We start from the raw sequence: 144,179 nt of genomic DNA, 5'->3' as shown, positions 1-144,179 counted from the left end.
TAAAATGTAAAAGTGATGCCAAATTTTATTTTATGCCAAGCCAAAATCAAGCAATTCTGACATCATAGAATGGGAATATCTATAAAGTTTTCAAAGAAAGAGAAAAAAAAAAAATAGGCCAGAGCCCAGAGGGAACAATAAAATAAATTTGTGGGAGGAAACAAATGAAAACTAAGTTAGCCTAAGACAGGGTCAGAAATGATGCCTATTACTCCCCAGTTCCTTTGTTTTCAAGCTGTTAACTTTTTGACACTTGGTTTTGTAAAATTACTCTGAAACCTCAATTTTAAAAATTAAAAAAAAACACTACCACCAAATAAAGCAAGGTCAATTCTCTGCTTTGGTAAGCAACACCACAATTTATCCTTTGCTTTGATCAGAAACATGAGAAAGATTGAAGTCCTTCTTTATACCCCAGAGATGCTTAGCCATAAAATCCTTCCATATGTTTTGCCACCATTTTTACATCTCTTTCTTTCCTGCTCTATTCCAACTACCCAAACTCAGAATTTCATTATCTCTTATCTGTCTATGTACAAATACTACCTGTGTACCTGATTCTAGTTTTAGCCTTCTCCAATCAACACTTCATATTAATTTATAACTGTTACTGCTAACATACTGATCAGATAGTGTCACTCCCTCTAGCAGTTTGATATTATTGATGAATTCCTAAAAGAAATATTGGATTGTTTGTGAACTGGTTTTATCTTCTGGGCATATTAGATTATATAAGATTCAGAGTTTTACTTGATTAAATAATGATTAAGGCTTTGCTTGGGCCGTATCAGTAGTATGTTGCATCCCTGCCAATTTGGTGGGCGGGGACTAAGAGATAAAAGACATGGCAAAGGACAGAGATAGGAGTTTTGACCTGGAGCCCTGGAAGTGAACACCAGAGAAGAACACAGAGAAATGGAAACAACTCCTCAGACACGGCAGAAGCCCAAGGAAGAGAGATAGAATCATTTGCCTGATAGTCTATAGCTGGCCTTCTGGAGAGAGCATAGCAGCTGAGCATGGAAAGAAAGAGTACCCTAGGAAGAGAGGAACCCAAGAAGCCTGAACACTTGACAGGTGTTGGCAGCCATTTTGCTCCAACATGTGGCTATTGACTTTGGTGAGGGAAGTAACTTATGCTTTATGGTTATAAGTTTATGTAAACTGCCATAAATTTCTACCCCAAATAAATAATCTCTAGAAAAGCCAACATATTTTTACTATTTTGCATCAGCACCTTTTTGACTGACTAATAAACTCCCCCTTTAAAAACTCTTCTGTAATTTCACCCTCATATCTGCATGATAAAATATAAACTGCTCTGACAATTGGCAGTTTGAGATTATTTTATGAACCCAAAAAAAGGGAAATCTTATGTTTATAAAGTAATCCATTCCTTTGGGTGTGATATCCTTTGATTGCATTAAATTCAATTGAGGGGACTTTGGTTGGATTACTTGATAGGATTGCTTTGGGGCTTTTGATCACACTGTGTGACTCAGGTTGAATTCCCTCTCTCTTGCTGGGTCTGATATAAATGGACTAACATGGACAGACAGAGGGAAAAAGGGAACTACCTTGTGAGAGAAAGGAGTCCAGTTTTGCACACAGCTGAGCTGCAAGGACAAAAGCCTTAAGGGACAGGCCCTATATCAAAAGAGAGAGGACTACAGGATTGCTTAAGCATGAAGTCCCAGTGGGCTGGGCCCATGGAGCAACTCAAGAGGAGATGGTGAGCCCAGAGGGGAGGGCTGAAACTTTACCAATATCAGTGCCGTCTTGCTTCGCCACGTGTCAGCACACTGGGATCAACAGTAGCTCTCTGTTGATGCCTCAGTTTGGACATTTCATGGCCTTGGAACTGTAAGATTTCACCCCCAAATAAATCTCCATTATAAAAGCCAACTGATTTCTGGTACTCTTCATTGGCACTCCTTTGGCAAATTAAAACAGATAGCATATAATATACTTTCTTATATGGCCGTAGCCAACCTGTCTACCTATATCCTCTGTTAATATCACTGCCTGATTTTATGCTCCAACATGAACCTTCTCATAATTTTATATACTTGGCATACTTTCTCAAGTTACCTTTATTTGTGTACTTATTAATCTGTCAGATTAAAAACCACTTCATTCTTTTAGGCAACTAAATTATAAACTCAATGAGACAGGAAACATACTTACCTTAACCACCGATGATACATCTTTACAAAGTGTAATACCTGGCATGTAGCAAGGTCTATAGTCTGTTGTGTGAATTAACTGAAGCCTACTTAACCTCCTCAGGCAGATTTAGGCATTCTTCTTGACTTTCAGCATGTTTTACATAGTTCCATGGTTGCAATTAATTTATTGTATTGTGTTTTTATGTGTGTGTGCATGACTTTCACACAAGAGAGAAACTGTTCTGAGGGCGTATTCCATGGGTTTTCTTATTGAAAAATGTTACCCAGAAACTAAAAAAAAAAAAACTTGACATATTTCACTGAGAAATATTTACTATACTGATATGTAAGTACTTAGGGTACATCTAAAAGATAAGTCTACAGATAAAGACTTCAGCTCTCAGTGGGAAGGTGAAAACTCTGAAGGATAAAACAAGCAATGCCTTCTTTAGAGCAATAGAAACAAAGCAATGGGGCTAGGTTGAGAATTTCCTCTGCAACCAGATTGTGTGAGGAATGCTACAAACAAGCTATATTTGCAGAAGCAAATCTACTGATCCAGAGGGAGGACGGAATGAGAGATACTCCGGATTATAAGCAGCTGTGCAATGCTGAATTCAGAGGGCCAGGAATAAGAAAATGCCAAAAGAATTTACTCTCACATAAAGCTCCATGCCATTGGAATAATTCCTGTGAGCCAGTAGTAGAATACTGTTTCTTCCCTACACACCCATCCCCACTCACCCCTACTCAAAACAACATGTCCTTCAGGAGGAACAAAAGATGAGAAATGATAGAAATGAATTAGCATGGAATCTGTTCAGAAACAAGACAAAAAGAAAAAAGAAAATGAACAGAAAAAAAAAAGGCAGATGAAGAGGAATTATGGGTGAAAAAGTATGTTCAAACACATTGTGATGGATTCAATAAAATTAATAAATAAATCACTTTTATAAAATATGAGCTCCAAAGTGATATATAAAAGCTCAGTAAGGTGTGGTGTGAAAACAGATTGAGATAGAATGTAAGCTTGAAGAAATCAGGAAAATTAAAGAAAGATAAAGCCACAGAAATCAAGACCATATTAGATTTGCAGAAAGTATCATAGACATAGCTCAAAACTGAGTAAGAGAATTCTGTCATCAACATGCTGACATAAGACATCCCCTGGAAACTGCCACCCTCAGAATCAGTTAATAAAAAGACAAATATCACTTGCTAAGAACTCTGGAGGGTGATAGAGACTGGAGAAGGACTCCATAAATGCTGAATTAAAGGAAAAGGAAAACTATCTCCAATAACAGGCAGGAAGTTTCCATCCCAGTCCTGCCATTCGTGCCCCTTCTCCTCACTGCACCTAGGCAGCTTTGCCTGGGTCCTTGCATTTGCAGAAGTAGACTATAATGCCACTCACAGCAACAAGTAAAAATCTCACATATATCCAGGTACAGGACACAAGTGCACAGAGATCCAGAGTGGAGCACAAGCTGCTGAATTGTGCTTCAGTGCTACACATAAAAGTGCACCCAGGGCAAGGAAGAGAAATGGCAGTAGAACTGTTGACAAGAGTTGCATGCTCTCAATGCAGTTTCTGTTGATTGGTTCAACTAAATGTTAAATGGGCTTTTCTGAATTGACTCACCTTTCTGGACTCACACCCATCTACCTCCGGGGGGTGGATACCCTAGCAGGAAAGAAACTGGAGGCAGCAAATCCTCACAGGAAGAAAGAGAAAAAATGATGAAGCACATTGTTAAGTTGAACTACTGTAAGACAGGATGAGTCCTAGAACTAAAAAGCATAAGGAAAGGAGGCAATGAATGAGGAAAAGAATTTAAACAAATCTTAGGAGCTGGGAAGGAAATTCCATACGAAAACAAACAGAACAGATGAAGTTCTCCAGAGAAGGAAGAGAAGAAAGGAAGCTTTCTCCTGGAAGTAAAACAATTGCACAAAAACTGCAATCTTAAAAATTGTACCACATAGCCAAGCCACAAGAATCAGATGAAGAAGAGTGAATAAAATCTAAGCAATTAAACACGGTCTTCTCTAAAAGTCTAGAATTAGTTAGACCAAGTGTCAAAGATGAACCTTAACACAAAGTCAAGCAACAACAACAACAACAACAAAGAGTAGAAAACTGGGAGAAACTGACCTTCAGAGTTAACTTATCAAGCTTATCAGATGCCCAGCCATTAGTAAAAACATTACAAGCCATACTAAGTAAAAGGAAGAAACAGTTCTGTCAGGGGAACAAATGAAACTTCAAAGGAGACTCAGAATTTGGAACAACCAATCAAAAAAGTTCAAATAAAACTAAATCAATTCAAGGAGATAAAGAAAAATATGTATACGGAGCTAAAGGATATTAAGAAGACAATGTGTCAGCATAAAGAAGAATTGGAAAGTATAAAAATAAACATAACAAAAATTATGGGGATGAAAGTCACCATAATAGAGATTAAAACACACTAGAGGTGTAAAACACAGATTTGAATAGGCAGAAGGAAACAGTGAATTAGAAGACAGTACAGTCAAAAGCATACAGTCAGATCAGATAGAAAACAATAGAAAAAAATGAGCATTGTATCTATGATTTGAGTGACAGCATGAAGCACACAAATATATGCATCATGGGTGTAGAAGGAGAAGAGAAGAGAAAAAGGATAGAAAGAATATTAGGAAATAATGGCCTCAAATTTCCTAGCTTTTATGAAAGATATAAATATACATGTCCAAGAAGTGCAACATACTCCAAACAGATTAAATCCTAATAGGCCTAGTTTACAACATATACTAATCATAATGTCAAATGCCAAAGATAAGGAGAAAATTCTGAAAGGAGCAAGAGAATTGTGATTTGTCGCATACAAGGGAATTGCAATAAGACTAAGTGTTAATTTCTTGTCAGAAGCCATGCAGGCAAGAAGGTAATGGTATAATATTTATAAGGGACTGAAAGAGAAAAAGTTCCAGCAAAAAAAAATTCTTATCTGGCAAAACTTTCCTTCAAAAATGAGGGAGAATATAAAATATTCACAGATAAAGAGAAACTGACTGTGTAAACAAAAGATCTGCCCTATAAGAATTACTACAGGGATTCTGCAGTTTGAAAGGAAAAGTTAGGAGAGAATGACTGAGTAGTGTGAAGAAATGGAGACATTCAGTAAGTGTAACTAAATGCTAAATACAAAAACCAATAGTACTGAATCCTCAGTATGCATCTCTACTCTTTAATTCCTATTATAAGAGTCAGAATACAACTTAACAAGAGAAAGGTAAATTTTCTGATAAACAACATTAAGTATAAAGATGTAAAGTGGAACAAAAACAATGTAAAGAGGAAAAACAGAAGGATATGGGAGCAGAGAATATGTATGATATTGAAACTCAGTTGGTATTTTTTCAGATTAGTAGGTAATAAATGTAGGTAGTATAATATCAACCCTAAGGTAACCCCAAAGAAACTATTTTAAAAATATACAGAAACATAAATGAGAAAAGAATCAGTAAGATATACCACAAAAGATCAACTATAAAAATTCAGTCAACATCTTTAAACTCTGCTGGTCAATATCAACATTAATTTCCTGATTTTGATAACTATATTGTGGTTATGTCCTTGTTCTTAGGAAATACATATTGAAGTATTTAGAAGCCAAGAAGCAGTCTGCTACTTATTCTCAAATAGTTCACGAAAATATATTTACATAGAGAAAGAGTGAAAAAGAAAGAAAGAGAATGACAAGGCAAATGGAGCAATATGTAAACAATTGGTAAATTTAGTTAAGGGTATTGGGAGATATTTGTAATAGTTTTTCTACTTTTCTGTCATCTTAAATTATATCAAAAGAAAAACTTATTTAGAAAGAAAGGTCAACTACACAGAAAAGGAACCTGAAGAAGGCAAGAGACAAAAAACAAGATATAACATAGAAACCAAAGGACAAAAATGAGAGTTCAGAAATAGACCCTTACATCTTTAGCCAAATGATTTTTGACAAGGCTGCCAAATCTACTCAACTGGGAAAGAAGAGTCTGTTTAACAAATGGTTCTGGGAGGACTAGCTATCCATATGCAAAAGAATGAAGGAAGACCCCCATCTCACAACTATGCAAACATTAACAAAGTGCATCAGTGATCTAAATATAAGAATCAGCACTAAAACTCTCAAAGACAACGTAGGGAAACATCTTTTGGGTCTTGTGTTAGGTAATGTTTTCTTAGGTTTTACACCCACAGCACAAGGTACAAAAGAGAATAGATAAACAGAACCTTATCAAAATAAAAATTTTGTGCATCAAACAAGGACTTTATCATGAAAGTGAAAAGCTAATCTTCTCAATGGGAAAAGTATTTGGAAAATACATATCAAATAAGGATTTAATATCCAGAATAAATAAAGAAATCCTACAACTCAACAATAAAAAGAATAAAAAGACAGCCAACAAAATTAAAAATAGACAAAAGACTTGAATAGACATTTCTCCAAACAAGATATACAAGTGGATAAGAAGCTCATGAAAAAATGCTCAACATCACTAGGTATTAGGGAAAAGCAAATCAAAATCACAATGAGATACAAATTCTCACACACCAGAATGGCTACTACTTTTTAAAACAAGCAAACAAACGAACGGAAAATTACATGTGGTGCAGACACTGTAGAAAAATAGTAAGACTCATATATTGCTGGTGGGAATGTATAATGGTACAGCTGTTGTGGAGACAGTTTGGCAGTTCCTCAGAAAGCTAAGTATATAATTACATGGGGTTCAGCAATCCCTCTGCAAGGTATATACCCAAAGAAACTGAAAGCAGGAACTTGAAGAGATATTTGCATACCAATGTTCATTATTAATAATTGCCAAAAGTTGGGAGCAACTCAAGTGTCCATTGAATGATGAATTGATAAACAAAATGTGATATATACATACAATGGAATATTGTCCACCTTTGAAAAGGAGTGAAGTCCTCATATATGGGACAATATGGACAAACCTTGACGACATCAAACTGAATTAAATAAGCTAGACACAAAAGGACAAATATTGTATGGTCATTCAATATGAAATAATTAAAATAAGGAAAACCATAAAGTTAGAATCTAGAATATAGATACCAGTGGCTGGATGGTGGGTGGAGAATGGGGAGTTAATGATTCATTTGTACAGAAGTTTTATTTAGAGTGATTGTAGAGTTTTGGAAATGGGTAGTAGTGATGGTAGCACAGCATTGTCAGTATAGTTAACGGTACTGAAATATATATGTGAACAAGGTTAAAAGAGGAAATTTAGGATCAAATATGCATTACTAAAATAAAAATCAAAAGATAAAACATAGAACTGTATAAAACTGTGAACCCTATTATAAATAATGGGCTATAGTTAATAGTAATGTATAAAAATGTTCTTTCATAAATTATAACAAACGTACCACTGTAATGCAAGGTGTTAATAATAGTGGGCAGATGGGGAAAAAATACACCAAATGCAAACTATGGAATATAGTTAATAGTACAATTTTAATATTCTTACATCATTTGTAACACAGGTATATTAATGCTAAGCATAAATAATAGGGGAAATATGTGAATGCTGTATTTTTAACATGATTTTTATGTGAAATTAAAATTTTTATAATTAAACAAAATAAACTGAGTGGTATAGGGTAGAACCCAGCAATAAATAGGCAAGAAAATGTAATTTTAAAATATATGTATTTTGTAATCACAACAAGATATGAGCTGCATAAGAATAAAGCTAACAAAAGATCCTCATCACTTTTCCACTGAAAATAATAAAATTTTATTGAAAAACTTAACTACATAAATGGAAAGAAATACTGTGCTCATGACTAGAAGTAAATTCTCCTAAAAATAAGATGCATCTTCTGTGTAATTCCAATTAAAATAAAAACTATTTTTCAAGAACTCAACATTATTCTAAAATGTATATGGAAGATCAAAAAGCCAAGAATAGCTTTACCAGTAATGAAGAATAAGAACAAGGGGAAATGACTTAACAAACCCTCGAGGCTTATTATGAAGCCATTGTAGTTAAGGCAGAGTGGTACATGTACAAAATGGAATACCACTCTGGGACAATGTTAATAATAATTAATAGTAGTAATGATATAATGTATGCATGTGGCTCTGAATACAAGACACATACACCTTTATGATCAAGGCACTAATTTATTCATATACAAGGAAGTTAAGCAACTTGCCCACAACTACAAGTGGCAGATTCAGTATTCGAACCCATGTTCCATACATTGGATTTTTAATAACCACGTCATTAAAACAAAACAAAGCAAAATAAAACAACAACAACAACAAAAAAAAAAACAGAATAAAGAAACTGGAAACAGATATGTGCATACTTGGAAATTATCTATGGCAGACATAGCATTGCAGAAACTCAGGGAAGTATGGTCTATTTAGTAACATACCAATGGCAAAGGAAATTGAATTTATATCTCACACTATGAACAAAAATAAATTTGGCATGGAATAAAAATGTAAATATAAGAGACTAACTCTATACTAGAAAATATAGAGAATATCTTATAACCTTGAGATGGGAAGAGTTTCCTCAACAAAATACAAGAAGAGCACAAAATATAATAAAGGGTTAAACAAATTCAATTACATTAAAAATAAGAATTTCTGTTTATTAAAGGATACATAATAATCAAATAGAAGAAATGGCATCATGAAACATACGACAACATGGATGACCCTGGGGGGCATTCTGTTGAGTGAAGCAAGCCAGACACAAAAGGAAAATACTGTATGATTGCACTATTATGAACTAAATATATTATGTGAAATATAAATATATTATGTGAAATATGAATATGGATGGAATTGCAAATATAAAACCATTTTTTATGAAGCTGAACAAATGTAAATTAATACTACACAATGTTAATATCAGAAAAAAACAAAACATTAGGCTGAGTGAAGGAGACCAGACACAGAGCACTATATAAAGTATGATTCCATTTATATAAAATATAAATATAAATCAATTTATAAACATAAAATTAGATTAGTGGTTATGTAGGTCTGAGGAAAGAATGCTAAGTCATATGGAGTCTTTCTTTTTGGAGTAATGAAATTGTTCTAAAATTTTTGAGAAGATGAATGTACAGCATTGTGATTATATTAAAAGCCATTGATTATACACTTTGAATAGATCATATGGTATGAGAATATATCTCAATAAAACTCCTTAATAAACAAACAATTTTGCAAGAATAGCCATAAACAGCAGCTATGTACAGCCGGGGAAACAGAGAGAGGTTGAGAGGTGAGGAATTTTCTTGTTTGTCTGATTTTTGTTTATTATTATTATTGAAATAATGAAAATGCTCTAATAATTGAAATGTTGAATTGAAGTTTGTTATAATCAACTCTGCGATTATACCAAATACCATTGATTATATACTTTGAATAAATTGTATACTTTATTAATATGTATCAATAATTGATTTTTTTTAAAAAAAAGCAAATATAAACCATGAACTGAAATAGATAATTAAATACATGTAACCAAAATAGAACCCCTACAAAGCAATATATCAAAAAGAAAAACTCCATAGAAATCAACGGGGAACACTCATGAACACATACTTCACTAAAAAGGAAACCACAATGACCAATCAATATAAAAACTCCTCAAAATTTTTAGAAGTAAAATACATGTCCATTATGTATTTATTGCGCCCCATATTTACCATTACTTGATATTGCCCGAGTATGAGGAGCAATAACTAGTACGGTGGGGGTCTAAGTTTGTGCAACACTTAGGAAATATTCTACCATTACAAAGTAAAACAGAAAATGTTTATAGATCATAATTCTGCAATTTCACTCTAGAAACACTGTGTCTTTGGGAGATAAGTTACAGAATGTTCATTCACAGCAGTGTCCTCAGGCCATATTGGACATCAATGTCTTATAAGTTCATCCTGTGAGTTCACCATAATTGCTTCTATCTCAAACATGAGCATAATTTATTGACTCTGGGATTCCAGTCACATTACTGTGAGCCCCACTAATTTTGATAATAAACAAAATTCCTTATCATGCAATACTTTTTCCTTTAGTGTGCTTAGATTTATAATTCATTTAAAATTGCTGTACTGCGCGCCTGTTACATGCAGTGAATTGTGTGAAGTGCTGAAGATACAAGAGTTACTGTAGAAGTCACATTCATGGCCCACATGGAGGTCAGAATATAGGAAAGTAAACTTTGAGAAAGGAAATAACAGTTGGATGAAGGATGTAAAATAGAGAAATACTGTCTACATGGAATTTTAAATGGTTTGGGAGTTTAATGGAGCATTTCCTATGAAAAATAAAATTCATTTAAGATATGATAATTGGATTAAGCAGAAAAGCACAAGTTGAAGACAGCACATTGGAGAGCATAAAACATCTTCAGGTCCTAGATAAATGGGTTCATAATACAATAGGAAAAACTGAAAAGAGATTAGTGTGGTAGGAGTGTAAACACTGAGGGCAGAAGCATGTAGCTAGAGAAGTAAGTAAATGCACATGATGCAACACGTATAGGTCCTGGTAAGCGTTTGGAATTGTATATCTAGGTGAACTGATTAAAGAGTTTTTAATCAGATAAATATATTTAACATTCCATCTGGGCTCCTGAGTGGAGAAAAGATTCAAATAGATTCAAGGAAGAGGAAAGAAGTACAAGGATAATACAGGCTAAAACTAATAGGAAACTAGCTATATAAATGAAGAAACTTAGATGGAGTCACTAGATAAGAGAGAGAATTAGAAGGATTTGTTGCTAAATGGATATAGTGCACAAAGAGAAAGGAGAAGCCATGGGTGGCTCTTGGATTTCTTAGTGAGTAATAGAAAGGATAGTGGTATTATAAACATGGAAGGAAGAAAAATTTTGGACCTAGTTCAATTGACTATGCCTGAAATGAAACCACTGAATAGAGCTATTTGCACATCTTAACTCACTTTACTCAGTTCCATTTGAATAATAACAGCAGCCAATATTTAGTCAGCACTCTTATTGCTATTGAAAGTGCTTCCCCTGTATTAATATAGTTATTTCCGTGAGATAGAAACCAATATTGGTTGCAGGCTGGGGTGTTCAGGAAGGCTATCTCAAATATCATCTATCACATCCTCCCCTGTCCATAAATGAGGATATGGACACATAGAAAGTTTATACAAATAAAGATTTTTTAATTAATTAATTTATTTTTAATTGTATTTTTTTGAAGATAGATAGATCACAAAAAATGTTACATTAAAAAATCTGAGAGGTTCCCATACTCCCCCTCCCCCGCTCCTCCTACCTCAACAACCTCTTTCATCATTGTGGCACACCTATTACACTTGGTGAATACACTTTGGAGCACTGCTGCACTGCATGGGTAATAGTTTACAATGTGGTTTACACTCTCCACAAATAAAGATCCTGGACTAAATTCTAGACTCCTTGTTTTTATAATAGTACTATTTCCATTATCAATCCTTTAAATTTTCATTTATAAAATGGAAGAATCTCATACAGGAGTTCCTTTCCTTAACTTATGCATTCACTCATATATGAACATGTTTATTTTCTAAAGCTTTATTGAATTCCTACTGTATGCCTGAAGATAGAAGGAAATAAAATGATGAAATCCTCAAGTTCACCATACAGAATAATATGAGAGTGCTGAAAGAAAACAATGAAGGAAATCAAATGCCACAAAGGCTACAAAAGTGAGAGAAAAAGATGTAATATAACATGTTATTAATTTTTAAGAAAAAGTGACAATGACTATTTTTAAGAGGAATGATATATAAAATGCAAATTGTTATTAATAGCATTATTATTAAAATATTATGAATGTATTCACAATAATATAGTAAAGAATAAATATGTTTACATCATTATAGAAGTACAAAACATTTTAATTCAAGACATTTTAATCTTGTTTCATAACATTCATATTAATTATGCCACTTCTGTCACCATTTAATCTAATGTGTGCTATAGACACACAATTTCAGAGATTTATTTTATAATAGTTTTATTTTGAATGACTAGTAACTATTAAAAGATACTCTGATGGAAACAGAGTTTACTATAAATGTACATATAAATATTAGATAGTTCTTTTCCTTTTAAAGCACAAATATTTCTGGTAGTGTTTATTCTGAATTTTTAACTTTAACTTTGAATAAATTTCTGAAAATAAGCTGTAAATATTTTCTCTTAAAAAAAAAGGCATTTCTCAGTAGACTACAATTGACATGTATTACCAAAGATATTGAACATAACAATGGTCTTTAAACCTTCAAAACTGAAAATCCTATGTCAAATTTTAAGAATATTAGTTACAACTACGAAAAGTAAAAATGACCTATAAAAATATTTGCTTGATAATCTGTAAGTATGATCATTAGTCAGGATTAATATGAAAAGAAAAAATCAGTTTAACATTACATTAATTTACTACAAAGTTATGGCCAGTAGAAATCTCTTTGCAATTTGCCCAGAGCAGGGGGTGGGGAGGGCAGGACATTACTGCTTATATTCTTTACAGGCAAAGATTTTTAGTATGACATTTATATTGTGTTTATATTTATCTAATCCATTAAAGATCTTTTGGTATCTCATTTTGTTGCATTCAACAATTAGGCATCTTTAATATACATACATTGCATTGAACTCCATCTGCCATGACCATAGAACCTGTGGGTCGCTGTAACCCTCACAAGAACAAATACCTGGGGTTGTATCTACTTTATCTGTCTCTGGGACTCTGTTGAGGTGTGCATAAGGGCTTCAGTGCCATGTCAGTTGGCTCTACTTTGGAGTTTGTGTTCCTGAGTGTGATGGAGTTGGTCTCAGATGTGATCTTTGTTCACAAACCTCTCCTGTCACTTTTACCAGACCTGCGGTTGGCGCTGGGGTTTAGTGTATACTCAGGGGACATGAATCTCTGGACTGTCCATATGATAGCCAGGCCCTGAGCCTCAAGAGACTTGCTACTCCTATCCTCTGGTTTATTGGACTTATCCCAGCCAGCTAACAGGGAGGTGAAGAAGTCAACCACCACACCAGGGAGCCAAGAGTGCCTATAACTGCAAAAGGAGAACTGTATCCATCATCCAATGGAATCTAAGCATCCTTTTGATACAGAGGTGGAGTGGACATAGCCATCCCAGGGTCCACAGAATGGAGGAGGAGAGTATGGATTGGAGTGGACTTGCTGATGCTCTATTCTGGAATTGCTGTGATTAGTGATAGAAGTAAATGTGGTGTTGAGGTAGAGAAAGTGGCCATGATGGCTGCTGGGGGTGGGGAGTGGGAAGAAGAGATTTGCTGTTGGGGCATTTTCAGGACTTGGAGTTGTCCTGGGCAGTACTGCAGGGACAGTTACTAGACATTGTGTGTCCTCCCATGGCCCACTGGGTGGACTGGGGGAGAGTGTAAACTTAAATGTGAACCATTGACCATGTGGTGCAGCGGTGCTCAGAGATGTGTTCACCGAGTACAGTGAGTGTCCCATGATGTTGGAGGAGGTTGTTGTGATGGGAGGAGTGGGATGAGGGGGTGGGAGGTATATGGGGACCTCATATTTTTTTAATGTAACATTAAAAAATAAAAAAATAAAGACAAAAAATAAAAATTTTAAAAATTTTATAAAAGTCTGCAGAATAAATTGACAAAACACTATGTGCAAAAAAATAATATATATCCACAAAATGTAGAATACTAATATAGCACTGACTGAACTATTTATTGGTTTCCATCTCCTCTGTGTTAAAAAAAAATGCCCTAGGTATGTGTATGTTACTGAGAAGGCCTATTATTTTCATTCACTCAAAGCAAAAACCATTATAATTTGATATTGAAATGAAGGAAACATCTATGAGCATAGGTTCCAAAGTTAACTTTCAAGTTGCAAAATCCTGTGGATAATTGTTGTTGCTTTTAAATTTGACATCTGTTATGTTAGCCCGTTGACCACTTCCTCTTTGGAAAACTCTTCCTTTTCTTGGATCCTTTGAAATTTCTCTTTGTTTCCTTCTCTTTCACTAGCATTTGCAGTCCCAATTTAAGACAATATTCTTTCTATGTCTTAAAATTGGGTGTTCTCAAGCATTCCTTCCTTGTTCATTTTCTTTCTTGCTCATTAATTTCTTTATTCATTCAAATAATAGTCATAGATTTCTGTACACCAGCATCAAAAATGGGCTAAATTCTCAGAGTGGGATGGTTAATAAGAGAAACAAGAACTCAGCAGTCTTAGAGTTTAAGGTCTTGGGGTTTATGACAAGTGAACATACATCATTAAACTATGATATGACTGGAAGAGAACTATATGTTATGGGAGCACATAAAAGGATTCCTTAACTCAAATGGAGGTAAGGACTGGGAACAACCTAACGCATATCAGATGAAATAACATCTCAACGGAGCTTTGGATCTTTGACGAATAAGTAGGTATTAGTCCATTAAAAAAAGGGAAAGAACAATATTCAGAAGAGATAATACATTACGTATACATACCAAAGGACAGAGAAAGCATGAGAGGCCTGCACAGGTGAAATGAAGAGTAGATTAAATGGAAGTCAAGGTTTTTATTCCCTAGTTTCTTCTGTGCTGGGTTGCCATATGTTGGTTGGCCATTCCACTAAGAGCACTGCACTGGTAAGTGACCCTTTCCTTACAGGTTCTTTTGAAAGGGCTAGTAATTGCTTCTTCATTTTTCCAAAGGGTGATAAAAACTCCCTGCTGTTAACTTGCCTTGGAAATATTACACTGTCAAGCCTGTTCTTGCATCTTTTCCACACAATGATAATGAATCCCTTTGTTAGACTGTAAAAATCAGTGAACTTGAGTGTACCATCTATTCTTGCTAAGAGTCTGAATGATTACAGCAATGATCCCACTGTACTGTTATCTCAAACTTTTCTTTCTCTGTTGATTATAAAAACCTTAAGGAAAGTAACTTTGACAGTGACTGCAAAAGCACACCAAATCTCTGCTCACCTCATCTCGGTAATTAAGTGTGGCCTTGTCCCTTAGTTCCAAACCATGGAATGTGAAAAAAATGATGTGTGTCACATCTAAACCTGGGTCATAATAACCACCCATGAAAGTTCCTCCTCAGTTTTCCCCTTCTGCAGGCTGTAATGGAGATGAGCCCTGGGGAGAGTTTGAAGCCACATGTTAAAAATTACAGTGCCCCCAGGACCATTTAATGAACAAGAAAAATAAATTTCTTCTTTAATCAAGTCATCACACATTTTTTTGCTTCATTTGTTTCTACTGGTACTCTATATTAATTAATACTTAAATCATGCCTTATTAGGTGTGAATGGTGCTGGCTGTGTTACAGGAACTCAGTTACTGATTGTTGTATTCATTCCCCTGTTTATTCATTTATTCATTCGGTAAACAAACATTTGTTGTGTTTCTAGTACATATTAGGATTTGTTCTGTGTATTGGGAATAAATCAATGAGCAAGAGACAAATCCCTTGCCCTCATTGAGCTTATATTGTATTGGGTAAAAGAGATGATAAACAGATTAAAAAATAATAATAATGTTAAACAATGATAAATATTGTGAAGAAAATAGAATGCAAGGAAAGGAATAGAGAGGAATGCCAGATGGTCAGGGAACTGTTCACTAAATGATGCCATTTAAGCACAGAAAATGATAACATGTTAGGAATCAGACTGCTTGGTATTTATGTTCCAGCTCAAACAGCTGGTCAATAGTTTGTGTGTGACCTTAGGCAAGTAATTTAACCTCTTGAGGCCTTAGTTTCCTTATGAGGAGAATTTATAACAGTGCCTAAACATATCATCAATGGAACAAATTAAATAACAAACATGAAGTATTTAACACATTTCCTAGTATATCTTAAATAGAAAAATATATAGTGGTTATTATTATAATATTTTTGAGGTCTGGGAAACCAGAAAGAAGCAAGAATGCTCAAAGAACTTAGGAAACCTCAAAATGAGAAAAAGATAGCTATTGGAGGTGTAAAATAACAAAGCAATTTTTTTTTTACCAAATAACTTTGCTCAAGGTATGCCAGACTTTACTTAAGCTATTTTCCTCAGAGCACCTAAACCAATAGCAGAAAGATTTCCTGATGGTAATTTGGGAATAGTCTGGCTCCATAAGAGCAATTTCCTGCTTAAAAATCAAACAAACAAGCAAGACAGACAGATAAACAGTTTAGATTACTCACAGGAAGGAAAGCAAATAATGTGTACCCTCCCAAACGTATAGCTTGTCTTAGACTTGGTATAGAATAATTATAAACACTCACTAACTCTTAAAAGTTACTAACAGTCTTGGTTCTTTCGACATCATTTTAAGGACTTAGATATTAGCTTTCTGTTTCTGCCATAACAAATTTCCATAAGCTTAGTGGCTTAACACACTATTCTATCATCTTTCAGTTCTGCAGGTAAGATTTCACTGGGCTAAAATCATAGTGTCAACAGGGCTGCACTCCTTTCTGGAGATGGATTTGCTTACAGTTAGGTAAGAATTTATTTAATTGCTCATTCAGGTTGACGGCAAAATTCAGTTCCTTATAGGACTCAGATTCCTTTTTCCCTGCTGGCTGTCAGCTGAGAGCTGTTCATAGACTCCTCAGATCACTTTTGTTGGCTTGTAGACCCCTTCCTCCATCCTTAAAACCTGAAGTAGCATGTGGACTCTCTCCTCCTTCTTTTCTCACACTATCGTCTCTCTGGCTCTTTTGTCTTCCTTTTCTACTTAGTCCCACGTGATTACATTGCGCATACTGATAATTTCGGATAATTCTATTTTAAGGTCCTAAACCTTCATTCCATTTGCAAAGTCTCTTTTGCCTTATAAGGTAACATATTTGCCAGTGCCAAGGTTTAGGGTTTGGACATTTTTGGGGATCCATTATTTTGCTTACCACAGCTTGTATACTAAATAATTAATGTTTAAATATAGGGTAATTTTTAACATTAATCTGAGAAGTTAATTCATCCCCAATAAAATATGAATTTCTAAATTTGAGATTTTAATATGACTAAGTTATAGGATCCACCTTTGAAGATGGTGAGAGATATTCTTATATTTTTGCTATTATATTTTGAACTCTATCCAGACAAAAATATTAATATTACCTATTGCCTAATGAATTTGATTTCATCCACTATTATCAACTCAATAAGTCAAAAAATATTTTATGAGTATTTTGATGCCCACTGGTTAAATGCTTACAATATATTTGATGTAATATAAAAATCATTTTTATTTGCTTTATATTTGATATATGGATTTCTATAAACTTGTTCTAGAGTCTAGAACTAGACATTAAATAAATTTATTAATAATCATATTTAATATTATCTAAGGTACTTTAAAATAAAGTCTATCAATCCATTGGTAGGGTTTTTTAGTTCCATAAAAACATACACTTTTGCTGAAAGGATATTGTGCTAAAATGATTATTGAAATTCCAAATACAGTTGTTGAGCATGGGAATGAGAGTCAAAAAGAAAAATGATTTCTTGTTGTCTAGTACTACCACCAGCCTCCAAGGTCCCTAGTATCTTTACCCATAAAAATGAGGAGTCTATATTGAGTGAAACCTTCTAATTGTAATATTCAGACTATGATTGTTTTTAAATCACTTCTGTAATGAATATTTATATGTGAAGTGGAGAAATGAACATTATCAGAAATTGTTTACATAAAGAAATAGATAAAAAAGAATACATAAGAACAAAGATCATAAGTTTAATAAATGGGGTAATTGATTTCATTTTAATATATTGTTTATAGTACAGTTAATATCTAGAGACCCACTCTGAATCTTACTAATCGCAGATACTGCTCAAGTTTACATTTTGTCTGGATTCATTAGATGTTTGATCTTACCTTTCGTCTTTTATTTTTTTCCACATGGGCTACTTTATTGATAAATCAAAAGGAAAAGGATCAAATAGACAAAGCAACAAAGCAGTAAAGTGCTCACTTCAGGGTTGTAGCCAATCTAATTAATTTTTCATTTGGTTCTCATGTATTAGAGACCAATCAATTTGGGATTATGTTCACAGAGTTATAAAAGGAGAGGAGACCAGTCACTCAGTTTGTTGTCTGTGCTGTCCAAATTAGTCAGTTAAACGATCCCAAGGGACATCATAAAGTATATGAATATGTTCTTATAAGTACCTTTGTTTTAATTACAGACCAAGTTGTAACATTTCTGCAGACCTTGACTGCATGATAGAAAGGCAAAGTTCTGAAGTCATATGATGGATTTTTATTTTTTAGGATTTCTTTCTTTCTTTGTTTTTTTCCCTGACATATTTTGGTTAAAATGTCTTTAGAGAGCCATTTCGGCATGTGGAGGTTTGGAGTGCAAGAATTGACTATCACTCAATGAAAGGAGTTTCCAGTCAGATAAAAAGGTGATATTAAGATTAATGGCCTTCATCCTATAAGAATCTGTCACTCTTAGGAATATACTGAATCATTCTAGAAAATGGAATTTATGAAATAGTGGGAAGGGGCACAATATTTTATGGAAATAAAGAAGCTCAAAAAATAGTGTTTTCTAAAATGGATTTCCCAGGAAATTAAGGTAGGAACAAAAATAAAATTTATGTGTTGGTGAGTTTAGTGACACATCTGCTTAAGGTCTGAGGTACATCTGTGTGGTCTAAAATCATTGTTAAAAAGTTATTGCTCTACTAATGGGCAGCTGGAAGTAATTAATCTGAGAATATCCAGCTACTTTTGGAATTATCCTTAAAGTTTATATCCATCTCTCTATGTTCAAAAGGTTACCAAGGGTCTACTGGTATACCTCTCCTTAACTCTTTTGTCACTTACACTGCATCATTGCTCACCTAGCCCATTGAAATATATCTTATCCATTCTGGCTAACACCAGCCAGAACTCTGACAATATCCTTTGCCTTGGGAAGTGGATTTGGCCGAATAGATAGGGCATCAGCCTACGACAACAAGGGAGGTCCGCAGTTCAAACCCTGGGCCTCCTTGACCCGTGTGGAGCTGGCCCATGCACAGTGCTGACATGTGCAAGGAGTGCCATGCCACGCAGGGGTGTCCCCTGCATAGGGGAGCCCTAGGCACAAGGAGTGTGCCCCGTAAGGAAAACCACCCAGCCCAAAGAAAGTGCAGCCTGCCCAAGAATGGCGCCGCACACACGGAGAGCTGACACAACAAGATGATGCAACAAAAAGAAACATAGATTCCCGGTGCCAACTGATCAGGATAGAAGCGGTCACAGAAGAACACACAGTGAATGGACAGAGAGCAGACTACTGGGCGGGGCGGGGAGGGAGTGGAGAGGGGAGGGGCGGGAAGGGGAGAGAAATAAATAAATAATAATTTTAAAATTTCAAATAAATGTGATAAAACTTGTTTATTAAAAAAAAAATCCTTTTCCCTATATTAACACGTTATCTATAATGCTGTTAAAGTTAATGCTTTAGTTTGCTACAATGCTACCAATGCACAGTACCAGAAGCTTGTTGGCTTTTATAATGGTGACTTATTTGGGCTTGAAGCTTACAGTTCCAATGCCATGAAATGTCCAACTCAAGGCACCATAAGAGGTGCTTTCTTACCAAAGTCAGCTGCCACATGGTGAAGCAAGATGGCGAGTGATCCCTGCCTGACCTCTGCTTTCCCCTTGCAGCGTCCTATCTTAGGCTCAGCTGTTCCAGTTTTCCCCCAGATTTCAGATGCAAGCCTGCATAGGACTTGCCTCTTTCCAGTCCTCCTCTATGAGTCCTGGCTTTTCTGCTCTCTTCCCTTCTTCGGTTATAAGCTATCAGGCAAATGGCTCATCTATCCCCAAGGCCTCAGCTGTTTGAGCCTCTTCTTTCTGTCACACAGCAGGATCAAATATGGCAGATATTTTCCTATGTCTGTCTGAGTGAGTCTTTGTGTTTTCATTTATACCAGACCCAGCATGGGGGTGTGACTCAAGTTGATGTCACAACTTGCCACTGATGTTGTCTAATCGATCTTGTTAAAAATCCTACATACCTTAAGTATCACATGCCTCTTCTCAATCCACATTCTATTTCCTACCAACCTGTACTCTAGTGTTTACCTCCATAACACAGCAAGCCCTGTGGTGGATGACAGAACATGGTTAACAGTACAAATGTAAGAACATTCTCTCATGAGCTAAAACAAATATTCAATACTAATACATGGTTTTAATAATATGGTGGTTTGTGGGAAAGAATACCAAATGTTAGAAATGGACTATTGTTAGCAATATTTTGATGCTCTTCTTTCATTATTTGTAACAAGTGTTCCACAGCAATATAAGGTGTTGGTGGTGGGGCAATGTGTGGGAATCCTGTATGGCATGCATGACTTTTGAAAACTCACAATTTCTGTAATAAAAAATATTAAAAAATGAAGAACTAAAATAAAATCTTTAGTTAAAAAAATGTTCATTCCACTTTCAATTAAATTTGTGAAGGATTGAGTAAAATGATTAGACAAATTTCAATATTGCTAGTCAGGTTTATTAATTTATAACATATACAGTAAACTTACTCTCATTAAGTATGCAGTTCAATATGTTTTGACAATTATATACTGTCTTTTAACTATTACCCCAAGTCACCCTCATGACTTTGCAATCAATCCTTCCCTTCCTTCTCCTTCCAGTCTCTGATAATCTTGATCTGCTTTTTTCCCCTAAGGATTTACTTTTTCCAGAACATCACATAAATGGAAACATACAATGTGTAGCTTTTTGTATCGTATTCCTTTAACTTATCATTAATGACTTTGAGATTAATTCATGTCACTGCATTTATTAGTACTTTTCAACTTTCCATTCTGAAAAGTATTCCATCGCATGGGTAAAACACAAACAATTTATTTGCCAATTGATCATTGATAGGCATTTTGGTTGTTTCCAAGTGTCAAATCATTCCTCCATCTGCTATTTTGCATTTCCATCAGCAATCAGTGAGCTCTTAGGTCAATTTGCATTCTTACCAACATGATATTATCAATCTTCTTAAGTTTAGAATTTTTGGTGTGTAATGGCATCTCATTGACATTGTAAGTTGCATTTCTTTAATAATTAATGATTTTCATATGTTTATTTGACACCATTTATCTTCTTGAGTGAAAGAACTGTCAACTTTCTGCCCATTTAAAAGCGTAGGTTGACTTTCTTATTATTATTCATTTGAAAGTGTTCTATAGTCTGGATACCGTTAATGACAACGTTAACAGTGCATAAGGAGTTGTTTTCAAGGGAGTGAGATACCATTTTCAATCATTTTCAAATCTATTTGACCAAGAAATTTGCTTTTAAAATCACTTGTCAGCATTCTTTAAAACTGTTTAGGAAATCAGATGTTTATTTTTGGATGAGAAAATTAATATTTAAGACCTTCCACCACAACTTTTAAAAAATATTTTAGCTCTAACATCCTCTGACTTGGTGTTTCTTAATGTTTTATTTTGTTTGTTGCTACCTATAACCATTAACCTGTGCCCAAGCTTTTCTTTCTCTAAAGAATGGAGAGAAACAAGATCAATATATGGTAACATTATGCAGGAATGCTCACTAGGATGAGCATTACTCATTATAAGAGGTAGGACAGGTATTACTGTCCATGGATATTCTAACCAAGATGTCCATAAGACCTTGAAGGGAGTGTTACCTGTAAAGAAAGGGAAATGGTAATATTGTGATTCTAAAGCAAGGCTTACAAAAGATTTTTGTTAAATCAATCAAATCAAATAATACATATATATGCAAACGTTTTTAAAAGCAAAATATAAGAATGCAAAAGGAATTTCGGGATCTCATATTAGGTTCTACAATTTGTACTTAACATTTACCACAGAATAAACATGGCCCTATGTTTTAGTTTGCTAGACTGCTGAAATGCAATATACCAAAATTGGGTTGGCTTTTACAATGGAGATTTATTTGCTTGCAGTCTTACAGTTCTGCTGCCTTGAAAATGTTGAAATCAAGGCATCACTAGAAAATGCTTTTTCCCTGAAGAATAGCTGCCTACAATCCTGGGTTTCTCCTGGGTCACATTGCAGTGCTTGCTGGTCTCTCCCTGGGAGAGAGTAGTTAGAAAATATACAAGATATTTCATGCTTTCTTCTGAACTTTTCAAATTACTTTTACCCTTAGGAATACTTTGGATGCAGTTTAAGAATTCACATCCATTTTTGACTAAAATTAATTATTTGTTCTTTCATTTCTTCAGTCATTCAAAGATAGCTATGGACACCCTATTTTGTACCAAGATACCTAATTCTTAGGTAAAGGGAATATATTAATAAAGAAAATAGGCAATAAACAAATAAAAGTAAGACATACAATAGTGATAAGGGTTATGGAATAACATTAGGAAGGGAAGGTGTATTATGTATATGTGGTAGGTGTATAAGAAGTCAAGATTAAATACAATGACATGAGTAGAACTCACCTACAGTAAGGTCATTTTTGAATAAAGATGTGAAGGTTGTGAGAGAGACAACAATTTAGCTATCAGGAGGAAAATCATTCCAGGCAGAATAAAGAGCTAGTGCAAAGGTCCTTTAGTAAAGTAGGCCCATCATGTTCTAGGAACAGCAGAGCATCTAGCCAAACTAGAGTGCAGTGAATAAGGAGGGTAATGAGGCCAGAGAAGTAAGGATCTGGTGTGGAGGGTGGAATGGGGGCAGATCTCCTAAGCTCTGTTGCTCATTCTAAGAACTTGGCTCTTATTAAGAGTGAAAATTTATTGGCTCTGATCAGAAAAGTGACATGGTCTGACTTAGGTTCTCTCATAACTATTTTCTCACTATTGTGTTAGGAACAAACTACAAACTTGTGGTGATGGAGGGGTATTGCTGAGGGATGGAGGGGGAGTGATAACGGTGGCTTGGATCAAAGTGCAGCAATAGAGCTGGTGAGAAATGGTCATAGTATGAATGTATTTTGGAATTAGAGCTGAAAGTATTTGCAGAGGGATAGTTATACTTATAATGTGCTTCATGATAGTTAAATCTATCTATTATATAATCCTACAAGAATCCCAAGAGGTAAACAGTATGCGCGTTTTGCAAAAGAGCTACCTGAAGGGTAAATATAATCAAGGTGTGACAACTATTCGTTTGTCAATATTTATTCTGCTAACCACCAGAACCAGAGAACCATCTGATTTGCTTAATAAAATTCTCATTCAAGAATCCTACTCTGATACATACAACCCCAGTTATTGGTTCTTCTGAAGGCTACAAAGACCCACAGGTTCTGTGGCAATGGCAGATGGAGTTCAGTGCCATGTCAGTTGGCCCTTCTTTGCAGTTTGTGTTTCTGTGTGATGGAGCTGGACTCAGATGTGATCTTTTTTCACAAGCCTTTCCTGTTACTTTTACCAGAACTATAGTTGGTGCTGGGGTTTAATATATACGCAGGGGACCTGAATCTCTGGACTGACCATATGATAGCCAGGCCCTGAGCCTCAACAGACTTGCAACTCCTACGCTCTGGTTTGTTGGACTTACTCCACTCAGCTAACATGGAGGTGAAGAAGGCCAACCACCACACCATGGAGCCAAGAGTGCCTACAACTGAAAGCAGGAGAATTGCATCCAGCATCCATGTGGAATCTATGGCCCTCTTGACATAGATGTGGAGTGGACACAACCATTCTAAGGTCCACAGGATGAAGGAATAGAATATGGATTAGAGTAGACTTACTGATATTCTATTCATGAACTATTGTGATTAGTAATCGAAAAAAATGTGGCATTGGTATGGAGAAAGTGGCCATGGTGGCTGCTGGGGGTGGGGAATGGGAAGAAAAGATGAGATGTGTAGGCATTTTCGGGACTTGGAATTGTCCTGGGTAATGCTGCAGGGACAGTTACCGGACATTGTATGTCCTTCCAGGGCCCACTGGGTGGAACGTGGGACAGCGTGGGCTATGATGTGGACTATTGACCATGAGGTACAGCAGTGCTCAGAGATGTATTCGCCAAATGCAATGAATGTCTCATGATGATGGAGGAGATTGTTGCTACAGGGAGAGGAGTGGGGTGAGGGGAGTGGAGGGTATATGGGGACCTCATATTTTTTTATTGTAATATTAAAAAAATAAATAAAGACAAAAAAAAAAGAATCCTACTCTGGAAATTCTGAATCCATAATTCTGAAAGTAGATGCTATTAATCAATATTTCTAATTTAAAATCGAGGTGATTTGTATGCTTGTAAGTGTGAGATACCAGGTCTCTTGTCTTTATGCCTGTTATTTATCCTAACTATAACTACCATACCACCATATTTGTTATTGAATTTATTGACTGCCTATACAAACATAATAACCTGAAAGCCAAAACACACTATGTATTTGTTTTATATTACTGCTGTGGTAAATTACAACAAATTCAGTGGCTTAAAATAATGCACTATTTTTTTGTAAGATTTTTTTAAATTTATTTTTCTCCCCTTCCCTGCTCCCCACCCCCTGCCAGTTGTCTGCTCTCTGTGTCCATTCACTGTGTGTACTTCTGTATCCACTTGGATTCTTGTCAGTGGCACCAGGAATCTGTGTCTCTTTTTGTTGCATCATCTTGCTGCATCAGCTCTCCACATATGTGGTGCCACTCCTGGGGAGGATGCACTTTTTTTGCACTGGGTGGCTCTCCTTTTGGGGCACACTCCTTGCATGTGGGTCTCCCCTACGTGGGGGGCACCCCTGTGTGGCAGGACACTCCTTGCGTGCATCAGCACTGTGTGTGGGCCAGCCCATCACATGGGTCAGGAAGCCCTGGGTTTGAACTTTAGACTTCCCATGTGGTAGGTGGACACCCCATCCGTTGAGCCAAATATGCTTCCCAATGCACCATTGTTTAACCTGTCCCGTTTTGTGCTGTTTGCTTGAGCAGCATAGGAAACAAAAATAGCTCCCTTCCTCCTTCTTCAAAGCCAGGAATGGTGAATCTCTCTGACCTTTATCACATAATCACATCTCCCTCTGAACACAGATGGGACGATTTTCAATTTTAAAGACACATGTGATTGGATTGCGTCCTCCTGGATAATCCAGGATATCCCTCTTTCAATATCCCTAACTCAGTCACATCTGCAAAATCTCTTTTGCTATGGAAGGAAATATATTCACACATCCCAGGGATTAGGACATGAATATCCTTTGGGGAACATTTTTCTGTCTACCACAGATCATAAGATTCTCATGAAATTATTAGAAAACATTGGTTATATTTTCTTACTGAAAGTTGTACTTTGTTTCCATTTCTTTAATTTACTAAAATTTCAGAGTAAAATATTTTATCTCTTTGAGCTTCTATTTTCTTATCTGTAATCAGAGGCAAAACAACAGGTGTTATAATCTGAAAAACAAAACAAACAAAGTATGTTCATAAATATAGAATAATAACAAGAACTTTGTTAATCAGTACCCTGGTTTATTGGATGAGGATGTGTAACATTAGGAACAGATATGTTTGCTTAATTGTTTACATCAGAATTTTTTCTTGTGGACTCATGTCAGTAAGAAGAGTCAGCTGATGAGATTTAGAGCCATGCAGTAAAGAGAAAGCATGCATGCATCTTCTCCCATTAGTTAAATGCAAATTGGCATCTATTTTAAAACAAAATATATCCCAAACTAAGACTCGTTACATATTTTGGCTCTTTTCTCAAAGCATTTATATATATATATGTATATAATTTATGATTATAAACTGAAAATGTAAAATAGTCAATAAATATCTATAAGTGTCATGATTGTTACATACTGAAGAACCTAGAGCTTCCTCTTCCATTCCACATATTGGCTGATTAATGATTAATAAGCAACTTATAAGCAGTCCACAATATGGAAATGTCACTCCTAGATACAAATGTTAGACAAATGGTTGAATATGTACATGAGGAAACAGAATTATCATAGTAGCATCATTTGTAATTGCAAAATTTAGAAATAACTTTAAGATCCACCAGAAGAATATTTAAATAAATTATGGAAATACCATTCAATGAAATACTATATGGCAATGAAAGAAATGAATCAACTAGAACTGTAGGTATAACATGAATGACTCACAAGTATATATTTGGATTGAAAAATGTTCACAAATATACACATACTATAAAATACGTGTGATATCAGATAGCATTTATTATAAACTTTAAATAATTACATATACAGTGGAAGAAATGCATAAGGACATAGGGTTGCTATATAAAGTAAAGGATTTGAATTTCAGATATAAAACCAATAATTTTTCGATATAAATATGTCCAAGGAAATGTTTGGAACCACCAAAAAGTTATTGGCTGTTTATCTGAAATTCAAACTTAACTGGGTACACTGTAGTTTTTATATGCTAAATCTTCTCTGTAAGTGATGGAAGGATACACACGGGGCTTCCAAATGTATGTTTTATTCCTTTAGCTGGGTGTGGGTAAATGGGTATTCATTGCATTCTTCTTTATGCCATTTTCAAAGTCTTAAATATTTCATAATATGTTAAAATATTAATAGGCAAAAATGAACTATTCACCAGAAGAAAATCCCTAGTTAAAAGATAAAACTAAGAGCCAAGATCAACAATAAAGAATCAGATAAGATAACACAGGATAATGAAATAGCTAAAGAGTATAAAATATAAAGAACTATTATAAAAACTAGGGAAAATAAAGTGGAAATGTGCTCTATTTTAGTGTTAATAATAATTCACTCATATGAATTTATTTATTTCAAAATCACTGACCTTGAAAGGGATGCATACTTAATGGCAGAGTTCAAACTATAAACAAAAATTTGGATCTTAAGTGTCTTCCAAGACTCTGTAAAGATTTCAGTCATATATCAATCAATGAAATTATATTTAGCCACAGATAAGAGTTGTAATAAATGGAATAGTTAAACACACACACACACAAATAAACAAGTTGAGAAAAGCTGACCATCACTTACTTATTTTAAGCCTAGAAGAGGAAATAATGAGTAGATAAAACAGAATAATGAGATACACATTTGCTTCTGTAGTCAAAAATTAGAAAACAATGGCTCTCAATCATATATACATTTGAAATGACTTGGTGAGTTAAAATAATACTGATGGAGGGGATTGTGGGAAGATGGTGACAGACTAACAGGCAGAGCTGAATGCTCTCACAAAAACAATGGTTAAAAATCAACAGCAGCAATCCCCCAAGTGCAAGAGCAAAGGCCAGTGAAGAAGGATGGTCCAATAATGAGCCCTTGATACTGACAACTCTGCTTATAAGCCTGTGTGCCTGAAATTTCAACCAGGCCTACAGTGGCAATGTGTCTAAGAATTACCTCCTGAGAACTTACATGTTGCTTAAATGTGGCCACTCTCTAAGTCAAACTCAGCACATAAATGCATTACCTACCCCCCAGCATGGGACATGACTCCCAGGGATGAGCCTCCCTGGCACTGAGGGATTAGTTCCAATCACCAACCGGTGATGCAACTATAAAAGGATCTTGAATAAAAGGGGGAAATGGTGAAGACAAATAAGTTTATATGACTAAGCGACTTCAAAATGAGTCAGGATGTCATCAAAGGGGTTGCAGTTATGCACTTCTCAGCAGAATCCTAGAGACAGCCAAAGTAGATACAACCCCACGTACTGGTGCTACTGAGGGCTACAGAGACACACAGATTCTGCAGTCATGGCAGATGGCTCTGGAGTTCAATGCCTTGTCATTGGGCCCTACTTTGGAATTTGTACTCCTGAGTGTTATGGGGTTGGACTCAGATGTGACCTTTCTACACATGCCTCTTCTGTCATTTTTACTGAACTTGCAGTTGGCTCTGGGATTGGTGTATACTCAGGAGACTTGAATCTCTGAACTGGCCAGGTGCCAGCTGGGCCCTGAGCTTAAGGAGAGTTGCAAATCCTACTCTCTGGACTTACCCAGATCAACTAACAGAGAGGTGAAGATGGTCAACCACCATACCAGGGAACTGAGAGTGCCTACAACTGCAAGCAGGAGAATCGCATCCATCAGCCATGTGGGATCTAAGTCCCCTCTCAATTTAGAGATGGAGTGGACAGCACCGTCCCAGGGTCCACAGGATGGAGGAATAAGATGTGGATTAGAGTGGACTTACTGGTATTCTGCTATAGAACTATCGTGACTCAAGCAATGGAAGAAATTGTGTCATTGATGTGGAGAAAGTGGCCACAGTAGTTGCTGAGGCTAGAGAGAGAGAAGAGAAGTGAGTGGGGGCATTTTCTGGACTTGGAGTTGTCCTAAATGATACTGTAGAGACTGATGCTGGACATTACATATCCTGCCATAACCCACTGAATGCACTGGGGGAGAGTGTAAACTACAATGTAAACTATAATCTGTGCAGTGCAGAAGTGCTCCAAAATGTATTCACCAAATGCAGTGAATGTGCCACAATGATGAAAGAGGTTGCTGATTGAGGGATGAAACGGGGTCCCTGTTATGGGACGAGCAGGGTCCCTGTTGCGGGATGAGTGGGGTCCCGTTGTGGGACGAGAGGGGTCCCTGGTGTGGGGAAGAAAGCCTCGTACGGCCGCTGAGGCTTCCCTCGGGGGCTCCGAAGGCATGGAGGGCGCACGACCCAGGAAGGAGTTGCGGAGACAGGCTGATGGCACAAGTCTGGTTTATTGCAGAAGGGGATACAGCTTTATAGGGTTAGGGACTGCGAGGAGAGATTAGATAGGTGCGGGCAGGTACTGCTTCCTGATAGGTGAATGTAAGTGGTTGCTAGGCAGAGGGCAGGAGGAGAGGTTAGGAATGGGGGAGGGGAAAGGGGAAGTGCGAGCCGACCAGATGTTAAGCTAGGCGGGAGATAGTGGGAGGCGACCGTTATTGATGTATCTTGCCCGGGTAGGCTGAGGGCACTTCGCCCGTACCAGGCTGAGGGCGTGGTCGCCCGTTCCAGCCACCCTGAACTGCGGCTTCAGGCTGTGCACACGCCTGTTGCTAGGTTGGCTTAGCAACGGTGGCTCGCACTCCCACATCTCCCCCTCTGTTTTTATTAAGCTCCACCGAAATGCTTGATTCGGGAAGGGAGGGGGACTGTGCCTGTTTTAGGTCGGGATTGCGCCCAGCCGGGCAATGCCCGTGCCACGCACGTGGCCAGTCTTACCCGTCATGGGGAAGCGCGGCAGCAAAAGGCCGTGTCCCTATCTTAGGTTGACTGGGGGGCCAATCCCGTTGCCCGTCATTGGCTAACCAGTCCTGTGCCTCAATGGGATGCTGGCGGCTTTAGGTAAACAGGGCAGGGGAGGGGGAAGGGTAAGGGTAAGGGGTTAGGATGGGCGGTGAGAAGGGGCATAGGTAAGGGGCTTGGAGCTTGAGTGTGCTGCAGGGCGGCTGGCCGTTTGGAAGGGGAGGTGGTAGGTGGAGACTCTTGGCGCTTCTTCTTCGGTGGTGCGGATTCGCTGGTACCGGACCTGAATGGGTTTACTGACGACCGTGTTAATTCGATCTTTGACGAGCTGAATAATCTTTTTGATGGTCCATGGGCCTGCTTCCAGGCGGTGGTGCTTGGCCCCACGCTGGGGTGGGGGAAGGGGCCAGGGGCCCTTACCTTCAGAGCGTCTCTGTGGTGGGGTTGCTTGGCCCCACATTTGGGCGCCAGTTGAGGGATGAAACGGGGTCCCTGTTATGGGACGAGCAGGGTCCCTGTTGCGGGACGAGTGGGGTCCCGTTGTGGGACGAGAGGGGTCCCTGGTGTGGGGAAGAAAGCCTCGTACGGCCGCTGAGGCTTCCCTCGGGGGCTCCGAAGGCATGGAGGGCGCACGACCCAGGAAGGAGTCGCGGAGACAGGCTGATGGCACAAGTCTGGTTTATTGCAGAAGGGGATACAGCTTTATAGGGTTAGGGACTGCGAGGAGAGATTTGATAGGTGCGGGCAGGTACTGCTTCCTGATGGGTGAATGTAAGTGGTTGCTAGGCAGAGGGCAGGAGGAGAGGTTAGGAATGGGGGAGGGGAAAGGGGAAGTGCGAGCCGACCAGATGTTAGGCTAGGCGGGAGATAGTGGGAGGCGACCGTTATTGATGTATCTTGCCCGGGTAGGCTGAGGGCACTTCGCCCGTACCAGGCTGAGGGCATGGTCGCCCGTTCCAGCCACCCTGAACTGCGGCTTCAGGCTGTGCACACGCCTGTTGCTGGGTTGGCTTAGCAACGGTGGCTCGCACTCCCACAGCTGATGTGGGAGGAATGGGAGTTTGGAGTGTGAGGTATATGGGAACCTCTTATATTTTTTAATGTAACAGTTTTGTGATCTATGTAGCTTTAAAAAAAAAAGAGACAATTAAAAAAAAAACTGTTACAAAGGGGAAAAAAATCAAAAGCTGTCCAAAGGACCTGCTTTGGGGGCCAGCAGACCACGACAGTGCTATATAATTCTCAGGAGGGCAAGAGACAGAGAGATGAAGAAGCCTAAAAGACAAACATGAGTACCAAGCCCCTGGTACAGCCAGGAAGGGCTCTCCTACCCCACCCCCAAGATATTAAGCTGGACTAAATCCCTCTCTCACTGTAGCCATCTTCCTCCATTTCAGTTGTTTCAAGCTAAAAGGAAGGAGAGGTTGAGGTGCTTTTCAGTCAGCAGAGCCTGCTTCGAATCTTGGATCTGCAGATTCAACACGGGAACACAGAAAAGCCCAGACTGAAACATTTCCATTGAAGAGGGTGCTGACTAGTGCCATCTGCTGACCGGTCTGGAGACTGCATGGACAAAAACTGCTCATGCTGTCTGTATCCAACCCCTGGGAGAAAATCTGTATCCCACTAGTGAGTGCCTGACCCAGTTTTGAAAACTTAAGCTTGGCAACTTTAAAGCCTGAGAATAAGTTGAACCAAATATCAAAGAAGAGCTGTGGGAAAAAAATAAAACAATAGACAAGAGAGAGAAATTAGCCATCAGAGTAAATACATCAACATATTCAGATGTCTAGACATCTGCAAAAAATCACAAGCCATACTAGGAAACAGGAAGAAATGGCCTGGCTGATAAAGGACAAACCAAATATCCTGAAGAGATACAGGATTTAAGATAATCAGTGATAATCACACTATTCTCCTAAATCACTTCAAAGAATTTAAAGAAAATATGATTAAAGAAAATAAAGGATATTAAGAAGAAACTGGGAGGACATAAAGAGCAATTTGAAAGCCTCAAAGAAAAGTAATAGAACTTATGGGAATGAAAGACTTGATGAATGAGATTAAAAATAAAATGGAAGCACATAAGAGCAGATTTAAACTGCCTGAAGACAAAATTAGTGATTTCAAAGACAGAACATCTGAACTGGAAAAGATAGGAGAACAGAAAGAAAAGAGAGTGAAAAAATGGAATGGTGTCTCCAGAATTGAATGAAAAGGCAAAATGTAGAAACATTCACGTTCTTGATGTCCCAGAAGGAGAAAAGAATAGAAAAGGGGAAGAAAGAATATTTAAGGAAGTAATGACTAAGAACTTCCCAAGCCTTATGAAGGACATAAATATCAATATCCAAGATGGACAATGCACTCCAAACAGAATAAATCTGAATAGACCTACTCTGAGACATCTATTATTCAGAATGACAAATATCAGAGATAAAAAGAGGATTCTGAAAGCAGTAAGAGAAAAGTAAAGTGTCACATACACGGGAAACTCTTTAAGATTAAGTGCTGACCTCTCAATAGAAACCATGGAGGAAAGAAGAAAGTGGTATGATGTATTTAAGGTACTGAAAGAAAAAAACTGCCAGCCAAGAATTCTGTATCCTGCAAAGATGTCCTTCAAAAATGAGGGTGAGTTCAGAATTTTCAGACAAACAAAACCTGATAGAACATGCTCCCAAAAGATCAAATCTGGAAGAAATATCAAAGTGGGTGCTGCAGTCTGAAATGAAAAAACAAGAGAGAGGTTTGGAGAAGAGTTTAGAAATGAAGATTTTAGGAAGGGTAAACTAAAGGATAAGAGAGACAATAGAACAATAGAACAACAGAGAGCCAAAGGACAGAATGGATGATGCAATTTGAAGTTTTCAATGAGCCCCGAAATATGGAAAGAAGAGCTTCCTTGGGCAAGAACACTCCAGGAGCAGCAGAAAGTGGCACAAAGGATTAAAAAGGGTGAATCATCAGCAGAAGGATTTCTCAACAAAGTCAATTAATGACTATGACTTTGAAAGTGATGAGATTGTTGCTGTTTGTGCAGCTTGCTGAGAAACAGAAAACAGCATTAACAAATCAAACAATGGTTATTGTATCTGCTTCTGGGACTGCAGAGACTGTAACTGAGAAGGAAGATGGTGCTCTAATATCAGATGGCTCTGTTTTTATCAAAACCTGATGAAGGAAAATGCATAGCACGAATTATTTGATCTGTCTTTTTTGATTATCACTGAAAGTTTTAGACATAGGGATATTTATTCTGGAGAAACAGGGCAAAACTCCTCTCTGCAAGATAAATTTTTCATGTGAAGCATATAAATCTAAATGGTAGCATTACTTTATAGTGTTTGGACTATGCTTTGATGTAATGGTTTATTAGAATTCTAAGCAAAATGTTTTTGATGTATAAATTTAATTTAATCCAAATATATGGATGGATACATTTTAAAGACAACTTAAAAAGCAAATTCTGGAATAGTAAATAACTTGGTCAATGTTATTAAAATGTTGACTCATTGACTTTTGTTCTATGATAAAGGAAATAAGTGATTGCTCTCTTTCCTGGAAATATACTGTTGTTACTAGTCACTGTTTTCCTTGGTTTTGTAGAGAAAGTTGTGGTTTTTAAAAATGTGGAATCTTTGAAAGTTCAGCCAAAAATGCATGCAAATGTGAACATTCAACAAAACAAACAAAACAAAACAAAAATAATAATATTATTGATACCTAGGTCTCACCTTGAGTGTGACTCATTTTATTGGTCTTCACTGGTGCAGTGGAACCCAGCCACAGGTAGTTTTTACATTCCCAAGGTAATTTTTTTTTTTTTTTGAGAAAATTCACATTTTAATATTGTGTCTTCTTGGCCACAAACATGATGAAGTTCTTTATTTATTTTGGTCTTCTTTTCTCATCAGCAATTTATACATTCAGCATACAAATCTTGGACATAATTTGCATCTACACCAAATATTTCATAGATGTCCCACTATTGTAAATGGTAATATCTTTTTTTAAATATTTTTTAATTTATTTTTTTAATGTTACATTAAAAAAATATGGGGTCCCCATATACCCTCTACCCTTCTCACCCCACTCTTCCCCCCATAACAACAACCTCCTCCATCATCTTGAGACATTCATTGCATTTGGTGAATACAACTCTGAGCACCACTGCACCTTATGGTCAATGGTCCACATCATAGCCCACACTCTACCACAGTCCGCCCAGTGGGCCATGAGAGGACATACAATGTCCAGTAACTGTCCCTGCAGCACCACCCAGGACAATTCCAAGTCCCAAAAACGCCCCCACATCACATCTCTTCCTACCACTACCTACCCCCAGCAGCCACCATGGCCACTTTCTCTCTCCACACCAATGCCACATTTTCTTCGATTACTAATCACAATATTTCATGAATAGAATATCAGTAAGTCTACTCTAATCCATACTCTATTCCTTCATCCTATGGACCTTAGAATGGTTGTGTCCACTCCACATCTACATCAAGAGGGCCTTAGATTCCACATGGATGCTGGATGCAATTCTCCTGCTTTCAGTTGTAGGCACTCTTGGCTCCATGGTGTGGTGGTTGACCTTCTTCACCTCCATGTTAGCTGAGTGGGGTAAGTCCAATAAACCAGAATGTAGGAGTTGCAAGTCTCTTGAGGCTCAGGGCCTGGCTATCACATGGTCAGTTCAGAGATTCAGGTCCCCTGCGTATACACTAAACCCCAGCACCAACTACAGTTCCAGTAAAAGTAAAAGGAGAGACTTGTGGACAAAGATCATATCTGAGTCCAGCTTCATCACACTGAAACACAAACTCCAAAGTAGGGTCAACTGACATGGCACCGAACTCCATCTGCCATGACCATAGAACCTGTGGGTCTCTGTAGCCCTCAGAAGAACCAATACCTGGGGTTGTATCTACTTTATCTGTCTCTGGGACTCTGCTCAGGGGTGCATAAGGACAACCCCTCTGATAACCTCCTGGCTCTTTTTGGAGACTCATAGCCATATAAACTCATTTGTCCTTTCCATTTCCCCCTTTTATTCAGGTCAAAAAGCATTTTTAACTCCTGGTATTATATGCAGACTGTGATATTCTGCTGGTCCCAGTTGACCCTTTTATTCAAGGTCATTTTCTAGTTACATCATCAGCTGGTATTTGGTAGAATTCCTAGGTGCCAGGGAGGCTCATCCCTGGGAGTCATGTCCCACATTGGGGGGAAGGCAACACATTTACATGCAGAGTTTGGCTTCAAGACTGTCCACATTTGAGCAACACAGAGGCTCTCAGGAGGTAACTCTTAGGCACCTTGCAGCTTTAGGCTTTGTTCTTATTTCAGTTGCACAGGCTCACAAGCATGGTCATTAGTATCAAGGGCTCATTGTTGGACCTTCCTTCTTTTTTGGTCTTTGCCCTTGCACTTGGGGGGTTGTTGCTGTTCCTTTAGGAACTATGATAGGGCTCCCCTGACTAGGAACTCAGCACTCCCTCAGTTGCTGTTTTTAATTGTAACCACTATGAAAATATCCAAACATTTTTATGTACCCTGGATATATGCCCTGTAGAACTCCCTGCCAACCATGTGTCCCCTGTCAATAACATCCCATGCCAGTATTCCTCCTCTGCCGTTGTTGAATATCTCTGTGATTCAACACTTGGTAATTCTAATATATGTCCAGAATTGAAACTTTCTGCCTTAAACCTTGTGAGAGATAGTGAGAAACAAATGCTTGCCCTGGGGGTGACATCTTTTTACAGAAAGATAGATCCATAATCCCTTGACTCCATTGGCTATATGACAAGGGTTATTATAAGTGCCATGAAAACAGGAATTGGGCCTAACACCTTACATTTTGTCAGTACTGAGTAAACAAATAATCATGGAAATAGATGAAATGTGTAAATATCCAGAACTGTATCTGTAGTTTACATAGTAAGCCTTGAGGAGTATTAGAGAAATACTAAGAAAGGAGGAAAAGATCTCATTTCAAAAGGTGGAAGAATGAACTCTTACTTACTTTTTCATCTTACTCTGAAAATACTCCAATGTCTCCCAGCAAGTCCTGCTTCTACCACAAGGATGTAGATTTAAGACAGTCAGTTTTTATTTCAACTTGAATAACATGAGCTTTGGTTTATGGCCCCTTTTCTCCTAGCCCCATAATTAAATGACTAAATCCCATCTACAGCATTACCTATGGAACAAGACTGTAGAAAGATTAGCCATTAAAAGGAGAGGGAATTGCTATTATGGTTTTGAGGCCTATAACCACCCACTCTCTGAGGAATCCTATTATGGCTGAGCATTTGTGTTATTGGTATTGTAACTCGATTCACATACATCAAGCTGTAAACTCCATTTACAGTCAATCCATATTTCTAGGTCTCCTCTAATAACTTATTTATTTGTGTGTTTCACTTTGAGAGAAGTTATGTGCTTCAAAATATCTTCATATTTGGCCAGTGACTTTGGAATTTCTTTTTGTTTATATAGTAAAGTATCTTATCCTTATCAACTATAATCCACACATCTGCTGTTTTACCTTTGGTTTAAGTAGAGCTTCATAAAACCTTATCTTGATGATTCAGGTGATTTCAAATATCTACTTTCAGTTCAAATGAGCAGTAGTAAGCAATTGTTTCCTCAGGTGAATTATGCTGATAAGGGTCAATTCTATAAATTAGGCTAAACAGATGCCATGCACAAATGAATTTCGTATATATTTCCTTTTTTAAATACACCAAATTATATCAATAATGTGTGTTAATGTCTTATTAAATTCAACCCTTGAGAAACAAAAGACTGATCCAAGTCAGCCCTCGCATTAAACAGTTGAACACACACATTGGCCGACTATAGTGATGGATGAACCATAAAATGTATTTGTTTGACAGAATAGCTTAAAAGGTTGGTGAGCCTTCATTTTCTTCCCCTCCATCATGTTTGCCTAAATGAAGGATTTCTCCTCTTTCCATGTTTAAATTCATTTCATTGACAACAGGCATTGCAAACTCCTCAATGATTTCTCTGTGCCAAATGAATTTCTGTCAAAAGGCCCGGATGAAATCTCTCAACTCCTGGTGACCAAATTGATCCAGCTGCAGCACAAGATGAAACAGATCATTTATCTAAGTTTGGTTGTTGCAAAAGCCCGCTCCCTCCTACACATCTACTCTTGCTGAAAAGGGGGCAAAATAACTATCTTACAACCCAAGCTTAGGGTAGCTGAGTGTTTTCATTACCTGCGGACATCACAATGACTTTTGGACATAATTAATCATGCTGAAATCACTTCATTATTTTAATGAGGTTTTTCCTCTTTTCTCTAACAATGGTAAAAAGTACAGGGTAGAGAATTTTTTCTCATTATTTTTGAAACAAAAGGAGAGCGGAGGAAGTGAAATGGAAACACAGGGAAAACCTGCCAAAAAGAAGCAGTTTTGTGCCTACTGCTGCTGCTGCTAATCTCATCTTATACATCAGCAAAGACAAAGAGAAATGTGATGAGACTTTGAGGACACTCTAAGCTCAAAAGGCAACATGGCTGCAGGGGCTTTGGTGTGTGAAGCAAAAAGATTTCATCTTAAACTCTTGAGAAAACTTGTTTGCCTTGAATGTTTCACATCAAATTTTTTAAATGAGAGGAACGAGAGGAGAATGCATGTATCCCTTCTAACAGGTAAAAATAAATGACCTCAGGATTGCTAAAAACAGATAACCTCACTGTTCTCCAATTAAGGTATAGAACAATTGCTATGTTTAGAAAAGTGGTCAAATACAGGATTTAATTTGAATATTTATACAATTAAATATACCTATAATTTCAAAATATTGAAATAGCCTATTTGCTTTATGAGAGGAAAAATAATTCTGAACAACAATTAAGTAAACCAAGACACAGAATCCAGAAGACTGGTCAGCATTTAAGATTTTGTTTTCCTTAAAGCAGTGATTCTTAAACTTTAATGTGCATCAGAATCACCTGGAACACAGATTGCTGGGTTCACCCTAGTTCCTGATATAAAATGTATGGATGGAGTCTGCGAGTTTTCATTCCCAACATGTTTCCAGGTGCTACTGATGTTGTGGATCTAGAGACCACATTTCAAGAAAAGTAACCTTAGAGCCACCATGTGGTTCAGCAGCTGTGTTGATTTATAGAAGTAGTAAAGGCATGTTTTAGCAACATAAGACCTCAAAAGTCCTCCACTGAGAAAAGACTCCTGAGAGAAATCTTTTTTAGTAGTCTTGATATGGGTTATGTGTGGGGGGCTGTGCCTCTCTTCATGAATAACCTGGGCTGTGTGCGTCAAACAAAAAGAACTGCAGTCCCACCTTTCATAACCATGCCAACCACTCTAGTCCCAGAAAGCCAATTAAGTGATATAGACTCTACAGACTTTGGATATTCAGGAAAAATGCAAACTAAATATGGTAATTCAACTTTATAGGGAATGTGGGGAATGTGTGTTAATTCAAGCTTATCTAGTACTCAAAGCACCATTTGACTTCTCACTCCTACATCCTCTGTATAAAAGGAACCCAAAAATCTTATTCGGGGCTTGGGTTTTTGAACAGAAAATTTCCCGAGCCCAGCCGGTCATTAATAAATTTTCCTTCCCAAAATTATTACTGAGTCCTGGCCTTCCATACGCAGTCACTGAATCTCTCTGCTTCCACAACATGTCTGACTGGGATCTGATTGTCTTGTTTTCCACTATCTAAAATTAGCGTTTCGTTAAAATGCAAAATGCAGTATCTTTCAAAGATCTCTTAATATTTCCATTCACCCTTACCAAACTTAGAAAGTTAAAAAAAAAAAAAAAATGCCTGTGCTCTACCTTATACCATGGCTCGTTAGCATTGCTAAAAGGTAGTTTTCCATATAAATCAAAAGCTTTAGATCTTGACAGAATCTGAGAGTTTTGTGTCATGCAGACAAAACTTATAGAACTCTGAACCTAAAAGACTTCTAATATACTACCTAGTTCAACCCAGTTCTTCCTTTGCAATTACAGACATGGAAATGGAGGTGAAATCAGTTAGAATTAGAACTGAAATCTCTGACTTTCCATTCAGTGCTCTGTTTTACACATAGATTCACTCACTCTTTGGACAAATGTTTTTCTCATATGCCATATGTGTCAGAGACTGTGCGGACAAAGGCCTTTACAAAAGGAAAGGGTAGGACTAACGTCTCCTTAGTGATCACGTACGCAAATCACTGTGCCTAGGGAAGCTATACATTGGGATTTCTCAGTTAATCATCACACTTAGATGGAGAAATTTTATCACTCCCATGTGTACTAATGCAAAAATGTATATTGGTTGAACCGAAGTATTTTGACCTTAAAGTTAGTGCTTTTAATATCATCATACATGGTCCCTATTCAAGAGAAGTTCAAAATATAAACAGACATACCTAATGAAATGTCATGTAAGAGATGTAAAGAACCATAACAGAGATATAAATAAATGAGGTAGCAGTGAACACTGTCTGTGAAAGGGTGTAGTAAGGCTAACAGTTATTGGTCACGTATGTACCAGGAAATTAGATTGTAAAAAACTGATTCGATCCTTTCAACAATCCTGTGCAGAAAATACTATTTTGCAAATGAAAACACGGAGACTAGAAATATAAAGTAATGTGTCCCAGGCCACAAAGCTGATCTGTGTTTTAAGGTAGATGTGCCCAACTCCAAAGCCCATGTCTTTCCATATGTTCTATTTTGCATCCTAGTTACTATATCATGGCCTACCTCACACATTTTTATTTTCTTTTTTCGTTTGGCTTGTAATGTACAAATCTCTCTGGCATGTGAATTTGCCTGCTTTTTAATCTATATTTTGTTAGTAAATGTCCGTTCTTCCCTAGGAGTGAGTTCTGTGCCTCCCAAAAGTTGCTTCAGAACACATTGATAGTGCAAGCTGAAAAAAATGCCTACACAATAGCACTAAAGATTTGGCTGGTAAATGTTTAGCGTCCTGTAGCTTCAGTCAATGATATCTTAGAATGTCTTTCTTTTGGACAATCTTATCATTATGAGCTTCATTTTTAATACAGCAGAGTAGGCAGAGAGATAGGAGGCTCTCTCCTTAGAGGTCTACAAACAAAATAATATTCCAAAAGCATTATTTTGATAAGGAAATGTATTCAGTCAGAAGACGAATAGAGTCTATAAGGCTGATGTCTCTAAAGATCTTCCCAAACATGCTCTTTCAAAAAATTAATAATATGAAGGATAGTGCTTCAGGAAACAAATGGTATAATAACTACAGTCTGTTTTTTTGAGAATGATGACCTCCCTTCCCAGGAAACAAGTTTTTTCACAGCTATCAACCTTCCAGACCGATCAGATATATTTAAATCCATCATGGCCCCACAGTGTCTGTTGATTCCTTAGTGGATCCACAGAACTTGAGCCAAACAACCCTGTATGCTGGAAGAATGTTATCCTGGGCAGCTGAATGACACTGACTGCTGACTGCTCTGGTGTCACTATGCTATTCTTCTATGCCATGAGGGACTCTGAGCTTTAAGAACCTCCAGAGACTAATAATGCTAGTGATAATCGTTAGCCTCTCCCAGAATTCTTGTAGTTCTCATCTCCCCCAGATTTTCCGGCTGCTGTTTGTCTAATTGAAGAAAACGACACAGCCAAAGGGAGGCAATTTATCTTGTGAGCCTCCCTGTAGCAGAGCAGCCTAGCTGGGTTGCATAACAAAAATCCAGGCAAAGGAATAATTGATCATCTGGGGCCTATGGGTGTGGTCTCTGCTGTCATAATAGATCTGAATTGTAAGATAAGAAAAAAAATTAGTTTTAAGCGGAATTAAAGATCTTTAGACTTTAAAACCATCTCAGAGAGTTGTCTTCCCGATGGAAAAGGCAACTTCAGCAGAAGAATGCAGGAAGTTTTGCATTTATTATTCAAAACCTAGGAAATAACCTACACCCAATGGGTTTGACTCACTGACTTGAAGAGCTATTGAGAGACTATTAACTCATCATAACAAATTAGATGCAGAGTATAAAATAAAAGGCAAGTGCCCTCTTACCCTCTCAATATTTTACTGCTATTATAATGTTGCTTATCAAAATAGATATACTCCCAATACCACATTCTAGAGAGCAAAATCGTGCACTTGCAGCCTGAAGAGTGTCCATACATTTAGTGAGCACAAGCTTTTCTTTTAGAAAAGTCTCTAAGTGTACAGAGATAAATCTGGGAAATCCAGGAATAGTTCTAGGATTTTCAGTTCATATAGTAGCCCAGGGGAGCTCTTAGATAAATAAAAGAAGTAAGGAAAGATTGGAACTAACATCTACTTAGCAATATTCAGTTTCAACTTCACCTGGGAATTTAGAAATGCAGAAACTTGGGCCCAGTCCCAGACCTACTGAATCATAATCTGCATGCCAGCCTGGGCATAAAAATTATCTGGGGATCATGCTAATATGCCTGCATTGGTTAGCCTTCTAAAAATTCCCTTCTATGGCTCATCAAAATATTTTAATACTTCAGGAAAACATACTCAAAGAAAAAAAAAGAAATGAAACTATACAAGTAGAAATTAAGGATAACTCTGGTCTGAAGTATAGTAAGAGACTGAAAAAATCCATTTTTTCAGTTTAAGGTCTTATCTCCAAGTTATGTTTTTGTTGTTGTTTGTTTTTAATGTTTTATCCCCTAGTTTTTTAGCTTTCATATTTGCTCTCTGCATCTAGACTACATTCTGGCAACATAATCCCAATTTGCCCCTTTTCTAAAGAGACCAGACAGTGCCCATCTGGGGTACATTTGCTTGGTGGGTATATACTTTCATTGATATTTGCTTAGTAATTACATGCTTCTACTGAGGTAAGCATGACTTCACCACCAACCACTTAGTATCTAGGCCTCACTTAATAAAATCTTCCTTTATCTGGTATTAGTTCAAACCACTTTTCTTACTGTTACTTCCTTCTTTATTGTTTTATTAGGTCTGTGATGGAGGAAAATGATCTCCCAATATGACGGTGCATGTGTATGATTAAAGTAATCTTGCTGGACTGAATAAATGACTGGAAGGTAAGCTAAGCAAGAGTGAGCCCTTGGTGTGACTCTCCGAAGGGGAATATGTTACTGAGGCTATAAAGTGCTATAAAATATAACTTAATCAGAAAAAAATGATTGTTATATTTGGAAACAGAAATTTCCAAAGTTATTTTCAATTAGTTGGTATTAACATCCCTATGCATATACAATTTTAAGCATTTTAAATAGAATCCCAGAGCAAAGGTACAAAAGAATTCTAATTATGCCCTTTATGGTTTTTTTTTTTTCATGAGTTGTCAAAGAAAATAATAATATGAAAACAATAACTCAGAAAAATATATAACTATATACCAAGTCTCACTAATACATATTTCAGTAAGCTATTTTGGATTCTGGTAAAGGAGATAAGCCCGGCTCTAAAAATCAAAAGTGCAACCAATGAATATGGAAAAGAGGTGAAGAGAAAAAGCAGAGTATCAAGGATGTGATCCAAAAGGTAGGAGTTATTTCTGTGGAAACAGTTTACTTGTCCAGGAAAAAAAATTACTGGCAAAATCCACAAGTAATAGATTTTTGCTTCTGTTTTGATTTCTGATTACAGTCTATAAGAGCATGTATTTGTCTGTATTGCTGGAACTTACCATATGGCACAATGTTCAATCAAAAGTTTAAGTAAGCAAGTGCATACTATGTGCACACTGTGCATATTGTTCATAGGCTTTAGGAATTGTAGATGAATGGCTGCAGTTGCCAACTAAACAAACTGATGATGAATGTTAGCTGTGAAGATACTGAGTTCTATATTTGGAGTTGTAACATTTTAAGTTTTAAGCACAGGACTAATTTAGAACTTTCTCCTTTGCCAGAGATTTTGAAACAAAACACAGTGAAGTCTTAATCATACCTAATTAGCTATTTCTTTGGGCTTTAGCTGATTTTCAATAATTTATTAAATTCATTTGACAAAAAGAAAAACATTCTTAGAAGGGAAAAAAGTTCCTACATTTTTTCAAATCCAATCTTTCTCTCTATTTTAACTGTCGACAAGCAGAGTCACTTCCTGGGCTACCTCATATAAGGAGAAATGATTCATTCCCAAGATTTCATAATTAGAAATCCCTTTCTTTAATTAAAAAAAAGAAAAAGAAAAAGAAAAGAAAACCCTTCTGTTCTTCTGTCTCTTGCTCATGTACTTCCATTTGACTATTTTTAGCTTCATCAAGATCTATAGATGCTTGACCTCTCTATATATTCTCATTTAGAAGCCTTACTATCTACCCTGTGACAGGAGCCCTTGTCAATCATTTGCTCTGCCCTAAATTCTTTCAGAAGGTTGTTCTAGTGCCAATCCTTACAATAAATTGTGAAGCACCTCCTTGAATGAATGGTGAGCAATGAAATCACTGGTCAATGCCCAGCCCATAGTGAGAGGTAAGTAATTGCTGATTTATTTGATCTTTTCCCTCCCTTGTCTTCTCATTTCTTTTTATTCCAGAACTGAAAGGATTGGCTAAGAAAGTCATAAAAGTGGTTCAGATTTAATCTCTACAATTCAGGTTTATTGCTCCCAGCCACCCTTCAGAATTCTTAGAAAATATATTTTATTTTTTTGATGTTGACTTTGCTCAAGCAACTGGCAGAAGCTATTCCTATTTTTTCTCTAATCTCCTACCTTCTTGTTCTCGTATTCTCAATAGTTTAACCCTCTTTCTGAGAAACCTACAACATGAGCTCCTTCCACTTACACATTCTTCCTCTAAATATTCCTCTGTGTCTTCAGGAAACTACATTACCCACCTTTGGAAAGCTATTATAATACCTCTATTTGTTTCTTAAGTCTCATCTCCACATGAGTCTCTGGAACTTTCTTCTATCAGTCATTCTCATTCATATACCTTCAAACGGTTCCTTATCATTGGTCTTTGCTCTTCCTTTTCTAAATATGATAAAGTCTACTGTCCTCCAAGAGTCACAAATGCATTTTATATCTGTATCTTGCCCATTTCCCATTTCTCTTTCTCAGAAGAACACCATATAATTGTACTTTGCATGTGCACAATACCCTAATAGGATGTTGGAGTTTCACTCCCCCCCCAAACCCCAAAACTCAACTTAGCATTTGGGTTTCCTGAACTTAGGTTTCATTCAGCAGTTAAGGAAGTGATGACATTTACCATAACTTGGACAAATCTCTCTGAAATAATTTGCGTTGTTAGCAAATGACTAACAAAAGTGTCCAGCTGGTCTGAAAAGAAATTGAAGCCGCAATGGCCCAGATAAACAGGGATACAGAGAAATCTAGGCAATAGAGGTCAACATGAGCCTGTAAGTGCTAGTTTTCCAATTTCTCTAGTCCCTAATTTGTAAGGGTATTAACTAAAGAGCAAGATTCAAAAAAGAAAGTTCTAAGGAATTCTTCTTTCATGAAATCTATTTTCTATCTTTTTGACCAAAGACATTCAAATGAAACAAAACATAATTAAATAAATAGATTTATTACAAGAATTCTGTAAGCATTTACATTGATTTCAGGAAATAAAAGGATTCAGATAGCCATTGGCTCATTATCAATAATTGTCAACATGAGACCAATAGAATTAAGTGTTCTATTTATTTTTCTATCTGTATCTTTTAACAGAGCAAATTAACTAAATAAACGTTGGTTGAAATAAAACTGTGTTATTTTATTCTGAAAATGTTTTTCTTCAATCACATTAAGAAAATTATGTTGTTCATTGAAAAATACTAGAAAATAAAAAGTGAAATTTAAATATAAAGTAAGAAGCAATCTGTGAATAGGTCTTTCTTTGTTCAAGTTATCTATTTCTGACCAATGCTAACATATGTTAGGAAGCATTCCCATTGTGTGATGACAGTTTACTCTGACACCTTACAAAACAACCAGATCTCTCCACTTTGGCTTCAGCAGAATGTGGATGGAGAACATTTCCATCAGCCTTCTGTTCTTGGAATGATATTTAGAGCACCCCCTCACTTGCATTTTTTTTCATATCAGTCAGTGCCATCCAAATCAGTGAGTCTCTTCGTTTGTGCTCCACGTAATAATATGCTTTTCAGCCATACACAGCAGATAGTTATTTCCTATTCCAAACAAGAGTTATGTGGGAGTTCAGGCCTTCTTTCTTCCATTCCAAGGACAACTGCAGAATTAGCTCTTACACAATTTTCAAATATGAAAATTTCAACAAATACAGCTGGGAAAACTGCTACTTCTCACATTGTTTTGTTATCCATCTGTCATCCTTCAGGAAACTGCTAATCGTAGCACCTCTACACATTTGGCTGTAGAGATATTACTCTCAAATATTTTAAGCTCCAGGTGATCTATGGAACAAATGTGTAGGTCTTTTATCTTTAAAAATCAAAGTGCTAGTTTAAAATGAGCGTGACTGTGAAAAGTGAACCCAGCTGAAATGATTCTCCAAGTCCCAGGCACTAGTACCCCCAATCTATGAAAGGAAGTACAGACTTTGAGACCTGACAGAATGAGTGTTCTCGTTTTAAGAAAACACACAAAGGCTCATTTTACTGCAAACATCTAACATGATGTAAAAATAAAGTGTTTTTATTTTTTCTCTTCTTGGTGGGCTTCTGAGTTGATGATCTGCTTAAAGCAGTAATACTGGCTGCACATATGTTAAAATAGCTGCCAGATGATGGCTGTTCTATGGATAACACAGGACACCCCCATAGTGTGTAGGAGTTGGGTCGGAGAGAGGGACTGACATAGAACTGACAGTCCTGATAGGAGCAGATGGTGGTAAATACTCACAAAGCTCTTTAATGCATGCTCTTCCTTATTCCAAGCAATTGTATGGGGACATCCTGTATGCCAGAGTTTTCAAAGCTAATTGCCTTTGTATCTGCTGCCATAACAGTGTTTGTCCAAGGGGAAACCTGGGGGTGGGAGACAGAAGATAATATAACTTGGACTTTCTGGCACTCTAATACTTACTTCTTCAACTGTCTATTAATTATGTGATTTCACAGTTCATAGATTTCAGAAGGTGCAGCCAGAAATAGATCAGATGCCCTTTGGGATTAGAGAGTGGAAAAAGGAGAAAAAATAGGGGAGGAGAGGAGTCCAGGAAGGTTATGCTTAATTTCACAAGAAAGCCATAAAGTCAAGCTTGGTACTGAAAAAAAAATTATCATGATAAAAAAGCATTAGAGTGTATCCAAAGAAAAGTAAGGGGTGATTGTGGGTTTCTTCTGAAATGGGTGACAGTTGAAGAGATGTGCTTCCTGTACCTTTTCTGTTGGAAAGATTTTGTTTCCATGGGTCATCTTTAAAGTACCTGCTATGCTTCACTTATTGAATACCAACTATATGTTGTTGATAGCTGTGAAAGATGGGGAAAACACAGTCAGCCCCCTTAATTAGCTTAAAATGGAATGAATTTCATATTTTCCTAAAGGGCTCATCTCACATCCATTTAAAGGAAAATGTCTGCCCCCAGTGAAGATTAGTTAAGGAAGCCAAACTTTATAGACTCAGTTTCCCAGATAAATAAATTCTATAAATATTGCTTGACTTAAAAATAAAATAAAATTTCTGGAATATCAAAAAATGTACCAGTTTTCTTTTGCTAATCAAAATCACTTTACCCCCAAATCTTCTCAGCTATAAGGGAAATAAAGCAAACAGTTTTGCTTTTTCATAAAATTAGGTGATTTCCAAAAACCTTGTCAGCTTGAGATTTCATATTTTAGTCCTGGTTATTTTAAAAGTCAGTGTGATTTATTTTAACAGTCACTATGATTGGGATAGTGTCTGTGTGGAAAGGGTAAGGAGAAGAAATGAAAAGACAAGTGGGTTTCTTTATTTTTTCTATCCAGGTCACTAAGTGACATAGGGCATAATACATTGAATTTTTTCTTTTCTATCTTTAGAGATTCTGAGTGACAAAGAACTAGGTCTATGTTCCTTCAAATAAGTAAGTTTGAAAAATAGGTATAAAATATTAGTTTAAATTATGTGGTGCTTTACGGTTTAGAAAACGTGTCATGACACTTTTGGTCACTTGGCTTCGCCAAACTTTCCTAAGGCATGAAGGGCAGGTCCTGGTAGTACCCTGCTGCAGAAATGGCATGTCAGGATTAGAGCAATTATGAAATTTGCCTTTGGTCATATATAAGGCAAGGGGCAAAAACGTTATTTAAACCCTGTCTACCTCATGTCAAATTGAGAAGTTTAAGAGCTGAGAAGATATATAATAAGCTCCAGATATATTCCTCAGTTTCTTCATCTGTATAACAGAAACAAAATAACACTTCATTTTATAAAAATATTTTGAAGACTGTATAAAATAGTGTGTGAAAAATGGTTGGCATAGTGCTTGGCACATGGTAAATACTCAATTCGTGGTACCCTTTAGAACTGTTAATCGGCAATAGCCACAGTCCCGTCTAAGAGTCCTATGGAGGGAGGTAGATGAGCCAGCATCTGGAAGAGAGACGAAGTCAGGACTGTAGGGTTGCTCAACTGTAGGGCCTCCCAATTGTGTAAAATACAATACATTGAATAGGAAATTCACAACCTAGAAATGAGCAATGAAGTGGCTTAATTATGGCAATACAAAAGCAGTAGCCATTTTAGTGTCAGTGGCCGAAGTGTTAACAAACGTGAAAATAACAACCCTGAATCTTGCACCTGGGGAGGAGATGGCCAATTGCAGCAGAAGCCAGCAGGCTGAACACTTCACGGAATCTTGTGGCTAACAGCAAGGAAGCTGCATTGGGCCAAATTTTATAAAACTCTCCATGCCACCATGCCCTAGAGATATGATGTCATCCATTATAGTTAATTCTTATTTATCTTATCAGAATTGTAGGGAAGGACGTTCATAAGCAACATTAAAGTTTTAACTACTTAGACTTGGTTGTTGATTTAGCTGGCAAGTTAGATCAGATTTTATTTTCTAACAAACCATCTTTTAATCACGTATTGAAATTAAAAATAGAGAGTTTTTAGTTTGCCTTTCATTTGGCATATAGAGAAACTGAGAAATATAAAACTTAATTATATCATACTTAGATTCATAAATCAGTGAAAAGCCCAGGATAAAATCCAAGTGATGTTTTTATTCATAGTATTCATCTATTCAGAGAACCAAATAGCACCACTTACATTTCAGAAAGAACAATAAATCAACCTAAATTTCCTTTTCAAACACAGGATAATATAAATTCAGTATTCTAAAGTGATAAAAAAGCACCTTAGATTAAAATATCAATATAACTGTCTTCAGTGGATTCAAATATAATATTAAATCTAGAAGAAGTTTGTTTATGCTGACAGACTCAGTGAAAAATATCAAAGTCAATTTGTTTAAGCAATAATCCTATGAAAAGCAAGTTGCCAGACAAATGTTTACGGGTGACATTGTCTATTATTACAGTTCTAAACAAGCATTGATGAGAATCTGACAAAACATTTAATGCAGGTAATACAATGATACAGCATACTAAATTTTCTACTATCTTTCTTTAAACATATTTTTTAAACAGTGAACCTAAGGAAGAAAACAGACTTCTGAGAAAGAGACCAGTCCTAATTTAGAACATCCCAATCATGGGAGGGCTAAAAATTCCTTGATCTTTTCCTTCTGAGATCTCAAGCATGCTCAGGTCTGATAGTGGTTAATGGAAATAAAAAATATTCCTGTCAGTCAGAAAGGGAGATACCTATTACCAACACTAGGGGTGGAGTCTCACCACAGGGAGGGTGGCAAGAGCCTAAAAGTGTCTGCCACCAGGAATTCAGCCCTAGGGAACCTCATCCACTCCATGGCTAGCAGGTATTGGGATCAACAACAGAAGCACAACTCACACAACGCTGGACAGAAAAATGCTTTAATCACACAGAAAAGAGAGAGAGGAGTCAGCTTCACTAGTAGGTGTCGGTTCCTCATAGACCGTCAGTGACCAGTGCAGGGAGATGTTCTAAATGCAGCACTTTTTCTTGTGTGTGTGTCCATATGCCCTAATGGAGAAACCCTGTTCCTGCCCCACCTGGCACAGATATACCACCAGCATGCGAGCTGAATGCCATAAAACAGAACCACTTTTACCAGATGGTCTACACTGAATAATTATATTAGTTGGGGCAATAGAGGAAAGAATGCACTGGTGTTGTAGAATTTGAGAGAGGTTCAATTATTTGAGTATAGAGAGGCCAGGACTCAGGAATGATTTTGAGAAGGAAAAATGGTTTATTGACGGCCGGCCAGGCTTGGAAACTTTCTGTTTCAATCCCGAGCCCGGAACAAGATTCTTGAGTCCCTTTTATACAGAGAGCAAAGGCCAAATGGTCCTTTTGTTTCAGTTCTCAATAGGCTTGAATTAGCATATATATCTTCCACCTCTTAGGTAAGCTTTTAGCACGGACCTCAGGCATCCTAGATAAGCTTTTAGCATATTTGGTTTGCATTTTTCTGAATACTTAAACTTTATAGACCTTGCATTGTTAAACTGTTTCCTGGGACAGGAGTCCTTGCCATGGTCACCAAGGGCAGTTCTGCAGCCTTTTATCACCCCACACCCACAAGTCACAGATAGTTTAGGTTATCTCTGAAGAGACAAAGAGCCTCCCACCCATAGCCCACATCACTGGCAGTCCCCTTATCTACTTGGAGATTGTATTTTATCCCCTAGACTGACATATCTGGTGCTAAGCACAGGATATATTTGTGGGTTACAGGAAAAGGCAGTTGGCTACATTAGGGCTGTCCCCTACCACAATGCCTTTCTGATTTCTGGGTTATATTAGATTCTTCCCAGAAGTCAGTCTGTGAGATTAGGATTTATAAGCAAATAGTTTAATGGAGTGATAATCCCAGGAGAGTAGTGAAAATGAGACAGAGAAGGGAAAGAAAGTAAGGAAGCCAATATTGTGTTTAAAAAGTAATTTGCTGCTATGGACAGCTAGGACTCCATCTGAATAGGCACTTTTGGTAGAGGGTGAGAAATATGTCCTAGAGTTTTCTCATGGAAAGAGAGAGTATGCAAGGTGTGATAGTTATGAACCAACTCCTATTTATCATTGTTTGTGGGCTACTGGTGGGTGGAAGGTCATTGGTGGTTAATTCACCAGCACTTTCAGCCTGCCCTACTTCAGCTGGAAAAAGTCCTTAGAGTCAAATGTGAAGGTGCTTGCATTAACAAGACAATGAGCACCAAGGGGGAATAGGTTGGAAACTGACAGTATCTATCATCAGCACTTAGCCCCAGATGAAGACTGGATTCACGATTATAATGTGGTCTTCAGTCTCTGACACTTTATCTCCTAGAATCTTTTGGTTCACAGTCCCGAAATGCTTACCTATGTGGTAGCCTAGGAAAGGAATTCTCAATGACTGTGCTAATATCATCTGTCATGGTCAGTTGTGAGATATGCAGCACTAATATATTACCAAGAAGAGTTCAGATATGAAAATCTGAAAATGATTGAACTGTTCAATGAATTAAATGAAGCCCAGGCTATCACCTTAAAGCATCTAACTTTCTGGATTGGTATGATTTCTTAAGTGAAAGAACAAGGAGAGCTTGTGACCTGAAATGCTTATAAATAAGAATCCATATTATGTACATCTACATCAACAAGTTAAAATAACTGCTACTTCGAATAGAAAGAAAAGAGCTTCGTTAAGAGTATTAAAAAAATGTGAATTGGGCAACAACAAGTAAAAGCAAATGCTTCAAAGTGTTGGGGTGGGGGACACTGGGAATTTATAGTAAAAAAAAAAAGGCAAATGGCAGTTGTCAGGAGAGTTCTGTTTTTACATCTTACTGAAACATCTGAGCAGAAGGAAACTTGTTTGGCCCTGATTAGTTAGAGCTTAGTGCTCTTTCCTTGTCCTATTTTTAGTAAGTCTCTTTCTCCAAGCTGTGCATTCCTGAAGTCTGATTATGTCAGTGCAGGGTGTTCATCTTGAGAGCCACCTTTTCTGGGAGTCATTTTGTAACCCAGAGCCTGAAGGTCAATTTAGAATTCTTTTCACATTTCCCCCTTTTCATTAAGATCTTTTGTAGAAAGCATTGCTAATGAAGATTGATTTTGTGCTGCCCCAAAGTGTCAGAGGTATATCTTAGGTGTCCATATAGCTGGGAAAGTCCAGAGTCATGTCCCACAGAAAAGGGAATATGTTACAGAACTTTGGCCAATTGAGGCAACATTGGGAAAATGGGTTCCTACAAAGGTCAGTGGCAAGATTTCTGAAAGATGTGAGTGGAATATTATTCAATAGCAACAGTATTTTGGGATAAGTGAAGATAGTTATCAGAGACATCATAAGTGCAGGTCTCAAGATCAAAAACCTGATTTACCAACATGATTTTGGAAGTAAGAGATTGTTGAACCATAGCTTTTATTCTAGAAATTAAAATTAAAATTAAAAATAATATGATAATTATAAGCAGGAAAAAAGATTGACATTGTTTGAAATATACCGTTAATCCAGTTTCCCCAAGATCCCGAGATCCTGTCAAGTAAGTGAATTCCAAGCCTGATGAGTCCTTAGTTATTATTGCTGCATGTGAATCTATTCTTTGTTGTGCTTAATGTTTTGTTCAATTTTGCTAACTTGTAAAGATTGATTTTTTAAAAAGTAGCATTGCTCCCCTAAAAGGTCTTGTGTCCCTCCTTGCTGATATGTGAGGATATCAGTGTCCTATGGTTTTGTAGCATAACCTTCCTTAGGCTATCTACAAGTTGTAAGTTCTCTAATGCCTTGATGGCGTTATTAAAGGTGCCTTCAATAGTTTTTCACATGTTTTGGATGACTTTTTCAAGTTGAGGAATTGGAATTCCGTGAAACCAAAATATGCTTTTCAAAAATTTCCAATTTTTCAATTAACAGGGTGTATTTCACAGTGTCCTAATTAGGTCTAAAATGGTTTTTCAGTTGATAAATTAAAGACTGTAGTTTGGCTACATGCTTTGGTTTTAACTGGTCCCTCTTCTGGCCAGAACGTAAGGCTGTTACTGTGCAAGTCCCACCCCGCCTGGTGGTAAGACTACATAGGTGTCCTTTCCACATAGGAAGAAATACCCCGTGCCAGCCAGACTTAGAGTTAAAGTACTACCTATAGTCCAGTGGTTTTCTTTTTTTAAAGATTTATTTTTATTTATTTCTCCTTCCCCCGCCACTACTTGCTTGCTGTCTGCTCTGTGTCCATTCACTGTGCATTCTTCTGTGTCTGATTGTCTCCCTGGGCTGTCAGGTCTCCACGGACCCAGGCCAGCTTGCCTTCACAAGGAGGCCCTGGGAAGTGAACCCAGGGCTCCCCGTATGGTAGACAGGAGCTCCATTGGTTGAGCCACATCCACTTCTCAGTCCAGCGATTTTGTTCATACCTCTCTTGAACTCCAAACATGGAGAAGTTTGCATCTTTACAGGCAAAGTCTGCCAAGTAAGGGGTCTAGTGAAGTATAAGCAATGGATATTGTGATGTAGTTGATATAATAGGTTGTGGGAATAGTTGCAAATGAGTGAAGTACTGTGTAGGTCTTGGGTAGAAGTGAGGCCTGAGAATAGGTCTAGATAGATAGTATTATTGTCAGAGTTTTAGACAAGGAAGGCTCTGGCATTCCAATGCTCTGGAATATTTCCAATGGTAGAAAAGACTATCATTTAATTCAAAGTCATGAATGTCAGGTACATCATTGTCAGAGTTCTGCTTGATTATCATGTCATTGTGGAGAGGATACCATTTACCTTCCTCTTGGTCATACCAAAGGGTCTGATTGCAGAGCTTGGCTGGGATAATTCCTAGATGATATCCAGTGCCACTAGCATTGTTATAGAAAGAAAGAAGTTCATTGCAGTCAGGGAAATTTGTGCTATGGTGGCCCCCTTTACTTCAAAAGTCAGATAAATCCACTGGGATGACCATTTCTGATATTTATTTATTGAGTGCCTTTCCCTTTGTCCCTTACTTGGTGCTTTAGTTTGCTGAAAGCTGCTGGAAGTAATATGTCAGAAATGGGTTGGCTTTTAAAAATGGAGATTTATTAGGTTAAAAGCTTACATTTCTGAGACTAAGGAAGTGTCTAAATCAAGTCATCACAGGAGATCCTTTTTACCCCAGCTGCATCTGTGGGTGGGTGGTCAGGCATATGGTGGTGTCCACTTATCTCTCCCTCCCCTCCAGTCCTCTTTGCCTGCAGCTTTTGGCTAAAGGGCTTCTTGTCAGCTTCTGTGTTCCACTGATTCCAGCTTCTGACTCCCAGGGCCTTCTCTCTCAGCTTCTGAGTTCCTTTCTATTTCTGCAGCCTTATTGTGTATCTATTAGTGCCTTGGCTTTTTTTCCACCATTTATAAAGGACTCCAGAAAGAGGATTAAGACCTATTCTTGGTCATGCAATCTAATCAAAGGCAGTTAGCTACTGGGTAATTTAACAAAAGGTCCCACCTATAATAGTTTTAAATGCATTGGAATGGATTAACCCTAAGGACATGACTTTCTGGAGTCATAAAACTTCAAACTGAGACACCTGGCCTAGGTAGTAGTATTTCTATCCATATCAAATGCCTATGGGTACAACAATAGCTAGGACTTTTCTGGAGTCTAAATTCACACAGCTCCAGCAATTTGACAGATTGCACAGGTTAGCACCCTTTTTTATGGCTAGGGAGAGAAAAAAAAAGGATGGTGAATGGCAGAGAAGAAAGGAAAGGAGAAAGAAAAGACATTCTGAAATTTGAGGGTGAGTTTGAGGTCACTAGTAGGTGTACTTTTCCAATGGTCTGATTGTGCTCATTAACATGAGATAGGTGTAACCAAAGATCTACACCAGAAAGTTTAGCAACACCTTTGTTGGTGAGGAGGCCCTGATAAAGTCCTTTACATTAAGGTTCCAAGGAGTTTTTAACTGATGTCTTTTCCAACACACAAACTCCCCAGAATGCAGATTTTGGGGGTGAGGCAATTGGAGTCAGGCAATGTTCTCCTCCTTTAAAATCTTCTTCAACCTGTGAAACAGAAGCTCAAGAGTACCTCTTGAGCTACTGACAAAATTTAAGTAGGTCTTACTGGGCAATATCAAGTTCTGTAAATAATATGTGAGGAAATAGTAACAGTCTTTGAGTAACAATTTTATAGGTTGTGAGTTGATATTTCTGAAGGGTATTGAGTAAAGGTTGAGCAGGACTAGGAAATATTTCAGGCCATGATAATTTTAGAGTCACTAAAATGGCTAATTGTTGTTTGATTATTCTTTTGGTCCTTTCCACCAGGTCAGAAGATATAGAGTGGTATAGGCAGTGCAGCCTTTGATATATAGCAAACAATCTGCATAATTCTTTAATTATATGTCCCATAAAATGAGTGAAAGAGTGCCTTAAACGATATGCAGTTTGGTGGGGGGTGTCCCAAGTTGAAATGATCTTTACAGGTAGGTTCTTGGCTATAGAAGGGATAGTAGCTTGTGTAAAAGGAAAGCTTCTACTCAGTGAGAGAGAATACAGATCATTACTAGCACATATTTATATTCATGAGAAGGGGGAAAATGAATAAAGTCTTTTTGACAATTGAGCATTGGCCCAGAATATAAAGAAAAAATGTCCTATAGGAACTTTTAACAACCAGCTTTCCTGGTTGTATTGTTGACATGTTTGACAAGAAGTATAAACCTAGTGGGTTATATTATAAAAGCTTCCCTCCCAGTATTTTTCCAATATTTCTATCATTTTGAGTGTTCCAAAATGTGTAAGTGAATAAAGTATTCAGGACATTGATGATTTTAGGGCATCTGGTAATAGTAGGCGACTGTTAGGCCCTATTCAGATGTTTAGTTAGAGTCTAATTTACAACCCAATTCTTTCTTTAATCTCTTCTCTTTGGGAGTTGCTAATTCTTGACATTTTATTAAGTCATCAGGTTTGCAAGGGGGTGGAAGGGAAAGGCTCGATCTAGCATACAAAGATCAGTTTGGTTGTTTTTCTTTGTAAGAGAATATGGGATGCCACCTTAGTGGCCCAATCAACCAAGTCGTTCCCTTGCTTTCATCTAAATCAAGGGTTTCTTAGGCGTGAACTTTAACTTTGATAACTGTAGTAGCACTGGGGATCAAAAGAGCTTCCAGTAGGCTAGCTACATGCTTTCTGTTCCACATGGCAGTTCCAGAGGACATAAGGAAACTTCTTTGTTTCCAGAGCATACCAAAACAATGTACTATACCACAGGAATACATACTATCACTGTAAATATTTTATCTAAATCCTTTAGTTATTTGGAAAGCTCAGGTAAGAGCTATTAGTTCTTCCTAATGGGCAGAAATTTCTTTAGGAAGGGGAATGTTTCCAAGAATCTCTGTTAATGTAGTTACTGCATATCCAGCTTGGCATCTGCTTTTGGTGACTAAATATGATCTGTCAGTAAAGAGGATTAGACCAGGTTGTATTGTATATTGGGGTTTTCTTGAGGTCAGGTCTAGGGGCAACCAGGGTTTCCATAAGAATTATGTAGTCATGATTGGTTTCTCCTTTGTCAGGAAGTGGGAGCAGAGTGGCAGGGTTTAAAGCGGAGGTTTTATGAATGTGCATATGAGAAGGAGATAGAAGTACTAAAGATATTAGTCATGTAGCAGAGATGTTGAGTTAAAGCTGAATTAAGTAAGGATTCCACAGCATAAGGAACAAAAAGATCAAATTGGCTATGTATAACTATATCTGCAGTAACTTCAACTAGTTTGGTTGCTGCAGCTACTAATCAGACACAAGACAGGGTTGCTCAAGCTACAGGATCTAATTGTGTATTCTAATATCCATTAATCCAGTTTACTCCTCCATACTCTTGGGTTAATGCTCCTAAGGCATTTCACTTTCTTTCACAGACAGGCAGCTAAAAGAGGAAATCAAAGTTAAGTAGACCAAGGGTAGTTAATAGGTCTTCCTTTAGATTATTAAAGGCATTAATCTGGATTTAATACCAGCTCAAAGGCTCAGGTATGGTATGTTTTAGGAATTCATAGAGAGGTTAAGATAGAAGGAAGAAGTTTGTTATCCATTTCCAAAAATACCTATAAGGACCTAACAATCTTCTCCGTTGCTTTTTTTTTGCCTTGGGGTTGGGAAAGCCTTGTATAAAAGAGATCCTTTTGATATCTAATGGAATCCCCTGGTTGGAAAGGAAGTACCCAAGATAGCAAAATAGTTGACTTCTTGCTACATGAATTGGGGTTTGTTTCTAGAAGCTTTATAGACCTTTAGGACAAGCCGTTGTAGTAAAAGTAGGGAGTCAATCTGACATATTTATTCATTGAGGGAACATACAAGGACATCATTAATATTTTGTAAAAGAGTGGAGTCCAAGGGAAAGGTTATGTCTTATAAGTACTTTTTAAGAATTTGAGGAAAGTAACTGAGGGAGTCAGTGAATCCCTAAGAGTAATGGTCCAGGTATTTTGTAATTCTTTCCATGTGAATATAAATGGATATTGGCTATCCAGGTGGGCTGGTAAGCTAATGAATACACTTCAGAGGTCAACTACAGTGAAATAAGTAGTCTCAGGGGGAATATTAGATAAGAATGGATGTGGATTTGGGACTATGGTGAAGTGAACAATGACAATCCTATTTATTGCACTTAGTTCTTGGGCAAATATCGATCCTTTTCCATTGAGTTTTCTTACAGGGAGGATGGGAATATTGCAGGGAATAGTGCATGGGATTATTAAACCCTTCTGTATAAAGTCTTGAATAATGGCGTTAAACCTCTAATGGCTTCTGGTTTGAGGGGATCTTGGGAAAGTTTGGGAAGGGGTTTGGTGGGGCATATTTGAAATAAAATTGCTTCTGTACTTTTATTTTTTCTCCATAATGAAGGATATTGGGTCCATAATGCTTTACGGATGGAGTACAGATGATCAGCATCTATCAATTTTCTAGGGTGGAATCAGTTGCTAAACTCACTATATGCAAATGACATAGAATTTTTTCTTGGTCTGAAGAGAATTTTGGGTCAGGCAGGAATAAAAGAATTTCCTCCTTTTCATTAAATGTGAGATCACATTTCTGTTTACTTAGTAAATCTCATCCTAATGAATCATATAGGGTGGCATCACAAAGTAAGAAAGAATGCATTTCTGTGAATTGTCCTAGGGAAACTGATATTGGGACCAAGATGGAGGTTGTTTGAGCTTGATTAGTGTCGCTCACAATACCCAGTATATTTTCTTGAGGTATAGGCTTCTTCCAGAAGGGGAGATTAATAGCAGAGAGAGTAGCACCAGTATTGATTAAGAAAGTGCAAGATTCTCCATTAATTTTGAGATGTCCTTTCCAGTTAAGTATGAGGACTGGAAGCAACCCAAAAATACCCTTGGAGAACAGTCAATCTGCATTACATGGTGGACGTTGTGAATTGATAGCTTAGTCATGTTTGCTTTTTAATTTAAAGCAGTCCTTTCTCCCATGAACCAGTTTTTTGCAAAAATGAAAGACCCAAGGAGGTCTTAGCTTACGGGTTGATTTAGGAGGACCCTGCAATTGTTTCAATTGTAAAACAAGTAGTTTAGCTTGTTTCTAGACCCTTTTCAGTTTCTAGAGTGTGAGCTAACTGTTCATTTAAGTTTGTCCGCTTGAAAATGGGGACTTTCCCAGTCAAATCTGTTTCTTTTTACTAAGGTAGTAAGGTTGGACTTTAGTCTGTTGACAAGCATAGCAATAAAACCAATTCATGCTCATCAAAGAATAGTCAACAGTACATGGCAAACATTTTTGCGAATCTTTATTAGGTTTACCTTTACCCTGTTTGTAGACATGGACCTTGATTCAATCAACCTTGCAAGGAAAGGCCTTATGAATGGCATCTAAAAATTGTTGAGGTAAGATTTTAGCTCATCCCAGAGTGAAGAGAGCTACCTTAATGGTCATATCTTTTCCTGGGTCCTTCCAATTTTGAGCTTTTTGAGGTCTAATTAACTTAGGAATGAATTGATAAAGGTCAGGGAAACCAAGATGATAGGCCTGATTTAATATGTGAAATTCTTCAGTAAATTTTTGAGGGTCTTCCTTTGATTCAGGGAATTTTCAGTTAAGACCTGAAATTTGGCCTTAGACCAGAGGTTTTTAACCTTTTTTGTTTCGCAGACACCTTTGCCAATTAAGTGAAAATCACTGACCCTTACTAAGCCTGCACTATACAGTGTTTTATTTAGTAAATATATCACACCCACACTAAGATGTCCCCACAAAAATAATGTTTCTTTGAATTTCAATTCAGGCTCATGGATCCCTTGTTAAGAACCCCTGCCTTAGACCAAGGGTGAAGGTAATTTGGTCAGGCCTCTGAGTAGCATCAGAGTTGGTGTTTCCTGCAGGTTTTATCTTGTAACGCATTTGAAAATGGGGCTCAGAGTAGAAAGGAATTTCAGATAGTGAAGAAGATGAAGTGGTGTTGGGCTCAGAAGGGTAAGCTGACAATGGAGGATATTGAGGTAATGGAACAGAGGGTATGAACTCAGGAATTTGAAGTAAGCATTTGAAATTTTAGTTTCTGATTAGCTTGAGAAAATTTAGAGACAGTGTCTTTTAGGCATAAAATTTTAGAATCTTGGGCCCATTTTGAGAACTCTAAATACTGATCAAGTTAACACCCCATTATACTTGTCTTATTTTAGAACCACAATTTTCCAATTGCAATCATAAAAAAAAAAAAAAAAAAAAATTCTCTAATGAAGAGGACCCTCAATTTGGCCACTGATTTGACAGAATTTCCAACGTAGCATTTTGGCATTGGTCCAAAAACAAACTGAATGAGTACCATAGTGTTTGAACATGTAATGGGCTAGAGTTCCCAAAGGGAATTCAGAAGACTTTGCTAAACCACTTTCATGACCAGGAGAATAAACAAACGTAATTACTTAAACTCCAGTTTCAAGTAACAAACTGAAACTAAAACTAGAAGAACTGTGATGTAAGGAAGCAGAGCTCAGTTCTGAGAAAATTTACCTTTGATCTTTGAAGAGGCTGGAGGAAATAGAGAACCTAAAGAGGTCAGTAGGTACCAGTCTCCATGTCTGACACAGATCTTGGAGGCTCAAGGAGAGTGTCTGATCCCACTTCTGATGCCAACATTGTTAAAAATCTGCTGTTGCAAATGGAAAGAATAGAGTTTTATTAACAGTATAACAATTTGTGAATTGGGCAACACCAAGTAAAAGTAGGTGTTCTGAAATATTTACAGGACATTGGGAACTTATAATCCAAAAAAAAGGGAATTTGCAGTTGTCAGTAGAGCTCTTTTCTAGGGATCTTTGAGACACCCAAGCAGAAGGAAACTTGTCCAGAACTAATTGGTCAGAGCTTAGGTCTCTTTGTCTTGTCTTTGTTTTGTCCTATTTTCTATAAGTCTCATTCTTCAAGCTGTGTAGTCCTGAAGTTTGACTGCATCACTTTGTGTGCCTCCATTGTCAGGATCCATTCTATAACCCAGACCGTGAAGATCAATTTAAAATTCCTTTTGCATAAATTATGGCGTCTTTCTTATTGAACATTGTTTATTTTGCATTTTATTGATTAAAATTTTTGGGTCACTGATATAGGTAGCAGTCCAGTGTCTAATTTATATTCCTTTTGAGTAGCATGTTTGCATAGGACATGCCATATACAAATCTTCAGAGTTTGAAGCATATTCTTTCTTTCTGTGGAAAACTTTAACTTTTATGAAAAATTAGAGATTTGATCAAGTTCTTTCCAAAGGGCATGCGATTATTCTGATTGCAAGTAGCATTCGAAATGAGAAAAGATTGACATATTAAATGCAAGTTTAAACCTGGTCATGGTGAAGTATTGTGCATTATAATTTTTAACCTCCTATGACAAAGAGGAAAAACATGTATATTTCTGAATATTTAATAAAATGTTCAGAATACAAATATCAAAAATTAAATACTAGTAAAAAGATTAGGTAATTGTATAAAATTCTTTTGAAATGTAGGTTGAGAGAATAAGTACTATAAGTTCATGTGATGTCCCCAACATTAGGATGACTTTATTGGGAAGGTGAGACTAGAACTAGACCTGAAAAACTGGTAAAGTTTGGGCAAGATCACACAACTATCAGATTAAGGACAGAAGAAAGGAGCAATAATAACTAAAATTTAATGACTATAGAGACTTTTCCAAGTACTAATTAGAATTGTGACAATCACATAATGATTACCAATATAGTTGTTATTCAATGAATGGAAAATTTATAAAGGAAACAAATTGGCATGATTGGGAAATATTAAGTAACTCAATTTTTAAGTTATATGTATACAATCATCAAGAGATTAGAATCATGAGTTCTGAGTCCACTTTAAAGATGCAATGTATCTCTGCATTCTATAGAATATTTATAACAATTTTCCCTAACATTGTTGTATAGGTAACCAATTAAAGGATACAATGCTAATAACTTTTTAAAAATGTTTCTTTAAGGCCCTCAGGAGAAAAAAATGTTTGTGCTAAAGATAACTGTGAATAATACCTCTCTGTGTTATTAAAAATAATCTTCATGTCTATGTAGATTTGGGTTCCCCTGAGAATTGTAAAGATTCAATATAGAAGAATAAATGGAAGATTTCTAGGACATCCCGCTAAAGTCTACTAGAAAATATAATAGGTACATTATTACCAACTCCAGGAACTAAGAAGGATGAGCTAGAGGAAATAAAATAGTCCTGCCACATTGGATACAATCACAATAAAAAACTGTGGCCAATTTAGCAAATCTATAAGTGTGTAATATTTTCAAACTACCCACAACAATCAAATAATTATACATACAAGAAATATTAGTAAGCATCATGCCTGCTCAAAATCAATTAAACTATTAGATCTTGGCAAATTTTTCTAATGGTTAGTAAGTGTTGTTAATCTATCTTTCAGTAAGTACTCTTTAAGTGGTCAGCATTTTACCATAAATAAGAGCATATAAAGAAGCAAAGTATAATATATAGTCATAGTGGTCAAAGACTTTACAATATATCTTGAGAAAATAAAGTATGTGTGCAACTAAAAATCAATTAAATATAACACATACATAAGCAAATATAAACAGCATGATTTTATTAGGAAACAATAAATGATATAGTTTCAGAATTCATAACTTGAAGAGATCATAACAGGATGAAAAATATGGAGGTAATTAATTTTTAATTTAGAGAAATTTTTAAATTTATATAATACTTTCTTATAAAACTTCTTACATGTGAAAGTTTTTATTGCTGTTCATTGTGGGAGCCTTGCTACTGATAACTTCAATTTCCTGGTATCTTCTTTATTCAATAAAAATGTCTTATTATTTGGTTATTACCAGAAAATTATTAACAATTAGTACTAAACAGTTTTGTCCCCTCAAACAGCTTCTAAAATCCAGACTATGGAAATAAAATGGCCACCTGCACTGGGCCTTGCTGCAAGAAGACTCCTGTCCAAGGAAGACTTTTCCAGAAGACAAAAACAATTGACCTAGGAAAATGGAACACACACTCTAGGGTTGGTGATAAACAACACCTGCTGATAAAACCAGTTTCTGTCCAGTAGAGACAGCTTATCAGAATGGACAAACATACATACTAATCGGTACCTGCTCGCCACTTTGTAAGACCCGTCTTTGTAAAATGGAAACTTAATGCCAGCCCACCAGATCATTTCTTCCCTTGCTTTCACAATCAGCCTATATGAGTTTCCCCTTTCACCCTCTCAGTTCAGCTCCCTTCTACTTTCTGAATGAGATGCTGCCTGATGCATGAATTCCTTAATAAATCAATCCTAAATTGCATGAAATGTTGTTCTTTAATCACAACCATTAAAGAAACAAAGGATATTAGAATATCTATCGCTTTTTATCATGCTTGTGATATAAGAGCAAATAATATAAATTAGAAAATTAACGCCAAAATGGCCTTCATATTGGAAATTATCAAAAGGTAAAATATTTTAAATTGATTTAAAAGTAAGTTTCAAACTTGCCATTCTATTAAAGAATTCCAAAAGGCCAAATTGGAATATTAATTTGATAAAGCATAAAACAATCCCTAATTAAAGAACTATTCTGATTTACTTGACTTAGTTTAGAGATCTGAACTCCACATAGATGTCTCAAAAGTATGCTTTCAATGAATAAATGTGGTGACATTTTTATAATGAATTAAGGACCATATGATCATCTCTTACTTAGTAGAGCTCGCTTCTGACTCTCTCCTGCTTGTTTTCTCTTCCAGAGCTTTATTCATGCCTATCACCTCTAATCTAGATTTTTTATTTAAGTGGCTCTCTCAAACACTTCATGAGTTCTTTGACTGAATCTACCCATAGCTATGTTCTTTAGTTCTACAGAATTTATGCTGAAATTATTTTCCAATCAAGCAAATATAAACAGGCATTTTCTACAAAATGAAGGACCATTTCAGAAATGTAGAACTCTGTGCCATGACATTCCAATCTAGGCCATGACATAGTGAAATCTGTATGATGAGATAATACTATCAAAACCCAAATTCTCCAGGTGTCTTAAAGATACAATAAAGTAAGGATTTATTTTAAAGAGCATACAATTTGACCTTTTCATATGAAGTAACAAGAAAGGACTGAGCAATTTATGAAATCTGCATTTTTCATATTATAGGCTTAGAAAAAAACATTAAAATTCTTCTAAGAGCCAGATTATTAATATTTTACTTTTCAGATGCAGAGAATGTAGCAGCTTGCCCATAGACATGAAGAACGATGCATATAAACCACACACAAAAAAATTGCAACGGCTAGAACTCCTCCTTACCCATATTAACATCTGGGTATCTCATAACAAACATAAACCATGAGTTACAAAAGAGGGATAGAGGAAATATGCTCCCATAAATCTTTAAAATTTCACCAATAGTTCTTAAGATGTGAAAGAAATAAGATTTCTTAAGGAAATCATTAGAAATGATATATGAGTCTTAATTTTTAAGGGGAACTAGATATAGGCTTTTCATAAAAGAAGTTCTTTCTCTTTAAGATACCAATCATTCATCAGGTCTGACTCAAGTAGATCAAAGTTTTACCCTAAATATTTTAATTTTTCCTGTTTATCTCTTAAAATTAACTGAAAAGTCCTTCTATAGTGACAAAGCTTTTTTAAAAGCGAATTTTTGCTTCCCATCCATACTTTTGCCCATATAGAAAATGTATCATAAGGGGATAGAAAAGATTTAAGAAATAGGAATAATAAACAAACCATATTTAATTCTCTTTGAATTTCTGCAGTCTTCTTAAAAGGGTAATCATTAAAAGGAAGACCACATAAATAGTTACAAAGAGGAAATCATTTTACTTAATTTGATACATAGCTTTAAGGTTCACCAAAAACTCAAAGTCATAAGTTCCATAAGAGTAAAAATAAGTGGCAAGTGTTTCTATGTCAATGTAATTGAGCTCTTTAAAGGGACAAAACAATAAAGAAAGGAAGAACATCCTCCCAGACAATGAGCTTGAATAAGGGACTCTTAGAAAAGAGCAAATCTGACTATAGTTAAAACCATACATTGAGATGCTGCATTATTCACTTTCCATGCAACCACATATAAATTTGAACTGCTATTTTTAAGTGGGTAGTTTCACAGTGAGATTATATAATCTCAAAGATATTTAAGCAATTTATCAGTGATATTAAGAAGTATTATTTAATGTGCTATAGAACACTATAATTGCATATGATAACCTCTCATAAATTGGGCTTAGAATAATAGTCTGTATACTAATGGACAATGGCGTTCTAAGAAATTGAGTGTACTGTGATAAACTCCATTGTCTTAAAACTGTGCTGAATCTCAACCTCTTCGAAGAGGTTAATGTTTATCCACTGCTTTAAAATTATGTGTATTTCCTTGAAATAGTACTAAGCAAGCAGGAAAGAAAAACAATAAATGTTAAACAAAGCTTGAAATTTTGTACTATTAAAACCAAATATTTTTATTACTAGAAGGAAAACTAAAAACTGTAACATGTATATGACATACTATATGACAGTAAAACCTCATGTAAAACATGAAAATGGGTAATATTGCATTATGACTGTTTTTATAAAATATAAATACAAATATACTAGAGAAGAGGAAAAAGAATAGCAGCTATGTATGGCAGGGGAAGCATAAAAAGATTGCGAGGCAATAAGTTTTGCTTGTTTTTTGTTAGTTAGAATAATGAAGATGCTATAAGAATGAATGATGAATGTACAAAAATGTCATTGCACTGAATATCATTATTGCACAATTTTGGATAGATTTATGCTTTATTAATATGTATCAATAAAATTGATTTTTATAAAAACATATCTAATATTAATCAACATCTGGAAGTGGGGAGTTTTCAGCACACTTTCAAATGGTGAGCCTGGTATGCACAAGAGCCTTTCCAAAGATCAACCAACCCATGCCTTAAAAAGTTCTTTATTTCCCAGCCTTAATGTGCTTGAGAGCTCTCTCATCTAAACCAATTTTAAGAATTTTATATTGGATAGGTGAGTGTACTCACAGTTGCATCTTCCCAATAAGTTGCTAACAAAAAATCCAGGTTGAAAAATGTCCTTAGAACTTAAAAAGTGCCATGACACACCATGACCATTGAAAGAACAGACACTCAGAGAAGATTTTATGTAGATTTCATGCTTGGGCTATACTTTTCCACCGACTTAATCCACATTTGTCTGGATAGTTGGCTTGAATAGAACAGCAGCTTTTCATTTTATTTTATTTTACTTTTTTTTTTTTCTTTTTAAGAAAGGAAAAAAGATTTATTCACAGGCTATTCAGTAACACATTGTTTACCTCTTCAGGCTCTTTTGAAACACTCAAAAGGGATCTATATTATAATATCTACCCTATATATATGTGTGTGTGCGCATGTGCATTTGTGTGTGTGTGCGCATGTGCATTTGTGTGTGTGTATTGGGAGAGAGACACACACAAAGAATCAAAACTTGGAAAGCATAGCTACTGAGTAAAGAATACCAGTTTACCATGAGCTGAACGCAGGTTATCGGATGTTCCTCTTTCTAATTTTCAAGTATTGTAAGTTATGGAAAATTCTAACTCTTTAACAATTGGAATTCCTGGGGAGTGAGTAGGACAATGCTCCAAATAGCATATTTTGGTGAGTCACTTAAATGCATAAAGCTATTATTAATACACTTTTTTAAAAAATGCATACAGCTAATGATATCATTCTCTAAATATTACCAAGAAAATTAAGTAGCTGACCAAATTAAGACTGATTAAAGTACAGTTTGAAATGCCGATGCTGGGGAAATCTGCTAATTATGAGGAACAGTTAGATTAGGTAGCCTTTTTTTTTTCTCTTTAATAATCTGTCCAAAGGATGCTCGTGTGTTGAAGGCAAGAACCAAAAGCCAAAACCCATCTACCAACCTGGGCAGTTAAATGGGGACTATCTAATTTATCACGTTGTACTGCTACCTTATTCACATTGCAGACTGAATGAGAAAAGTACTATTGGAGTGAACCTTCTTTTTCTGGCTTTATGCTTCAATTTGGAGGAATATCAAATAGTGTAACTCTCTTGTTATCGCCACCCTCACTCACTGTCTCCCAGAGGAGGGGTACTTTGTCTGATTGGCAAATCTGGGGACAGCTTTTCAGAGAGCCTAGCTCAAAGCCTTCTCTTCCTTTTATTTCATGAAAATCTGTCTGCCCACAGAGAGCATATTCTCTGGTGTGCTCCAAACTAAGGGATGTGTTTAGCAGAAGATGTCTTCCTCTTGCCCGAAGGCCTGTGATTATCCAACACTTCCTTCTGTAAGTCTATTTATGTGATGCAATATTACCAAGCACAGTTTGTCACCCACTAAAGCAATGTTCTTCAACATTTCTAAAGCAATAAAGCTGACTTATTTTTTTCTATTTATATCCTTTATTTATCTATCATTTCATCTATCAGTTTGTTAAGAACTTATATGAGGAATAAAGGGATATTTCATATTGGTCTTTTCAAATGCCAGCAAATATGCTGTCCTTTAATTAATTTGCCAGTGAAACTAATATTCAGAACTCAACAAATTCTCATCACCTCCTTTGTTATCTGGCTAGACCAGGGCTTCTTAAGAAGGGATCCATGAGCTTGGATTGAAATTCACAAAAACATTTTTCTTGTGGGGACATATTAGTACGGGTGTGATATATTTATTAAATAATGCACATTATAGTGCATTATAGTGTGGAACTTAGTAAGATATCTGTGGTTTTCAACTGACTTCCAAAGGGGTCCATGGAACAAAAAAGGTTAAGAACCTATGGACTAGACCAAGCCACTATCATTTCTTGGCTAGGATTATAGCAGAGGCTTCTAACTTTATCTACCAGCTTTTACGTTTCCCTCCTTCAGTCTGCTCTCATCATAAGTCACAAAGATCATGTTACCTTAGGAATCAGATTATAGCAGTTCCCTGAACAAAACTAATGCTTTTTTCATCTCATTTTGAGTCAGTCAGAGCTTTATAATGTAGGGTTTTCATACATTCCAATTTACCCAAATCCTCCTTTATGATTTTGTACAAACCCTGTTATTAATAGTGCCCCTATCACTCTCAAAAATGTACTGGAAGCTTATAAATATATTGGTATTTGGCACGATCTGGTCTCTGCTACCTCTCTGTCCTTATCTTGTACCACTCTCCCCATAACACCCCTTCAGATTTAGCATCACCATCGCTACAAATATTCTCTTACCTCTGTGCCTTTTTGCTTACCATTGCTTCTTGCTGTAATCCAAATATTTCCTTGTTTGTCTCTCTCATTTTTCTCAAGATTTTTGATGAAATTTCAACTTATTAGTCAGGGCCATTTGTAATAACAAATTATTCTCACCTCCATATTTAGTAAGCTCCATTCCCTAACCATGATTTATTTTCATCAGAGCCTTTTTTCACCTTTTGACATAACAAATGCCTATTTTTCTCTTTTTCTACTCCAAAATAATGTAAATACATTGAAAGCAGGGACTTGTTCATTCACCTCTGATAGTGTCTGTCACAGAAGGGCTCAACACATATTTGTTGAATGAAGTAAAGACTAAAATCTACTGCAGAATATTATAAGCAATATTGACAATATTTCTGTAAAATTTTAAAATTTACAGGGAAGTTATGCTATATATCAAACTAACTCCACACACATCAAATTTTTAATGGTGGTATCTTAGTTTGCCAGGCTACTATAAAAAATACCATCCAAAGGACTGACTTAATCAACAAGCATTTAATATCTCATGATTTCTAAGTCACAAGTCCAAAATCAAGGAATTGGAAAGGCCATTTTTTTCTCCCCAAAGTATGTAACATTCAAGTGATGGTCAAAGTCCTTGGGGTTCCTTGACTTAACATCTCTTGTCTCCCATCATATGGAAAACTCACCTGTGTCTGCTCTTCCAGTTCCCACTGACTTCCAGCTTTTTCTTGTGTGGACTTCTCTGACTTCTGACTTCCAATCTCTTTTCTATATAAGGTCTCCCATAAAATGGATTTAGACCATCTTGATTCAGTTGACCACACCTTAACTAAAAATAACATCCTCAAAATTTCCTATTTACAATCATTTCTCAATCACAGGAATGTGGATTAGGATTCAGAATATGTCCTTCCTTCTTTGGACCCATAATTCAATCTACTACAGGTGTTTCCTTGGGAAAGAAGGAAGAGAGAAGAATATGACTGGGAATGGTGCTCATGGTTATTTCAGCCTTATCTGAAAAATTTCATACAATTATTAGAGAAAGATGAAGCAAAATAAAAAAACATAATAGTTTTAAATTCACAGTGGTGGCAATACTAAGGTTTGCATATTATTTCTATTAATTTTCTGCATTCTTTGCATCTTAAAAATATGTTGGCATATATATAAACTAATAACCTTCATTATAAATTGAATAATAGAGAACCATGGTATTCCCATTCACTACTCATTTATAAATGAAATGCAAATAGATGTGAAGAATGCAAGTTATTAAAACTATATGCCATAATGGATTTTTTTTTCATTTTTTATTAGCTTTTTTTAAAAAGATACATAGATCACACAAAATGTTATATTAAAAGATAAAAGATGGAAGTGGACTTGGCCCAGTGGATAGGGCATCTGTCTACCACATGGGGGGTCTGTGGTTCAAATCCCAGGCCTCCTTGACTCGTGTGGAGCTGACCCATGCGCAGTGCTGATACGTGCAAGGAGTGCCCTGCCATGCAGGGGTGTCCCCCGCGTAGGGGAGCCCCACGCGCAAGGAGTGCGCCCCGTAAGGAGAGCCCCCCAGCACAAAAGAAAGTGCAGCCTGCCCAAGAATGGCACCACACACATGGAGAGCTGACGCAGCAAGATGACGCAACAAAAAGAAACACAGATTCCCGTGCCGCTGACAACAACAGAAGCAGACAGAAAGAACAACGTGCAACAATGGTCACAGAGAACAGACAACTGGGGTGGGAGTAGGGGAGAGAAATAAATAAAATAAATCTTTTTAAAAAAGTAAAATAAAATAAAAGATAAAAGAGGTTCCCAAATACCCCACTGCCCACACCCCCCACTCCTTCCACATCAACAACTTCATTCATTAGTGTGATACATTCATTGCATTTGATGACACATTTTGGAGCACTGCTACACAGCATGGATTACAGTTTATGTTGTAGTTTACACTCTCTCCCAGTCCATTCAGTGGGTTATGGCAGGATATATAATGTATTGAATCTGTCCCTGCAATATCACTGGGGACAAGTTCAAGAATGGATATTTTGATTAGGAAATTAATGAAGCTAAAATAGTAAACTAGAAGCAAATAATGTCCCAAGAGTCTTAATACCTCTAGACATAATTGAAATAGTAGCATTTATTTCATATTATTTTAGCAATTCTTTCCATGTTCTATATACAGTTGTCTCTCAGCAGCACTCCAATTTCATCCCATGTTTCTCTAACCTTTATTGAATAAGTTTTTCTCTTCCCTGAACATAAAATATATATATATATATTTTTAATGAAGTCACATAACTTTCTAGTCTTTTCTTTATCCATATAAAATTGTGATGTCTTTTTCTACCAATCCTCAGACCCAAATGACACCTTGTTTGTAAAAAGGATTTATATGATCATAAGGTCTTAAGATTCTTCTCAGGAAAAAAAACTCCACAATTCTCAAGAATTAATTGGTATTTGTAGGGAACAAGATATGAAATAAAATTTAAGATAAATACAGATAGTAAGAGATTTTTCCATGAACTAGAGATGAATAATTATAAAAGTAACTGTGAATGCTCAGCAGAAGCACCAATACTTTGGCAAACTCTTCACTTTTCTTAACTTTTTTCTTGGTAATTTGTGGAAAATATGCTTTGTGCATATATTGTGCTATATTTTAAATGATTGTTTCCAAACAATGATAGGGTATTGAGAAGTTTATTTGGGAACAGATAATGAACACAGAGGCATAATTGGATACCACGATTGGAAGATAAAAACAATTTCAATAAACCCAGAAAAGGCATAAAATTGTTTGGGATTTTATCTGTCTGATACAGAAGAATCTATAAAAATCAACTGAGTAACACTAAAGAAATGAAACGTTTAAAGAAATTGTTTTTCAAGTATACTCAAAAATAATGGCAGGCACCAAAATTACATAGAAACATGTACATTGCAATCAGAAACATTTCAATTGGAGACTTCATTTTCAACAAATTGCATTCTATGAACAAAGGCTAAAATTATCACTAGAAATGGTGATAATATCATTTTATCCAAAAGATAAAGTGAAATCTACTCTGTGATTATCTTTTTTCTTTCTTTTTTAATTGATTTAGTTTTTTCCAGATTAAAAAATATTTCTGTGTAAAATGAAGCAGTTGTATGAACCAGAAGAGGTAACACACTAGCAAAAGAAAACTGATTTACTATGGCTGAAGGAAGAGTAGCTTGTGCATTATTTTATTCTTCATTTAGAATCAATTCAAACCGAGATATATGCATAGAATGTCTACTATGTTCAAGATACATCAAGACTGATTCCTTGTCATAGATTTCAAGATATCTTGTGAACAAAACCTTCCAATAAGTTGGAAATCTATAGCTATGTGTTATTCCAAAACCATTTTCATAGATTTATCCAGTTGAAACTTTAAGTATATTTCTTTGAGCTGCACTGTCACTAGGTTTATGTCTTCCAATGGTTTTTCTGAAATAACCAGCACAGAATATTTAGTCAGCTTGTTTCTATCATCTCATGGATGGAAGGCATCTATCAAAAAAGGGTATAGAGCACACAGTATTAGGTGATATTTCACTATATGCAAAATGACATCATAATATCTGACACTTAGCAAAAATACACACAGAGCAAATGAACAAACAAACAAAATTAATTCCAAACTTTTATCAAGCTATTTAAGATCCTTGATAAGTGGAAAGAGTACTTCCCAAATTAACTGAATTAACCAATTCTAATAAAAATTCAAATGGAGATTTTTTTATAATTTGGCAAAGTGATTCAAAGGATATATGAAGAGTTAGAAAAGCAAAGACATTTTTGAAAAAAAGATAATTAATTAGAAGTTTTCTTATCATACATTAAAATACAAGCTATATTTGGAATAATAAAAAAAGCTGTACTATATCATATTGATACCATAGAAGAGGTAACCTACTATCTTAGTAATTTTGTTTATAATAAAAGCAGCAGCACTATTAAGAGTAAAAAATTGATTTTTCAGCAATTTGTATTGGAAAATTTGGCTAACCACTTAGAAAATTAAATTCTTTCTTCATAATAAATTCTCAAAATAAATTCTAAATGGACTAAACAAATGCAATAAATCTATAAATATATATATTAAAATCTGTAGGTGAGTATTTATTGAATGGACAATGACTTTCTGAAAATGAAACAATAGATCATATCAAAAAGGAAAAGTTCAATTGATTTGACTACATAAAATTTTAGCCCCACGATACTTCAGACTACTTAATACAATTAATATAACTGCAACAAATTTGAAAGTTAATAAATGACTATTCATAATAAATAATGCAATATACAAATCAATTACAGAAATACTTCCCCATATCCAATGAATAAAAAAATTTTTCAAATAATTCTCAAGTGAAGAATGAAAAGATGAAGAAAATGCGGAAAATATCAAACATCACTAATTAAGAAATGTAACATGAAATAGCCAGATAAAATTTTTCTATCTATAAAGCTTATAGACTTTTTTCACAAATGATAATACTCCATTGTGGTATGAAATCAGTGATACAGACATTATTATATTAGGCTGATGAAGAGGATATCTTGACCTTCCCTTTCCACAAAGCAGTTTGATAGGCAATAGGAGGGTAATGATTTCTCATATCCTTACAGATGTGATATGCATATAAAAATATGATCCTCATGATCTAGTTGTAAAATAATGTCACAGCCAAGCAAAGTACCAAGTCAGCAACAAAGAAATAATTTGAAAATAAAATAATTTATTTGCTTCTATTATTATAATATTCTTATAGGATAGCTTGCCTTAAACTGGACTATTAATTCTTAACAACCCCCCTTTATTTCTCTTATATCTTCCCTTATTCTGTGAAGCTTTATTCTTCACCTTTCCCTGAAAAAATCCTTCCTACTATACTACAAGTACCACGAGTATCAGGGTACAAGTCCCTCTATATTTCATGTCCTCCTTGTCTCACCAGTTCTGCCCAACAAAATAAAAAATAATGAGTATAGCAAACAAAGACATGGTGAGTGGGAGGAATAAGAGAACAAAGAAATAAATTGAAGGAATACAGCCAGAATTTCTTTACATGAAAAAGGTATATGATAGACTTATGAACACTCCTGAGTAAACATACTGTCACACCAGAAGACAATCAACATACAGGCAAAGACTGTTATACAAAAATTCACATATGGCATTTAAATAATAGTAAAACTTTTTATTCCAATTCTGTGTTGATTGATAGGTTAGAGATTAAGTAAATTATGAATCGCCTATATAGGAAATATTACACAATGATTATAAGTCAGATATTTGGAGAAAAATTAATGGCATGGGACAATTCTAAGTGAAAAAACAGGCTAGAAAACTGTATTTACAATCTGACAATTTTTTTTTAAATAGAGAAAACTGAAAAGTACACCAATTTTGTAATTTTTCTTCTGGTTTCTCTTACTTTTATGTATTTTCTAAAGTTCTGTCAGTAAGCATATTTTCTTTTAATATTTTTTAAAAGTTAAAGAGAAAAGGTAGAAAAATTAACCTTAACGATATTTGGTTTCATTTAAATCTCTGCATTTATACTGGTTTGAAAGAGGTATCTAATGACCAGTCAACCTTAGTTACTAAGAAGTTAAAGCAGTAAATTTTCTTCCACTAGAGACAGCTGAGCATTAACATTCCTGCTGTCTTTTTCTCCAACATTATTCCAACAGAGAGAGGAAATGGCATAATCATGAATCTAATCTTGGGAGGGTGACTGACAATATGTTGGTAAAAGAAACTCATTTTACCCAGCACAAGTCCAAAGAGAGAACACAAAACTAATTTATCTTCTGATATAGCCCTAATTCTAAATGAGAGGCAAAATGACAATGCATTAGTCTATGTCTCTAATGTCACAGTTCTAATTTAACACATTACTGAGAAAATAAATCTTTGAATATGTCCTACAATATAACATATCATTATGACTTTGTTAATAAAGCATGGACAATTAACATTGGGATTTCAAGCACCCTTTTCCCATTTATTCTTGTTAAATATCAAGTGTATACAAATAACTATTTAGAGAGTACATGTAAGGTATAAAAATTAGCAATACATGAAAATCAGCCAGCCTACCTCCCAGCTTAAAAATGGAGAAAATTATCTTAACCTTTGAAATTTCTCTTCTTAGCTGTAACTACTCTTCTGAATTTTCCATTTACTATCAACTTACTCTTCTTTCTTGATTTACTAAAACTATACTTAGCTCTACATGCACTCAAATTTCACATAATATTAAACTAATTTATATTTTCATAGTTGTTTTTTTTTCAACTGTTTGTCCCCAAGAACTATCTTTGTTGATGTGTTGATAAAATGAATTTCATTTCATTCATTTCATTGGTATATGTTACTTCATTATAAGAATGTAGCACATTTAATATTTGGATTTGATATAAGGAAATGAGTGATTTATAAGTGTTTATTTTTGTTTTGCTATCACAAACGATGGTGTCCTAACATCTTTTGTGTGTCTTATAGCATTCATCACAATGACTTTTAGCATATCATTGGATAATTGGACCTTCAAAATTACTATATGATGTCAAATTATTTCTAAAAGATGTTTTCTAAAAGACTTTTTTTCCCTAAAAAATACATTTTTCATTTTATACATAGCTGGATTTTATTTGTTAACTCTGTTTGATTATAGGCCCATTCCAGGATTAATGTGAAACTTTATTTATCTATAATGTCCTTGTTAGATATTGTGATCAAAGTTATGCTAATATTTAAAATGAGCTGGGAACATTCCCTCTATTTCTTTTCTCTGAAAAAAAAACTTCTTTAAGGTTCGCATTACATGTTCTTGAATATTTGATAAACATTCCTAGTAAAACAAAGAGGACCCAGAAAGTTTATAATTTTAGAATTGTAAACTAATGGAAAATATTTATAAATGTTATATGATTAATAGGTTTTTATTTCTTGATATTTTATTTGTTTTAAAAATTTGGTGAATGTATTCTTCAAGATAGCTCATATATTTTTATAATCTCCTGAATCTCTAGTTACTGATATGCTTTCACTCTTAATATTGATTATTTGTGCTTTCATTATTTTCCCTTAATCTGTCTTTCCAGAGAATAAGATATTTTATTATAATAAAACTAGCCTATACCTTTACTGGTATCTTTTGTTGTATTTTTGATTTGTATTTTATTATGTTTCTGTTTCATTTCTTCCTGTCTTCTACATCTTATAGGTTTATACCTATTTTTTTCCTTTTTTATACTGATGCCTATTTTATTTTCACCTTATTTTGTTTCTAATAGATATATTTAATGCTTTAAATAATCTTCATAAGTGCTGTTCAGATATTTACACAAGTTTAGATATTATGTTAATAATACAATTAATTTGTTCTTTACAGTTTAGAATATTTTTCCTTAATTTACATTATTAGGATATTTTCTTTGACCTTGTTTTAAAGAGTTCTTAATATCTATCTCTAATTTAAAACAATTATGGTGGAAGATTGTTTTTAAGATAAATCCTTTGACAATTTTTGAGACTTGTTTTAATTTATAATATGTGGTCACCTTTCACAAATTTTTTTTTCTTGAAAAAATATATATTCTGCAGTTGTTAATTTGTGTTATATATAAATATTTACATATATAGACAATACATATATATATTAGAACAAGTTTGAAAATTGTATTGATCAAATCTTCTACATCCTTAAAACTTATTATCAGTTTGATCTTTTAGTTACTAATATAAGTATAATTAAAATTCACCAAAATAATGCCAGATTTCTAAGTATATTTCTGCCAATATTTTTTAAAATATTTTAAGATTGCATTCTTAGGTGGATAAATTTTATAATTGTTATTTTCTTCAAAAAAATGAATATTTTATCTTCTGGAGAACTCTTTATGTTTTCAATGCATAATGCTTTTTGCTTTAAAGTTTATTTTGCCTGGTATTAATATAGCTACATCATGTTTCCTTTGTTTATCATTTGCTTTGTATATATTTTGCTATCCTTTTACTTTCAATTTTTCTATTATATTCTGGTCTAGCTAAAACAATATATATATTTTAATTAAAGATGTGAGTTTACAAAACAATCAGGTGTAACATACAGGATTCCCATTTATCACACCACCACCAACACCATGCATTGTAGTAGAACACTTGCTATAATTGATAAAATAACATCCAAATATTTCTACTAACTATAGACCACAGCTTACATTAGGTGCCTTTTTCCCATAATCCACCCTATTATTAACACCATATATTAGTATTGTACATGTGTTATAATTTGTGTAAGAATGTTCTCATATTTGTGCTGTTAACTACAATCCATCATCAACCACAGTGTCCACTATGTTATCCAGTCCAATGCCTTGTACAGTCCATCCAAAGTATACACTCAGTGGTTCTCAGTTTCATCACAGAGTTGTATATTCATCATCTCAGTCAATTTTAGAATATTTTTGTTATTCCAGAATGAAAATCCTTACTCTTCTATAGCCCCTTATTGTTGACCCTGAGCATTGATACAGTAACTTTGTTGCCACAGATGCAAAAGTTTTATAATATTACTGTTAACTATAGTCCAAAGGTTATATTAACTGTATTTTCCTATGTACCATCATATTCTTAACACCTTCTAATAGTGATATACATTTGTCTAGTTCATAGAAGAACATTCTTATATTTATACTATTATCCACAAAATTCATCCACCACCAAGCTCACTATGTTATAGAATCCCAAGATTATATTCTAGCTTTCTTTTTATTGACATATATGTTAGTGACATGTCTCCCCCTTTCAGCCACATTAACATTTATAAATCAGCAATGTTAGTTCTATTCACTATGATGTGCTACCATCAACTATATCCATTTCCTAAACTTTACAATCAACCTATATAAAAATTCTACATACATTAAGCCTCAGCTCCCCCTTCTCAAACTTCATTATATCCATTAGTGACATATATTATAGATTTTAAACCCTTGAGTTTACTCATTGTATTTAGTTCTTATTAGTGATACCATACAATATTTGTCCTTTTGTTCTGGATTATTTCATTCAACATAATGTCCTCAAGATTCATCCATGTTGTCATATGCATCCTGATTTCATTTCTTCTTACAGCTGAATAGTACTTAATTGTATGTCATGGCAATTTGGTATTGTTTATGAATTCCAAAAATAGATATTGGACTGTGTTTGTAAACTGGTCTGTTCTTCTGGGCATATTAGATTGTATTAGACTTAGAGGTTTCACTTTTACTTTATTAAATCAAGATTAAGGCTCTTTTTTGACTGTGTCTTTAGGGAGACTCAGTTTGAATACTCACAGCTAACCTACAGCTGTGGGCTATATAAATGGATGCTCAGTCAAAGACTGGGAAGTAAACACATGGAGAAAGAACACAGAGTAGAGTTTTTGTACACTGGAGCCTCAGGGAGAGAGCCAATCCATTCACCTGATAGTAGCAGGAGACCAGAGCCCTAAGAAGGTGAGAAAGCCCAGAAAGAGACCAGCTTTATGCCAGCATATAGCTGAGATCAGAAGAAGCTGGGACCACAGAGCCTTAAGAGGAAAAGGAAGACTGAATTCTCACAGAGACTGGCAGCCATCTTGCTACAATATGTGACAACCGACTGTTGAGACAAGTAATGTGCTGTTTACGGCCTTGTGATTGTAAGTTTCTACCCCACATAAAAACAAACAGATTTCCATTACCTTGCATCAGCACTCCTTTGATTGACTAATACATATGTACATACCACATTTTGTTTATCCATTCATTGGTTGATGGACCATCTTTAGGAATTATGAATAATGTCTCTATGAGCATCAATGTGCAATTTCTGTTCCTATCCCTGCTTTCAGTTGTTTTGAATATTTTCCTAGTACTGAAGCTGCTGGATTATATGGCAGTTCTATATTTAGCTTCCTGAGGACCTGCCAAACTGTCTTCCACAGTGGCTATACCATTCTACATTCCTACCAGCAATGACGGAGTATTCCTATTTCTCCACATCCTCACCAACATTTTTTGTTTTCTCTGTGGTTTTTTTTTTAATAATGGCCAGTAGGTAAAGTATGAAATGACATCTCATTATAGTTTTGATTTGCATTTCCCAAGTAGCTAATGATGTGAGTATCTTTTCATATGCTTTTTCACCTGGAATCCTCTCACAAGTCAAGTTGCATGGAGGTGTTTGCTGGCTCCTCCTCCAGGCTTCCTTGTCTTCTTCTTCCTGCTTCCTGGCTTTCTCTCTGCTTCTGTGTTCCATTGATTTCAACTCTTGGTACCCGGGGCTTTCACTCTTAGTTTCTGGCACTTCTTTCTAAGCCCCTGTGGTCTCTGTGGCTCCGTATTCCTCCTGTTTATAAAGGACTCCAGTTAAGAGGTGTAAGACCCACCCTGGGTCACACTCTACTGGATTCCTTTGTCAAATGGTAATTTTTCTCTCCTCTCTGGCTTCCGCTTTCTCTGCCTGACTGTAACTGAATTTCTTGTCTTTATAATTCCTCCTGTCACATGGATTAAGATTCACCATAGTTCAATTTCACCACACCTTAACTAATAATAAAACCTTCAAAAGGTCCTATGTGAATGGATTCACATCCATGTGAACATGTTTTTTGTGGGGTACATGACTCAATTCCCAACAGTTACAAAGGAAAAAAAAAGACAAAATAAAAGGGAGAAATAACCAAATCTGTAATCACAGTAGGCAATTTCAACTCATCTTTCCCAATAACAAATTAAAAAACAAAGTGAAATAATGCTTTGAATGGTTCTAAACTGTGATCTGGGGACTTCTATGGAGAACAAAATCATTTCTATAATAATTCTAACGTGTTATATGCTTTGTCATTGTACTAACATATGCATTGGTAGAATAATAGTAATGTGGGTAAAACTGTGGGCACATTTTCACAAATCAAAGCAACAACAGCAAACTGTACTAGAAACCATTGTTTTCTTCACTATCACTCAACCACAGCTAAAAACAAAGATGCAATAAAATTTTTAAAATGTTTCAGTGCCTTTTGAAAGAATTTGATAATTCATTTAAACACTCAGGTATATTCCAGCAGCCCTCCAATTGTTGTCTGATGACATGTGGGGATCCTCAAGATTCTTTCAATGGCGATACACTGTACTAAAAGTATTCTATTTGTCGCTATTAAACTTACACAAGTAAAAAAATAAAAGAAAAAGTAAAAGAAAGAAAAGCAATTTCACTTAAAAATGTCCTTGATGAAGAAATAAATATCCATTTTATTAAATCTCACCTGTTGAGTACGTATCTTTTTTAAAAATCTACATTATAAAACATGAATTATGGACAAAGAATTTCTGCTGTGTAAAAAATATGATATTGTCTAAAGGAAAAACACTTTACCATTGTTTTAATAGCAAGCAGACCTAACCACATTTTTCATAGCACTCCATTTATTTGCAAGAACAACTGAAAAAATATTATTTTGACTTTAGTATGGGAGACATTTTATCAAAAATAATGAAAATAGACTCTAATTTCAAGGGAAACAGTTGACATTATTTTTGCCAATGGTGAACTTGTACCTGCCACCATAAGCTTGATGGCTTCTCAATATTCAATGACTTAAATGACAAGATTTGTAGGATTATTAATGTGATTTTTAGATACGTACAAAGAAATATGTCAACATTGAGAAGATCTGTATAACTCAAAGAGCTAATATTTTCAAATAACCTTAGCATGATGTTATAAAACTATCATGGGTAAAAGATCCATCCAAAGTACAAAATAAGTGAATGGATTTTAAGGTAACTGATTGAAAGATTCATTGAAATGGTTTCAAACTGCACACAGCAACTAACTCTTATGAAACTATTGGTTGTCAAATTACGGTGTGGCATCTATAAAGATTATCCATAATTTTCTAAAAATACTAAAATATATTAATATTTTTGAACTATATATCCATATTAGGATAGGTTTTTTTAAACTCAATAATCCAAAATGACAGAACACAACAGGTTCAGTTCAGAAGTAGATGTCAAAATCTATCTTCATCAGTAAGCCAGACATGAAAAGGATTTCCTGAAACTAAAACTATTCCTATCTTTTCTAAACTGGTGTACTTTGGAAAATATGCCTATTTTTATTAAAATGTTATTAATACTAACCTATAGTACATTTAACATTGCTATTTTAAATTATTTACCTACTTTAAAGTGTTCTCAGTTTTAATGTCTAATAAGTCTAATATTTATAGATATGACTCACATAAAAAAAATTTTGGGGGTCTTCAATAATTTTTAATATTTTGAAGAAGTCCAAGTTGGTTGAAAACCTCTGATGAAGGACAGTTTAACAAATAGTTAATAAGGTTGACCAATCGGACTTGTAGAAATTGTGGCAAACAATTTAAGAGTTTAAATTCTTTATAAGTGAATACATTCATAAGAATTAATGGCATATTGGACCATAAACAAATTTTCAACAAATTTCAAGATACTGAAATCCTACAGAGAATGTTCTCTGACCACAGAGAAATTAATATAAAAACACATTGAATAGTAACCCCTGTAAGTTTGGAAATTAAGAAATACACTTTTAAATAGCTGGTGAGTCAGAGGAGAAATAAAAATGTTGATTAGAAATTATTTAGAATTAAAAGGTAATGAAAGTAGGGCAAAACCTCATAGGATGAAGCTGAAAGCAATGTAAGAGAGAAAAATTAAGTCTTAATGTATATTAGAAGACATAAAAGTCTAAAAATCAATGAACTAAGGATGTATTTCAAGTCAAAAAAGAGAGCAAGTCAAATTCCCTAGCATTCAAAAATAGAAGAAAGAGTAATTAAATGAGAGTAGAAATAAAAAATAAACATATAATTAATTGCTTAACAGAATAGAAGAAAAATAAACATCTTAATGGATGCAAAAAAGTTTAAATTAAAAATGCATAAGATAAAAATTAAGCAAATTAGGAATGGTGAAAACTTTAATATAAAAACAATAAGCACTTATTATACCTAAGTATAAAATATTGCCAGATTATCTCCTGACTTTGAAAATTAGTGTAGGATTACCACAATCATCCTTTATTCTCAACACTGTACTAGAAATCATGTCTGGTCAGAATATTAAATTTTTAATATCATATATGAAATTAACCTATTGCTATTTGAAACCTATGCAACTGTGCATGTAAAAAATCCAAAAGAATGTAAAACATAAATTGTTAGAATAAATCATTGACTCTAACATGGTTGCTGGATATTAGGTCAATATAAAATATATAAAAAATATGAAATATAGATATCATCAATAAAAGTATTGATGATAGATTCAAAAATATTTAAAGCTAACCCTCTAACCCTAAACTGTCCAATATTTCTACTCAGAATACTACAAATACATTTTTGAGCTAAGTGAAAGATGGCCTCAGTAAATAGAGGAATATACCACTATGGAAGATTTGAAGGCTCAATATTATACTGATATTAATTCTCTCTAGTATGTGCATTAGTTTCTTATTGCTGAGTAATAAATTACAACAAACTTAATAAATTTAAACAACATGCATTTATTATCTCATAGTCCTATAGGTCAGAAGTTTGGGCAGGGCTAAAGTGGGTTCACTGCTTAGGATCTTGCAGGTCTAAAATTAAGGTTCCAGTAAGGGTTGCAGTTCTCATCTGAGGCTGAAGTTCCTCTTCCCAGCTCACATGGCTATTTTCAGATTTCAGTTCTTTGAGGTTGTAAGGGCTGAGTTTCCTATCTTCTTGTTGGCTTTCTGCCAGGTTGCTCTCAGCTCCTGGAGAACTCCTTTGGTCCTAACAATGTGATTCCTCTCAGAAGTTTAATTCTTCAAATCCAGCAGGAAACTCTTACTCAATCTGCTGCAATGGAGTCTTAGATAATTTAATATATCACATTATCACATTGCTTATAGAACTAACCATATAAATGAGGCTACTAACCAATAATAATCACAGGTCCAGCCTACCTTCAAAGAGAGTGAAGGCGTATACAAGGCCTTGTATACAGCAGGGGTTAGGGATTTTAGAGGCCATCTTAGACTGCTGCCTATCACAATATGGTATCCCAGTCTACACTCCAACAGCTTTTGAATAAATTCAAATCAGAACCTAAAATTATTATGGAAATGAATAGACCAAAATATAAAAAAATAAAAAATAAAAAACTTGGGGTAAGTGTTGTAGAACTAATTTTATCAGATATCAAGACATATTATAAAGATGAACATGTTCTATGGAAGGGCCCAGAGGACACTCATTTACGAAAGCAATAAGGAATGAACTGGTGAGGATACCAACATCATCAAGAAACCAAGGGTGGCTGTCTTTTGTACGGCTGGATGGACAAGAGGAGATGTTACAGAATTGGACTCCAAGATAGCAATGGAGAAGATAGAATTATAAAAAAATTCAGGTAACATGGTACACTCAACCATCATATATAAAGTGGGGTCAAATATATATATACTTTTTATTTTTAAAATATTATTCAAGTAACATATAAACAACTTAAAATAGCCCAATGTAACCACATTCAAATAGAAATGGTGTTAATTGTATTCAATGTAATTGTATTCTATGCAATTACAATATTGTGCTACTATTGCCAACATTTTCAGTCACCACAAAGAAAAACTCATTCCCATTTAAGCCTTAACTCCTGTTTCCCTACCACTGTAACCTCAGGTAAGTTGTATTCTAGTTTATGACTCTATAGATTTGCTTATTTAAATTATATAATATCAGAAATAAAAATTTGTTATTGTGTCTGCTTTTGGAATTTTGATTGGGAGTGTTTTGCACTGAATCTGTAAATCATTTTGGTAGAAATAATATCTTAAAAGTATTTAGCCTTCCAATCTATGAACACAGAATATCTTTCCATTTATTTAGATATTCTTTGATTTTCTTTAGAAATATTTTATAGTTTTCCATGTAAAAGTCATTTACATACTTGGTTAATTTATTCCTAGATATTTGATTTTTAGTTATTACTGGAAATGGATATTTTTTCTTTATTTCCTTTTCATGTTGTTCATTACCAGTGTATAGAAATACTACTGATTTTGCATGTTGACCGTTTAGTTTTCCAGTATGCTTAATGTATTAGTTCTAGTAGCTTTGTTATGGATTTTTTCAGGATTTTCTATGTATAGTACATATCATATACAATTAAGGAAAGTAGCTCTTCCTTTCCAATTTGGTTACTTTTTCTTTCTTTTCTCTAACATAATTGTTCTAGCTGTAACTTTCAATATGATGTTAAATAACAGAGGTGACAGGAGGCCTCCTTTCGTATTGTTGATCTTCAAGGGAAAGCTTTCAGTCTTTCAACATTGAGTATGATGTTAGCTGCTGTGGGTTTTTCATTTATGCTCTTTGTCATATTGAGGAAGTTTCTTTCTATTAATAGTTTTCTAAGTGTTTTTTATTTTTCATTCAAGAAAGGGTCCTGGATTTTGCAAATGCCTTTACAGTGTCAATTGAGGTGATCATTTAGTTTATGTCCTTCATTCTGCTAATATGATATATTACAATAATTGATTTTCTATGTTCAACAACCCTTGCATTACTAGGATAAATCCTATTTGATTGCAGAGTTTAGTTATTTTATTGTATTATTGAATTGGATTTGCTAGTATCTCGTTGAGGATATTTGCCGCTCTACTCATAAAGGATATTGGTCTGTAATTTTACTGTCTTGTGGTATCTTAATCTGGCTTTGGTATGAGAGGGATGTTAGACTCAGAATGAATTAGGAAGTGTTAATCTCTTAAATATTTTGAAAGTATTTGAATGGATTGGTTTTAATTTTTCTTAGAATGTTCGGTAAAACTTATTATGGGGTTTTCTTTATGGAGACATTTTTTCCACTTCTGATTAAACTCTTTATTTGCTATTATTCTGTTGAGATCTTCTGTTTCTTCTTGAGTCCCTGGAGTTGGTATGTGTGTTTCGAAGAATTTGACCACCTCATCTAAGTTATCTAATTCGTTGGCATATATTTGTTTATGGTGTCCTCTTATAACCTTTTTTGTTGTTGTTATTTAGGTTTTTGAGGTACTGGTACTGGAAATTGAACCCGGGACCTCTTATGTGGATGGCCAGCACTCAACCACTGAGTCATATCAGCTCCACTTAGTTGGCCCCATGTCTGTTTGCTCATTTTTTGCTTTTTTTTTGCTCATTGTTTTGCTCATTTATGACTCACTGGTTTTCTTTGGGAGGCACTAGGAACCGAACTCAAGACTTCCCATGTGAGAAGCAGGTTCTCAACTGCTTGAGGCACATCCACTCTCTTATAATCCTTTTAAATTTGGGGTGTCAATAGTAATGCCCCCTTTTCATTTATGATTTTGGTTGTTTGTGGCTTCTCTAATTTTTGTCAGTCTGGGTAAAGTTTTGTTGACTTTATTGATCTTTTCTAAGAACCAAATTTTGGTTTCTTTGATTCTATTTTTTAATGCTCTAAATTAACTCTGCTCTTATCCTTGTTATTTCCCCTCTTTTTTCTATATCTTCTCATTGTAAGGGTAGATCTCTGATTTGAGGTGTTTCTTTAGAGCTATAAATTTAACCCCAAGCACTTCTTTGCTGCATCCCAGAAGTTTTGGAATATTGTGATTTTGTTTTCATTCACCTCAAGTTATTTCCTAATTTTCCTTGTGATTTCTTCTTTGACCCACTGGTTGTCTAAGAGTGTGTTCTATAATTTCCACACATTTTCTAGTTATCCCTCGGTCTTGATTTCTAGCTTCATGCCATTGTGATCTAGACACAGTATATTCTTTCAAACATTTTTAATTGATTGAGACTTGTTTTGTGACCTGACATGTGGTCTATCCTGGAAAATGACCCACATGCACTGAGAAAAATGTGTCTTCTGCTGCTGGTAGGTGAAGTAGTCTATATATGTTTATTACGTAGTTGGTTTATAGTATCATTCTAGCCTTCAATTTCTTTATTAATCTACTGGTTAAATGTTTTATCCATTATTGAAAGTAGTATATTAAATTCTTCTACTATTAATGTAGAACCTTCTTTTTCTCCCTTCAAATTTGTCCTTATTTGTTTTACATATTTTAGGGCTATTCCACTAGGTACATCTATGTTTATAATTATTATGTCTTCTTATTAATTGACACCACTATAATTATATAGTGACCTTCTTTATCCCTCATAACAGTTTTTCACTTAATGTTTATTTTATCTAATATTAGTATAACTATCCTAGCTGTCTTTTTAAAAATTATTTGTATGGTATATATTTTTTCCATCTTTTCACCTTCAACCTATTTTTGCATTTGAGTATAAGGTAAGTCTCCTGTAAACAGCATATTGTTAAGCAAACTTTTTTTTTTATCTCTTCTGCCAATCTCTGCCTTTTGATTAGAGAATTTAAATAATTTACATTTGAAGTAACTACTGATATTACAGGACTTTCTTCTGCCAATTTGTTATTTGGTCTTTGTAAGTCTGGTACAATTTTATATTCTTAACTACTTTTGTATTTATTTCATTTTTTATAGTGTAATATTCTGAGTCCCTTCTCATTTCCTTCTGCATATATTTTTAGGTATTATCTTTGTGGCTACCAATGAGAATAAATTGTACATATTAGTTTTACAGCAATCAGGTTTAATTTTTATTAACCTGACTTCAGTAGCATACACAAACATTGCTCCTATGTCACTTCATCCCCCATCTTTCTGTTGTACTTGTTTCAAATTATAAATTTATATGTTGTATGTCCAAAATCATATTTTATCATTACTTTATATGCACTTGCATTTTAGAACCTATAAGAAATAAAAAGTGCAGTTCATACTAAAAATACAATGCAATAGTACTAGCATTAATAATTACCCATATGGTAGATTTTACTGGAGGGCTTTATTTATTTATGTCACTTTGACCTACTCTCCAGTGTCCTTTTCTTTCTGTCTGAAGAACTCCATATAGTTATGTTTCTAGGGCAGGTCTAATGGTGATGAATTCCCTCAGCTTTTGTTTATGTCTTAATCATTCCATCATTGTTGAAAGATAGACTCTTCAGATATAAAATGCTTGGTTGGTGCAATTATTTCAAGTAGTGTCAAAGATGGACTGGCATCCTGGGGGACCTGACCCACAGAGGCCTATAGAAAAAGGTAAGAGAATCCATTGTCTGCAAGAGAGGGTAGGTCTGCAAGAGGAAAGACCCAACAACACCATGCCCATTGTATATGTCTGTGATTTCCCAGAGCTTCCAAAAAGGCCCTTTCCGTTCCAAACCTTGCAGAAACCAGATGGATCTGGAAGATGGCAATAAATTATCACAAACTCAACCAAATATTAGACCCTATTGCAGCTGTTGTGTTCAATGACTTTTGCCATAATGGATCAATAAAACTTGGGTTTAAACTGTAGCCATTGGTCTTATATATGCACTCTTTTCCTTTATTCTAAAAAAGTCAGATCAGAAGCAACCACATTCACAAAGGATAGCCATTTATAGAATTATTATGGCTGCATTAACATTTCCACCCTTTGTTTAAAATAGGCCTAACTGATCAAGATCATTGGCCATTCCACAGAATATCACATTATTTCACTATATTGATCCATTATAATAATCCAGTCAGATAAATAAGATATGGAAAATATGTTGGAGGTCATGGTAAGATATATGAATTCCAGAGGATGAGAGAGGCATGTAAAGAAGACTCAGCATACTGTCACATAAGTGAAGCTTTTTAGTATCCAGTAGCATGGTGCATGCTGGGACATCATTGACAATATAAAAGATGATTAATTGCATCTTGTAATTTTCACTATTAAGGAAGCTTAAAGCCTTGTCTAGTTTTTTTTTGGCTGTTGAGGCAGCATATTCCACATTTGGAAATATCAGTTTGACACATTTCCTTTAGTGAAATGAAAGGAAACAGTTTAAGGGGGACAAAAAAAATGAAAAGTATTTACAGGAGTTCTAGGCTATTGTACAAACAATCCTACTTAATCCAAAGGATATAATACTGCTGGTATCTATAGTGACAAAGATAACCTATGGAGCTTATGGCAAGCCGCAATAGGAGAATTGCAATGTGGACCTTCTGGACCAAGGTCCTACCTTGCACAATGGAGATCTAAACAACATTGAATAACAGCTCCTAGAGTGCTGATAGCCTATGATATAGATAAAAGATCTCATCGTGGGATTTCAAGTGACCATGCAACTGGTTCTGTCAGATCCACCAACTAATCATGAATTTCCCTGCCTCAAATTTGACCTAACATAAGGAAGTCCTTAAATTATGCATGCAGTTTGAATTTTGTGAATCCCAGAAAAAGATTATGTTCTTGAAGCAATTCATTCCTGTTGGGGGTGGGGGAAGACTGGATTTCATTAAATTCATTTTAGGGAAGGAATCCACTGTAAGATGGGAGAGATATGTTAAAACTCTAGAAGGAACAGAGGACACAAGTAAGCTACGTCAAAAGTTGTCCCAGATCCCAAATCATCCACTTCTGTTCTACTGTGGAATAAATTGCTACAAGGACTGTCACAGGAAAACAAGCTCAGACACTACAGAAACATTAAGAAAATGACCACATTATTACACACACAGCACAAAAGGTCTACAAGAACAGGAGAAATGATCCCATCCTGGCTGGTTCCTTCGAGAGGCCAAGTGTTTAGGTCAGTTTTGATGGATGGCAACTCCACATAGTCCACTTTGCATCAAAGATGAGAAATGCTTCTAGTGAACAAGAGTTAGGTTCTGTACCAAAGAGGAAAAGAACCCTGCAACTGAACAAAAGGCATGGATCAAGTAAACTCTGTGGAGAGTTGCCACCCTGATAAGCAGCTGGTACTACATGTTCCCTATTTTGGGTACAAGGTACACTCTGGCTAGACTTAATGTTTCCTTCAGGCTGTGAAATGGAAACATACTGAAACATCTGCACACAAAGAAAAGAAGAGGAGTAAGCAAGGGCAGAGAGATGGCCACTGAGCATATCTGTGATTTCCTCAGCAGTCTGCTGCTTGGACTCTCAACTATTCCTAGCCTAGTTATCTTCCACAACATAAGTCCACTCCTCCTGACCTGGTTTGAATCTTTTGTGGACCCCAGAATATCCTGTTCTTAAAGCAAACCCACCCCTGTGCTTAGAAGCTATTTATAAATGGAGGCTTTTGATTAGATTCATTAAGGGACTTTTAAAAATATTATTTCTTTTTATTTTTAAAGAAGCTTTATATTACATAAATATTACATAAAAATTATAAGGGATTCCCATATGCCTCACTTCCTTCCCCTCCCATACTTTCTAACATTAACAACATCCTTCATTAGTGTGGTACATTTGTTATTAATACAATTGATGAACACATATTGAAGCATTGCTTCTAATCATGGACTACAGTTTACATTATAGTTTTCACTCTGTCTCACACAATTTTGTAAGTTATAACAAAATATACAATGGGCTGTATCCTTCATTGCAATGCCATGCAGGACAACTCCAACGTTCCCAAAATGCCCCCATATTACACCAATTTTTTCCTCTCCCATCTCTCAGAACCTCTGTGGCCACTGCCTTTAAAGCAATGATAAAAGTTCTTCATTGCTAGAATAATAATAAGCCTATAATAGAATAATAATAATAAGTCTACTTTAGTCCATTGTTCATTTTCCAGTCTTGAGGATTTTGGTATGGTGATGACCACTCTGTCTCTAATTGAGAAGGAAATTAGATCTCATGGGTCAGAGGGATGGATCTATATTGCTTGCAGTTGCAGATACTCTCTGTTCCTTGGGATGGGCATTGTCCATCATCCTCTCCTTGTTTGTTTCTCTGGGTGAGTCCAGTGAACTGGAGAATAGGTGTCTGAAATTCAGAGCTCAACTGGCACATGAATAGACCAAAGATTTAAGTCTCTGGGACATATACTTATTAAGTACATTGCTAATTATAAGTTCAAATAAAAGGGGCAGAAGAGCCATGTGTAGAGAACCTATCAATGAGTCTAACATCGGTACACTGGGGAGAATAAGTTCAAAAGTAAAGGCCACTGACAGGGTGCCCAAATTCCTGAGCTGTCTGCCCTGCTTATAGTTTCTGGATAGCTCAAGAGACTTCAGGAGCCCCTATTTGAGGCACTGTTTGCTGTGGCAGTCAGTGAGAACCTGGTGAGACTTGTATAGGCATAACCTCTGGAATGACCTCCTAACTCACTTTGAAATCTCTTAGCCATAAAAATTCATTTCTATTTACCATTTTCCCCTTTTGGTCGAAGTCTTTTTGCAGATGCATTGCTAGTTGGCCCTTCGTAAAAATCGCTTGGTGCCAGGAAGGTTCATCCCGGAAACCATGAAGGGACGTTTTTTATTAGATCACTTTTAATTAGATTACTTTGGTTAAGGTCCATTAGTTAGATTGTGGGGCCCAGGATGGGTCTTAATCCTTCCTTTACTGGAGTTCTATATAAACAGAGGTTAAGGGAGAGCAAATGCTGCCATTTTTCCCTGGCATGTGAGAGATGACTCCAGGATTGCCTGCTGCCATTGAAAGACAAAGAATCCATAAGGCTGAAAGGTAGAATCAGTGGAGCAACCAAAGCTGATACAATAAGTCCCATATGAGAGGGAAGAGATGAGCTATGTGCCAGCTTGGGGATAAAGTAAGCCTAGAGGAGAAGGCAGAGACCTTGGTAGACTGGCAGCCATTATGCCTTGCCACATTGCAGGAATCCAGTACCACCAGCAGCCAACCTTTGGTGAGATAGCATCTCTGATAATGCCTTGATTTGGACATTTGTCACAGCCTCAGAACTGTAAGGCTTTACCCTAATAAATTCCCATTGTAAAAGCCAACTTATTTCTAGTATCTTGCAAACTAATACGACCAACCTCTTACATGATGTTGGTGATGGGTCAAGCCTACCAGCCTACGAATTTTAACAATATTGACAGTAAAAGTTAGGAGCACCAGTGGGTGCAACATATTAGAAAGGCTTTGCCTTTGCATATGCATACCATTATTCTGAACAGGGTGTTTAGGCCTGCCTGGAGTAATGATTGCCTTCGCAAATACCTGGGAGCCAGGTGAAGAGGGCCTGCATGAAATCTATTTGTACACTTTGCAGCCAGTGGACTTGCTGTGGTATTTTAGTCACCTCCTGTTCTACCTTCCCTAAGGTATTAACCTATGCACAGCAGAAGATATTAGCAATAGCACTTTTACCTTGTTGTGCTAGGAAGAAGTCCAAGGCAATGCCACTATCAAGCACTACTTTGGTTCAAAAGTCTAATGATTTTAACTGAACCTGAAGGGCTCATGCTATGAACACAGCAATGTTAGGCAAGGTATCTGACAGACTGCGTATCATGTGTTTACTGGTGCTTACTCCCAGTCAGTCCAATAACGATCTACCAAAAGAGGGAAATCCAGAATCATGGACCTCTTCAGGAAAAAACACAATACTTTGGAGTTAGTAAATTGGAAAGAAGACTGGGTCATCAACTAGTTTTATTATGCCAGAAGTGATTGCATCCCCACAGGCTGTCCAGAAGTGTAGAAGAAGAGTGCACAGTCAACAGCTGTGCCATTATTTTTGTAACAGTGTGTCTTAGTTTGCCAAAGGGCTGTTGATACAAAGTACCAGAGATGATTTGGCTTTTTTAATGGGAATTTTATTTGGAGTAAAAATTTACAGTTTCTAGGTTGTAAAATGTCCAAATGAAGGCACCGTCAGAGATGCTTTTTGACCAAAGTCAGTTACTGTTAATCCTTCTGTCTTGCCATGTGGCAATCAGGCATATTACAGGGCTTTTCTTCTCAGCCTTGAACATTCAATGGGCCCAATCCCTCAGGAGCCTCTTTCTGTGCCTCTGTGTTCTACTGGTTCCATTCTCCAGGACCTCTTTCAGCCTCTTGGAGCTTCTCTGTTTTTCTTCAGTCTTCTCTTTCACATGGCAGGGTCAATATGGCAGCTTCCTTTTTCTATCTCTCCATGTCTCCACTTATATCAGCCCCAGCAAGAGAGCAGAGACTTAAGCTAGCTCATGCTTCACTGAAGTGATTCAATCAAAAGTACTAAAAAGAACTTATCAAGTAATCTAATCAAAGACTCTTGACTGAATTTAATGCAATCAAAAGACTCCATAGCCACAGGAATGGATTAGATCAAGAACATAATTTTTTTCTGGAATTCACAATATTCAAACTGTCACACAATGCATAAATTAAGTACCTATTGATGTTAGATCAAATTTGAGGCACAGAGAATCAGCTCCATGAGTGTCAATTTAGACTTAGTAAGAAGGGGAAAGGGAGCTGATCCAGTGTTCAGTCAGGTTCCCTTTCACCATGATGGCCCAGGTCAACTCAACAAATGTGTTTTCTTTCCAGATTCTGCTAGGTCAAATCTGTAGAAAACAGGAGTGGAAAGCTAGTCCTGACAGAATGGTCATGCAACCATTTCTCATGGAACACATTTTTCTTAGCTTATTTTCTTTTAAAAAAAATACTTTTCTATTTTATTTTTTAAAGATACTTAGATTACATAAATGTTACATAAAAATATAGGGGATTCCCATATGCCCCACTCCCTAGACCTTCCACATTTTCCTACATTAATAACATTCTTCATTAGTGTAGTACATTTGCTATAATTGATGAACATGTTTTGGAGCATTGCCACTAAGTGTGGATTATAATTTACATTGTAGCTTGCACTCTCTCCTGCACATTTTTGTTCTTACAAAATATATAATGGCCTGTGTCTGTCATTGCAATGTCATTTAGAATTTCCAAGTCCTGAAAATGCCTCCATATTGTAGCTAATTTTCCCTCTCCCCTCCCCTCAGAACTTCCAGTGGCCATTGCCTCCACATCAGTGATAAAAGTTCTTCCATTGCTAGAATCACAATAAGTCTATAGTAAAATAACAGTAAGTCTACGCTAGTCCATTGTTCATTCCCCAATCCTGAGGATTCTGGGATGGTGATGCCCATTTCATCTCTAATTGAGAGGGGACTTTGATCCCATTGGGCAGATGAGTGGGACTTCCTTGCATTTTCAGACTCTCTCTGTTCCTTGAGGTGGTTGTTCATCATGATCTCCTTGTTAGTTGTCCTGGGTGAGTCCAATGAACTGGAAAGTAGGTGTTGCAAATCTATTGAGATTCAGGGCCCAACTGGTACATGGACAGCCCAAAGATTTAAGTCTCTTGGACATACACCTATCAACTCTATTACTAACTATAGGTTACAATCAAAGGAGCAGAAGCACCACGTGTAGGGAAACCACAACTGAGTCCAAGTCTGTCACACAGAGGAGCATAAATTCCAAGTAGGGCCCACTGGCAAAGTGCCAAACTCCTGAGCTGTCTGACCTGTCTATAATGTTTGGATGTCTCCAAAGCCCTCAATAGCCCACGATTTTAGGGATATTAACTTTAGCAATCAATGGGATCCTGCTGAGGTATGCATGAGTGTAACCTCTGGGATGACCTCCCAACTCATTTTGCAGTCTCTTAGTTATATAAGCTCATTTGCCTTTACCATTTTCCCCTTTTGGTCAAGGTCTTTTTTCAGTTGCCTTTCTAGTTGGTGCTTGGTAGTAATCCCTCAATACCAGGGAGGCTCATCCCTGAGAGTCATGTCCCATGCTTTGGGGAAGATAATGCATTTATATGCTGAGTTTGGCTTAGAGAAAGGCCACATTTGAGCAACAAGGATGCTCTCAGGAGATAACCCTTTCAGGAACTTTTCTTTCTCTCTAGTTTCACCCAGTCTGTCTGTTGCATGCCTTGTGCTATATAACCTCATCTCTTTCCTATTGACCGGAGTGTCTTACCCATATCACAGCCACTTTTTCTTTTACAAAGCCTACTCTTCCTATATTCCTTGGTGGAAAGAACCTGCTTTTAATGTCAGCTGATATAAGAGTGCCAGTATGATACTTAGGTAAGGAATATGCTGGTGCCAATATGCAAAGAGCCCAAGCAACCATTGGTTGTCCTTACTGAGAGCCAGCTGCCATACTCCACTCACCTTTTTGCTGGCCACATCAGGCTATTATAAGTAGAAATGTTAGAGTGGAGGACATCTGTAGTAAAAATGTTCATTATGAGGTCAGTAATGTCCTTCTCCCCACAAGAGAGGCATTACTGCTGCTGTTGTACAATGCAGCAATGAGATGTGAGCACTAGGGATGTGTGGTTTCTCACTTGTCCAACTATATTGGCCTGAATTTGCTTGCATAGGGGAATGTAGCCCTGCAGCTGTTGCTGAAATATGTAGCAGTGCAGCAAGAAATCAATTCTTATAATGCATTTCCTGGCATTAAACACAACCACAGGGGCATTCAAGGGGTCATAGGGACCATACCGTCCTGAACTCAAATCCATTGGAATGTCCAATACTTCTCAATACTACTTGCCATCCCTTCCCCTCTGCATCTCTCAGAGTCATGGTGACCTCAGCCCCTGTATCAGGTCACTGTATTCAAGTGCTGGTCTATTCACAGCTCCCAAATTGTATATGCACTAACACATATGACTTCTGATCCCCAGGGGGTGACCATGGCCTTTGGCCCCACCCTAGGCCACTTTCAATTTAGTCAGGTTTGAGTAGAGATGTCCTTTCTGGGGGCAAGTCTCCTTATTTGGGACAAAAGGGAGACAGAGAAGGTATTCAGGATCTTCATCCTCTTCTACCACCCATATCTGAGGATTATGGGAAAGATCTCAAGCAGGAGAAGATTGCCCCTGTGACCCTCTTTCTAGTTTATATTTTTCCAAAAGTTTTCAATTAGAGATCCCATCTATGGGACTCCTTGCTCTAGTAACCACAAGAACATAGCTTGGTAAGTGGAAGAGATGAGAGGAAGCAGCAGCTGCCAACCTATTATGCAGGTCTCAGGACTTGCTGAATTAAAGGTGGGTGCCTACTGCCACCCAACCATACATTAGTTTGGTTCCTTTGTCAGTTAAATGACAGCCACCCTCTTAGTATGAGAGCCTTGTACCAAGCCCTTTTACACAGTCACATATCTCAGAAGAAGATGTCCTAAGGTGGGGAGGAGGAGCAACTTGTCACCACATTTCTAAAATATCTTCAATGCCCTGCCACCAAATGGCAGTGAGGAGCAAAATTCCTCTGTTGGGGATGGAATATCCATGCACCAATAACCAGTTGTCACAGTGTGACCATGACCTCCTCCCTGCCACTCCAATGCCCAACTGGAACTCAGGAGAAGTCACACTTTTATGACTCTCTGAAGTATCCAGCCAAACAGAGACTGTGGCTTTGTAGTGAAAGAGGTTACAATGTCAACTGCTCTTTTCCTAACTCCAATTCCCTTCCCATTAGTCCACCTGACTATGAGTTTGTTGAAAGATTGGGTTGGATGCAAGGGAGCAAGTCTTCTCCATTCAGCCTTGTTGATCAGAGTGGTACTGGCACCCACATCATAAAGCACAGACACAAGAGAAAATCCTCTTCAGGCTTTTGTGCATACTTATCTCCATTTCCATGAAAGTTCACACTTTCATTTTTACATCTGGGTCCCCTTCTTCAGTTCTAATAGTCCCCTAAATAATGACTGGCCTGATACTAAGCTCAAGATTGATCTGGGTGGCCTCACTGTGGGTATACCTGGCTCCAGATGAGAATAGGTATAAAAGGCCATGAACCAAGGAAATGTATGCAGGGGAGCTCCAACTTAGCATCTACCAATTGCCTCTCCCTCAAATCAAATCTTTAGCCACATAGCACATATGTGGTCACAGAGTTTTTTCTTTTACTTAGATTTGGCTTCTAAGTAGCCATTACCTTCCTATCATTTCATCAATATATTTTAAAATATGTATTTTATAGTTTATGCATCATTTTAGTTGTTTGCAACAGGACAGTAAGGGATCTTTCTCTGCCACACTGCTAGAAATGCAATACTAATATCTACCAGTCTTTTTTCAATAAAAGTTATTATTTTTTATATAGTCTATAATGTAAATATATACATGCCACTTAGGATATTATGATAACTTTTTTTCAGACAAATCTAACATTGACAAACTAGCATTTTATGTGCTGCCTCATTCATTTCTCCTCAATTTAGTTTTCCTCTGCAGTACTAATAATCTTGCAATCTGTATTAGTCAGCAAAAGTGGTGCTGATGTAAAATACCAGAAATTGGTTGGTTTTTATAAAGGGTACTTACCTGGGGTAGAAATTTACAGTTACCAGGCCATAAAGAATAAATAACTTCCTTCACCAAAGTCTGTTGCTACAAGTTGGAGCAAAATGATTGCCGGGCTCTGAGAAGGTTCAGCCTTCCTCTTCCAGTCTCCATGGTCTCCGCTTCTTCTAGCCTCAGCCGTAAGCTGGTATAAGGCTCATCTCTCTCCTTGGGGCTTGTTTCTTCCCAGGCTCAGCTTCTCTGTTCTCCCCACAGGATCAGCTATAGACTTTCAGGCTCTCTCTCTTCTCAGGGCCTCTGCCGTGTCTATGGAGCCATCTCTCTTCTTCCATGTTCTTCTCCTGTGAATTTACTTCCCCAGGACTCCAGCAACAAAAACTCCAACTCTCTCCTCTGCCATGTAGTTTTCTCCTAGTAGTTTCTTCCTACTGATGTAGTCCAATCAGAGCCCTAATCACAATTTAATCAAGTAAAAGTGAAACCTCTGATTTAATACAATCTAATATGCCCAGAGGAACAAACTAGTTTACAAACATGATCCAATATCGATTTTTGGAATTAATCAACTATCTCAAACTGCTACAAAAGCTAAATTAAAGCTTGGAAAAATATGATATATAAGGCAAAAAAAAAGAGGGAAAACAACTAGGAAAGATTAGTGTAGTCTCATTTCAGGGTTCAACAATTAAAAATAACAGTTCATCAGCTGTGGGAAAGTGGCATATTTGGAGTTAATTTTTGTAGACATGGTTGAAATGTACTATTAAACATTAGATCTTTTGCTTTTATTTCTACAAGGAGATGTGGCAAAGTCACAGGAAATTTAATAAGGAATGGATAGTCACATAGTAAAATCTAATTTGGAAATAACAATGGATTATTATATTAATATACAAAAATATATGTGTATATGCATAAATAATTTTTCCATATTTCTGCATGTTTTGTAAGAAGAATGTGAAAGCCTACCTACTAAGTTTGAAATCCAAAGCAAGGCCTATAAGGCATCCTTTACTTGGTTTTAATAACATTTATAATAGCACTATATTTTATGTTATAAAGTAAAATTATCATATGAAGCCAGTACTTATACTTAATATGTATCTAAGTGCTTTCTAATTATTTTTATTCTGGTAATTTATCTAAATGATGGGATAGTTTAATAAGGATTATCAAATACTATATTACAAATTAATGAAAGGGCAAAGAAATAACTAAAATTCTGATTCACTAAATGTGCTTTCTACATTATTCTGAATGCTAGATTTAACAAATGAATGTCTCTTTAAAAGGGTAATTAAGAAAAAGGCTGGAATCAAGTGTGTGGAAGCAGTAGTGATGCAATCAGGAAATTTCTTCATGCCTTACAAAACAGTTGTGAGCATTCATTAAGGAAAGGCCATAAAGAATTGGACCAACTGAGATTGGGTCTGCATGAAAATGTTCATTTCACAGTACTGACAAAAGAAAACCATTTTATGAAATTTAAGATGTCATGATTTTATTGAGCAATTCACGAATCAGTTAGCCTCCCATTCAAAAAAGAGAAGAGAACTTCTTTGAGGGAGTAGAAAGGAAAAGTTCATATAGGGCAAACTCAGAAGCCAATGAGGAAATGTTAATTGGCTGACATTAAGCTTCAATTTTACTAAGGAGGGGCAGGTATACAATGATTACTATGGGATGCTTGTCCATTTTGATAAGGTATCTCTACTGGATGATATTAGTTTATTGCTAGGTGTTGTTTATCTGCAGTTCTGTAGGGTGCATTCCATTTTCTCAGAAAACCCCTGTAGGTCAAAATTTTTTTTGTCTTCTGGAAGAGCCCTTCTTAGGAAGGGGTCCTGCCAAACAAAGCCAATGTAGGTAGCCATTTTATTTTACATAGTACTGGTAATTTAAATAACACAAATTTACAAATATATATGTTTGTGTGTATATATATGTGTGTGAATATATATTAATATATATATAAAGAAGATAACTCTAACTTATTAATAGAAACATGGCCTAAATTATTCTCAAATTGCATTTCCATTTAACAAGGTCATAAATTTCTTTCCATCTATAAAGTCAAAAAAGTTCTATGAGCAGAACTAGAAATAATTATATCATCTCAGTATTTCGAGAGAATAAAAATAATGCACCGATGATAAAAATAAATCATAAATGTGATGGTTAATAACATTCTCCTGCAATAAACAAACAATAAAATTAAGTACTTTCTAAAATGTAGAAAGAATACTAGAAAAATATATTGTTTATCCCAACAATTTACTTATGATGCCCTTAAACAAGTTGCTGAGTAATTGCTTTTTTAAAAACTAAAGTTTTATAAGACACAAGGAGTAATTGCTCTACAATTAATTTAGTTTGTAATTTAACAAAAAGTATCTATTTCAGTTTTAACTACCACTGAACCAGAGGGATAACATCTTTTAAAAATTTTTTTTTAATTTGTCTTTTTTAAAATGATACATAGATCACAAAAATTGTCACATTAAAAAAATCTAAGAGGTTTCCATATACCCCACACACACACCTCCACCCCACTCCTCCCACGTCAACAACCTCTTTCACCATTGTGGCACATTCAGTGCATTTGGTGAATATATTTTGGAGCACTGCTGCACCACATGGATTATAGCTTACACTGCAGTTCACACTCTCCCCCAGTCCATTTAGTGGGTTATGGCAGGACATATAATGTTCTGCATCTTCCCCTACAATATCATTCAGGACAACTCCAAGTCCCAAAAATACCCCCACATCACATCTTTTTTCCCCTCTCCCTGCCTTCAGCAACTCCAGTGGCCACTGTCTCCACATCAATGATACAATTTCTTTCATTGCTAGAGTCACAATCTTTTATTCTTTATTTGGATATGCTGTTAATTTTTTTAAAATTTTAAACATTATTGACAATAGATATAAGAGAGTGATAGAAATAGGTTACAGAAAATACAAAAAAAAAAAAAAGAAAAGAAATGTTACCTAGATATGACATAAATCAACCTGCATTTAATGCTTTATCTCCATTTTCAGTACACATCATCTTGGCTTATTGCTGATTAAAAAAAAGAGAGACAGAAAAGAAAATTTTCTTAGTTTCTTTTAGAGTAAAAGGTATTTATAACCATAGTCACATAAAATCCACAGTTTCTCTTTTTGGAATAATGAAATAATTCTATTTCTTTTTATGGTGAATGCACAATATTGTGATTATAATAAAGCCATTAATTACACACTTACGTAAATCATACGGTATGTGAATATATCTCAATAAAACTGCTCAATAAATAATCGTACAAGGATAGACAGAAATAGCAGCAGGCATAGAGAGATTGAAAGGTGAAGATTTTTCTTCTTTGTTTGTTTTCTGTTTATTATTACTATTATTGAAATAATGAAAATGCTTTAATAATTATTGAAGTAATGAATGTACAACTATGTGATTATATAACATACAGTTGATTGTACACTTGGATGAATTTTATGCTTTATTAATATGTATTGATAAAATTGATTTTTTAGAAATCCATAGTTTTGGCTAAGAATGAAATCTAAGATTTCTAAAACTGGTAAAAAAAAATTAACACTTAAAATGTCACCCATATCTACTTCCTAAAATATATCAGTATTGAAATACATTTGCCAGGGATTCCTTTTAGTTATGGGAAAACCACTATAGTAGGTAAATAGTTATGCTAATATAGACCAAGTATCTATTGTTCAAGTACCTATCTATTGTTCTTCAGGAACATCTGAATTCAGTTGTTTGAACATAAAAACTTGAGTAGTATTTTGGTATGACTATATAAAACTTGGGTATGATTTTAGGAGAGAGTGAGAGCGTTCTATGTGTCCTCTCATTGGAGTGGCAGGCATTTTCCAGTGAACCCTCCAGATCTTACCTGATTCTCAAAAGATGTGCAATTTTGAATTTCTATTGACTAGTTTATTTTCTTGTCCACAGCAATGAAAATGATTCCTGTTTTTAGCAAAGCAAATCATTTAGTCTGGTAGAATATGTAAATGAGCAAAATTCTAGTGAGTTGGTTTTAGCACCATGCTGCTTTTCCCATTAATGAATGAGTTGAATAAAATCTTCAGTACATGCTAATTTTATTATGCATGAATGTCATGATTTTATATTTTTGAAAATTATATCTTAAAACTATGATTAGGGTATTTTATGCAGACATATGCAGCAGTAATGTTAGCGGAATGCTCTGGGTTCTGGGTTCTAGGACCTTGGCTGTCACATAAAGAAATTTAAAGACACTCCATAGGGTAGCAGAGAGTTTATAAGAATCAAGAGATAGTACACAACCCCAGACATGGGTGTGGACTTGCTACAGTGTGAGATGTGCATGTGGGGCCCTGAGGTATGACTTTTCAGGGCCCTTCCTAATGTTGGGGAGGGGAACAGCTGTTTACTGTTCTGACTGTTGGCCCTATGATCCCCATTTATTAGCTATCAGGGGGACCAATGAAGAAAACTTTCTGTTTGGAATTATCACGGACCAATGGGGAGGCTTGTTTGGAATTATCCAGGGCTTCCTCTTAAGCCCAGAGTCTTGGAGGGGTCTTTTTAGCTTTCTCTTAGCAGCAGCCTTCACTCAGGGGGTTTCTGAGTGGGCTCTTATGGCCATGTTCTCTTCCAGGTGACTCATCTCCATTTTTCCCCATACTAACCTGCCTCAACCCTCCCTCAGAATGTTTACACCATTATACTTAAGGGGATACTGAAGGGTAATGGTCTTTTTTTTTTTTTTAATAGCTGTTTCCTGCCTGTTAAGGGGAGTAGTCCTTGCCTGCGAGAGTGTAAATCTCTTTTGACTATTCTATTGAGGTTGATGGAAGACAGATCCAGCACCATGGTTGGAAGTAGATGAAATCTCTGCATAACTAATATCATGTTCTGGAAGGTATTGATTCTGGAAGAAATAAGCTTAGTTAGAATTTTGAAGATGCATGATCCCACTAAAAGGAGAAAGAAGATGGTGGTAAATGACCCCTTACTGGAACATGGGAGTGAGAAAGTCAGGTGCTTCCAGAAGCTACATCCTCCCAAAGTTGATGGGCTTGATCTTGTAGGTTTCAAATGTTGTCTAGGACTGTTCCAGAATGATTTCCATAGAAACAGCATTCGTCCTTGAGGAACAGGCAGGTTCCTCCCTGTGCCACTGTTACCATGTTTAGGGCTCTGCAATTTTGCAGCACCACAGTGGCAAGGGAGTCTATTTGCTGTCTCAGGGCTTCTAAGGCATGCCCTTCTATACTGTTGGTTAATACTAAGGAGAGATTGTGGTAGACCTGTTGGGTTTGGTATAAACTGCTAACCCCAGTTCCCATGATAGAGGTTATATCCAAGACAGCTAAGAGAGGTATAAGGAGAAGCACTGCCCTAAACATAAATTCACAAAGACAATGTAGGCAACAACAAGACAACCATATGGCAAGCAAAATAAAGACAGTATTTAAGAGAGCCATTCTTTTATTTTATAGATACATTCATTATCTACTTAGAAAATGAATTATGTTTACCAAGACTTTTAACATGTTCAAATATGTTAAAAGAAGGATACTTCTGCATAATGATCTAGAACAGAAGAGATATTATCATATCAGGTACATAAGTACAGTACTTAATATTAATTAATGCTCTAATCAAAAAACAAGTTCCTCTTTGAACTGCAGTTATAGATCTAAGCACCTGGTTTGCAATACCATATTTGTTGTCTCTCCATAGGAACAGGCCGTTGGGTGATCTTCCGAGTAGGCGCTGATGCAAAGTACCAGAAATCTGTTGGCTTTTATAAAGGGTATTTACTTGGGGTAATAGCTTACAGTTATAAGGCCCTAAAGAGTCCACCATAAGATTGCTTTCTCACCAAAGTCAGTTGCCATGTGCTGAAACAAGATGGTAATTGATCTGACTGGTCTCTCCTTCCTGGTCTTCTTCTTCCTCTAAGGCTCCATGGACCCACCTTCTTCCCAATTTCAGCTGTAGGCTGATGTGGCGTTTGTCTCTCAAGGTTTTCCCTATCAGTCTCCACTCTTTTCCCAAGGTCAGCTGCAAACTATAAGACAAATTGCTCGTCTCTCTTCCTAAGACCCCAGGATCAAAACTGACAGAGCTCTCTCTCTTCCAATGTCTTCTTTTAAAAATAATAATAATATATTTTTATTTATACTATCTATATATAGATCACACAAAATGTTGCATTAAAAATATAGGAGGTTCCCATATACCCCACTCCCCACACCTCCATTTTTTCCACATCAACAACTTCTTTCATTAGTGTGGTACATTCATTGCATTTGATGAACACATTTTGAGGCACCGCTACACAGCATGGATTATAGTTTGCATAGTAGTTTATCACTCACTCCCAGTCCATTCAGTCGGTTATGGCAAGATATAAAATATCCTGCATCTGTCCCTGCAATATCATTCAGGACAACTCCAAGTCTTAAAAAATGCCTCCATATCACATCTCCTTTTCCCTCTCCCTGCATTCAGCAGCTCCCATTGACACTGTCTCCACATCAGTGATATTTCTCCCATTGCTAGAGTCACAATAATTCTGTAGTAGAATACTGGCAAGTCTACTGTAATCCATATTTTATTCCTCCATCCTGAGGGCCCTAGAATGGCAATGCCCACTCCACCTCTTAATTGAGAGGGGGCTTTGATCCCACATAGGTGGTGGATGGGACTCTCAAGCCCACAGCTGTAGTCTCTCAGTTCCTTGGTATGGTAGTTGTCTATCCTGTCTGCTAATCTGGGTAAGTCCAATGAACTGGAGAGTAGGTGCTATAACACTGCTGAGGTTCAGGGCCTCGTGGCACATGGACAACCTAGAGATTCAAGTCTCCTGGGCATCCACCAACCCCAGCACCAACCACAGGTCCAATAAAAGAACAGGAGAGGCATGCATAGAGAAGTCACAGCTGAGTCCATCTCCCTCACACTCAGAAGCTCTAATTTCAAAGTAGGGCCCACTTGCAAGACACTGAACTCTGGAGCCATCTGCCATGACTGTAAGGTCTGGGTGTCTCTGTAGCCCTCAGGATTACATTACCTGGGGCTGTATCTACTTTGGCTGTGTCCGAGATCCTGCCAAGATATGTGTAAGTGCAACCCCTCTGATGACCTCCCAACTCGTTTTGAAGTCTCTTAGTCATATAAACTTATTTGTCTTTACCATTTCCCCCTTTTATTCAAGGTATTTTTCTAGTTGTATCACCAGCTAGTGCTTGATAGTAATCCTTCAGCACCAGGGAGGCTCATCCCCAGGAGACACGTCCCGCATGGAGGGGAAGATAATGCCTTTATATGATGAGTTTGGCTTAGAGAGTGGCCATATTTGAGCAGCACAGAGGCTCTCAGGAGATAACTCTTAGGCACACTGCAGTACTAGACGGAGTTGAAATTCCAACCTCAGCAGGCTCATAAACATAGTCATTAGTATCAAGGGCCCATCATTGGACCATACTTCCTCATTGGACATTGCCCTTGTACTTGGGGGATTTTTGCTGTTCAATGGGGAATGCAGCAGAGCTCCCCAGGATGGGAACCCAGCACTTCCTCAGTTATCATGCAAATCTCTACCATTGTGTCAATACCCAGTGAACATCCGAACATATCTATATACCCTATAAACATGCCCAGGCAAACTTCCTCCCATGCATCCCCCTTCAATGAAACCCCACATCAATACTCTTCCTCCTCTGAGTGTGTGTCCATTAATATTAACCCACAAAGAGGGCAAGAACTCAACCTGAGTTGTGCCTTACTGATGTGCTCGAATCAAAGTTCTAATCATAATAGGTAATTTAATAAAAGACATCTCAGCTGAATCTAATACAATCAAAGGGCAGCACACCCAGAAAAATAGATTAGTGTACACTATAATCTTTCTTTGTTTGGGATTCACAAAAATGATCTCAAACTGTCACAGCCATAATTTCAATTGTGTTTATTTAATTTCTACTCACATCACTCTGGTAATTATTTCTCCTCTTGGTATGACCTTCACACAGCCAGCATATTGCAGCACCATTGATCCTAGAGAAATGCTAGGAAGCTAGGCTCCAGTGTTTCACAGGCCTGGTGAATAGTGCCCTTTGGCATTAAGAAGTAGAGCCAGTGTGGAGGCAATGTCCATTGTAAATCTGGTCATATTGAGTCATCATCAGCTTCCACAGCAGTCCAAAACTGCAACATACTCTCCATCCACTTCATGACCATGTTCAAAGATGTGGTAGATCCTTTTATTGTTTTCGAAATCATAGTGACTGACCTAGCCAATAAACTCATATTGAAAGGCACCATGCAGGGTTGTGGGGGCCTGGTTTAAATGTACAAGAGAGTTTGACAATACTGAAGTCTACCTCTTAACTTTTATACATTGTCTAAATACATCCAATGCAGTTTATAACATATTAAATGAACTTAACTATTTTTATTACTTAACATTTACTTTTACTCCTTTACCATGATTATATTCACGGGTATTTTACTTTAGCAGTAAAGAGGGAAAAAAAAACAACTTTCTCCATTATTTTATGAAAACCAAAGATTACCAATGGAATCAAGATTATCTTCCTTCACCATTACCTTAACAAGCAGATTGAGGTGCCCTCTGATAGATTTCCTGTTGTGAAGTTGCTTTTTGTTATCAATATCAGTTTAGGTTTCTAATAACGGTTTCCTGGAATTAGCCATTTAAATATTCCAGTTTATAAAATGTTTTTGCAAACTTCCTTTAACCAACCATAACCACATAAACTAGGTACTTTTACCTAAAAAGCCTATGAAATTATAGTTAGTAACTAATGAAATTTAATTTATCCATTTTTGACTTATCTTACATTCTTCATTCTTTTCTGTGAAAGTTAGTCATTTCATTTAGGAGAGCTCTACATTTCCTTCTTTAATTTTATTAAATGCAAACTTACAATTTCATCATTTTAAAGATTTAATACATATAATGTTAATTTATTTTATTAGTATCCTATAAACCTACTCAGATTATACCCAATCTAAATAAAATTAAAGCCATTATAGTTTATATAAGAAATATTCTTTTTCCTTTCTTCATAGGAGCCTAAAACCTTTTTTTTCTTTAATAAAATTTTAAAATTTTGAATAACTTTAAAAGCATATTGACTGCTAGGTTCTGGAACATATTATAATTGTTTAATTTGTTTTAATCATAATTTAGAAGAGATCTTTCCATAGCTTTCAAGGGCTTTTTCTTTACTAAAATTTGACAATTGGATTATTAATTACTCTCATTTTAAGGCTGTTCAAATGTTTAAATTGGAGAATTACAGCACAAACTATGACTCTTAATTCCCTAGCTTAGAAGATAGAGTTTTAAGCTAAACTTATATTTCCCTATCTTGTCACACCTTGCCCTTCTGCGGTAGCTTTCCCAAACAGAAAGAGGCCCTGGGGGCCTGGGCAGGTCAAGGAGGTTAGAAAAAACTTTTTCTCCCTCCCAATAGTTTCTATATTCAGATTTCTATTAATATATGACCTTTCCATCCTACTTACCTTCTCTAATTTGGACTCTAGGAATATTCATTTACATATATATGACTGCATATTTAATTTTTAATAAATTTAGTAGAGCTCTTTTAAGAATTTTCATGTTAATTTGATATTACCATTCTTATATATGAATATATACACTGAGCACATAGGCAGACACAAATAGAGAATTAGACACAGAAACACACAACTCACTAATGTTATTTATAATTTCCATTCTCTTACAAATAAGTTTAACTGTAAAATAACATAATATTCAAAAGATCTCTTTGAAATCTATTTCTAATTAATCTGCACTGTGATTATACAGTTTTGCACTAGAATTTCATTCTTTTTACTTAGTGGCTTATAACCAAATTTTCCCAATGCTTTAGAATTCAATCTACAACATTTTCTGTTGCTTCAAAGCTCTGTTTATTTCCCATTTTTACTTTGACAGACCTTGGATAAGCAATACCAATTCCAGTATACACTCACTAAGGACACTGAAGTACCAAGGAAAACTGTTTTCTCTCATGACCTGCTGCTTTTAGGATCCTTGACACTCTAGGTTGAAGTCCCTTATTCCCCAGTCTTCAGAAATAACAGGACTCTGGTGGCTGCTGAATTGCAAGATTGACATCTAACTCTGAAAGCCAAGGATTCTCAAACTTGCAGCTATCTTCTCAAAGATCATGGGGTCCTTTTAGGCTCTTGCCCAGAGTATATTAATTGGAGTCCACACCTAGAGAGTCATGAGAAAAAGCAGGGTTATTAATGCCATTAGAAGGACAGGAACTAGAGGTGTCTCAAATTTGCTTTCCCCTGAGCCATGGGGACAGAATTTGTCATGACTACAAACACAACCAGGCTTATAGAGTAGTTACCATCACAATAGTGAGCAAGTATGCTCAAGGGTGAGGCCAGTCCTGAAATAACCATAAGAAAAGGCAAACTCAATTTAGAGTTACTACCACAATAGAAAGAATTCAGGTAAGTGAGGCTTAACTTGAAGTAACCATAAGCAAAGATAAATTTACTTTAGAATTACTATCACAACACTAGGTCTAGGGGAGAAGCTAGTCTCAAAATAACTACAAAGGCAGATTCAGTTTATAATTATCATTACTATGGCAAACATAGTAATGAGGCTAGACCTGAAGTAACCATGAACAAATGGAAATTAGTCTAAAATTACTATCACAATAATAGGTCTAGGTTAAATCCATTCAGTATAATAATTACAGATATTATACATTTGCTTTTTTATAATATAAAGGCATTTATGTAATGAATTTTGTCTTAACTCTGTTACAATTTCTAGTAAATGTCCGTTTAAAAAGAAACTGGGCACTTTTGTTTATTAATTAAGCAACTAAAACTATTTTATTAGTAACATCACTAAGTTTTTCTGCTTTTCTAGCAGCTGAATTAATTCCATTTGTGATTTCTTTTCTACATTAAATACAATTTCAAGATAGTATTGAACTTTAAAGACTAAATTTTAGGTTACCTTTCACCGTTATCCAATTTGTAAAGGCAAACCCCAAATCTGATTTACAAGTTCCCGCGCACATGTACACTGACAAAGTAAGCACAGATTAGAAAAGAAGAGAGAATTTTACACCCTTCCTTAGCCAGAGGCCTTTAACAGCTTCTTTCTTGAAGGCATACCACTTAATTGATGACGGATGGGGAGGTTTCCTATTATACAGAATAGAAGTTTAGTAAGTGGACAAGTTTCCTTAGTGGTAGCATCTAAAAGGTGGGCCTATTCCTGGCCTGCCCTTGCTTACCTGCCTCACCTCAGTAGTGTGGTCTTGGCAGAGAACATGGTTGTGAAAGTCCACCCAGAAACCCCCTGAGGGAAGGCTGCTGCTAAGAACAAAGTTGGAAAGACCCTGCCAAGACCCTGGGTTTAAGAGGAAACGCCAGGCAACTCCAAACTGGTCTCCCTACTGGTCCCTGATAAGTCCAAACAGAATGGCCTCCTCCTTGGTCCCCTGAAGGCTAACAGATGGAGAGCATAAGGCAACCAGTCAGAACAGCACACAACTGAGGACCCTCCCCAACATCAGGAAAGCGGGGGAGGAAAGGTCTTAAAAAGTCCTACCTCAGGACTCCACACATATATCTCACTCTGTAACATACCCACACTTATGTCTGGGTTTGTATACTATAGCTTTTCTTGTTTCATAATAAACTCTTTACTACCTTGCTTACCCTATGCTGTGTTCTTAAATTCCTTTATAAGACATAGTCAAGAAACCAGAACCCAGAACCCATAGCATTCCGCTAACTTCACCTTGGGGAATTTGCCTAATATCTCTAAGCCATGAAGGCCCTTTATTTGAGCTTTGAGTATTATTGTGGGGATTAAATGAGATAGAGCTTAGAAAAGTACTTTGAGTTCCTTCACGCCATGCAAATGTTAATTTTTTGCATTCATAAATGTCAGGAGAATAGCTTTTTCAAAAAAAAAAACAAACCTTACAGCATTATATCAATTTTTAGAAGCTGAAATAGAGCATAAAATGTCACGTGGCATATTTCTTCAAATAAGAATAAATTTTACTAGCTTTGGTTACTGTCCTACTCTATTAACTCTACTTTCTTCCTGCAACCAAGGTTTCTGACAAGGAATTCTTATCCTTGTTCCTTTATAGGTAAGGTGTTCTTTCCCTTTAGTTTCTTCTAGATTTTTTCTTCATCTTTCATTTTATGCAATTTGAATATGATAGATTTATGGATGTTTTATTGGTTGGTTGGTTGGTTGTTTTATTTTGTTGATATTTATGATTCTTGATGTTTTTAAGTGTCCTGAGTCTGTGTGTCTTCTGTTTTGTTATGTTTTTGTCTGTCATTGGTTTAGGAAAGTAACTTTCTTGGCCATTATTTTTTCAAATATTTCTTCTGGCCTTTTCTCTCTTCACCTATTATTTTAATTATGCTTATGCTATACGCTTTGATATTGTAGCATAATTCTTGGATGCTCTGTTCTTTTTGTTGTCGTACTAAGGTAAATGGCCTTTGTATGAGGATTTACATTAAACTGACTAAGACTTAGACTGTGTTTATTGTTTGCTGTAGTTATAGGTACCAAAGTCTCCTAATTAATACAGAGTCCTTATCTTTGTCTCCCCCCTTGAATTTGGGGCTTTGCATTGTACTACTCTTCAGAGAAAGTATTTGTCTTCTATCTCATTTAGCTGTAATGCTTTTATACTGTAATGCTCTTGGTGAGGTGATAAGTTGTGGAGAAGAAGAGTTGTTCTCTTATCTACTGAGTATGTCTCAGCTTTTTGGTAGACCTGTGTCTTGGTGGTGTTTCCCACTTCACAGGTGTATTCTCTCCACCAGGAATATAGTTTTTCTTACCTATCACCTACTCCTTCTTGGGATGCAGCATTCACAATCAATTTCCTTGAAGCCTTGTCTCCTATTTTATTTAGTTTTTCTGTAGGTGGGACATGAAGTTTGGAGAGGGCTAGAATGGGGTAGAAATCCCTCCAGGTAGAAAAAAAAGTCAACGTTGCCCTATGGGAAGTAATTCCCCTGCATAGTAGACCTTTTTTATGGAGAAGAATCTAGGAGGGTTAAAAAAAAAAAAATGACTACTCTTTCCCTCCCCCTGTCAGGGCTAGGATATAATTTTTCTTGGATCTTCACTGTGACAACCTGATGAGAAACCCATGAAAAGTGTGGAGACACCATGTGAGTGCATCCCCTAGGAGTTTCTCACTCTCCTACTATTTGAGTATTCAGGCTATAGCAACTCATCAATACAAATGAAGTTAGTGACTGCAGTAGTTTCCAGTGGCTTGTATGCCACATAAACAGATCTCAGGTGCTGTTTCTCTCCAGATGTTACTATATCTTTAGATTTGGTTGTGGCAGTTTATTCCCCCTGTGATTTCACTTTGAAGAGTCCAAGAAAAGTCATAACTTTTCCATTTTTCCTGCTTTCACTTGTTATAATACTTTTCTGTTCATACTTCTTGATTCACCATGTTATGTGATTAGGCTTATAAAGACATTATGAGGTAAATTGCCTTTCAGTGATGGAATTATCATTTGCAATTTAATTATTTGATAAACAATAAAGCTTTACTTTTACAGCATAAATACCTCTAACAGGTAACTAAACATAGTACAACTCAATTTACTTCTTTTCCTTATTCCAGCTTTCTTTCCTTGCATCATTCTATATTTTTAAAAAATGAGAAGACCTGCCAGTCAATTCCTGTTAGAACTGAATCTTTCAGTCACTAAAACTGAAGTGATGTATTCTATTATTTCCTATCGAAATGACTGATGAACACAAGGTTGATTTTGAAACTGATGTCTGGCTAGCACAATCATTGGTAATGCAAAGCATTAATATGATACATGACTGGTGCTGCAAGTTCATCTAAAACAGCATAGTCTGGGAGACAGGATAGAGAAGAAGAAGAACCATTTCATGTGGACTCTATCATCATAATTCATCATGTTGCCCTGGACAATTAAAGGGCACTTCTGTTATTCCTTGATTCTTACATTAAGGAACAACCCAACTAGTCTGTTTCACTTGAGTGCTTTTTGACAAATCTTCCCCAACAGTTTCATTTTACTTCTTTCCACTAAGACAAGTGGTTATCTACAATCCTTAGGAATTGAGGGGTTCAAAAGATGGTGGGTTGGTGTTGATAAAGGGGTGGCATATGGGAATCCTGTATTTTATGCATGATTATTCTGTTAACCCACAAATTCTCTAGTAAAAAAAAAAATTAAAGATGATGGGTAAAGTGATCCATGGGGTATACTTCTTAATGCATGACTAATAGGAATTAATTCTACTTCTTGCGGTTTAATCATGTTTGGAGTAGGGGACATTGTGGTTTGAGAGCAATTAGCAAGGAAGTGGTTCATATCACCTCCAAACTAGCAGTGATTTCTAAATGCCATTTAGAAATAGTACCACTGTACTTTAAAATAATTTTCTGAATGTCTTCAGCTTGAAAGTTAGTTGACAATCATAACTTCTTTTTGTTCCTTATTAGGCAAATTGGGAATATCTATTATATATTCATTGTTCACTGGTTTTTAGTGGTCTTCTTGTTTGTACCAATGTTCTTTATGTTTAGGAAAAAAAGATAACAGAAGCATATTATTTCAGATGTGCATAAAATTGTAAAATAATTTTATATGTGAAGGAAAAAATTCATTCATGACTCAACCTGTTTAACCATGGCTATCCACAGAAAGCCTCCTTTACATGGTTTAAGAAATCACATTAAGGAAAGTATAGCAAATATTTAATAACAAGTTAAGAAGACAACACATTTTAATACATGCATGCTAAATCAAGCCAATTTTTAGATCATCAAATTACAGTGCAAGCTTATGTTTTAAACTACAAAAGTATGATTTCTGTTAGTATGCGAAATATTTAGACCAAATGAATCATATCCTTCATTTCAATTAACCTCTCTAATATTTCCCTTCCTAAAGCAATTCCCTTCTCTCTGATACCCGAAATGATCCCAAATTTCTTTCCTGCACAGTTAGATCCAGAGGCCAAATTTTAAAAAATATTTTTTTTAGTTTAATTGATCACTATGTACTAGAAGCTTTACTAACTTTATTTAATTTAAGCTTATTGTTGAAGAAAGTAAGGGAGATGTTGGGTTCCCTGAATCAGACCCACCACTAGTGAGCATCATATCTAAATTTGAAGCTGAATTATTCTGCCATGCTATGATGCCCTCATGTAAAGATCCATAGTCACCCACTTTCATGGATGGATACTTGGAATACGGAAGGTCATAAACCAAGAATGAAATATGTAGACTATGAATATACAGTAATTAAATCTTTATGCAATTTCTTACTCCACATAGTAATAGGAGAGGTTCTTACATGAGAATTTCAGTTTGGAAGATATATACCTCTGGGTTTCTTTTGTATGTGGAAATAGGAAGTTTTTGTGGGATATTGCTTGTTGGTTTAAAAATATACAAATAAACAAAAATGCCTTTAGTCTTAATTGTGCGGGGCTGCCATTACCATTCCATGATATTTGCAAAGCTTTTATTAAAAGCCTTTCTGAATTTCATATCATGGTAGAAATGACCTAGACAAATAAATGATTTCTTTTATTACAAAAACATAATATTAGACTCATTTTCCCTTTGAGATTTTAAAGCAAGCATATATATAGCATTAAGATACAAATAAACATGAGTGATAGATTGAGTTGTCTACCAGCTAGGCTCAAGCAAAAAAACCAACGGACTTGAACAAAAGATCTCAGCAGAGTGAGATTTATGTTATTCAGCTGAATTACATTCCTTTATAGACTGCTGTGGATGGGTGGCAGGAAAAGCAGCCATCTATCCAATTTAAATAGACTTTGTGCTAGTCCTTTAGATATGCCATTAATTCATCATCGGCAGTTGCCGTAGGCATAGAACAGGCTTTGTTCGCTGATGGTCTCCCCCAGTTAAACAGAAATACCACTTATCACAGTGCCATATAAGTAGAACCATATACCACTATAATCAAGTTGCAGCGATATTACATATTTTAGCCTCAGTATTCAAAATGATGAGGTCAGCAGAGACTTAGAATTTGTAGAACTCTGCTGACCACTGAGAGTCACTTGTAATTTACCACATAGTTATTGTCCTCTCTGTGTAAATAGTAATATCAGTACCTTTAATTTGTACTGCTTATTGTAGTTAAGATGCTCTTTTCTATAGATTCCCTTCTTTGATTTCTCACAAATGTGTAAAATACATATCATTATCTCCAGTTGAGGGATAATAAAATTCCACAGGAGTAGCTAAATGAATCTGCAAAGGTCATTTTATTAGAAGGTGATAAACCTAGAGTTTAAATACAGATACCCTATCTCCAGTTCCAATATTCTTTCCATGGTACTGTTAGGTGTTCTGAAGTGGAATTGAGATAAATGATATATTTTATAGAATATATTATATTCTAAACTGGGAGTAAAATATGCATACAAATAACTATAATAGGAAGAAATGACTGCAGGGATTAAATATAGCTACTTTCTTGAAGCATATCCAGTGTCTCCATTATTCTTTAAGTCACAATAGAAAGGGATAGAGCTGCATGAAAATAATCCATGTGCAAATTTCCCTCAGTAGCTTGGCGTAATTAGAAACAGCATCTTAACTTTGAGTATTAATAGAGATTGCTGTGTGCAATCCTGTTTTACTAAACATACACTAACTTGTTTACAGGTATGCTACCCAATCTATGTGAAATATGTGAAAGCACCTTAAATTTTCTTTTTTTTTTTTTTTTTTTTTCATACAGGGTCTGAAAGGAACAGGACATCATTTAGCTAATGTGTTCAGTCACTTAAGTTACTAGTTTGGAATTAAAACAAATGGAAAGCTTAAATAGTTTTGATATTAGTTAGAATACAGAATTTACTGAAATGCTTTCGAAGAATGGTTACGAGAGTCTGATACTCATAAAAGTGTACATTTTCTTAAATTAGATAGATCAGATGCTTTGTATTTTAATTCATTAATGATTCAGTACCTGCATTTCCAATTCATTTGGCAGCACATTGTCTTCCCTCCACTTTCCAATTACAGGGAGACTATCTGTCAACATTTAATGCCATCTACAGACACTGCTCCACCTGCAATTTCAGTGTCAAATGACTCTGTATTAATGAGTAAGCATCAATACTTGCATGTAAAACCTCATTTAGGATACACAGTGACCAGCATGATGAAATAATTCTTTTGTAGGTAATCAGTGGATTGGATAGAAAAAAAATACTTGTTCTGCCCAGTTAAGCTAGAATCTCTAGGTAACCAGATGCTTGGCATATCAATAGACATTCTAGTACCTAATAAAAACAAATAGCCTGGTTAGACTTTCATGGGAATGACTTCATTTTAAAAAGAGGTGACTGGAATGAGTTTTAAAATAAGCTCATCACAGGCAGAAACAATTCAGTTTTTTTTCTTTTCACAAAATTCTTACATGCAGCTCATTGCATAACATAATCCACACCTTTGATATTCCTTTGTTATCAAAGAAGCATAAGTAAAGTGCAATATATTAAATAAAACATTATTATATTATTCAAAATAAATACATCTGTCAGAAATTTGAAAGAAAATTGCAGAAATTTGATCATTCGTAATAAGGAAAAATAAGCATATCCCGTTCTTTTTCATTTTAACAGTCCTACAGTTCTTCAATTTATGTCTGAGGACAGACTCAAACAATTTGCTTAGGTTTTTTTTTTTTTTAATTTTTGATTCAACAGATATTTGCCAAATATATTATATTTATATACCTAGCAGTGTCAGGTATTTAGAAAATTTACAATCACACAAAAATAGAACTTCTAGGCCTTCAAGGGGCTCAGAATATTGGAATAAGAAGATATATGTCCATCATTTAATACTAAAAAAAAAAGATCACTTTTCAAATTTGTGGCAGAAACAGTAAGTGCAAGAAATTATGCAAGACAAAGAAGAGATGGATAATATTGAAATCCAGTTTTTTCCTAAATTAACTTTTCTGTTTCCTATGCAATCCTTCTTTGCTTTTCCATCTTTTGCATGCATTCAAGAAAACCACAGGAGATATTTTTTCTATAAGCTATAAAAATGTAACAGGTTGGTTTGTGTGCATACACACAGATCCACCCACACATCATTCCTCAATCATAAATGTATGATTAGGTGATCTCTCTTGTAGTATATAAAATCCACACAAATCAATGCCTTTTTTAACCAAAGATACTCACAAAATTCCTGAAAATAGTGTGAGTGAGGCACATACATAATATATATACATATACACACAAAAATGTAATATATCATTTTAAAGAATGTGTGTGTATATATAGATCTAATTTATATATGGAAAAATATGTATGCACATGTAAATATATATGTATATGTGTAGGTGTATTACTTTATTCTGAAACACTACCTTTGCCTTAGAGAACAAAATATTATCTAGAAGCCTTCATTAAACTTAAATCACAAAGCATAAAAAGTTATAGCTAACTCATGGCAGGCAAAAAGTATGGGGAATCTTTTATGACAATTAGTTTTCCTATTATTACAAAAATTGTACCTCTCTTTACCATTTTCCATCTCATCTTCACTGGAATGGCCCTCAGAAATTAAAAGAAAGCTCTTTTTTTCCTCTGGTGTAAGCAGATCTTGGGAAGTGTATTAAGTAAACATGAACCTTGAGAAATTGATAAATATATATGTCTTATTTTGTCTTTCCCACTGCTTTTCATCCAGCTGTGGCTGGGAACCAAGCAATAAATACCATTTATTTATTTTAATAGTATGCTTAGTGGAAGTATTACCAATATTTCCTAAGCTTAAAATCACCCCCAAATGCATTTTACTGTTAGGCTCAGCATTTTCATAGTAATTTACAACTTAAAAGGGGTAAACTCTATTACTCTATGTCAAACCAACCACTGGGTAAGTGCAGAATGTTACCCTATGAAGTACGACCAAATTTATTGCTGCAGTCATTAGTACATATTGATTCTCTTTATAACAACCCAAAGGGAATAGTAAACCTATTATGCTGGTGCTTGGTCTCTCCTCTTTCTCTCTGAATTGAGCTAGCCTTGGCACTGCCAAATTTCAAACAACATCCTAATAGTTCAGCAGTCAATGTTCCTCCTTTTCTTTGATTATTATTAATCTGACTAGACAGTGACTTGAACTTCAAGATATTGGACTGTGTCTTACAATCAAATCTGAACAACATTACTGCTCTTCAATAAGGGCAACTTCAATCTTTAAATTCAGACATTTTCTGTGTAGAATCATTAGTTTATTTCTGTTTGTCTTTTGCTAGAAATGAAATTCAGATTCATAATAATGCTATGCAGTGTGTAGTTCACCGTAAACTCTTTTATTTCTATATCTTAGGCATCAACATTTTACATATATCTTCATTTGGACAGGCTTTCATTGAAACCTGGAAAACATATTTGAGAAACCAATTTTCAAAATTTAAGAGGTCATATTATAGACCCTTGAGGAATGGAAAGCGCCTGCTACTGCATCTTCTACTAATTTCTTGGTCTTTTTTTTTCTTCCCCAGAGTGGAGGTTAATTCTCTGATAGGTAAGATTGATGAACAGTAGATCACATTCACTGGTGGGCAGGGTCACAGAGCTGGGTTTGCTTAATTGTGCCTAAACATGAGTTTTGCCCTTTTCCTTTCATCTATCATATGGCCAGTGAGAACGTGAAAGATAGCATTTGGATTTGAACTAAAGAGAACGCAGTCACTCAAATCCCTTTGAGCTCTGACATGTGCTATAAATCCAATTCCGCAGAGTTCTGCATTGGAGCATCCTGGGTTATAGTCCAATTAATCACTAAGTACACTGTTGCCTCCCACTCATAATGTTCCTTGTGAAGAAAGAACCCACAGGATTCAAATTCCAAATGAGTGACTAAGTCAGGGCAGAATTGTTATTTTGAAGTACCTCCTCATTAAATGTATCATTAAAATCCAACATATATCCTCAAACAACAAAACACAAAACCCATTATCATAATAATTTAAATGCAAGTGATGCATCTTTTATCCAGAGATGTGACAAAGTACCAAATTACTGTCAATTAAAATAATCAGAGATCACCAAACTATAGCCTTAGGGCAAAATCTAGCTCCCAGGTTTGGTAAATAAGTTGTTTATTTGTTTAGTACTGTCTATGGTAACTTTTGTATTACAAAGCACAGCTGAATGATTGCAACAGAGACTATACATCCAGCAAAGCCAAAAAAAAAAAAAAAATTGACTGTTATTAGAAAAAGTTTGCTAAACTCTGGAATATATATGTAACAATTTATATAACGCTACATATTAGAGTACATAGGATAGTCCCTAACATAGTACGTATTCAATTAAGTTTCCTGGGTTGAGTGAATGAAACTTACACAAAACTTTCATGTAAGATTTTTATAGGGGAGAACGATTCTGCTTGAGGGAGTCACCTAGACAAAACAAATGACTACAGGCATAATGCCTGGTAACAGCCCTGACAGCACTCACTGGAAGGTACCCATAAACATTTCCCAATGTGAAAAAGCAAAGTTGCTAATCACAAAGTTCATAAATTCACAGTAAAACCTATATATTTAACACCCTTTCCCTACTACTTATTTTTGTTCTGTTTTGTTTTACAACACTGAATGTAAAATTTTCAATTACAAAAATTATCTCCAGAGTACACTTATTTCTTATAAACTGTTATAGTGGTAGTAATTGGTCCAATAATTTCTAAACAACATAAATAATAAAAATAAATATTAAGATTTAAAGTCATGTGGGAAGTTTTTAAATGCTATCTTTAAAAGCTCTTTCAAAGTTGTTGTATGAATCTTATATTTTAAAATATTCTTCACTATACAATCCAAACATGCCTCTGTGACCACGGTTATCATTTAAATCACAAAAGGCAAGAACCGTTTATATTGCTTTAAATTTAGATATAGGCTTCCAAAAGAACAGGAGGGAGGAGGTGAGAGAAGAAATCACTTAATTATTATGAATACTTACTGTTTATTGGAGAATAGTGAGTACATTCTGGAGAGTTCTATTGTTTAAATCTGTCTACTAAAAATAATCCTTGGAAAACTAAATTTTCTGCTTATTTCTTAACTAATTTAAGGAGTCTTTATGGACCCCTCTGTGTGCCAGGCACTATTAAATTGCATGGGATTCACTGGTGAACTAGCCAGACTGAGACCTTGACTTACCTTCACCCAGTTTCCTTGGGTTTATCATAGATAAAGAAGGCATCTGTTTTTCTAGCAGCCTGAGCTCATGGTTTTGAAATCTGTTTACATGATAAATCCATTTACATGTAACATATAGAGGTAAGCAGAAGTGAAGAATTGTGAAAGTCATTCGATTTGAATTATATGCTGTATAACATCCAGCAATGTTCTATGGATCATCATATTTCAATATTTGACTGTAGAAAAAGCAAGACCTGTCAATTGTTAATATTTATGGTAAACCTTAAGAAAGGAATATAAGAGCAATCATGTCAATTTAAAGAAGAGTACCACATTTCCCACATGTGCAGCAGTAATGATTTACACCTGTTATTATCCAGAGTCAAATGGCTACTAAGGTCTTTTGCTGATTGAGTATTACCACTGAAGACAATATAGAAACAAATGCCCAGATCAAACCATTAAGTGCTGTCAAAGACACTAAAGGTCTTTGACAGATCACGGTATATGAGCTAAGCACACATATATTTAACTCCATTTAAAGTATCATGGCCTCCATCAACAGATCATTTTGAAATGTGAAACATTTTAAAAAGTATGGGAATTTAACAACGTGTTTCAAATAAATTCATCTGAAAAAATTATATTGAAATGGTTGAAAATTTCTTATGCACTCCATAGATTAAATAAATAAATTAAAACTAGTTGACTTGAAATGCATTAGAATAATCCGGTAGAATTGGGGCTTTTAGAAAGGAAATAAATCAATGAGTATACTTACTCAGAATTATCTATGGGGAGAAAACAATCAATGAATTTGGAGAAACCACTTTCTGAAAACGCAGCACATTTCCTAGTTTATGCTATGTTATTAGAGTCTTTGAAAAAAGAAATTTTTAGACAAAGCATTGGTCTCATTCTTTTTGTACATTAGCTGAGAAGAGAAAAAAATAGCTTTTCCTAGAATGACTGCTAAATGCTTATTCAATTTTCTGGGCCCAAAAATATGTAAAATGCAGAGTGGTATTAATAAAACCCTTGCCAAATATTTTTTCCTTTAAGTCTTTCCTTGTTTGTTGATTTTTAACTGAGAATTGATTTTAAGTGACCTGTAGGATTTTAAATGACCTGTAGCTGTAGGGTAGGATACTGAAGGTGAGTCATTGGGAGTTATAAGATTCCCACAGAGGTGAATAGGATTTTAAAAAATGACCCTTGTGATAAAGCACTGCAAAGATCAGGCTAAGTCCTATTTGACAGTTCAGTGCTGACTGCTAGAATTTTCTTTCCTCACATTTCATTTTTCTCCTGCCATTTCTCCATTTCTTTAGCTTTCTTGGTGTGTGTATATATGTGCATGCACATGTATATGATTGTATTTATTGGAATAATCTGATTTTTTACTTCATCAGTCATTAGATGATCCATGTGAGGTTCAATGTTTGTAAGGATCTTCAGTAACATTATTGTGACTTTTGTTATCCCTAGCTGTTTCAATTACTTTTTGGTAGTGAATAATTTACTCCAAAATATAGTGGCTCAAAACATTCATTTTATTTTGGTCACAATTTAGGGGGAGTCAGGAGTTGCAGAAGGACTCAGCTGGGAAGTTTGTGCATGATCCTCATGACGACAGCTTGGGGGCTGGAACCAGATGATAACTTTCCAAGAATACTCCCTTACTCTCATGTCTGAAGTCTTGCTGCTTCCTGACCCTTTCTCGCTCTTCACATGACATCACATTTCTAGGGTCTTCCCATGTGCCCCGGGTTCTTGCAGCATGGTAGTCTCAGGAGAGTTGGACTGTAAGCAGCAAGGTATATGACTTATGCTAGGAGCATGTGCAGTGTCATATCTGCTTTTACCATTGGTCAAAAGGAGTCACCAGACCAGCCTGGACTCCAGGGGAGGGAAAAGTAGGCTCCACTACTCGAAGGAAAGTGTAGCTAAGAACCTGTAGTCATCTTAGCATCCCACTAGTGCTTAAACTCTAGACTCTTCCATAAAATTTTCCAATCACCTGAAAAAGGTGCTTCCCAGAATGGAACTTTTGTCATGATAAGTAAAATGGGTAAAATCCCATCTTCTTACAATCTGTATGACTTTAATTATTTATCATATGTGATCCTCAGATTCATCCTACATACAACATAGATGAAAATACAGGACTTTTGAGGAAGGAAAAGAAACAAAAAAATTTTTTTCAAATGTGCATTATGCAGTGACTGGCAATTAAAATTCAGTAAGTCTGTTTCATATGTCCCTTCTTTGTATTTTTCCCCAGATGAGCAATTTTCCCTGATGTAAATGGCATCTGTGGCTTGAAAATTGAATATTGCCACTCTGTCTTCATGCTTTCCTTATTTCAATCTATCTTGCATGCAACTTATTGTTGAATCCATTTTCATTAAGTATGTCCTTAAAATTCTATAAATACCTTTTATTGAAATCTAATAAAGTAAATTCTGTTTGGACATTCAGGGCCTCCATAATCTATCTCCAAATTATCTGTTTGGGCTGTACTCACTGCTATCTGGTGTGACCTGGGACCTACACACTACAGTTCAGTCCTCAGTAACCATTTTGCAAGGTGTCATAGTTCTCAGAACTATTCTATATTCCAGATATATAAACATGAATAAGACATATCTTTCCCTCTACTACGTTTTTACATTATATTATATTTATTATATTCCATCCTAGCTGAAATTATGGCTACCTCTTAAATCTGATGTGGCTGCAATCCCCTACATTTTACCCATGAATTGATCGAGATGCTGAACAACTTCCTTGCTAGAATCTTCTGCTCATCAACATCTCTGTTAATTCTCTCTTATGCTTTCATCTTCAGCTTTAGCATCTTTCCTTTTTTTTTCCTCCCTACTCTCAGCCATGTTTCTACCTCTGTTTTCTAACAACAAAACTGAAAACTGACTTTGATTCTCTGCCTTCCCAGAAAAAGCTAGTCTTCCACACTCTGTATTCAAGTACAGCTCCAAGGGCAATTTTTTCACCTGGTTCATTTCATCTTCAAAAGAGGAATTCAGCTACTCTGTTCCCTTTATTTCACAGGAACAATCCAAGCCTCAATTCTATCTCTCTTCTCTCTAGATGATCAAAAAACAAGTAATCTCCTCCTTCTCTGGCAACGTCCAAAACTTGGGACCACTGCCTTAGATTTTAGTTATTTGTGTGTATCTCATCTCTCCCATCATGTACAGAGCTAATTTTTACATGTATTTGAATCACTTGTGGCACAAGAGATATTAAGATGCACCATCAATATCTGGAAGTATTGAATGAAATATTGAATGAACAAACCATTTTTACCAGTATAAAATAAATAGGTGAATTAATCATTTAACAAATACTTTCATTCATTCTATATCATTTTTACTTTTTAGTTCATTAACTTAAATATTACTCGTGACACTGAAAAAGTTTATAATCAATTTATGAGGTGTTACAATGGCTAGTAAAACATTTAATAATTTAATAATTAGGAAGGTCATTTATCATTTTTATCCATTGATTTTTGCCTGTAAAAGGATTTAGGAGTGTTTTTTAAGATATATGAAATTATACTTTATAGAATGTTTAAAAATTGCGTCTCTAATCTTCTTGAAGCTGTTTCTTAGTAAAGAAGTTCTATGTATTTGGTGAGTTAGCTCTTATCAACTTACTAAATCACTTGCCTATCTCCACAGTATTTCTTATTATCCTGAATCTATGTTGCACCCAAAAATACTTTCATATTTAAGGTTATCTCTTTGGAAGAAAAAATATCTGAGGCCATTTCACACTTACCAAATCTTCGATCTTGATTAAATAAGGGATTAAGTATCCTTTTCTAAATGGTATGGGCATGCGTGTATGTGCATGTGTGTGTGTGTTAGTGTATATGTGCTCTTTGGACAAATTCTAGGAAAATACTAAATACTTGAATATGAAGTTAGATATTCTGCACTTTTAGATAAGGAATGGAATATTTCTCTCAAGCATACTTCCATTTAGAAGTTGGCTTAGAAAAAGGAGAAGGATAATTTGTATTAAATTTGGTCAATGTATTTCTAGAATTGCTGGAGTTAGGGATAATTTTTCAAGGTGAGGGGGTCAGTGCCTCCCAAATCATATTCTTCATGTATTCTACATTTACAAACTTTCAAAAGACTTGAAAATTTCAGTGACTTGAACAAAGTAGGAAATAGTATGGTAGAATCACTAGAACAGCACATTCTTATCTCTCCGTTCCAAAACAAGAATGTAAAGCCAGGGTATATGCAGTCAGAGTTATCACTTAGTTGTTCCTTTACTCAATCATTCATTCATTCATTGACTAAATATTTCTTGAAAGCCTATTTTGTGTAAAGTATCAAGTTAACCTCTGTGATAATACCTCTGATTATTAACCTCCATTAAAATATATATCCAAGTTTTTAAAAGCCTACAGTATAGCAGTAAAAATTCTGTGCCATGTAGTCTATATTTGTTTTAAATTATAAGATACTTTAACTAACATATTCATAATTATTTTACTAATTAATACAAATTAATGACAGTCCCTGTTTATGCTTAGGGTCCCAGCATAATTATTATAGCATGCTCTCAGTTTTCAAAGTGTTCTGGCTTGGAGGATAAATTGTATCAGTGGTTCTAAAAGTGTGGTTCAGAGATTCCTTGGTTACCTAAGATGCTTTCAAGGGATTAGCAAGGTCAAAACTATTTTCATAATAATATTACAAAATTATATTTTTCTTTTTTCTCTAATTTTCTTGCAAGTAGAGTTTCCCAGAGACCTTCTGATATGTAATATTGCAGCAGATCAAATGAAGAAACAGATCTGAGAATCCAGCTGTCTTTTACTAAGCCAAACATGAAAGAGATTTCAAGATTGTAAACCAAAGCCATTTCTTTTGAAATTTATTTTTTATTTTGGAAAATATACCTTTTTTCATAATAGTGTGTTATTGATATTAACATATAATGGGTGTGGCAGTTTGATATTGTTTATGTATTCAAAAAATAGATATTGGATTATGTTTGTAAACTGATCTGTCCTCTGGGCATATTACATTGGATTGGATTCAGAGGTTTCACTCTTACTTGATTAAATTATGATTAAGGCTTTGATTGGGCCACTTCAGTAGTACATTGAGTACCCACCCCCATGGTGAGCAGGGACATTAGAGATAATGACAAGGCAGAGGAGTTAGTTGGAGTTTTGATCCTGGAACCTAGGAAGTAAGCACACAGAGAAGCAGATACATGAGGAAAGAGAGAAGGTTCCATTAGACATGGCAAAGGCCCAGGGAAGACAGTCAACCCATTCGCCTGATAGTTTGCGGCTGGCCTTGTGGAGAAAGCAAAGCAACTGAGCCCGGAGAGAAAGGAGGCTCAGCAGAGAGACGAGACTTATCCCAGCCTACAGCTGATATTGGAAGAAGCTGGAACCACAGAGTCTTAGGGAAGAAGCTGGCTCCGTGGAGCCTTAAGGAGAAGAGGAAGCCTGAACTCTTGTAGATGCCGGCAGCCATCTTGCTCCAACAGGTGGCAACAGACTTTGGTGAGGGAAATAACTTATGCTTTATGGCCTGAAAACAGTAAGCTTCCACCCCAAATAAATATTCTTTATGAAAACCAACAGATTTCTGGTATTTTGCCTCAACACCCCTTTGGCTGACTAATACATTGGGCTTATTTATTTTATTTTTAAATACATTTATGAATAAATATATATTTTCTAATCTCAGTTTTAATTTCTAATATGGCAAATATTGATAAATATAATTTATATAAACAAAAGCCCTTTGGACCCTTTAATGATTTTTCTGAGTGTAAAAGCATTCTGAGACTGAAAATTCTGAGAACTGCTCAATTTTGTTACCCTCCTAATGTCTTTTCCTTACCATTTTAATTACTGATTTAATTACTGGTTTAATTCAGTTTCTGTCTTTGGAGTCATATAAAGACTTCCTTTCATCAATTCATGCACTCAGAAAATACCATGTGCCTTTCATTATGCTGGAGGCTTGGAATATTAAACTAAATAAAATGAATTTTGTTACATTGTATAAGAAATAATTTCCAATCAAGTAAGCATTAAAGATGTAAAATTCACCTGTGACAAAATACAAAAGAAAGCTCTATGGTTTATGCTTGCCAATTATATTTTGCTTCTACCTTAGGGAGAAGGCCAGATGACCTTTCCCTAGGAAGTTATGTTTGAGCTGAAATACGAAGAATGCATAAGTATTAAGATGATAAACAATGGAAAGAACTTTACAAAGAAAGGAAATAAAGTGTGCAAAGTTCCTTTGGAAGGAGAGAGCATGGGGGCACAGAGTGGATGTGAAAATCACTCTGGTGTGAACAAAGTAACAGTAGGGTGGATGGAAATGTGATAAGGGATGTGATTAAAGAGTTAAGTCTTGAGCAGTTTATGAAAGGCTGAATATGTACACTAAAGAGTTCTGTCTTTATACTGAGAGTAATATGAAGCCTTCAAAAAATTAAATGGGGAAATGAGTGGCCAAGGAGAACCTTTTGTTTGATTCCATGAATGATTTGTAGGTAAGACAAATAAGTTCAGTGTAAGGATAGGAAGTTTGCACCAGGATGATAGTTTTCAAGATGAAGAGAAATGGAGAAATATTTAGGGTTTAAAACAATGTAGTTTGTATGGTGGAATATTTCACTTGGCAGAATGGAGAAAGAATTGACCTATAAAGTTACAGAACTTCAGAGCAAAGGAAATTCCTTAGGACTGTCTCACATGGGCAAGCAATACTACAATAAAGATAAAAATGATGTAACAAACTTAAGCTAAATGAGACTGTTAGCCCTATAGACTCACTCTAAATGAGATGCATTGTTTCATCCTCCTGAAATTTGATTCTGGTTTTGACGCCCAGTATTTTTATATTCCTAAATTCAGTTATTTCCCCATTCACTGTAGCCAAGCACACTAGGGGCCAAAAGTTGTAAATTTTCTCCTTCAAATCAGTTTCTATTGCCTCGTTTGCCTTTTGAACAAGAATAAGAATCTAGGATTTATTATGTTTATTATCATTCATATAAAGATCTATTTATTTATTTATTTATTTATTAGTACAGCACTTATGTAGATTTTTAACAAATCAATATATCTCCACTGGACTTCCTTGAGGAGTTGGGTGAGAATGAGGTGTGACAGGCCCAAGTAAGTCAACTGATTTTAATCTCTGGGAAGAGATTTGAAGCAAATCTTGGGTGAATCCTTTTCATATTAAAGCTGGAGAAAAACTGCCAAAGGGCCTGTGGAGAAAAGTTGGGAAAACTATGGAGTCCTGGAATATGTGGCTACTTACATTTGAGCCTTGGGAATGAAGATGCCTGTGGAAGCTTCCAGGATTCTACAGCCTTTCTGTTTTTTTTTTTTTTTAATTGACTTTGTAATAATATTACATTAAAAATATATATATATATGAGGTCCCATTCAACCCCACCACCCCCACCCCACCTCTCCCCACCCCAGCAACACTCATTCCCATCATCATGACACATCCATTGCATTTGGTAAGTACATCTTTGGGCACCTCTGCACCTCATGGTCAATGGTCAACATCATGGCCCATACTCTCCCCCATTCCATCCAGTGGGCCCTGTGAGGATTTACAATGTCCGGTGATTGCCCCTGAAGCACCATACATTTCAGGATTGAGTTGTGATGGACAGAATGTGAGAGTAGTAACTGCCCTACAATTGACCTACAATTGATTGGATTTCCTGATTAGGAAATTGGTTATGATTGGCTATCTGAGGATTCTTGGATTAGAACTTGATTCTAAGAGAAATTTTTCTTGGTGGTAGCCAAACTTAATATCTTTAGAAAGTCCTTTTCACCTTTGTCACATGTGTAGTAATGTGGTATTCCACTTTTTCATCTGAGGAGAAAGTTCATCCTGTTATCAGCTACGGTAAGTGTTCTGGTAAGATACAGTTCATCTATGGCCAATGGTACTTGAGGTACCTTATTCATTTGTATTAAGGAATTTTAATCAATTGCTCTTTGATAATTCACAGAAAGTAGAAATCTTACTTCTTGGGATACACACTGTTTAACATTTACCTTATCTCAGTCTTTTCTACTGAATCTTTAATGTTTGAATCATTAATTACTGTACCTTTGGCCTCAATTTGAGTCTTACTATAATTCTGCAAAAGCACATTAAATTAAACTGTGAGATTGAGATGTAAGGTAATTCATATACTTATTGATTTGAAAGTATGAAATGATAGGACTTTTAAGTTGAAATTCATTATTAGTGATGTAAGCCTAATGCAAATTAGACTCTTCAAAATTAATTTACCTGTTTACTTGTTAGCACTGATTTATGTTTATTTCTTGGTGTGATCAATACTTAAAATATATAATATCACTTGCTTTTCAAATATTTTATAATTGGGCTTTTACATTCCTCTCTCATTCTGATTAGAGTTTATGATATTTCAGATGATTTTTCCATTCTAATGGTATCAGTTTTAGTATCATAAAAGAGACAATTGAGTTAAATATTAAATACTAAGCCTACTTTTAATCCGTATTTTCTCACTTTGGACATATTTTCTACCTTAAAACTCCAGAAATATTCTATCAGAAATGTAAAGTAGCCAAAAAGCACATAGAATTTAATAATAGTCACCTTATAAATAGTATTCATAAGCTATGTCGAGATTTATGATTTTTCAGTCTTTTAGCTCTCCATGTATGTGTTAGCTTTTAAGAAACAATTACCATATTGAAATTGTGTCTGCCATTTTTTTTCTAGCTGTAAATTGATGGAAGTGAGAGCATTTTCAGAAAAAAAGCAATTGTTAGCTGGCTTTTCCTGTGCAGTAAATGAAGCAAAGCATTATTTTAAGGGGAAGATGGAAGTACCTGCAAAGGCCATTTAGACTTGAACTTTACTGCATGAAGGCCATCCACCCCAAGCCTATCAATCACATATGACTATCAGCCAATCTTTGCAGGCTGTAATTTCTCTAGCAATAGGTAAGGCAGTGCAGTCATCCCCAGCTTTGATGAAACTTTTATGAAGGAAAATTTATACTAGTTGTACCTGATGCTCAGTTGGGAGCTGATTAAATGATTTATATTTTGCCTGATCAGAAAGCCAGACAGATTAAAAACTGTGGCAATCCCCTTTCTTACTACACATCCTTGTCCTCAGGTCATTGCTAAGAGAAATTGTGAATGTGGTTCAAGGACAGCTCAGCAGCTCTCACTTTCTTAAGGCAAGTCATTACTTAAATTGTTGGATGTATATTTCTAAGAGCAATGCCTTTGAAAGCTGTCTTTCCCCTGTAATTACAGCCCTGCCAAATAAGATGTTAATTTAGAGTTGTTTGGGGTTTCAAGAGGCAGGACATAAATTGAATTTACTTAAATATCCTCTAGAAGTCTTATCTTTCAATTTCAAGACACACATAACTTCAAATTAGGAGTTTAAAGGTGCCAGTAACTCACTCAGAAACTGAAGAGCAAGAGAAATACATCAGCAGTGCAAATCTGGTCAAGCTAAGGCAGTTAGAGAGTCCAGTCAGGCAGGAAGAATCTGCTACATGTTATTAGCCACGGAGGCAATGAATAAGTCTAGAAAGGTAGTTAGGCAGGGAAAATTCTTTCACATAGTGTCCATTTCTTATTTTGATAAATCTGTGCATTTATCAAAGGTGATTTAATAAGTCATGTAAATTAATATTCTGCTTCAGTAACAATAAATATTTATTGGGCATTTACCTTATACAAAATAGAGTATATATTTTTGAAAAAGCCTCAGATGTGTTGCTTAGCTGTATCAGAAGGGTTCTTTTATTAAAGGAGAAGTTGGGAAACTGGTGTTTAAAAGGACAGAACAAAAATAGTCTTCATCAGTTTCATCCTTCATTTACGGCATTGCCAGTTTTCTTTGCATTTTTCTAATTGTACCCTTTGTTCTCTGTATTATTATTATTACTTACACATCTATAATGTGCTAGACTGATACGTTTTATGTGTTTCTGTTCCCAGTGTCTGCAACAGTGCCAGGCATGAAGTAGATCCTCCATAAATATTTGCTGAGTGATTGGAGGAACAATTGAGTAAATCACCACAGGTCCATACACTCAGAGGTCATGGATTTCCCCGAGGAACAGGAATTTTGGCTGCTAAAACAGATATTTTAAATGAAACAAGATAAGAATCATTCAAAGTAAATAATGGATTCAACAGTATAAACCAGCTACCAGGATACCATATAGTTAATGCTTTGCAAAGTAGTTATTTGAGTTTTTAATGATATGTAGCAGTGACTTCTGGCATTTGAAGTGCCAGAAGTATTTGATAAGCCCTCCAAACCATTAATTTAATTAAGTAGTTATTGATTTAAATGTATTCAAATTTAAGCAAACATGATAAAATAGAGCAGAGTTTTTTTTAAAATTATGAATTTTTAGATAAATATAAGAATAAAACAAAACAAAACTTTTCACTTGTAATTGCTTCCTTGGGAGATACTGATAGACCTCTTGTGGGTATAAGTCATTCTTCTCGCCATTATTTTTCTTCCATCAATTATTGATTTATGTGGCAGCTACAATGGAATGTTGGCAAATTGATTCTGGTGTAGACTTAAGATTCTGGTAGCCTTTCGAATTCTCTGCAGATTAAAGTATAGGTCAGTCACAGCTGCCAAATGACAGATTCCAGAGTCATGAAGAATTGATGTGGTAGTTGAAGGAGGCTGTTGCAGTTTGAGTCTTTTGTGGACCCAGAAAATCCTGTTCTTGAAACGAATCCACTCCTGTGCATGTAAATCTATTGTGGATGGGATATTTTGATTAGATTCAGTTAAGGGACCTTCTTTTTATTAGATCACATCAGTAGGGCATGACCCGGTGTGGGCCTTAACCTCTTACTGGAGACTTTTATAAACAGAAATAAAAAGCTGCAGGCACAGAAAGAAGTCCACAGAGACAGAGGGGAGCCCAGAAGCTGAAAGAGAAGTTCCTAGGAAGCAGAAGCCGGAATTAGCAGAATACAGAAGCTGAGAGCAACCCATGTTATCAACAAACTGAAAGCAATGAGTCCTGGAGGAAAGAGGAGAAATGAGCAGACACTTAGGCTGTGCTCTGCCATGTGCCTGATCACCCGTAACTGCAGCTCAGTGAGAAAGCATCTCTAATGATGCCTTGGTATGGACACTTTTATGGCCTCAAAACTGTAAGCTCATAACTTACAGTTATAAAAGCCAATTCATTTCTGGCATATTGCATTGGCAGTTTAGCAAACTCAAACAAAGGTACAATCTATTAAACTCCTATGGCTTGTCTCATTTTTTCAGGAAGCTTGTTTTCCTCAAACAACTGTGGCTGGTAGTTTTAGGTTCTGTTTCTCAACCAATAAACACATTGCTTTTCCTGCTCTGTCCTGTGCTTTAGTTAGAGTTAAGTTAATAATGGTTGTATTACAATCATTAGGTAATAGCTGAAGAATTTATATATGGTAGCCATTTGCACTGTATGTCACATCTCATTAGCCCATGAGAGAAAAAAGTGAAACATAAAATTAAATATATATATAAATATTTTTAATTTTTTAAAATGATACTTAGATTACATAAATGTTACATAAAAAATAAAGGGGATTCCCATATGCCCCGCTCCCTATACCCCCCACATTTTCCCACATTAACAACATCCTTCATTAGTGTGGTACGTTCATTGTAACTGATGAACACATTTTGGAGCATTGCCGCTAAGAATGGATTATAGTCTATATTGTAGTTTACACTCTCCCCCCCACAATTTTTGGCAAGATATATAATGGCCTTTGTTATCTGTTGTTGCGATGTCATTCATAATAATTCTCAACTCAAAAATGTCCCCATATTACACCAGTTTTTTCCACTTCCTGCCTCAGAGCCTCCAGTGGCCACTGCCTCCACATTAGTGATATAAGTTCTTACATTGCTAGGATCACAATACGTCTGTAGTAAATATCAGTAAGTCTACTTTGATCCATAGTTCATTCTCCAATCCTGAGGATTCTGGGATGGTGATGACCACTCCACCTCTAATTACTTGTTCATTAAAATTACTTGAGCAATTAAGCAGTAGCAGAGTTGGTGATAAAGAAGAAAACTGCATCTTGTGGACAACTGAGAAGAAATTGTGATAACTTTGCTCAGTATTAGAATATTACATCTTATATCTGCTGGAACAGAAGAATACACACCTCTAAGGTTAGCAGAAATATTTAAGATGTAGGGGGTAAAACAATATAATGTATAGTTAAAGCTGTATGTATGTGTGTGTATATATTTATTTATATGATCATATAGAATATAATCCTACATATAATATATGTAGAATTAGCACAAATCTCCTTGTTTTTCAAAAGGGGAAAGGGTAAGTTTTCTTCTTACTCAGTATATCATGTCAATTTTAAAGTTTTGTTAACTGTAAGAGCTTAATGAGATTTTGATTTTCTGGAAATGGGATGATAGGAGAGCTGTCTAAATTCCTAACATGTAGGACCAAATACACTGTCTGTGTGTTGGTGTCCTTTTAAGGGCCACATCAACATATTTAGAACTAAAATTAAAATAATGTAAATGTTATTTGAGAGCCCTACAGGATACCATCTTGAACCAACAGATGGATGAAATGTGTTTAGGAGGCTTGAAGAAGTGACTTTTAAAAAACTATATTTGAGAACTTTTAAAAATGTTTATATTTTTCAATACTTTATTTTCAGTAGAAAATAAATGTCATGAATAATACGCTATTTATTAATATTTATATTATCTTTATTTCATTTTCCCATTGCATAGTATCTGGGAGAGACATAATGGAGAAACAATTGAGAAAAGAACTCAGATGAAATATATATATATATTTATAAATACCAACATTACTTTTATACTGTAAATACATTTTCCAAAAACATGGTGGCTGTCACTATACAAGGTAGAAATAGGTCACTCTGAATTCCATCATTTTCCATATTAATGAAAGAAAGTCTAGCTCCTGCTTTTCATCCTTGAAATAATTAGGAACCTTAACTGGACTAGACAATCTGGTCACCAATCAAAGACGTAACTGACAACTACACAGATATTTTATATTAAAGTATACCATTCCCTGGTTGGGAAGTCTTTAGTGTTCATCTAGCATCTTTTTTTTCTTAAGGTAAAGAAAATAGGCTGCAAGATTAGAACCCTTGCAAATAAATAGTGGTTGGGCTGAATTTAGAAAACATGTCCTAAATTCCCTGTCTAGTTTTTCATCATCCAGTCTGTTAAACTCTATTCTTACATATTTGTATTTTCCCCTCAATCCCCTTTCTCAAGACACTTCCTTGTTTTATGTTCAGACGTGCAGGAAGGGAGGAAAGGCAAGGGCTAATTTTTATCCCTTTATAATGTGGAACTCATTTTCTCTTCCAGAATATGTATGGCCAGTAGTATATCATCACTTGGTGGTGGTGGGTTTTTGGAAGATACAAGAGAAACTGCCCAAGATCAAGCTCCTCTGGGAGAAAATTTCTGCCTTTTATAAATTAGTGACTATTTCAGATAAATTTTAAATTTGTATCATTCAAAATGTCATACAAATTAGATGCCCTGTATTTTGAATGATCATTCATGACATCTAACAATATTTGGCATGAAAGACCTGTAAGAAATGTATAAAAGTAGCTGAATCTTTTTGTTGACACTCTTCTTACAACTTTTCTCTGTGTCCTCTTCCTGGCATCCCTCTCCTTCTCTCTTCCACCCTTAGCAAAGCCTCCTTGGTTTAAATTGATAGCTAACTAATCCTAGTTATGGTGACAGGTGATAAAGATTTACCTCTCCAAGAGAATCCTTGAGGTCAAGGGCTGTTTTGAAACCTAATAAAAGCTTACTCCAACCGCCTTTGTAAAAATCACGACACCCTCTCTCAACATTCTTAATCATCTTTGCCCTGTTCTATATCCTTTCTTCCAGAACATTTTTTCTAACCTACTATGAACATATTTATATGCTATGCTTTTTTTTTATCCTCTGCTTCTTATCACTAGAATGTAAGTTCAAGGGGGAAAGATCTTTGCCTGTTATGTTCACTGGTGTGTCCCAGATTTCCAGAACAGCAACTGGCATTGTAGGCATTCATTAAATATGCTTTGAACAAATATATGATATACTCTAGCTATCAGGGAAATGCAAATCAAAACCACAATGAGATACCATCTTACACCCATAAGATTGGCAGCTATGAAAAAAACAGAAGAATACAAGTGCTGGAGAGGATGTGAAGGAAGGGGAACACTCATCCACTGCTGGTGGGAATGCAGAAGGATCCAACCATTCTGGAGAACAGTATGGCGGTTTCTCAAAAAACTAGCCATAGATTTGCCATATGACCCAGCAATACCACTGCTGGGAATATACCCAGCAGAACTGAAAACAAGAACACAAACCAATATATGTACACCAATGTTCATAGCAGCATTGTTCACTATTGCCAAAAGTTGGAATCAACCCAAATGCCCATCAACAGACGAGTGGATCAATAAAATGTGGTATATACACACAATGGAATACTACTCGGCTGTAAGAACAAACACACTACAAACACATGTGATAACATGGATGAATCTTGAGAACCTTATGTTGAGTGAAGCAACCCAGACATTGAAGGACAAATACTACATGACCTCAATGATATGAAATAAACAAGCTGCCCTAGATAGCAAGAGACTGAACGATAGGCTTGCAGGAAATCGGAGGGTGGAGGAAGGATATGAGCCGATGTCTGCAGGGGTGGAATTTAAGACGAGATGGTGGTAAGTATGAACACAAAGAAGAGATAAAAGGGGGGCAAGGGGTTGCCTTTGCTTGGGGCTTTGCGGGTTTGAGGGTGGCTGGGAAGGGACGGGTGGGTAACGTTGCCCAAAAGTGGGGGGAGGGAGGGGTAGCACACGAACCAGGAGAGGGTCAGGTGTTGGTGGAGAGTAAAATGCCGAGAAAATCATATCAAAATATAATAAAGAGGGTTACCTGTTTAGAATGCTCGGAGGGGAGGGTCTGATGCAGGACGGGCTCCTGGGGAATGTCTAAATGCTCATTCTGCCAGAGTGGGTGACACCATGGGGTAGAAACCCAAGTAGTGAGAGTGGGGGTGGACCCACATCCTGGGGAGGACTAATGCCATCCAATAGAGGGAACTGTATCCCTCGAGAGAAAGGGTGGCTCCCAGGGCATTGGGGCAGTTGAGCAAGTTAGGCCCTGAACACTATTCCATCTATCTCTGGAAGTGGCTCCTCAGGAAACGGAGGTTGGCTATCACTGAGGGCACTAAGGTGGAAGGGAAAATGGACGTTAAATGTGTGGAACCAAAGTAAATGGGGGGTAAGAGAGGAGTTTCTTGAGAGTACACAAGGATGGATATAAAACATGTAATATTACACCATAACATATAGGAGATGACGGACTGATAATGTAAACCATAATGTAAAACATAGGATAACTAAAAATGTAAAGAACTGTGTATCCTAAAGTATGCACCATAATGTAAATACAGATGTCACCTTGTTAGAAAGCTAATGTCTCAGACTCTGTACATCACTTTAAGTAAATATGATATGAATAGGGCGTAAGAGTATCACTGTGGAAGGGAAAAGGTTTTCTGGTGGATGTGTGGGAGTGCTGTATATTATATATATACATTGCTGTGGTCTAGGACTCCTGTGAAGAAAAGCTGAATAATTAGGGGGGGGGGGGGAAAAAAAAAAAAGAAAAAAATAGGATGTGGAATTTTTTCAAGTCAACATTCTTTATCTAAGTTCTTTATCTAACTTTATCCAAGTTCTTTATCTATCCTTTAAACTCATCGCTATATGCCATTCCCTAGTAAGGGACCATGACATTATATTGGGCTTCAAATTTCGGGGAGTTCTGGATCACAGAGTGTTTCAACAATGGCAATGGAGGGATACTGGTATGGGATACCAATGACAGATGATATATGACTGACAGGGAGCTGTACAGAACATATGTCCAGGGTGCATGGTAATGTTTGGATATACTCATAGTGGCAACAATTAAAAACCACAGTAGGGGGGGTACTGGGTTCCCGGCCAGTGGTGCTCTGTCGTGGTCCCTAGGGGAGCAGCGACAGTCTCCCAGGTACAGTGGTGGGGACCGGGAGGGAGTGAGGGTTCAACAGTGAGCCCCTGATACTAATGACTATGCTTGTGAGCTGATAAACCCAAAATAATAACAAGGCCTAGAGCAACTTTGTGCCTGGGAATTTCCTTCTGTCAGCCTTCATGTTACTCAAATGTGGCCAGTCTCGAAGCCAAACTCAGCATGTAAATGCAATGCCTTCCCCCCAGCGTGGGACATGACACCCGGGGATGAGCCTCCCTGGCAACGAGGGACCACTATCAACTACCAACTGATGATGCAACTGGAAAATGACCTTATACGGAAGGTTCAATGCGGATCAGCAGAATATCCATGTCTACATAAAATACCATGACTTTAAAATGCTGTTTGACCTAAAGTAAGGGGGAAATGGAAAGGAGAAATGAGTTTATATGGCTACGAGTTTCTAAAAAAGAGTCTGGAGGCTGGCAGAAGGTTTGCCCTCATGCACAACTGAGCAGAGTCAGAGAGACAGATAAAGCAGATACAACCCCCAGATATTGGTTCCTTTGAGGGCTAAAGAGACCCATGGGAGTTATGGTCATGGCTGATGGGGTTAACTACCAGGGCAGATGGCCCCTCTTTGGAAATGGTGTTTATGTGTGATGAATCTGGACTCAGATGGGATCTCCCTTCATAAGACTTTCATGCTAATGTGCTGGAGGTGCAGTTAATGTTGGGGTTTAAGATATATTTAGGGGATTTGAATCTCTGGACTGACAATGTGATAGCCAGATCCTGAGCCTCAACAGACTCCAGCACCTACAATCTGATTTATTGGACTTACCACACTCAGCTAAGATGGAGGTGAAGAAGGACAACCACCACACCATGGAGCCTAGAGTGATTACAACTGAAAATGGGAGGATTGCATCCAGCATCCAGGTGGAATCTGAGCCTCCTCTTGACATAAAGGTGCAATGGACACAACCAATCCAGTGTCCACATAGAAGAGGTGGCATTGGATTGGGAAAAGTGGACATAATGGACAAAGGGTATGGGGAAAGGCAGGAAGAGATGAGAGGTGGAGGCATCTTCGGGACATGGAGCTGCCCTGGATGGTGCTTCAGAGGTAATCACCGGACATTGTAAATCCTCACAGGGCCTACATGATGGAATAGAGGAGAGTATGGGACATGATGTGAACCAATGTATATGAGGTGCAGAGGTGCCCAAAGATGTACTTACCAAATCCAATGGATGTGTCATGATGATGGGAACGAGTGTTGTTGGGGGGGGGAGAGGGGGGGTGGGGGGGTGGGGTTGAATGGGACCTCACATATATATTTTTAATGTAATATTATTACAAAGTCAATAAAAAAAAAAAAATTAAAAAAAAAATATATGATATATCTCTGTAGATATAGATATAAAAAGGATTCTGATTTATATGTGACTTGTTTTTCTTTCAGCAACAAGGATGAGAGTATGGTTCATATTGGGCGGTATACTTCAAATCACCCAGTGTTTGAAGTCATTACTTGTACATTGTGCCTCAATCTGCTGAGAAAAGCCTTGGTCTGGTTTTAAGGAGACAGACTTGCCCAAGACCATGAAATAAAATGGTAATAAGACAAAGAGTCATGTAATATTTTAAACTTTTATAATATTTTGAAAAATACATGTTAAGGAAAAATAATACTTTACTATATATGTAAATTATAAGCCCAGGTAAAGTTTAAAGATTAAAACAAATAAGCATCTATTTATTCACCACCAGTTTAAGAAGTAGATCATTAGAAAAACATTTTAAGTTCCATATGTGCCCCTCAAAAATTCCGCTCTGTTTCATTCCTGCCTCCCGGAGGAAGTAATATCTAAATTAATATATAAGCTTGCTATTCCTTTATATTTATTTGTATTTCTTTATATATTTGTATTTCTTCTCAGAAGATTGCTTAGTTTTGCCTGCTTTTAACCTTTATATGATTGAAATTATTATATGTATATATGTGTGTGTGTATGTGTATGTATACTTATGCTTCAGGAACTACTTTTTAAAATTCTTTTCCATTTTGTTTTTTAAATACATTAGAGTGGTTCATTTTCACAGCTCTGTCCTATTCCATTCTCTGAATATCTTACAATTTATTTCTCCTGTTTTCTCATGATGGCATTTGTGTTGTTTCAAGGTTGGTTGTTTTTACAAACAATTTTGTTATAAATACTCTTTTACATGCTTCCATTTCCTGGTACCCATGTGTGGGAGTTTCTCTAGGGTATATATGAAAGTGCAACTCAGGAGTTGATTATATGCTGTTACTTGTCTACACCTTTTCCTGATGTCATAATTTCTAAATTGGTTGTACAAACATACATTCTTAATTCTAGTGTCAAAAAAATTCAGGCTGCTCCCATCCTCACCAACACTTGATAGTTTAATGATATCTGATGTAAAATATATTTCCTTTTAAGATATCAAAATGTTTCTGAGGGATAAAAAAACTAATATGTTAGTTATTTCTCCTTAGAAAGGATAAAATAGCCAATTTGAATGATCAAATGCAATTGCTTTTCAATATATATAATATATAGTCAAATATAATTTAATAGCCAAGCACATACTATCATTACACATAATTTACTCAGAGGGTACTTCAAGTTGCTTCTTTAATACCCATTATAGAAAATTAATCTCTCTTATCAATGTACACAAAATAATTCTAAACTCCCCTTCTATATGGCTATTTTTAAAATACATATATCAAGGATTTCATACTCCAACATTTATTCTGTGGAATATTCAAACTATGCTGTTATATAAGGAAGGAATTTTGTGTTCCATTGAATCTTGGAAACACTAAGTTTAACTTGGTTCATTGTATTTTTTACTGCAGAGCATCTTTGACTTTATTAAGTCAACATACATTTTAAATCTCCAAAAAGAGCACATAATATTTAGTGTTTTCCAAACTTTTTAGACTGCATACTCCTTTTGTCTATAGAAGCTTTTGCAACATAGTTTTAGAATAGTAATCACAGTATTTACATAAAATTCTTAACAAAAGCCCTGCCATTTAAAACTGTGCCTCACATTACATTGCATCTTTTTTTTTAAAGATTTATTATTTTATTTTCCTCCCTCTTCCCCCTCCCCCTACTCCCTCCCCCTCTCCCCTCTCCCTCTTGCTTGAAATATAATATCCCAGCCTTTGATAGGGTATGAGAAATATTTAATTTGTACATTATTGAAGAAGTATGAATGTATATAGCATTTGGGAAAAGAAAATTATAATATAATAAAAGCTTTAAGGATATTTACTTGACATTGTAATTTTGGACAACAGTATTTTGGACATTGAAGCTTTTAGTGCTAGAAATTGTCATTATAAAATGATGAGATATTATTTTGTAAGGATAAAGATAGTAAAATACTGGAAACAACCCAAATTCACAGTAATGTGTAAGCTTTGCTATACTAAAATATATCAAGATGGAAAACAGGCAGGCAGTAAAAATCTTTAATCAAGAAAATAAAATGCAGAAATATTTAATAATATAAAAAATGGTCCTGAAATGCATGATATAGTAGAAATATGTAAATATTTTAAAAAGCACATATGTGCATGTTTTAGAAAGGAAATAAAAGTAGAATATAATACATCAAAACTCTTAATAGTGGTCATCTCTAGGTGGTGGAATTATGATTAACTTTATTTTGTTTACGAAATTTGGCATTTTTTCCAAGGGGTCTATACCCTACTATTGTTTCTACAGTAGGAAAATGTATTCAAGCATTATTTACTTTAAAAATGGCCTATAAAATTTTACTTTGAAATTTTAAAAAAGCACAATTGCGCTGAGCATTAAAAAAATAAGACTTTCTTTAAATTAAATTTACCCCTGAAGAAATAACTGAAAGAAAAAGATAACCCAGGAGAGATGATTTCAGATGAGGCAATCTACTTCTCAATTACCCAAACTACTTGATAAAACTGAAGATTCCTGTGCTTCAACCCTAAAATGTGTTATTCCAAAAGTCTGTAAAATATCAATTTGCATAAGCAAAGTTAGAGGTCCTGGTTTTTCTACTGAAATCTACTGTTCATTTGTTTTATAGTATTGATCCATTACTTAAGTGGTCTGAGCTTCACTTTCCTCATCTTTATATAGTGGAACATTTTGGTTGGATTAGAAACTGGTAGTCATGGACTCCTCATGTCCTATGCCCTACAGACATATCCATTTCTTTTGGAGCCACATTTTTGTTCCTGTGAGTTCTTGCTGACACTCTAAATCCTTTTATTAGTTAGCCAAAGAGGTGATGATGCAAAATATCAGAAATCAGTTGGTTTTTATAAAGGGTATTTGTTTGGAGTAGAAGCTTACAGTTACCAGGTCCTCCCTCACCCAAGTTTATTACCATGTGTTGGAGTAGGATGGTCTGTAAGGGTTCAGGCTTCCTGGTTCCTCTTTTCCTGGGGTTTGCCTCTCTCTGGGCTCAGCTGCTCTTTTATCTCACAAGGCCAGCTGTAGACTATTATGTGAACAGCTTGTTTCTCTTCCCAGACCTTCTCTCTTTTCTTACAGCTAAGCTCCTCTGTGTGTTTACTTCCAGGGGCTCCAGCTCAAGACTCCAACCTCCCTTCTCTGTAGTGCAGTTTCTTTGTGAGTCCCTGCCCCTTGGTGTTTGGGGACTCAAGTTTTACTGACATGTCCCAATTGAAGCCTTAATAATTATTTAATCAGATAAAAGTAAAACCTCTGAATCCAATACACTCTAATATGCCCAGAGGAAAAGACCAGTTTACAAATACAATCCAATATTTCTTTTTGGAATTCATTAATAATACCAAACACCTACAATCCTTTATGTCTATTTTCTTTTACTAAGTTATATAAGAATACAGAATCTTCCTGGGATTTAAAAAAAAAAAAAAAAAAAAAAGTTGAACAAGGTCTTGATCCCTCAGATTGAGAGAAGAAAATATAAAATATAAAAATAATGTCTGAATGTATCCAAACACCTGTGTGCTGCAGAGAAGTATATACCGATATTGAGCTGGACAGGAAGCAGAGCTGCTGGGTCCAACACCTCCACAGGGAATGGCGTAAACCTCATATCTCAGTGTGATGCAGAAGTAATATTTAATAAATGTCCAAAGCATGAGAAAGTTTGAAAAAATATTGGTTTATAGGAAAAGGAAAAACAGGGCCTTAAATAGGGATTTTATTCTCTGGAATATTCAATGTTTATTCTAATGGAAGCAAAAGATATAGAAGATATTCCTAGGAACCAGAATCAGCTTTAAGGTACAGTCATAGGAGGTAGGTACTCTTCCTGATACAGCATGCAGTGGATTCTGAAAATGATCTTAGACCAGTCACTGGAAATATGCCTGCATATGCCCATGGACAGACACCAACAATCCAGAGTCCTCTGAAGAATTGGGGCTGATTGAGGCCTGGGCCAATGGTTGTCTGAATATTGCAGGTTCTCAGAGCTTCACTGTCTGAGGGAATGGGGGATTGGTGACCTCTGGAAATAAAAACATGGGGAAAATGTTTCCTGGACCTTTTGCTCTTTGAATCAGAAGCCTAGAAAAATACATTTCAAGAATGAAAGACCTGTAATGACATTACAGAGGAACATGTCAAGATTGTCAACTTGAAGTTTTAAGAGAAATTTAAATCTTTGGGGTTTCTTTCATTAAATCCAAGTAGAAATTGAGAATATTATGTACTATATACTATGTGATATATACTACATACTACATACTATGTACTATATATAATATAATATGACCTATATACTATATATTACATAGCAATTATGAGAGGGTCTCACAAACATTTTACCAGAACCCAACATAGAAATGGCCTTGTTTCCATACATGAGTGTGCCAGTTTTTGCATGGACAGAAAAATCTGCCAGATTTGCAGTTGAGTGTCTTTTGCTACCCTGTCATGCTCCACTGTACTTATTAAGGCATACTAATTTATTCTGAAAGGAGGAAAATGTAAGTTTGGGAGTTTCTCTACATCTAAGAAGGAAATAGGAAAAAAACAGTGTGGAGGAGGGGCAGAATGTATTTATATACTTTTAAATATTTTATCAGCTTATATGTACCTTTTCTGAGTTTCTCAGTTTGTAGTTGAAATAAAACAAGAGAGATGAAGAAAAAGGTTTACAATGATTTACGTTGTATTTGATTTTGTGTATATGTATGTGCTTACCTATGTAAAGGAACAATTTAAGAGATTCCTATGATCTTAATTTAAGTTTAACTTTAATACCTTCAATGGGTTAAAATGTTCCAAGCATCTAGGACAAAAAAGCAGTAAAGAAATAGGGTACAGTTTTAAAGGATTTTGTAAATTCTGAGAAAGCAGCATAACAATTGCAGTCAGGTGTGTGATTAATATAATCAGTACTGTTCTATATATAACTCATAAATTCCCCCATGTGGATTCAAGTTCAATAATAAGGCACTGAAAACCTTGTAAAATAGACCTCAAAGAATACTAACCACTGAGTAATAAGTGAGTCTGTGACATTTTTTCTATGTAATATGTATGCCTTCCTCAGCCAACTTTAAATAGATACTTTTATGTAACAGTTATAGGAGCTAAATAATGTCTTGTTTTCCCACTAGAATGGCACCAAAAAATAAAAGGTACTTCATAATCTGCTTTTGTTTTCAAACTCCAAGGAAGTCGCTACAATTGGAGGCCTTTCCATAGCACCAAGAGGCAGCACCACGTCTTCGAGGCAAAATTTTTGGCTCTGTTTGAAATCCTTTCAGGTCCCTCTAAAAATGTGTTTAAGTAAAAATGAATATTTGGCATTCCCAATATATAGCAAAATAGATAAATAAATAGGTAGAGAGATAGATATAGAAATAGATAAACAGATAAAGATACATAAATATGTGCATATAGTTTATGTATGGTATGCAGTGTGACATGTTTATTTACTATAGTTCTCACATCAGAATTGGAAACAGTTGACTTTAATAATTGTGAGGACAGAGATCTTTGATAAAATGTTAAAAATACAAAAAGATTCAGAGAACTAGAAAATTTTTTTTTAACTTTATAATTCATAGCATTTCCCAACCCTTTTTCAGGCTATAGAAAAATGACAATTTGTTTTACTTTTTAAAGGTCTGGACTTTTCCTAGTACATATGAAATGCTATCCATCGAAATAACAAAAACAAGATGAAATATAAGGATAAGTGATTGATTACACTTTTGTTATTGGACAGGTGACAAAGACACTGATGGATCAGACCTGCTTCAGAAGGAAAGTAATTTATAACTTTTCTGATTACATGTAATTTCAGATCCTCAGCCTAATGGATTTTGCAAATAAGAGCAAGATAGCTGTTATTTGCTCTACACTTCACTGTTAATCTGAAGATGCTATATTATCATATTGATATTTTAAAAATCCTATATAAACACAACCATGGAATAAAAATCATATGCTGTTAGTCAACTAAAAATCCCCCCTTTTTAAAAATATTGATTACCCTAGAATAATCAATTGGCATTTGGCACAAGTCTTATTTACAATAATTCAACTCAGCAGCAATATAATTTAGAAACTGGCCACTAGGCATGTGCTGGTAACAAATCGAACTCATGTTTAATTCAAACTCATAGGCAAAAACATTACATTTAAATAACATTGATATTGTGACGACCTGACCAAGACCAACAGATTCAAAGTTAAAGCTAACATTCTTTTTCTAACTCAGATATTTACTTAGGGAAATAAGAGGAAAAAAGAAAACATTCCAAGTTATATGCAGATTGTAGATCTGGAAATAAATGTATGTTGTATTAGATATTTTTTATTGTTTTTTGTTACTTATTTATAAAATAGGCCAAAATTTTTCCAAGATGTGAAAGACAGCTTCCTTTAAATCATGTATTAGTAGCATCAAATATTTCCCAATGGGAAAATCCTCTCAGTATCTTTGAAAGAAATGCTTTATTTTGAAAAAGACAAATTAGCTTTAGACTTTTTAAACACTTAGCATAGTTATAAAAGGTAAAAATTCAAATCATAACAGCAAGTCAAAATATTGCATTTCTCTTTATTCTAATATGAGCTTCTAAGACTGTCAAACTGGAGAAAGCATGAACTTTACTGTGTTAAACATCTGAATTTAAAATATTTTAAGAAGCAGTACTAAAAATGCTCATTTAAATGGAGTGAGTGGATGAAAAGAGCAATAAAAAGTTGAAGGCAAAAAATACATGCAAGATCTTTCGACTCTGGCCCAACATTTCTACTTAGCATTTGTGTGATCCTGAATAAGTCACTTAAAGTTTAACATCAAGAGGTGAAGATCTAAGCATCTCTCGAGCTCTAAAATTTTATTAATTTAATTTTTAAAAAGCATCAAGTCCTTATAACATGAGGCTCAGTTTCTTTATCTGAATGTTCCTAGTCACTTATCACTGAAAATACATTGTTAAAGCAAAGGCATTTTGAAATGTAATAGCATGGTGTCCTTCACATATAAATAGCCTAAACTCAACCATAACAGCAAATACTTCTGTCTCTTTTTATACAATAATAGTTTTTGCTCATTTCCCTACCTCAGTTTTTCTGTTCTTTCTGTAAACCTTAGGGAGAAATTCAGTGAGAACAGAATATAGGAAAGTTATTTCGCTTACAAGAGCAAACCTGTATGACTGATTCAGTGACTCAGTGTATGACTTAGTATGCTGAATAAGCTTCCCGCATGCTTCTCTCAGGTTGCAGGGAATGCATATCTACGTTTGGAACTTGGTCAGTAATTTTAAGGACATGTAGAGGCATGCTTGTAGACAATGGTTAAATGTATTTGTAAAGTCTAGAGAGCAAATTTCAAGAATCTCCTTGAACAGCAACCCAACACTAACTAGATGAAATCATTTTCTAGTTTTCTAGCTCTAAACAGACATTTTGAAATTGATGAAAAACAGCTGGCTGAAATTCAATCTGGCTTCCACTAAAGAGATGTTTTATAATGTTATATTAAAATTTTTATAAAGATATAATAAACAGAGTTCATCCCCTTATCTTTATATATGTATGAGTATAATTGTATAAATTTTATAAATAAAAAACATAAAAATAAAAAATAACTTATTTTTATGTTATTGAATTATAGAATTAGCAGAGTCTTTATCTTTTTATTCCAAACCAATTTCTAGCTTCCCATCTGTATGAGTCAGCCAAAGGAGTCTGATGCAAAATACCAGAAATCTCTTGGCTTTTACAAAGGGTATTTATTTGGAGTAGAAGCTTACAGTTACCAGGTCATAAAGCATGGTTACTTCCCTCACCGAAGTCTGTTGCCATATGTTGGAGCAAGATGGCTGCTGAAATCTGCAAGGGTCCAGCCTTCCTCTTCCTCTAAAGGCTCCATGGTCCTAGCTTCTTCCAATATCAGCTGTTATGGCTGGGAAAAGTCTCATCTCTCTCCCAGCACTCATTCCTGTCTGGGCTTGGGTGCTCTGTTTTCTCCACCAGGTCAGCTGTAGACTACCAGACTAATGGTTTATCTCTCTTCCTGGGGCCTCTGCCATGTCTTTTTTCTCATGTATCTGCTTCTCTGTGTGTTTATTTCCCAGGGTTCCAATATCAAATCTCCAGTCTACCTCCATTGCCATGTGATTTTCTCTGTGAGTTCCCTCAATGTCCTACTGATGTGGCCCAATCAAAGCCTTAATCATAATTTAATCAAGCAAAAGTAAAACCTCTGAAGTTAATATAATCTATATACCCAGAGGAATAGACTAGTTTATGAACATAATCGATCATCTCTTTCTGGAATTCATAAACAATATCAAACTGCTACACCATCCATACTTTGTCATTATTTTCTACAAGGTACCAAAACTTAGAAAAAAATAATACTGGAATTCATTCTTGATTTCATTTTAAGAACAGAGATTTATATTTGAGTGTCTCGTCAACTTTACAATACTTTACCACCTTAGGCCTTATTCACCAAATCAGGAATACTGCACTATTATCACTGAATTACATACAGGATGTACATCGACTTATCTCAGGGGCTGAGAACCAAACTATCTCAGTACAAGATTGTATCTGTTTCCTTCTCCTCCAGACTTACTTTCTCCTGTACATTAACTCAAATTATTGTTTCTGTTTTGAAATAACAGGAAGCACTAAAAAACAAGTATACAATTCTTCCTTGGAATTAAATAGCAAAGCAATTAATTGAGTCTTTCGTATAGAATATGAGGAAACCAGAAGATCATAGTTCACATGAATGATCACTTCTCATAATAAAACAAGCAGCCCTGAAATTGATGGAGTTATGTGATGTGGCTACTCCAGAATGATTCAGACTTTTACAAAGAAATTGATTTACAATTTAATTTTCTTAAATCTCCCAAATGAGGATTTTTAGAGACTTTTTAGAGGCATGTTTTGAAAATGTCAGTCTACAAACCCTATGAATTCCAACAAAGATTTACTTTCTCTACTCTTCTAATTAAATTATAAACCAAGGTGATCACTTTTTGTGATTATATCTTTATGTTATATTGTTCAATAAAATGTGTATGTATGTGTAATGCTTCAATCACAATAACAGTTTATTTCTGTATCATACATGGCTTAGCATCTTTCCTGCAACCCTTCCAGTTCTTTCCTCTTTTAGTCAGCTTTTCATTTCTTAATAGTTACACAGCCAGCCTTGAGAAATAACTGTGAGCTGGTGACTGATAAGTAAAAACTTGTATGCTGAGCCTTCTCTCCCAAGAAGCTCTAAGAATAAATCTATTCTGCGAAATATTTGACCACCTTCATATCAATAGGAAGATGTAACAGCCTTACTGACCAATATTATAAATTCTTGTTTTACATAGTTATGGTGAAATATAATTTCTGCCCTGCTGGGAAACTTTGTCCACTCCTTGATTATCTGTCCTGACTGCACTTTTCAAATCAAGCTCCCCCTTCATATGCCCTCCTCATGGACACATAGACATGTGGTTTAAAAGACCCCTCTTGCTTTGTGGCAAGTGTGGGCTTAAGCCTCGGAAGTGCCACACTCTCTGTCCATAGCCACAGAGTGGATTTAGGCCATGACCAGGCTTGGATCAGTGACTTGAGCCTCAGAAGTGTCATGCTCTCTGCTGGCTGCCACAGATGAGGATTTAGGCCACATCCAGGCTCAGACTCTCCAAAAGAGAGAAACTCCCTCCTTGGACCATCAGGGGTGAGGCCCCACATAGGACCCCTATTAAATGCTCTTTGCTCCCCAAGCTGGACTTGCCTGAGTTTTTCTTTGGGCTGATGTAACCCTTTCAGATTGGTGGGAAGCTGCCATTTTAATGTGTCCCTGCAATAGTTGAAACAATTTCTTAATTAAATAAAGCCCCAAACATAGGTTCCTGTTTGATGGGCAGTTCTATTCCAAGTGTTGATTCTGGGACATGTACTCATTCTATCTTATATCCCCATCACTTTCAGCACCTGGCTTGATGGTCACTGTGATCTTCTGCATAAAACCAATGGAAGGGAAAACAGCACATGGAGAAGGCATACACACTTTTAAACCGTATCATCACATTCCATTGGTGAGAACTAGATTCAAAGAATCCCTGTTATTGCTGACTCAGGTACACTTCCTCAGTTCCATGTCTGTATTATAAATTATTTAGTATTTGTAAATACTAAACCTCTTACTGGAGAAGGATCACAAGAGTTAATTTAAATGAAAAAAGTAATTGTGGAAAGTTTTTATTCTTTTGCTAAATATATGTTCAACATAATGAAACAGAAATTTGCTTCTGTTCTTTATTTCATGAGGAAATTGTCCTAACATAAAACCACATACAAAAATATTCTCTAACAAGTTTGGAGGTATAAAAATTATTTCTGTGAAACTTTTCATGAATTCTCTCCCCAGATTATTAAAACCATGAACCATGGTTTTTTGGTGCATGTGTGTGTGTTTTTTGTTTTTGCTTTTATTTTGCCATTCCTAGGAATCTCTAAATATAAAACAAGTGCATGGATATTGAAGATATTTAGTGATCAGAAACACACCACATAAGAAATAAAGCCAATGTAAAGAGATCAGACCACAAAGAGAAACCGAATTTCTGAACAGTCTGGAAAACCTATTTCCACAATCACTGACACTTAATTCCTTTTCCAAAAGTGCAATATGGGATGACAAGGAATGTGACTGATTTGGTGTTCTTTCAAATAACTTCACTCTTTGTGCTGAACATGAGGAGTATGCTAAAATTACATCAACAGGTTATCTCAGTTGAACAATCATCATCTTTTTCATTTACACTTTGTTCCCCTCTTGTTTATCCGCCTTTAATACTTTCAATTTCTTTCCTTCAGGGTACCATAAGCTAGAGAGTAGTTATTATAGCATAAATATTAAGAAAACTCTCATTTTTCACAAAGGAACATGGACATAATTACTTTACCAGCATTTGTCATCTCACTACTTAACTTCTCTCTCTCACCTCACCTGATTTTGGAAGATAGTAATTTTCTCCCCATTGGATCATCCAAAATGTCCCTTTATTTCCACTCAGCCATCCAATTCCACTTGTTTTTATCTGACACATCTTTAAAGAGAAGTCCATCATTAAGGAATTCATCTCAGAATCCTTCAGGGGATTTAACAACAGTAATATGCTGGTTTGAGTCTTTTTGTGAGCCCCAGAAAACCCTGTTCTTAAAGCAAACTCATTCCTGTGCCTGTAAACCCATTGTAGATGAGATCTTTTGACTAGATTCCATTAAGGGACACTTTGATTAGATTGCAGGACCCAAGATAAATACTGAACCTCTTACTGGAGTCTTTTATAAATAGAGACTAAAAAGCTGCAGACATACACAAAAAAGCTGCAGAGACAGAGAAATACTGAGAGGTTGAAAGGGAGGTTCCAGAGGCTAGAAGCTAAAATCAGCAGAGCACAGAGGCATGGAAAGAGGCCCCCAAGAGTCTGAAAGAGACCAATCCCAGAGAAGAGAGGAGAGATGAGCCATAGGCCTGATCACCCATAGCTCTCCAGAAGGATGTAAGCCTAGAGGAGAAGGCAGACTAACAGAGTCACCAAAATTCTCTGTCATGTGCCCCATCATTGACAGCTGCAATTTGGTGAGACAGCATTTCTTAATAATGCCTTGATTTGGATACTTCCATGGCAGCAGAAGTGTAAGCTTTTAA

Source organism: Dasypus novemcinctus, chromosome 1 (assembly GCF_030445035.2).
Source record: "Dasypus novemcinctus isolate mDasNov1 chromosome 1, mDasNov1.1.hap2, whole genome shotgun sequence".
NCBI lineage: Eukaryota > Metazoa > Chordata > Mammalia > Cingulata > Dasypodidae > Dasypus > Dasypus novemcinctus.
Note: the sequence above shows the minus strand (reverse complement) of the source record.